The sequence below is a fragment of the Trematomus bernacchii genome, unplaced genomic scaffold (assembly GCF_902827165.1).
Source record: "Trematomus bernacchii unplaced genomic scaffold, fTreBer1.1, whole genome shotgun sequence".
Lineage (NCBI taxonomy): Eukaryota > Metazoa > Chordata > Actinopteri > Perciformes > Nototheniidae > Trematomus > Trematomus bernacchii.
Window position 1 is genome coordinate 13,946,076 of NW_022987727.1, and position 106,852 is coordinate 14,052,927.

General features: G+C 40.1%; 6 protein-coding genes across 11 annotated transcripts; 3 read left to right on the forward strand and 3 right to left on the reverse strand.

The window, feature by feature from the left end:
- The first annotated feature begins 4,330 nt into the window (after window positions 1-4,330).
- On the forward strand, window positions 4,331-14,879 carry mapk13 (mitogen-activated protein kinase 13). The gene is made up of 12 exons (XM_034145216.1): window positions 4,331-4,552; window positions 6,677-6,806; window positions 6,945-7,003; window positions 7,765-7,870; window positions 8,426-8,455; window positions 9,957-10,004; window positions 10,420-10,534; window positions 11,482-11,553; window positions 12,059-12,138; window positions 12,894-12,972; window positions 13,389-13,562; window positions 14,479-14,879. The coding sequence occupies exons 1-12, from the start codon at window positions 4,440-4,442 to the stop codon at window positions 14,562-14,564; spliced, it is 1,092 nt and encodes a 363-aa protein (XP_034001107.1). The 5' UTR covers window positions 4,331-4,439; the 3' UTR covers window positions 14,565-14,879.
- Window positions 14,880-15,977: 1,098 nt separating this feature from the next.
- brpf3b (bromodomain and PHD finger containing, 3b) lies at window positions 15,978-29,447 on the forward strand. Its single transcript, XM_034144966.1, has 13 exons — window positions 15,978-16,317; window positions 17,409-18,955; window positions 19,131-19,287; window positions 19,498-19,629; window positions 20,023-20,151; window positions 20,933-21,245; window positions 23,506-23,796; window positions 24,515-25,102; window positions 25,761-25,842; window positions 25,929-26,017; window positions 26,159-26,253; window positions 27,399-27,553; window positions 28,434-29,447. Exons 2-13 carry the CDS (start codon window positions 17,433-17,435, stop codon window positions 28,615-28,617), a joined length of 3,738 nt encoding a protein of 1,245 aa, XP_034000857.1. The 5' UTR covers window positions 15,978-16,317; window positions 17,409-17,432; the 3' UTR covers window positions 28,618-29,447.
- Window positions 29,166-45,787, reverse strand: nr1h5 (nuclear receptor subfamily 1, group H, member 5). 2 transcript variants are annotated; one of them, XM_034144967.1, is made up of 11 exons: window positions 45,734-45,787; window positions 40,984-41,119; window positions 35,748-36,146; window positions 35,519-35,659; window positions 35,258-35,382; window positions 34,158-34,256; window positions 33,971-34,064; window positions 33,625-33,741; window positions 32,246-32,338; window positions 32,034-32,147; window positions 29,166-30,966 (listed from the first exon to the last, which is right to left on the reverse strand). In XM_034144967.1, exons 2-11 carry the CDS (start codon window positions 41,078-41,080, stop codon window positions 30,764-30,766), a joined length of 1,482 nt encoding a protein of 493 aa, XP_034000858.1. In that variant the 5' UTR covers window positions 41,081-41,119; window positions 45,734-45,787; the 3' UTR covers window positions 29,166-30,763. The 2 variants fall into 2 exon arrangements, with proteins under 2 accessions (XP_034000858.1, XP_034000859.1); XM_034144968.1 differs by lacking the exon at window positions 45,734-45,787 and having other exon boundaries at window positions 40,984-41,128.
- Window positions 45,788-47,608: 1,821 nt separating this feature from the next.
- On the reverse strand, window positions 47,609-53,478 carry slc66a1 (solute carrier family 66 member 1). 2 transcript variants are annotated; one of them, XM_034145424.1, is made up of 8 exons: window positions 53,368-53,478; window positions 51,449-51,645; window positions 51,239-51,368; window positions 50,981-51,068; window positions 50,364-50,518; window positions 50,176-50,268; window positions 49,470-49,655; window positions 47,609-48,474 (listed from the first exon to the last, which is right to left on the reverse strand). In XM_034145424.1, the coding sequence occupies exons 2-8, from the start codon at window positions 51,637-51,639 to the stop codon at window positions 48,388-48,390; spliced, it is 930 nt and encodes a 309-aa protein (XP_034001315.1). In that variant the 5' UTR covers window positions 51,640-51,645; window positions 53,368-53,478; the 3' UTR covers window positions 47,609-48,387. The 2 variants fall into 2 exon arrangements, with proteins under 2 accessions (XP_034001315.1, XP_034001313.1); XM_034145422.1 differs by lacking the exon at window positions 53,368-53,478 and adding an exon at window positions 52,220-52,321.
- Window positions 53,479-55,069: 1,591 nt separating this feature from the next.
- Window positions 55,070-97,481, reverse strand: trim33 (tripartite motif containing 33). 4 transcript variants are annotated; one of them, XM_034145455.1, is made up of 21 exons: window positions 96,858-97,481; window positions 86,998-87,116; window positions 84,014-84,167; window positions 83,374-83,503; window positions 78,415-78,531; window positions 78,194-78,308; window positions 76,891-77,037; window positions 75,859-75,976; window positions 74,690-75,156; window positions 70,201-70,395; window positions 68,102-68,158; window positions 67,667-67,867; window positions 66,993-67,125; window positions 65,885-65,948; window positions 64,325-64,475; window positions 62,840-63,204; window positions 62,051-62,162; window positions 61,896-61,970; window positions 60,512-60,664; window positions 58,537-58,587; window positions 55,070-55,838 (listed from the first exon to the last, which is right to left on the reverse strand). In XM_034145455.1, exons 1-21 carry the CDS (start codon window positions 97,444-97,446, stop codon window positions 55,623-55,625), a joined length of 3,729 nt encoding a protein of 1,242 aa, XP_034001346.1. In that variant the 5' UTR covers window positions 97,447-97,481; the 3' UTR covers window positions 55,070-55,622. The 4 variants fall into 4 exon arrangements, with proteins under 4 accessions (XP_034001346.1, XP_034001347.1, XP_034001349.1 ...); XM_034145456.1 differs by lacking the exon at window positions 58,537-58,587; XM_034145457.1 differs by lacking the exon at window positions 68,102-68,158 and having other exon boundaries at window positions 55,623-55,838.
- Window positions 97,482-100,918: 3,437 nt separating this feature from the next.
- bcas2 (BCAS2 pre-mRNA processing factor) lies at window positions 100,919-104,651 on the forward strand. Its single transcript, XM_034145460.1, has 7 exons — window positions 100,919-101,118; window positions 102,440-102,532; window positions 102,618-102,688; window positions 103,406-103,567; window positions 103,656-103,706; window positions 103,790-103,870; window positions 103,952-104,651. The coding sequence occupies exons 1-7, from the start codon at window positions 101,026-101,028 to the stop codon at window positions 104,076-104,078; spliced, it is 678 nt and encodes a 225-aa protein (XP_034001351.1). The 5' UTR covers window positions 100,919-101,025; the 3' UTR covers window positions 104,079-104,651.
- Window positions 104,652-106,852: the final 2,201 nt, after the last annotated feature.

Here is a 106,852-nt window from a genome sequence, read left to right on the forward strand (position 1 = left end):
AACCTGTAGCTGTAGAAAGCTGCAACCTGTTTTTTACATTTCCTAATCCATAGCTTTTATTCACACAGCCAAATTGAGTTCGAGTTAGACTGAGAGATGTGTGGTTGGATCCTGGGCGGCTGATCCCGTCAAGCGTGTACATACTATAAAAACAGCATTTCAAAACTGGCTTATAGCTCAAAGCATATGTGGCAGGCTTAGTAGGCTTAAAGAATATGTGATGCTGTGTTTTTTGGAACTGGGATAATCATAACGTACTGTAAATCCACAAAGATTGAGATGACTGTTGTTGCTTCATTCCGCCTCTGTAATGTAATGTAGCCTACATTATGTGTGGGTGATATTACATTTTCACATCACTTTACTGAATCCAATTCGCTTTAATTGTCTCTCATACATGGCATGAATCGTTTTGAATTACAGTCAGAATTATTATGTTGCCATGAAAGGAAAATGTGTCCCTTTCAACAAATCTTGTATCACAAAATTCAGGCGAATGTCTTCTTCTTGTAACAGACACATCTGGCATAACTTTTCTGCCAGAAGCTGATGTAATTCACTCACTGGAAGTTAATCAAAATCCTTTCTGTTTGGTGTCTCAAAGACTCCATAAGTTGGCATTTCGCTGACATTTACACAGACAGAGTGATGGAGGCCCTCTTCAAGCTGTTGATGAAAATGTTTTTTCCGAAATGACCCAGGAATGCATATAGCAAAGAGCAAATTGATTTATGATCAATATTGGCAACAGCAGACAGGCAGCAGATGTCTGTCACATAGGATTTCTCAATTTTGGGATATATGATCCTGCAGGTATGTAAAGTAAATACGTAGAACAACGAAGTAAGCAGTCCTACCCGTAATGTGCATCAATGACAGAGTGGATTCAATAACTCAAATAGAAATATCATCCAGAGGAGCACAACGGGACAGTGTGGCTGCCAAAATATACTTTCTAGCCTTTGGTCAAGGTGAAAAACAAGGTGAGGCACACTTTAAGCTCATTTGATTCTTTTTATAGTCAGACTATTGAATAAAGACTGTGCCTGCCGCAAAATTGTCCTTCGGAGACCATTGGCCATTTGTGGATTATTAGGGTCTGAGAACCTTCGTCTGGAGGACCCTATCTGAAATTGTAGGAAATATTATAATTCTTGTGCCAAATGATCGCAATTTGAAGGCCTCAGGATGCAATCTTTTTTAAATAAACGTGGAACAACAAAACTGGTTATATATTTTTAAAATATGGGTATAACACACAGGCGTGGCACAATGGCTCAACAGCGTCACCTAGAACGCAGCCCTTGAGATACATTTGTAATACATGCATACATTTTAGTATTAGTTTGCCTTCAAATGAAAAAAATTGGGACGCCCATTACATGTGCTAAACGTAGTAATCTAATAAGTATATTGTGCTTTGTTGGCAAGGGGGCTCATCAGTGCTGTGGTGGCAACTTCTGAAGCAATGGAGACAAGACTCAGAGAGACACAGGGAGAGCAGGAACTTTGATGGCAAACACTGATGGTTTATTTGGAGCTTCAGCCAGAGAATTCACAAGACATGTGCTGTGCAACGAGGTGACTCAGCGGTGGCCAAACCAATTCTGAAGATCTCTACCCCAGACCCATGTATTTAGCTGGTTCTGAAAGAATCATCAACATTGTGCATAACAAGATAAAACAGGCAAAGCACAATAACACCTCAACACCAACAGGCAGTACAAACTGATAAACTGGGTCAAAGTTATGGGCCTAGGAAAATATTGCCCTCTTCATAACTTTTTCGAAGCAGATCTCAAACTATACCTAAGCAAAACCTTATGGCAACTACTTGTGTTGTGTTTGGCAGAAAACACTCTCATCTTAACTCATGTTGGCGTTGTGAAAAGATACAGGAGATCGCTGTTTCTACAGAGGTTAAAGAAACTGACACACCATGCATACAGTGCAGACCGAATATTTTTGGAATGAGGTCAGGGGAAAATGAGATGTCAAGGACGGATGTCGGTCGAGGACAGAGAAAGTGCTGAAAATGAAAGACACAGGGTGAGAAAAACAGGAGAAAGTCAGGAAGAAAAATAGAGAAAGGACGGGCTAAGTACTTTGATGTTATGCACCAAAGGCTTAGAACAAACTCCAATCCCAACAAAAGTTAAGGTTATTAGGCAAAGCAAAAAAAGATGTATCCAACATTATGTATTATTGTAATTTTACATTTACATTATACCTCATTCTTGTTTTAAGGTAACACATTTGTTTTGAATTCCTGTGTTATACAATAGTTATTATATCATGAGGTGATATGGACAAAGTTACTGCCATATTTAGAACATCCATCAATTATGTATATGATAACAATACTTTTATGTATATTTAAATATGGATTGCCAATGACAAAGTTGCACTTATTTTATGCCTTGCGCCAAAGAGTTAAATTGAGAAAAAATACATCAGAAGAATTAGAGTAATATCCCAATCCGTATTAAAAATATAATATTGTTTTGTATAAACAATTAATATTTAGAAAGCTATTTGTTTTAGGGAATATTTTCATAAAATGACCTGCTGAGTTTGAGGCTCCAAGGTTAGGTGAGGAAAGTCTTAATATTCTTAAGGCATTAAAACAATGTCAGCTTGTCCTGTGTGTGAGCTGCTTTCCCAATCAAACCACCACAGGAAGTAGAAGGTTGGTATGGTTATACGATTATATTACATATAATAAATAAGGCATTGGATGCCAACGCTAACTGAAGCATGGACCGCTCTGCAAAATGGAAAGGCCAATTCCAAGATTACAAAAGACGGGGATGTGAAAATTCTTCTTTGTCTCAAGGATGCTCCAGTTCAATCTCCTGTCTATTTTGCTAATCAATTGACTACACAGAGACCGGCTTAGGTTTGCAACTACAGTAGGCGGGATGTTTTTCTTTCAAACAGGATGGATGGTGGGTTTTGAAAGCCAGGAAGTGCAGCAGCTGTCCAAGTAATGGCTTAGTCACTGTTATTGATCCATAATCCTTTCAACTCCCACATAAATGTTTTAGTCATCCTGAGGAAAAAATCGTACGTATTAGACACTTAAAAACATCTACCTCATACCTTTTTTTTACCTTGATTGCAGCACCCAAAATATGAGAATGTGTATATTACATGAATACAACTAAATATTACACATTTTAATCAACAACAAAGTTGATTGTGTAATTATGTAATTTATAAATAAATATAAATTCAGCCTAAGATTTCACTTCTTAACTCACATTCTTAGTCCCCATCTGATCCAACAAATATTTCATAGACCAAATATGTGTATCCTGGAGAATCCTACTATATATTATACAGTATATACTGTAAGATTGAGACGCTTAAGACCACTCTTTGTACATGTTTAATTTGTTAATTGGATTAATGGAGAACTTTACAGATTTCTCAAACTGCTGAAACGTAGTTAACACATAGTCTATTATCACAGACAGTAATATCAGCAGCTCCTCTCTAATTCAGTTGAAATCTGTAATAATAACAGTTCTGATAACGAACATGTGAAAAATATGGATGAAAATAATAAACCAACATTACATTCACAAGGTCAGTTCTATATCTGCATATGGAGCAGATCCTGGTTTGATTACACTGCAGATTTCCTTGTTAATTTTCTAGCTTTTCAGGGAGAATTGCTCTTTTCAACAAATTACGCTACGGTTTTTTTCATTTGATCCATGTCTGTAAGTGTGAATGTCCATGATACATTCACACACTGCTGGCAATACAGTGATTATTCATCATGACAAGTAACACCTACTATGTGTGGGTGGTAGAACATCGAGTCATATTTACATGTTTCGGCAGGCAAGCTGTGTGATTTTACACAAATCATGTGGCTGTTTTCCACCAGGTGCATGAAAGTCTAAGTCTAAATGTTTTTTGCAAAAGGAAAAGTACATGAGGCTACATGTTAAGTAGTCCTCCAGGCTTTTTTGTCTGCCGTACTACAATGACGCTACTGACAGTATAATGCTGTGGTGCCGAGTCAAGCTAACTAGATGTAGGCAAGTTAAGACAGGAAGTGCAATGATACGGCCTTCACAATAAAGTTTAAAAGCACAAAAAAAGTAAACTTCAATTAAAATGTAATTAATTAATTAATTAAGACAAATCTAATGATAATGCTATAAAACAACAAAGCCTAACAATATCGCAAATAATTATAATAATTATATAATATATTAATTATTTATTGTCATTAATGGACATTTCGCGTATTATGTTGTCAAGCTGTTTGCTTCCTCCCACATTATTTTGAAAACCTCTGAGGGAAGTTGGTTGTAGGTAATGCTGTCTCGCACTACAGTAGTGTATTGCTTTACCTTTTGAATAAGTGAACGGCTTAGAAGAAGCATAACTTTTTTTCATAGCTTCGCCTTTTCCTCTACGTTATGGAGGCTCGGGCTCATTTCTACCGTGAGGAAATCAACAGTACGATGTGGGAAGTCCCGGAGAAATTCACACGGCTCAAACAGATAGGAACCGGGGCGTACGGCTCGGTGTGGTGAGTGTCGTTTACCTTAACGCTGTATCAAATGTGTGTCGTAGTTTGAACCTGACTGTGTGTAAACACTGCTTGGTCTGAGAGCCCAGCATTCATAAATGTGAGCTGTACACGCAGCCTGTGGTGGGCCTGGGTTATATCCATAGACTGTATCCTGTAATGTACTGTACACTAACACACGGCCAACACGGACACAGCTATACCTCACACTATCAAGTAATAACACCTGGTATGTTATACAGCGCATCCTGGCAGCATCATGTGTTAGCGTAAAAAAAAAACATTGCATTACCCGTACCTTTTTAATTTATATGCAATTTATGCTGCTAGATGTTGCTATTTTAGATTAAATATGGCCACTTTCCACTTTCCTTTCTTCATGCACTCTCTTAAAAGGTACAGAAATAGCAGAGAAGCCACATAAACAGATATGTGCCTATATAGATAACATGCTTTCTAATCACATGTATATGCATTGCACAGGTTTGAACTGATATACATTAGACACACCCATCACTTAACATGATTGATTTACAGGTACCCTGTTGTTTATCTAGCTGACTGGAAAAATAGAATCAGTGTAATGGTCAATTAACCTGCAATTTCATACATTTGGTATACTTATTATTTGTGGTATGAAGTATTTTTATTTATCAGTCATATTGCTTTAAGAGATCAAAAACAAAAAAGCCTTTCAAGCCATAATGTTAATGATGGACCATTTTAAATCCACGCTAATAAGGATATCTGTAACATGTCAGATGGGGCAAAGTATGTAAAAGTTGGTATAATTACAATTTAGATACATACAAGGCTGCTGTCAAGTTTCATATGGAAAATATCCACATTAAAAAAGTTGGAATAATAACCTACACTTTATCCAAGATGTTACAAATACTGATAATTAATGCGTCCAAGTTCCCCCAGCAAAACCCCACCAAAGACATTTTTGCACGGCCACCAATCGATCTTCTCCAGACTTCCATTAATGTTATTATAGTGAATATTTAATTCCTTTATCAATTACAGAGTACATTACCTTGTTGCTCTACCACCACTGTGCCCTTATCTTATTACTGTGGCAGACCACACCTACTTTAGTCATTCAGTCAAATATTATTTACATTATTTATTCTTTCCACTGCACCATCATTTGTTACATTTTACTATCCATATTACAACACATACATTTCTGTAAATCACAAAGAGGATAATTTGTTCATTTTATTACACAGATGCTTGAAAAGACAGATTGTACATTACAGTACTATTCAGAAAACACTGTGTTATGGCTAGTTTTGGTTTAACGCCACACTCAAATTCAGTTTGATGAAGATGGTAATAGATAATCTTTCTATCTACTGACCAATGACAAGGTGAACATGTTGAGAGCCAAAGTCACAAGGGTTTGAATCCGCTTTGGTGATTCTGTCAGGGTTGCAGTTATAGGCTTGTTAACTGTGGGTACCACTGATGTAAGCATTATAGTGTGGGAGTGATGGTCTGTCAAAGCAAACACATCTGACCTTTAAAGGAAGCTCCAGCTGATGAACTTGGATCAATGGTGGTGGTTTGATCCATAAGAGCTTATCTCTCATTATTCATCTAGTGTGAAATTAGAAACACAGCAAGACAAGAACATATATTAATGAAAGAAATAACAGTTTCATCACAAATATATGTGTTAGATGAACTGTATTCTTTGTGGATGTTTATCTGGCTTGCTGCGTGTAAAATTGATAATACAATATCCTACATTTGTGCATCCTCCACAGCACTATGCTGCACAAGAGATGTGTGTCATTTGTGTTGGTGGATGTGGCTCCAAATAGCCTAACAAGCTTGTCCGCCTACGATTTGTTGCCCTGCAGATCACAGCAGACATCACGAGTTGCCAAACATTTACATGTTCATACTCAATAAACCACAGATCCCCCTTCACTCTGTTAGAGATTGAGTCCCACGTACAGAGCCTCCATCTGAGAACCTGTTTGCATTCGAGAGTGAAACCTAAAAAATACACAGTCCTTTCATTTTTCTCACTGCTCTGACTTCAAAAGAGTGATACTAGAAGAGACACGCAGAGTGCAAGATAATGACTTGTTTTTCCATCTCCCCTCACAGCTCATCAATAAATGAGAAGAATAAAGAGAAAGTGGCCATCAAGAAGCTCCACAGGCCCTTCCAGTCCGAGATCTTTGCTAAGAGGGCATACCGAGAGCTCAGACTGCTCAAACACATGAAGCATGAAAACGTAAGAATAAATATCACTTCCTTAATAAATTGCATAACAATTTTGCATTTTAGATATGATTATATCCTGTTAATGCTTCAGCTTATTGCGTCTGCTCCCATGTGTGTAACAGTCACCTCGCTCTTTCATTCCAACCAGGTGATAGGACTCATCGATGTGTTTTCACCCGCCACAACCCTTGATGAAATGCAGGACTTGTGAGTATTATTCCTAATATTAGCAAAGCCCTCAGGCTGAGACAGGCAACATCTCTTTAGAGGAGAAGTATGTGCTTTGAATAGAAAGTGTGACGATGTATGAACAAAGGATCACTTTAATGTTATACACTATATGGCCCAAAGAATGTGGACGCCCCTTTTTACATGTTATTGTCAAACCATGTACTGCTATAACAACCTGGCCTGTAAAGTTCTTCCACACCAAAGTCTGATAACCAGCTCTCCATACATTCAACATGTTTTTGTACACTTCATGTTAAAAGGACCTTGCCTAAACACTAGGATCTTACTGTGTCAGAGAAATAGAGAAACAATAAGCCTACTTATTGGTTGAATTTTGACTTCAAAGCAAGGGAAACTTTAACCATTTCTTAATTACTAGTAGTTAAGCAAACCACATACATCTTTGAATTGATTAGTTTTAGTTAGCAAAGGTAGACTTTTGAATGGGCAAATTAGGAGGAAACGGCAAAGATGAAGAGTATAGTGAAGGTTGTATAAACGTTAGTGTTACATAAATATACACAAGCACCATAAGCTCCTTATTCAACGTATAAAAAGGAATAGATTACAGCATTAACAGGGTGTGGAAAATATCAGCGAACAGCAAAGGAATAATGTTGACTATTAGTTGTGATCTTTACTGAAAAAGGTTTACATAGACCCGTTATATAGAGGTGAACATACTGTACGTTTCTCTCCATCCACTCTCCTGCTCACCCTCCCCCACTTTTTCTCAGCTACCTGGTGATGCCTTACATGTTTACTGACCTGTCCAAGGTGCGGGGTCACCTCACAGAAGACAAAGTCCAGTTTCTTGTCTACCAGATGCTGTGTGGACTCAGGGTGAGCCGGGAAGCCTAACTAGACTTTGCACAGATTAAACACACAATATGTAATTGTTGTGCCACTCATTTCAATCAAAACGTAATCTTGAAAATAGTTGTTGGAAAGTCTTTAACAGAAGCCGAATTATACAAAGAGGTCTTCTCCTCCAACTGGACAAATCTGAGGGTTTCTCCGATTATTACAATCATTTGGTTAAAATACATAGCTAAAACATTTTAAGATCTAAAAAGTGCATCTCAAAAATGTTGCTTAGAACTGGAAGAAAATCTAATAAGATTTGTTGGCAGACAAATGTAAAAAGAAATGTGGGATAATGTTAGCACATGTAACATAGTTTAAGTTGTTTTCAGACATTTTGATGAGGATAAGTCACATGTTATAGCTTTAATGCACTCTAATTAAACTATAATAGACAATTGTCAGGTGAACTGGCACACTAATAAAACCACCATTTAAAAAAAGGCACTTTAAAGATAGAATTGCCATACACAATGCATATATGTTGTATGTGACTGCAATAATAATATATGCCCTATCTCTCCCTTTCTGCAGTACATTCACAAAGCTGGAATCATCCACAGGGTACGTACAAGTTAATGTCTGTGTCAACTTTGAAGCTTGGGTAAAAAAAAGAAAGCTTCATTATGATAAAAAATACTTTTACAGGCTGTTATTAAGGCTGTGCAATATGTGCAGTGTGCAATAATCTGTTTTAGATAGCACGCATGCTCATTTCCTGTACTGCAGAAATACATGGGAATTGTATTTGTCATTGTTATTGCACCGTTTAGAAACCGTGCCCCAACAGGTAAGATGAGTTAACTCTCTGATGTTTTACTGCATGTCTGGAGATGTTAGGCCACACCCGTCAGAACCACTGCCAAGTGGGTGTGTGAGGAGAAGAGAGTCAGGTTAGATAAATACACCACTTATCTATCAGAAAGACAATTCATTAAGATAATAAAAGAAAGATTAATGACGGCCTCTTATCTGTTCCGCATAAAATCTTGCCAAAAAAAACACAGAACATTATTTTAAATTATTGGTACTGTTCAAGGGCATAACGTTCTGATTTGTGTGGGATTTCAAAATGCAACATCTACTGTTAAAGGGCCCTGTTATGCTTTGGGGGATTTCCCTTTCCTGTAGTATGTTCTATAGGTTTTTGTGCATGTAAATGGTCTGCAATGGCCAAATTCCTAAAGTTCCCTCCAGAGGGAGTTTCTCTCCCACACACTCCTGAAGCGTCTCCATTGTAGACCTCTGTTTACTTCCGCAACGTTGTGACCTCACTGTGTAACACTCGCGCTCCAATTGGCTAGCGCTCCAGCACAATGTATGTGATAGGCTAAGGTTCAGTACATCTCTAAGTGGTTGACCAATCACAACAGAGCCGGCCAGCTAACCAATCAGAGCAGACTGGGCTCTGGTTTCAGACAGAGGGTGAAAAGAGGTGCAGCAGCACAGGCAGTATGAGAAAAATAAAGACCTTTTTGAACATTAAAGCATGGAGACATGTCACAGTAGAGACACAAAACAAATATGAACCTGGAAACGAGCATAATAGGGCTCCTTTAAATATATTTTTTAGTTTTCCTTGCAGGAAGGTAGTAATTATACAAACACCAAAAAGATGTGTCTTAAGGAATTCTTTATATGTGGTGGTTGATCTCTTGATCAGCTAACTGTGTTTTTGTGAATGTGTGTTTAATCTCCAGGAAATATGATCATGCACGCTCAGTGTTACCCTGCTATTACTCTTGTAACTCCTATCGCAGTAAAGGTGTTATCAACACTCACTAACAGCGCCGCCCTTATCACACCTTCTGTCCTAGTATTTTATGAGTGACTCTGCAGAAATGCTGCAGTGAGTTTCATGGTCAGTTTATAGTTGAGTCACAACAAAGAATCCCTGTTTTAAATCCCCGCAGTATACAGACATAAGGCTGAGCCACGGGAACTACAAGCACTAAGGCTCTTCTCAGCCCCTGCAGTGATACTACACAGTACAAGCAATATCATTTTCTGTTAATCTCTATGTGCAATACACAACCCTCACTCAGCAGCTCATTTTCTTTTACAGGATCTTAAGCCTGGAAACTTGGCTGTGAACCAAGACTGTGAACTGAAGGTTTGTACTTCTAAGGATTACATCAGAAAACATGACAAAGCTGAAATGATGCTGCTGCAGCAAGAAAATAATTGGATTCAGCAGGTTTCAAAGAAAGTAACAAAGTACAAGATAAACTTGAAAATCAGCAATACACGGGAAACAGGACATGGAATAAATAACAATTGTTGCCAAAATGTCTCTAGTGATGCAAAATGGTTAAATGTGTTAAATGAAAATGTTTATGTATGAAAATATCTTATGATGGGAAAAATGTGAACCATTATGATGGATTCTCTATGCATTTTAGGAAGTGTCCACTGATATGCATGCACAAATGAAACACCTTTTCAAACAATTCATTTGACAGACATATTTTGTGAATATACTGTGTTCATGTTCCAGAGTGTGATCTGTGTTTTTGCTCACCGTGCAGATCCTGGACTTCGGGCTGGCTCGCAGTACTGACGCTGAGATGACAGGCTACGTGGTGACCCGTTGGTACCGGGCGCCTGAGGTCATTCTGAACTGGATGCACTACACCCAGACTGGCAAGACAATCATAGCTGTTGCTCATTCTCACCTCCGTCCCTGCTGTCGGCTCAGTATGGAGTTGGCCTGTTCGGTGCCGTAACTGTTTTCTGTTTGTCGTGTGAAAACATGCCAACTCTAGTTACAGGGCTTTCTTTCTTTGAGGCTGGCTTGTATGGTACGCTGTGGGTCAGCAGCTTCTATAATCCTGTCGTTGAAGCTGCATCGGTATCATTTTGACTATCAATCTTTTTCGACCCTTAATCTGTTAGCAGTTGACAGAGATGGATCTGACAGCAGCCTGATAGTGCTGAGACTCCATGACAGAGCTGTCAGCTCAATGAAACTGACTTTCTCAGGATCTATGTGTCTTTATGAGATAGTGGGATTTCATTTTGTAAACAGCTCCCGCAGAATGGAAAGTAGCACAGAAAGCAACTCTGGCAAGTTGACACCCTTAGTAGGATTAGCACAATATATTCAGCACTATGGTGAATAGGAACTTGCTCTGATGTATAAATGCCATCTTCCTCATTTGTATTGCACTGAGCATAATTGAGCTATTTTTCTATATAGAATGCTAGGTGTGAGTTGCAGAGTAATGTATCTGCTGTCAAAGTATCTGCCTGGTCTTAAATGTAAAAGAACTATAATGCATTGGATTGAGATTTAAAAACTCAACAGCAGTGTTTCTTTTCAGAAATCCGGTCCCAGTTACTCAAAATAATCCAAAGGCCTTGTTGTGAGCAGTTTCATGTAGGAACTATTTACTTTCTACCACACTACAATCGTAGTACTGTCGTATCACCGCTCAGAAGGGAAGTGTGCATGGATATATTGGAGAAAAGGCAGCCATCTCTACGGCACATATCTCCAACACACTGCAACTCACACCTAAACAATTTACACTTGTGTTAATGAGTATTCTGCCCGGGTGTTTACTCACATTTTTCTTTTTTCATTCTAGTGGACATCTGGTCTGTGGGCTGCATCATGGCAGAAATGATCAATGGAAAAACCCTTTTCAAAGGGAGAGACTGTATCCTTTCATCAGCCCTGTCCATTTACTGGACTTAAAGCCTTTTAATAATGTAATGTAATGTGAATGTGCTGAATGATTCCCGAATGACAGGTCATCAAGTTTTAATTTCACTTCATTAAATCATTGTAATATTAAAGGTGATGAAGCCACTTTATTAAACATTGACAGTTTTATTTGATGATGGGAACTATAAATAAGGTGCAGAAGGGAACACAAATCACAGTATATTACATTCAGCAAAACCCCTTTCCTCAGGCAGCATCCAAGGCAGCTGCTACTGCACTGTATAACATACTTTTTCTGCATATTTTATATTATCTTCTGATGTTCTTTTTTGCACTTTACTGATGTATAGCGTCTTAAAGCTGTCACTTGTGGCTTTCAATTTATTTTATTATTCTGTTTTATAGACCTCCGTGAAAATCCTACTTTCTACTGCTACTGAATGGATGTTATTGATTACCTGGTTAAAAAATCCTTGATTGTAACCCTTTATTACCAGACATGGACCAGCTGACTCAGATCATGAAAGTAACTGGAGTTCCTGGATCAGAGTTCGTACAGAAACTGGAGAGTCCAGAGGTAGGTCAAACTACCTTATGTGTATGTCAACAAATGTATATTTACGTCTTGAATCTACAGTTAGCTGGTTGCGCAACAACTTACTGATATTTGGCCTTTTTTTTTGTTGCTTTACCTGTGGTGGGACTACAAGTATGATGTTTGTCCTGAGGGTTGCAGCAAGGGGTTATGGAACATAAAGTTATTTAAAGACATGGAATTGAATCATCAACATATTTATTTAATCCATGGGGCACCTCAAGTAACTGCTTAAACATATGTCTCAGTCAATCTGAAGCAATCTTCATCTATTCAGGAATTTGTAAAATAAAAATAAAATATATATAAAAACATGGAATCATTATGTAAATATGCATAATCATGCACTAATCTAAAAATGTGTGGCTTACCTAGACATAAGAAGACAGAACCATACTATACAATACAGTTCAACGTCACCAAAGTTAATTAAATTATGGAATGAGTCATTTAATTTTAAGTATCAACGATATCGCCTGCACACTGCAGCAGTAGATTACTCATAAGCTGATAGCTGTTTGGAAAATATAAAACAGTTTATTGATTCCCTCAGTCACAGTTCCTGATCAGTTGAAATGCTTGTAATTGGAATAATTCTAGTCCATAACCAAAATAAAATACGATGTCTGCAAAATGAAAACAATAAAGCCTGAAGCTGGTACTTTTATTTGCATTATAATGAGGTAAAAATTTGTTTTTGATGCTTAATTGTAACCATCTTTTATTTTTTTAAACAGGCCAAAACCTATATTAAGGCCCTTCCTCGCTATCCCAGAAAAGACTTCTCAACGTTGTTCCCCAGAGCCAGTGCAAAGGGTAAGTTCAGACACAGCCTTTGCTCCACAAACAGTATTTTCACCCTTTTAACACACTGCAATGTTGGCATGATCGATTACATAGTTGTTGAATATCATTTAAATGAATACCAACGTTTTTGCTAGGGTTATGTTTCTGTTTGCTTCTGTGGTAATCCACAGAGATCAAACATCTCAGGTTGGTCAAGAAAAGGACACATTCTCTTAGTTGATAATCTTGGCATTAGCAGAATCTCTTCTTTTTGGAAACAGCTTAAACTGTAACAATATGTAGACACTGAGCTAAAAGTACTTTGAACTTGTATGTATAATATAATATTCTCTGTAGTATTGTCAGTAAAAAACACTCAGTTACATTTTTCTGCATTTATGTTTGATGAAGTTGTGGCAATATGTTGTGCCCTTTACTGTGGGCAGGGATCGACCTGCTGGAGAAGATGCTGGTTCTGGACGGGGACGAGAGACCTACAGCAGAGCTAGCTCTGGAGCACCCATATTTCGACGGCCTAAGAGACCCAGACGACTTACCTTTACCCAAGCCATACGATGACAGCCATGACAATGCCACATTGACCCTGGATGAGTGGAAACGTAAGCAAAAAAGAATATTAAAAGATGCTATCATAATATAATCAATGTGCAGATTTGTTTAGTGTTAATGTACATTACTAATCAGTTATGGCCTCATTATAAAATATTAAAAGAAGTAACTAACTGTAAATGTTAGCCATATTAAATCATCTACTCCAACTATAACTACACCTACCTCCTGTTGCAGGGCTTCTGTTAATAGGATAGTTTGGATTGTTTGTTGGTTTGTATACTTATAATAAAACAGTAGATGGCGGTAGGCCCCTAGTTCGTAAAACAAGAGTATCAGTTTATGAACTCTAAATTTAGAATATTTTCACCGCTTTATTTTGCCATCAGACAGCCCTTTAAGACGGTAAACTGAATCCGTATGCTATTCTCTCTTCTAAGCCAACAGACTCCATGTACAAAAAAAGTCATTTTACCTTGCAGAACATAGGAGTTGCTGTTGTATTACTGGCTCGAATCATTTATTTTGTTGGTGTTATTGTGTGACAATATGAATAAGAATCAACACTTTAAAACATCACATTTGCACAGAAACAAACCAACCAGTAAGCAACGGACCAGCAACTTCTGATTAAAGCGGGGTACAATTACTGTCAACACGTAAAAATAAAGCCGTGAAAATATTCAACATTTTGATAGAATTATGGGAATAAAATATGTCTTGCTGCCGCCCAATTCACAGCAGTAAATAGTTTCCGCTTCTCCAAACTGGGGATGTGCCGACCGCCATTATTACAAACTATGGATAAATACCTTATACAACCATACTTCAAACTTAATCAAATCTTTCCCTGTATCACTTGCTATGTATAATTGTTGTTAAGAATGAATAGGCCTAATGGATTTCTGTTGAAATGGGGACATGCTGGACATAACAAAAATAAATGTTTTCCCTCTGCACCCACAGGGTTGTGCTTCAAAGAGGTGAGAAGCTTTGTGCCGTTCCCACGACGGGACTCCAAGAGGAAAAATACCCTGACTATGACTCCGTGACCCAATGAATGTCTTGTAACTACTGATGTCCCAACCTAGAACGCATACAGCCAATGGTGCCCTTGTATATTGCAACCATGAATTCACTTTTACCATGGATATGTTTAGATTTTGAATCAGTGTTCAGAGGAGGGATTTTGTTAAAACTCACAACTTTTTATTTTTGTGCAATTGTTTCCCAAGTGTGGATTTCCTTTCATGTTACACAATCCCTATCAGTGAGTTGCCTTGCAAATGTATTGTGACCAAATATCACAGGGTTTACTGTAAGATTTACTGTAATGTTGTTTTCCAATAAAACAAGATATGTTCACATTTTTGTTCTTGAGGTGAAAACAGCTTTGTTATACGTTCTATATTAAATTATCATCGAGGGACAAGTCTGGGTTTCGCCAATAAATGCCCTGAAAACTGAAACTCCTAACGAGCTAAGACCCCAAAATATTAGCAGTTAGCCTACTGTGTGAAATGTACTCAATGTTACCTGGAATTGGTAGCCAATAAGGTGCATGGTATTGAGAACAACAAGTAGTGTGTATTCATGTCTCTGCTAAATATGCTCTATTATAACTTCTTTAATTGTACACCAAACCATAAGCTTTTAAATATGTAATGACTTGGCTGGTACATTAACTTCATGATATATAATATTATTTAGGCTAAGGGTTACACATTTAGAATATTCTTCAGGGTAAGGGTTACACATTTAGAATACAGAAAGCTGTACTAACACCAATACCTGACTGATCTGTCATGGCACTGTGTTGAGTATCTTGCGCGCGAAAATCATGGCCTGGTCATGTCAAAGGGGCGGGCTAAACTTTTAGCAAACTGCTGTTATGAAGTTAGACCCAGCCCACACGCTAACATTAATGCGGAAGTAGGCTGTTTCGCCGTCACAATAAAATATATCATGAGAACTCATTTTGCGCATTTCTTTATTAAGACCATAAAGACCCTTTAAAGTTCTACTTTATTTGAAAGTTATTTACATTGGACATTTCAAAAGAAAAATTAATACAAGCAAAACGTAATATGAGTGCATTATACGAGTGATTTAAGTACATTACAACAACCACATGTATAATAAAAACAATGGGGGAAGTATCTCTGCATTACGCAGACCCGGAGTGCCCAGGTTGCCTACTACCATACTGCTCTTCCAACTTCTGCCACATTTCAATAAATGTTTTGACAACATTAATTTATTTTGACTCTATTCCAATGATATACTGGGGTAAGGATATGCTGGCAGGAGGGAAAAAATAAGTGTAATTAAATGTCGTCTTATTTTGAGTTGTTCTAATCGTGAAACATTCAAACACTTAATGTGCCAATAAGGACTTTATTTTGAAACATGTACCCGGAAGTCCTATGATTTTATTCTTGCTAATGTCGGTGTACATACTCAGGATCCCAAATAGCTAGCCAGCTAGCCGAAGGGGGCTACAATCTCTCCTTCTCACAAAATGAAGTCGACAAAACGCTGTTATTCATGTTATTAATGCAAATGTACCGCTCGTGTTCTCAGTAAGCGTTTGGGATTGACTCCCAAACGCCGTCTTGTGAAGAAACGGAGGCGGTATAAAATAGCTATATTCACCGGCGCTGCCAGTAAACTGTAGCTGGCTAACGGTAGCTAGTAGCTTCGAGAGTACAGCAAGTAAGGCGGCTGGCTGGTCAACCATTACTGTAGAAGCGGCTTCAGACCGCCGGCTGTCGAGCTACCTGTGTCAGTCAGTTGCCATAATAGGTAAGATGGTTTAAGTTTGCTACGCACTGTTTATTTATTAAAGAGTGGCTTAAAACGGTTAATCCCCTTTTAACCTAGCAACGGTTTAAGTTGTTCTGCGCCTTGACTGGCAAAATATAACGAGGCAGATAATGTTAGTTATGCCAATCTTTTAAAGTTAGCAGGTTAGCTAGCTGATATATTTGACTACTTCTCTCGGCACTTTTTCTTACCAGAGTAACGTACGGAAATACTGTCACAATGATGTTCATTTTTGATCCCGACTTGACAATACAAAGCACTGCATCGGCATTCCAAATATGTAGTTTAAATTAATCTAAAGAAGCGCTTTTTATAGTGTTTTTAAACTGTAAATATGGCTGACATTTTACGCTCGAAATAAGGACACTGATCTGTTGAGACCGCAGTATTCTTAAAAGCTGATTGGCTCAGACGAGGATCAGTCAATTCTTCCTCAAAGCTGATTGGATGCGCTTATTGCGTTGTGCCTAGCCCTGATAGTAGTTGCCAACAGTTTATGAGATAAAGTCAAGAATGATCTACACTTCATCTTTTTATTTGCCATGTGTTTAATGTCAGTGAAACGTTTGGCAATGTTCAGCAGTCAATGCATCGATCTATTCATGTAGCCACTTGGATTGAGTGAGTAAAGAGTTCTGCGAGTTGAGGTGTGTGAAGGAATGTTTACACCAGCCCTGCCTAATAACACTGTGCAGCAACATTCAAGCTATGACAGGGATGTTTTTGAATGACTTAATATGTCAAGAAGGCATGAAAGCTGTTAATATTTCAGTTTCATACCGTCGTTGTGGCAATGGCATTAGATATAGCTTATTTCTGTAAATATATTAGGATCACAAGGGGGATTAAAGCTGTTCAATAAGTGTAACTAGATAAGAATACAAGTTTGCTTCACAATTGTTATGACGTAATAATCTACAATTCATCATGAAATGCTTAATGTTGTTCAGAATATGTTATGTCTATTATTATTATTATTATTATTATTATTATTATTATTATTATTATTATTATTAACAGACTGACAATAATGTTTTCTCATATTATTATTTCTGCTTTTAAACCTACAGGAGGTAAATTGTGATTGGTGGCCTATGAGGAAGCCACGTCGTAAAGGCCAGGTGGCCGCAGGAAGTGGGGCTGCTGATGTCAGGAAGTCCAATGGGACGGTTGGCGGGCGTGGGGGTGCCCGCCAGCGATCTCCATCCCCTTACAGCCTCAAGGCATCTCCGAGCAGAGAAACCCTTTCTTACACCCAGGCCCAAAAGGTAGTAGAGGTGGAACTAGATGGTAGGCTTCACCGCATTTCTATTCTGGAGCCTCTCGAGGTCATTACCGATGATGAGATGATGGCTCAGGACATAAGTGAGTGTAACAGCAACAAGGAGAACAGTGAGCAGTCATCATCTCCCACCAGCAGTGTCCGCAAACCCCCCACACCCAGAGGACGCAGGAAAGACTCCAAATGTCCTGTCAAATCGCCTTCCAAAAACCACTGTACCAATTCTCATCCCCAAACACCGGAAAAGTTAAATGCATCACACCATCAGCACATGACTCTCCCTGAACCTAAGTTTCATGTGCTAGAAACCTTCAAACCGGTCGAGGCTCCTCCTCTACCTGCCGCATATTACCGCTACATTGAGCGCTCAGCTGAGGATCAGGAAGCTGAGGCACAATATGACATGGACGACGAGGACACCGCCTGGCTGGAGATGGTCAATGCCGGCCGGACGTCGGCGGGATACTCAGCTGTCAAACCGGACACTTTTGAGCTGCTTGTTGACCGACTAGAGGAGGAGGCGTACCGGGAAGCCCGCAGCCGGGCGCCCTCCCAGAGTGCTATTGACGACGATGCCTTCTGCTGCGTGTGCCTGGATGATGAGTGCCTCAACAGCAATGTTATCCTTTTCTGTGACTCCTGCAACCTGGCTGTGCACCAGGAGTGTTACGGTGTTCCCTACATCCCTGAGGGCCAGTGGCTCTGCCGCTGCTGCCTCCAGTCCCCTCAGAAACCTGTTGACTGTGTTCTATGTCCGAACCGTGGTGGTGCATTCAAGCAAACAAGTGACGGACGCTGGGCTCATGTGGTCTGTGCCATCTGGATCCCTGAAGTGTGCTTTGCCAACACAGTTTTTCTAGAACCAATAGAAGGGGTTAGTAACATCCCCCCGGCACGCTGGAAACTGACCTGCTACCTGTGCAAACAGAAGGGCCGCGGTGCATCAATTCAGTGCCACAAGGCTAACTGTTACACTGCGTTTCACGTCACATGTGCTCAGCGCGCTGGCCTGTTTATGAAGATCGATCCTGTGCGAGAGACAAACGTTCACGGGACAACGTTTTCTGTTAAGAAGACTGCGTTCTGTGTGGCCCATTCACCTCCTGGACAAGAGGCCGTCTCAGATGAGGAGAGTGAAGGAAGAGTGGTGGGCAGCAGGGGGAGGGCCAGTAGAGGACGGAGTGCCTACACAGATGGCCCTGTTACACCGAAAAAAGGCAGGAAGTCGGAAGATGGTGCCAAGAATGACAAAAAGAAAGGGAAGAAGGGCGCAGAGGCAATAGCGCAACAAAGTTCATCACCACAAGCCACAGTGCCTCAGATACCCACAAGCAGGTTGGATTTATTTTTTAATACAAAAACATGTTGTCTGTTGGTCAACTAAAATGAAATGTTTTTTTGTTCTGCTAGCTAATTTAAATACACAAATAAAAATGTTTCTTTGGAGATGCATAATCTGATGTCTGTCTTGTTGAAAGTAAGACCCCTTGCATCCATCTCTTTTGAACAGGCTGAATATCATCTGTAAAGGAATTCTCTTTCAGAGGAAAAACCAGTTCACCCATAGGCTGCATAACTACTGGCTGCTGAAACGTCAGTCCAGGAACGGTGTGCCGCTGATTCGGTGTATGCACTCTAATGTCCAATCCCAAAGGACTACTGAACAGGTCAGGGTCGCACACTGTTCTACGCTCTGTGACATTTTCTGTACTTTACTGATAACAACCATAATTGGTGATTTGTGTTGCTGCACATTTTTATAACCATTGTCCTTCCCAACTATTTCCAAAATGCATTGAATGCCCTTAGTTACATCTCTGATACAGTCACTATACAACAGAGCTGAAAATAATAAATGTTATTTGTGTACTTGGTAGCCCGAGGTGAATGAGAAGGTTTCTGCTGCCAGAGAAGCACTGAGGTACTGGCAGAAGCTGCGGCATGATCTTGAAAAAGCCAGGCTGTTGGTGGAGCTCATCCGAAAGAGGGAGAAACTCAAACGAGAACAGGTGACATATGAATATCAAACACTCGCAGGCAACTAACTGTATTTCATTGTTATGTTTGTGAATGTATCTGTTACCTATTTACAAGCATCAGGAAACAAATATATTTTTTATTTTATAAGCAGTCAATTATACAGATGATGTACTGGACCTCCAGTGGTCTTTGGATGTTGAAATGTGACCAGATGTAAACATAACTTGATATTCTGGTCTGCTTTGGACATCTTTGTAGAAATAGATAATGTACTGTCTCTTACAAAAAACAATTAGCTAGTTTCCTTCACAAGTATCACCCCACACTGCGTCCCTTCCCTTTAGCATTTAGGCAGTCTATATAAAACTTGTTTCAACTTTCACTTATGGTGACGTCGAATGCTTATCCCCTTACAACTGCAGGTCAAAGTTCACCAGGAAGCTCTTCAGATGCAGTTGACCCCAATGTTGATGCTGCTCCGCTCCACTCTGGACCAACTACAGGAGAAGGACACAGCCGAGATCTTTGCAGAGCCAGTGAACATCAAAGAGGTCAGACATTACACTGCTTCAACACCAATTGCCAAAGTACAGATGTATGCAAACAGGATGTATAGAGTTGTGACGTGGAATGACATTTTTTATTTAATTGACATGCTCAGTCTTACTTATCAGAGAAACTTTTCAATATCCTAGATAATGTTAAGACCCTATAGGTTTATGTTCTTTCCCCTCTGTAAATCTTACCTTCATTCAGGCAAATTAGAAAGAAACGCGTCATCATAGTTGCCGTATTCACCCAGATTCAACCCAGATATTTAAAGTGAACAGATTTAATAATAATAATGGGTTCCATTTATAAAGCACTTCATATTTGATTTCAAAGCCACACATTGTAAATCAGTTATCTCAACAGCATACTCTTTATTTCCATTCGAGGTGCACATGAATCATTTAATGCATGGTTATGAAATGATACCTTGTAGAAAGCTATCTACCTTTTTCCACTTTTAGGCAAAGTATCTTCAATCTTCTTAGCCAGAACCAGATATTTTATAATATAGTTCTTTATCTTTTATATTGACAATTTTACTGGGTGAGTTTCTTGCCCATCAAAGCTGCCAAAGCACTGCAACTGTAAGTTATGTGCCATTTTTAGGGGTGGGGGGTGAATGGGACTTTCACTTCCTGGATCAAGGATGCCCGATGTAGCACCTCATCCATCGATAGCCTTTTCCACCTGTCCTATTATTTACACTTTAACTCATTTGTATTTGTTCCTACCAATACGTGTCCATTCCTCTCAGTAACTGGAGTTATGTCTCCCCCTCAGGTCCCAGACTACCCAGAGTTCATCAGCCAGCCCATGGACTTTTCCACCATGCGCTCTAAGCTTGAGAGTCACGCCTACCGCTCAGTGTCTGACCTGGAGACCGACTTCAACTTGATGGTGTCCAACTGCCTCCTCTACAACGGGAAGGACACAGTTTTCCATCGGGTAGGGCTACGTCTCAGAGACTTAGGGGGAGCCGTACTGCGCCACGCCCAGCGCCAAGCCACCAACACCGGCCTGGACCTGAACACCGGCATGCACCTCCTAGAGTCGCCGCAGAAACGAGACTTTTACAGCTGCACCTGGGAGGATGGTGAGTCACAGTGCTGGAAATACACATGAGATGTTAACACGATTTGTTCTTTAGACAGGGGTCTGTATATACTGTATTCCTCTCATATGATATGATACATACATGGATGTAAGGTCTAGTCCAGTGCATTTAAGAAACATATTTATTTTCAACAATAATGCAACAAAACACAAAGTTGATTTAATGGGATCAGAATTCAATTCAGCTTGGATTCAGTTTCAGATATGGTATACAATTTAACTTTTTCTTTATTGTGAATATGAAGTAGTTGTGATTGGCAGTACCCTTTTCTTATTTACAGTGTTAGCTGAGAACCAAATGCCACTCTCGAAAAATGTCTACAGGCTATGGACGCATTTGTTTCTGAAATATTGCTGAGCTGTTTACCACTAAATGGGAAACTGTATACTAATACTAAATGTTGGTGCTTCAGTTTCAAAACAGAGGAGTTGGGGGTAGTTAGTGGCCTGTTCCTGCAGGTAACATGAATGTTGGCACCACTGCTTCCTTATTAAATGGTGATGATAGATGAAAGGTGAAGCCAAACGTATATGGCACTTTTGCATGATTTACTTTAAATGTGCCTTATTAAGTGAGATTTGAGGCTGTTAGGTAATGAATGAAGTATGGCATGTTTCTTCCTTGAAGTCATATGTTAGAATGAGGTACTAGATTTGACAAGATTGCAGGAGGTTGTATATTTAACTGGGTCTTCTTTTTCTAAAAACTGAATCTGTTTGGGATCTGTGGTCTTGTATCAATCTTCTTCAATTTACTGATGTGTAATTATTTAAACATGTATAATCATGATATACATGTTGTACTGGCAGGTTTAAATGTGCCAATCAAGAATTCACAATATACTGTGTCTTTAGACAGTTTACCTAGCTTTGGCAAACTGAAAAGTGATGTAGAAGTAGGGGTGTAACGGTTCTCAAACATTTCGGTTCGGTACGTACCTCGGTTTTTAGGTCACGGTTCGGTACGTTTTCGGTACAGCAGAAAAGATTATCACAAAACATAAAATATTTTTTGGGTTTTTTTTATTATTATTAAACTGTGAATAATGTATTCACTCAAATAAATACACAATATAATAAAATAAACATTAAGGTGCAGCATTTTGATGAACTGAAATAATCTGTATTTGAACTTTACTGTACTAGTACTCACAAAACATAAACTATTAGTTTTGGGTTTTTAATTATTATTAAACTGAATATTCACTCAAATAAATACAAAATATAATAAAATGAACATTAAGGTGCAGCATTTCGATGAACTGAAATAATCTGTATTTGAACTGTACTGTACTAGTACCTAAGCAGCCAGTTTGACATTAGGACTTGCTTGCTTGTCATTGTATTTTCATGTTTCTTTAAAGAAAAATTAACTTGTCCACATTGCTTGCCGAAAGGGCAGATCTGCTGGCACTAACAATGTCTCCTGCTGTGGAGAACACCCTCTCGCTAGGGACAGAGGTAGCAGATACAGCCAGGTAGCGCTTTGCTAACATGGCAACATAAGGATATTTGGCGTTTGTAATAGCTTTGGCTCGGTCTGAACTTTTTGCGAGTGGTGGAGGCTTAAATGCTAGTGGGAGTTGGGTTTGCACTTTAGTCATTTTTCTTTTGGTACCGGTGATATTCACGTTTGGGTGATGCCTTTTCAAATGGGTGTGCAAGTTTGATGTATTGCCAGCCGCGTAACCAATTTTAGTTGAACAATGCCGACAAACAGCTTTGGTTCGGTCCACCTGTCTTTGTCCGTGATCCTTGTACGTAACTGCGAAACCAAAATGTTCCCACACCGGAGACTTCAATGATGCTGGAGGATTTTCGAGCTCAACTTTATCTGCGTTCGCCATTTCGACAGTTCCTCAAATTACTGACTAAATTTGAACGCATCCCTGTGACCAGCTCTCATAGTATGCCTCTCGTCCAATGAAATGACTTGGTCGCTCTATGACGTGTTGAACCCAATGTGAGCAAATTACTCTGAATGCTGCGACGCAGCACCTGAGATTACTTCCAAAAAGTTGTTCACGTTCTCAATTTTTTACGTTTAACGTTATATTCGTTCGGTACACACATGTACCGAACCAAAGCGGTACGGGTACGTATACCGTGACACCCCTAAGAAGTACCTTTTATTGCAGTCTTGAGTAGTGAGTTGGTTCATCAGAGATAATAGATTTCTTGTTTTCAAATGCCTTTGCTCTTTAGCACACTACCAGTGTTAAACTCATGTTTGTGTGCAGTTGACAGTGTGTTGGACCCAGACAACCGGCTTCACATGACCGTGGAGGAGCAGCTGAAGGAGCTGCTAGAAAAGATGGACTTTGTCTCCTCCATGCGATGCAGCGGCGCCCGAACCCGACGCGTCCGCCTGCTCCGTCGGGAGATCAACAACATCCGCCACAGGCAGGGCCAACCCTCCCGCCACAGCCTCCACAACGGTCATCTGAAGGAAGAGGATGAGGACGAGGATGAGGAGGAAGATGACGACAAAGATGCCAAGGCAGACAACAGCCTTTCGTCTTCGGACAAAGGTGGGTGATGAAAAGCACATCAACAGTATGAAAATTGCCAATGCATGAACCTTTTTAAAGCCTCTTTTCTTTCTTTTTCTTTTCTTTTTTTTTTTTCTTTTTTTTTTTTTTTAATGAGACCAGTTGTAAACATAAGCTAACAGAACATTGTCCTCAGGTAATTGAGCCAGGGTCCCCCCCACGCACCAACCCCAACCACCCCACTGTCTCCAGTCTAGTAAGTAGGGGCCCACAGAGTCTCGTTAGCCATGGCTGCCTCACAACTCCTCTCTCCCAGTGCACTCTATGTCTGCACCTTCTATACTTCACTCTCATGGACTCACCACTCTCCATTGGCCACGTACAGTCATGCCATGTCATCCCACTTCTGACTCCAGACTGCTCCAGTCAAGCAGTCTCTTGCTGCCGTAGAGGAGGTGGGCAGAACACCTGTGATTTGTGTCAGTCATTAAATACTGCCATGTTACCATGTTGCTGGTGTACAGTTGTGAGAGCAAAGTTAATGTTCACTCGTCTTGATAAGCTCGTCCATATCTACACAACGCCCCGACTCCCTTTGGGCTCTGGTTAGACTGTTAGAATGGAAGTGTAACCCATTATGAAGTGACACCATGTGCAAACTACACCACCACATCACACTACATACTAAATGGACATTCATTTGAAATTGACGCTGAGTGAAATTTGAGTTGATTTTTTTGTCTTCCTTATCTTCCAGAAGACGTCAAATCCACTTCTCCCCCAAAACTGGAGCCAACAGGGCCGGCTCCGCCTCCACGCTGCGGGGACGCACATCTGGGGCCTCCCACCCTGCGGCCAATCACAGGGGAGCACCAGCCCTCCAACTGGGCCTGCAAACGCCTCAAGATGGAATGTGAGCCCTCAGACGGCACCACAGAGAACTTGAATTGCACTAAAGCACAGGAGCGGCCGGCGTCGCCCCCACCCATTTTGCACAGCGAAGGACAGGCGGTGGTCAATGGCCTGCCTGAGCTCAGCTCCCCCCCGCGGCCCACCACTGGGGGAGTCGGGCGACGAACCTCTGTATTGTTCAAGAAGGCAAAAAATGGAGCGAAGCTGTTCAGAGAGAGAGACAATCCTCTGCTGAACGGGAAGGGGCCGCAGGACGCCCCTACAGCCCCCAACTCCACAGCCAGTACCCCAGCCTCCACACCTTTGTCCACTCCATCCAAGACCCCACAGAAAAGCCCCGGACCCCCCACCCTCAATGAACAACGGACCCCCAGTCGAAACATGGGCTCAGATAGTGAGCTGGAGAAGACGCCAAACCATACACTGGAACGGGGTGAGAGGCTTTACATTGGTTTAACATCGCTGTGTTAGACAGTGAACATGTCCTATATAATATCTGACTGTAACCACAAGGCTGGATTATTGCAACGCTCTATACGCGCCAATTAGACGCCTGCAGCTAGTGCAGAACGCAGCTGCGCGTCTTCTCACTGGCCACAAAAAGCGTGACCACATCACCCCAATTCTGCCGTCAAATTGGTATTTGACGGCAAATCAAAGTGAAGTAATGAATGAAATGTACGTTGCAGATGCTACAGTTTCCCTTCTAAGTAAAGCTAAATGTAGCTACATTTTTGCTTTAAAAACAGGCTTGTCGTCCCTCGTTAAAAAGATAAAGAAGCAGTCTGTAACTTGTGTTTTAGCCATTTAAATGTTTTGTTCATCACATCAAGTTTGCATCCTCTTGTTACCTAATCACAGAACAGGAACTCGTTTTTTAAGTATTTACCAAATCATCAAAACAAAAGTTCCCTCTACCCTTACACAGATACTTATCTGTGTTTATACTGTGCTGTAATCTTTTTTTATATGACGGTAATGCTGTGTTGTTTTCCTTGCTACTGATATGAGATTCAAGATTCCTGCGCTTAGATGTGCCCTTAACTGTTTTTACCTCCTGGTTTTCTGAGATTTTTCTCCTTTGCTTTCAGGACTAACAAACGGCTTCAACAAGCACAAAGACGGCGGGTCCGACTCTGAGTACAGCCCTTGTCCAGTCCTGCTCAAAGAAATGTAAGACGTGACATATCTGCTGTCAGTGGCTGTGTGGTGATGGTAATGATTAAAATACAATAACAGTACGATGTGCCGTGTTACAGCTGCTCTCCACCCAAACGGAGCCTCGGGAAACCAGCTCTTTCCAAAGTTCCATTTCTGGATATAGTCAATGGAGACACAGACTACACTGGTATGTTTCCCCTGCTGTATAAGATTGTATGTCACCCTTTTGTCCCTCCAAAACATCAAAACCAAACACTTTGGCTTCAAAAGAAATGACATGTGTCCTGTAAATGTTCTTCTTTTTAATAAATATATTTTGCTGCTGCAGGGAACAGCAGCCAGGTGTCTGATGATGGGACGGAGCTGGAGCCTCTGGATCTGGTGTGGGCCAAGTGTCGGGGGTACCCCTCCTACCCTGCTCTGGTAAATCCTTATACTACTATGACTGTTTATGACATAAGACTATTACTTTTTAGATTTTAGACAGAATGGAAACAGGGTTATAGAGGGGGTGACAGGCAGGAAAAAAGGCCGCCAGCTCTACCAATACCAGGCGGCCTGCAACTATTACTTTTTTAATAACTTTTTTTTTATACATTACTATGACTTTTTAGGATATACTACGCATTTTTATTTACTATAGTCTGACTTTCTTGTCACAAATGTTTCCTTACGGATGTCCAGTGGTCTCCAGTCAGTGCACTAAGACTGAGCCAGTTCCTTTGCTTTCTTTGCCTTTTCACTTCCATGCAATTTATGGTCAAATCCACTCTGGAATTACAGGAGGAAGTTGGAAAAATTGGTATTGTGATTGATTGGCATTATTAAAAAAAAATACCGCGTTGAGATTCTGGATTTACTGCAAGCATTAACGTTGTTTTTTTCTATCACATATAATAATTTGACTTATTTTATGGCATGCTAAACTATAACTTTTTTGACATACTGCTCTCCTTAATATCACTATTAAGTCTAGCTCTTAAATGCTGTATGCACATTTTGCAACATTTACATAAGTGAGCTTGACTGTGACTTAAAGGTCCCATGTCATGGCCATTTCTACTGATCATAATTCCATTGTTGAGGTATACTAAAATAGATTTATACTGTGCAATTTTCCAAACTCACATTGGTTTCTCATACAGCATCTCTGTAAAGTACGTGTATTCACCGGTATTCACTCTCTGTCCTAAACGGCTTGTTCGAGCTCCTGCCCCCTCCTCCCTGTGAGCCCAGTGTGCTCTGATTGGTCGGGACGTTGAGAGGCTCGTTGCTGCGATCTGCTGCGAGGAGCGGAAGCCTGTCCGCTCCAACGAGGCGTTTTGGGGGGGTCTTTTCTGTGTTAGAGTTTTACTCCCTACAGGGTGTACTTTGAGGGTTTTTGACTCTGCAGACCGTTTACATGCATAAAAACCTTCATAACACACAAGGGGGCGGGTAATAACCGGAAAAGCACGACATGGGACCTTTAAACCGATGTAGAAACTGAAATAGGAAGAGAATGGCTGTGTGAGCGCAGTGCTAAAACAGACTTACATTTCTTGTGAGACTGACTGTGTCGGTTCCAGATCATCGACCCAGAGATGCCCGAGGAGGGCATGCTGCACAACGGGGTGCCCATCCCTGTCCCCCCCAAAGAAGTCCTCTGTCTGGGAGAGCAGAGGCAGGAGGAAGCCAACGAGAGGCTGTACCTGGTGCTGTTCTTCGACAACAAGCGAACATGGTGAGGGTCGAACGGACACGTTTACTGCAGAGCTCCTCCTGACACACTAACGGCTAGCCAGGCTGCTGCTGCTCTTAAAAAGAATACTAGATTTGTATTAATTGTATTTACATGTTGGGTTACATGTTTTATTGGATATTGGCCTGTCAATGTCATTAACCATCATGTGAAGTAATGAAAAAGGTGGTTCTAAACCTTGGGTGTTATGAAATTAGAATTCAAATTGTTACAGTTACTTAAATACCCAGCAAATGATCAAACCTCATAATGCCTAAGTTGCATCCTATACCCTACCTCTACATCAGAAAAAAAACTACACTGTGCTTTTCCATATCATTTCAACAATAATGTACACATTTAACTTGCATGGCACTTGTTTGGAAAACCCATAGCGTAACGATTAATAAAAGTAGGTCTTTAGAATCGAAACACGACCGAATCTTCTGAGTAAAACTAATAAAAATAGACTGAAGTTTCAACAGACCCAAACGTTATTTATAATATCTAATTGATATATATATATATATATATATATATATATATCCCTACATAATAACTAGTTTTTGTAGGGAAATCAAATCCTTGGTAAAGAAGTGTTACTTTGTTTTTTTAACAAAGACCAATCTGTTTCTTAGATCTAATTAAATTTGATATCACATTATAAGCCTATACAGTTTAATAAGAAAAATACATTAATTATTATTCAGTAATTGTTTCATCATTTTATTCCATTTGCTTTTTTGTGGCCTGAATTTTATCTTATTTAAAAAATAATGAATATCTGTATAGTTTTTCTGTACATCTTTACATTAAACACAAGGATCAGCATGCAATGGGTCCAAAGCAGTGACATCATCAACCTGTGTCTCTGGTCCTATAGGCAGTGGCTGCAACGTGACAAGGTTACACCCCTGGGTGTGGACGACACAGCGGACAAGCTGCGGATAATGGAGGGCCGCAAAACCAGCATCCGCAAGTCTGTCCAGGTGGCGTACGACCGCGCCATGATCCACCAGAGCCGGGTCAGCCACAGCCACGGCTTCGTGGCCTCCAACTACCTGTAGGGGGCGCGCTGAGCCCTTAAAGCCCAGTCAGACACTATGCATCTCCCCTTGGTCTTAAAGCAGCAGGTGGGCCTACTCAAGTGGAATCTGTATTCACACTGCGATCTGAAGAGGTCGCCACAGCACAGAGTCCTGGACTGTCGTACCAAACCACAAGTGTGTGTGACACACACACACAGCGGTGGTGTTTGCCTTCCTGTCGGGGGGGGTGAAGTTCCCTTTAGGTCCTGCGTTGCTGCGTCAGTAAGCGTTAAACCCTGTTCAGGGACGTATCGAGGTATCTGCTTACTCCACCTAGATGTGTGGTGGATCAAATGTAAAATAATTCCCCTCTATTTTGTATCATGCTACTGCCAAGGAATCAAATTGTCAGGAAAAGAGATTTGACATATTTATAGAAGACGTATGAATGGATCACTGCCATCTTTTATACAATAGCTTTTTACATTTGAATCTTTTACAAAGACACTTGTATATTATTAAGGCACACTTTGTGTACATATGTATGTGTTTTATCAGGCCCGATTTAATGTAATGTTGCTGTTTTTAAAATGCGTATTTCAATCAAGCCACAGGGGCAAAGCGAGGCTGCGTATATTTGCGGAGATGAAATAATTCCTGACGTGCTGCAGTGTGCTTCGCTCGTCTTTACGTCATGTCATTGTGCTGTGTTTGTGTGTACATTGAGAGCATACAACACAATGAGCCATTGTTCTTTAAATCTGAATTCTCTTTTTGATACAGAGAGAAATAATTTATTTATGGATGACAGAATTATAGAAATAAAGATATATTGATGAACTTTGAGAATTAAATCTTATTTAAAACAACAGAGTGAGTTTTTTAAAGAAATGCAGTCAACATTTTAACAGATTAGATCATGTTTGGTTTGTTGTTAACGATGATTTTACTCAAGACCCCCCGCCATCATTCACCACTGACCCCCAGAAGATTCTATTTATTGTCCAGAGCCCCATTTTATCAAATGGAAAGATACACCTTATAAGCTTGTAGTACTACCTGCATATTTTACCTGCTCACCAAATATGTTGTCTAAAACAGTATTTCCATATTTGGGAAATAAATGCTCTATTAAAACCTTTTGGGATACTTAACTGCAGTCTTTTTATTATTTAAAAAAAAAAGCAAACGTGGGATCAGTTCACACTCTTTCATTATTCAATTATAATCACTTGTTAGATATTTAAATACTGTAAATACTTTACAAACAATGATTCACACAGACATCTCAAACAGTACTGTAACTGCAAGTTAGCTCTGTACAACAGTTATAAAAATACCTATACATTTCATTGTTTTGAAAGAAAGACATGTCTAGACAAAAGCTATTATATAATTATTATACGTACTATCCCATTACTTATTTATTACATTTTTTTAAATGACTGATATTTTTGCCATTCTATACGTTTTTGTTTTTGAAATGTTTTCACAAACTACACTATCTTGTTTTTTTTAATATTTTCAACATACTATATGGTATTTTCTGATATTTAAGACATACTTTGTTATGTCGTCTTTTTACATTTTAATTTTCAACCTAACACACACTTAATTTCCTCTTTTTCTTCTGATGCACTATACTTTGACATGTTTTTTGAAAAACTATGCTATTACGTTTTTGCATATTTATTAACATAATACACAATGACTTCATTTATTTTTCCCGACAGCAATTCCATTTTCTGACATACTTCAGTATACATTTTGTCTTACCTTTTGATTATAATGTTTGAAAGAGCCAACAGGTCTGGAGAAAGTATTGTCCATTTAGTCCTGGGTTTCACTCAAACTTTTGGTTTTATTTTACAACAGCATAGTGAATAACAATTACATGTAAGCTGCATACACCAATTATAAAAGTACCTATAAAATATATTTGTCCAAACAAATTAGCAGTCCGCAAACATCTCAGTCCCATCAAAAGCTTTCTTCAATTCAATGAAAGCTGGACTATTGTCCGCTGAGCAAATGGTCAAAGATTTGTTGTTGAGGCCATATAATCCAATACAGACTTATCAATATCAGATAAAACCTTGGAATTTCCCAAATGTTTTTGTAAAATTGCCCAGCTCTTACAGCAATTGTGTTGCTGTTTTTCCCTTGTTCCACCATGTCCTCCCAGTTATTGTCTGAGCTGCTGTCTCGTCAGGAGGAGGTAGTTGTGACGGAGGGTCCGTAGCTCCGTCAGTCTGCCCAGCAGGCGGCCAAACCGCTGTGGTCCCCCTCGCGCAGCTCCAGCCTGGGCCCCACACACTCTGGACAGCAGGTCCAGGATCATTTCCTGCATTTTCTCAACACAGCTGGCAGCCTGCAGGGAAGCTCGGTCTGCAGGACAGAGAGGTGCCAGTTAATAAGACCTAAACATAAATCTGTCTGATTCATTAAAGATGCCAAACAGCTACTGAATGGGGAAAATACAAATGTGTACCACAGCTTAACTTAGCCTGTGGTACAAATTTGTATTTTTCCCAGTTGTGAGTTTTGAGGCTTTTAAAATAGCAGCAGAGCCATTTTAGGCCTTGATGAAGTCTACGGTCACCAGTTGTGGAAGAAGTACTTGGACCTTTTCAAATTGAATTTAAAGAATATAGTAAAAGTCCTGCATTCAAAAAGTATTTGGATCAAAATGTATATAAACAAACAGAAGTAAAAGTATTCAATTCTGAATTAAAAACCCTATGATTAATAAATAAATAAATATTGTATAATAGAAGTGATGCATTAAAGGTGGGATAGGTAAGTTTGAGAAACTGGCTCGAGATACACTTTTTGTTGTATTCCATGGAATGCTCTTAACATCCCGATAGCAATGAATATCTTAAGTGCTTTGACAAAAAATCCATAAAAAAATGTCATCTGTGGAAGCCGTAGTACTGTAAAAAGCACGACCAATCATTTTAGCCGGCTGTGCACAAACTTATCTCGTGCCCTTATTGGTCATGTGCGCGTTCGTGTGTGTTGGAGGAGGGGCTCTGTAAGGAAGTGGCAGATTTTTTCCGGTTGTGTATTTTCAAATTCTAGCGCACTCGAGCTGGTTTCTCCAAAATTACCTACCCCACCTTTAATGTAATCATTTTTAAAGTTGCAGCTGGTAAAGGAAGGTTTTATTTTCACTTCATTTTAATTATTATAATTTGTGTTAGCAATTAGAATGTCATCAAAATCGCAAAAATATTGACAGTGTGCAAATCATAGGAGGCGAAAAAAATTATGATCAAAATACTACTCTGAATTAAGTGTTGTGGAATGGCAGAGCTTACAAAATGTATCCTACAGACTTAAAGAGGCGCTTGTATGCTTTTGGGTTTTCCCTTCCTTATAGTGTGTGCATGTAAATGGTCTGCAAAGGCTAAAATCCCAGAGTTTCCTTCAGAGGGAGTTTCTGGTCTGACCTGAGCAGAGCAGAGCTGTCGCAGTGAGCAGGGAGTACTCAGCCTCCGTCACCCGCAGCGCTGCCATGCTGTGGAAGAAGTTGAGAACGGGCCCGAGGAGATCCTCACTGCATCCTGTTCACACCAGGAAATGGGATATTGTTTATTTTTTTAACTGTATTTAATTTCCAACCTTTAAGATGTTTTCTGAGTGAGTGTATGTCTGCATGTACCTGAGTTGACTGGCAGCATCCTACTGTGGAAGTTTTCCTTTGACTCTACATTTCTCAGCCAGTTGTGTGATGACATACTAAAAATCTGCAGGGCTGATGAAAGAGAAAAATAGTCAATATTTTTCAATGAAGTGTTTGGAAGCCACAAAGCTATGAACATTTATTTTTTCTATTTCTTTAGTCTGATTGTTGTCATTTCTGTTTTTATGGGGAAATAAAAGGGTTTTTCCAAGATCATCTTGGTGGTATGTTTTAGGGCTGAACGATATATCGTGTCATGGCGATAACCGCGATATGCGCATGCGCGATATTCATATCGCAGGGACGTGCGATTTTATTAATTTCTTTTATCAATATTTTTTTTGTGCGATATTAAGTAGGTAAATTAACTCAAACACGACATGTTACAATTATTTTGCTGCTTGCTACAAAAGTAAAACTTGCGCGGCTCTCATGTCAGGGGTACTTGAGTGAGTGACATGCAGGCTCTGCATGTACAGCAAACCACCAATCACAATCATTCTTGATCAGATCACAGCAGGCCCCGTCCTGCTAGTTTGCAGGCCATCAAAACACCGGTAAAAAATGAGCGAGGCACAGGAGGACAATACCGGCGAAAATGAAGATTTACTTCCAAAAAGAAAAGCAACATCTGCCATCTGGAACTATTTTGGATACAAAAAGGTTCTTCTCTTCTTCATTCACAGATGAACCCCCTTATTTGAGGGTAAGCAACATGCATTATCATGACATGTTAGATCATGACTTAAGGTATGATGAGTCAACCAGTTAAGATCCAGACGTCCGTGACTAAAATCCTTCATCCGGTTAAATATAGTTAAAAAAAACGCAATATATATCGCAGGGGAAAAAAATATCGCAATGTCAGTTTTTTTCAATATCGTGCAGCCCTAGTATGTTTATATATAAATGTTTTGCCAGGTTTATGTGTTGAAAGTAATGCTCCTTTCGCGCAGAGGCGGCTGAAGTACACCACCATAACCTTGGTAACACTAACGGCTAGTTTCATTGTCCATTTGTCTTTTGAGGTAATGCTTACGGCTAATTAATGCTTATTCAAATGCATTCCTTGCCAAAGAACAACTTAAAGTTAGTTAACATAACAAAATGAGTATTACAACGACAAACGCTTAATAAAAGAATCCTGACAATTAAAAAATGTCACCAGCCAATCTTTTATCCAATCTGTTTTCGCTCAAATCATATAAACAAGTCACTTTTTAACTAGATTCAAGTAAAATAACTTTATTTCCCCCGTTTCAATTTTAAAAAATCCTTGTTTTGTCCCTCGGGGCTTCCGTAGACTGAACTCTCAACAAGTGGGAATCATAGAGGTGTGTGTGTTGGTCTTTGTTCACCTGGACTGGGGCATGCTGGGTTGTGGGAGAACAGCTGAGCGGAGAGCAGGAACATGACCTCCAATGAAGAGACAGACAACAGAGATCTCTGGTCCGAAAAATCCAGGAGATCAAAACCTGTGAGGGGAACATCATGATTTGTTTTTAAATGTGGATTTTGTGTGTTTGATGGTTACAGGATTGTATCATTTTTTACAGAATGTGATAAATTCCTACTAAACTCTTTGATATTTCAGTGTCCTTTTCCTTTGAGAATATTTCCCATTAATAAGAGACTATATTAATATTATAAACATATGTATTTATAGTATTAAAATATACTTTATATAGATGTTCTCCACCTTACCTGGCACTGTTCTGGCAAACTGTAGCAGTCTTTGCATGTGGGGAGATATGAAATCAGACAAGCCCTCCATTTCTTCTGTACATGGCCATTCAAACTGAGTACAGAGCAAAAGATCAACCAACATGAAGAATGTATCTCTTTTAGCTTTCAGATGTACAAATGATTGTTCCACATATGTGTGACCCACCCTGCAGTCGCTGGTGTCCTGTGCTCTGTACAGTGGATGGGCCTCCGCCAACCGGTCCACAATGTACTTCTGTTCTCGGGTTAAACTGGCAGACAAAGCCTGGAGCAATAACAAAGTTAACAAATGACCATTAACGAAATAGCTAAATCTGACCACCTTAAGGGGAAGGGGAGTTTACCATTGTCTTATACAGGTGTGCTTGATCATCCAACCTGCTATACAACTGATATTTGATTAATCAAATTCATCAAATTACCTATCCAACAAACCACTTAGAGATGTAACAAAACAACATGTTGACCAAATATACTCAAACCTTAAAAAATATACTCAAACCTTAAAAAAAATCATATTTTGAACCATTTAAATAACCAATGATGTTTTCGACAGGCAACCAACCACTTAACAAACAACCAACCTGATCATTTGACAACTAAATAACATATGACAATCCGACTGTTTAACCAACAGGGGCTGGGCAATTTGAGGAAATACTCTGAAACAATATACATTTGCCAAGAGCCATAGCTTTTCTGCCTGTGGCTTCTATGCTTATGTATCAGGCCGTTGTAGGCACATTTTGTGAATCAATGAGCAAGACTGCTTATGGCCGTTTTCCATCAGATCAATTTCGACATGAAAAATAAAAAAATGAATCCGATGGAAAACAGTAACAACAACTATACAATTATGAAGCCAGGACTCAAGATCAAAGCACTATACAATATAATGCATGGATATTTGTTGCAATGGCCATGGGATCAAACCATTTAAAAAGTTTCCAATGGAATGGTTCTTAAGGATCGGAGCATTTTGGCTACAAAAATGATATAGACTTCTTTTAGGAGCTTTTAGGAGTTTGAATTCCAAAATGTAAAGAAAGAAAGTAAGAAAGGGGTTAACCAAAGTCAGTATTATATATTCTCTGGGGATTCTCTGTCTATACAAAGTGGCATAGCAGTCCCTCCAGGAACTGTTGCCCAATTTCAGTCTGGACCAGAATTCTCCAATTGACAGATCAACACTGTGATCCGTAGGGCTATGAAGCTGGCATGAAAAGAAATGGCAACCATCCAATCAGAGTGAGTCCTGCTCTCTACCTGTCCAGGTAGCCTGCTGGTGGAGCTGACCCTCCTGCTCTCTGGGCTCTCCTCTTCCTCCTGTCCTCTGCCCTTCCCTCCTTTCCTCAGCCGCTTGGACTGGCACTGCACCTCCGTCAGAAGGCCTGAGAAGAAAATGGGCATTTTGAGTTAAATAAAAACATATTGTTTAAGGATGATATATACATTATTTTCTTTCTTTTATAACATAAAGTTGAATATTTAATTTCACATATTAAAAGGGCAATGGTGCTTGCTTACACTCAGCCAGCATTCCCACAGCGCGGCACTTCCTGAGCCGACAGTCTTGGCACTTCCTCCTCATGTACATGTCCATCTCACAGCCACCGCCACTCTTACAGTGATACACCGCCTTTTTGGTTACACTACGCCTAAAGAAACCTGCAAGTCAAGACAAGGAAAGAGGGCGAGGTTAAAAAAAAAAACCTTTCAGAAAAATAAAAAAACAGCATAAAAAAGTGAGAACTACCTTTACACCCCTCGCAGGTCAGAGCGTTGTAGTGATACCCTGACGCTTTGTCTCCACACACCACACACAGCTCCTCCTGGCCTCTGCCCTTCCCTCCACACCCCACCCGCGTCCTCCGCCCCAGGGGCAGTCCCACCGCTCCGAGCCCCTGAGCGAGGCCCCTGCAGTGGGGCTCCGGGCTGGGGTCACAGGGGGCCTCCAGACAATGATGACTGTAGTGGTAGGGGAGGTGGCAGGGCTGTGAGGAGGAAGAGGAAGAGGAGGGAGAGGAGGTGGAGGAAGGTGGAGAGCCATAGAGGGAGAAAGGCAGGTTGGCAGGGCTGTACTGTTGTTGGCTGTAAGGGAGCAGCTGGAGGTCAGGGTCCTGCAGGGGGTAGCCCATAGGGTCCGCCAGCATGTCTGACATGGAAAAAGAAAGTTTTAGAAATGAATCAACTTCGTAAAGCTGCAAACTCAAATGAGGCTCTTGGTATTTTGTTTTTATCTTTGTGATCTGATTCAGTTTTTCCAGCAAGGACGCTAGCAACCATTTTTAGGCAGCCTGATCTGACATTTAAAGACCACATGTAAAGGAACTTTCAGTTATGGCCAAAACCAAAAAATAAAAGAATCCCTTGGAAAATATCAAATGAAACACACAGTGACCACTTTAAGACAAAAGACTAGTTACATTTAAATAAAGAACGAGAAGGTCTGAGGCCATTTCTAAAAGGACAAAAAGATTGTGTGCATCTGGCCCATGAGTTACATCTGTTCTAAAATGTAATGAGTTATTTCTAGGCTCCTTCCCACACCCTCACCTACTAGTGTTTCCTGTTTTCCTGCTGAAAGACAGACAAACCAACCTTACAAATATGACAAACAGAACCATGACCATTATAATAAAGGTGATAAGGCAGCACATACTGTAAACCCAAGGAATACGTATGTCTGTATTGACAGGGTTAAAACATTAGGCAGTGTATAGCCAGCCTTACACGCAGAGGTAACTCTCTTCAGAGTCTAGGGAGAGACCTCCCCTGCGCTTCAATCATGATCTTGCACAACCAGAAATAACTGGTCAGCAGACCTGAGTGACCTTGATGTGGTTGCAAAAGGTCAGAGAGAGGTCAGGTTGGAGCCAGCCAGCTATCGATTTGTCGGCAAACAATAAAGACTTAAAATCAATCCTTAAAATAAAGGAAGCCAGTGAAGGGACGACAGTAGGGTGTAAATGTGCTCTTGCTTGAGTTTTCTGTTCAAAGAGAAGCTACTACTTTCTAGTCAAACTGCAAGCATTCAGAGAGCTGGATAAAACAAACATAAGGAGCCTCACGATCCAACAGGTGTCCCTCTTAAATGTGGAATCTGGTCAACACCATAAACAGTTCAAACGGGTCACTCATACTGAAAACAACAAAGAAAAGGGCGAGAACGTGCAGGAACAGAGTCATGAATGAACATTTCAAGCGTCAACTAAACGCCTTTACAAAGTGCGTCATAGGAATGTATTCTTACGTGACTTGTGTGACTTCACTGCTTCTATGGCTCTTTGGGGAAATAATAAAAATCTTTCGAAATCTTTTGAACTTTCCGCAACAGGATGCAGCTGAGAGCTCCCAGTGCCATTTAGGATTTTTTGATCCCCTTTTTGGGAGGTTTCATCCAGCCCTGTCGTGGTTGTTCAGTGTTGTGACGGGCTGAAACGTCTTTGAGTGTGGATCAGCAGCTTGCTTTCTGCTCGTCCTGTCTCCTTTGAGAAAACATGTGTGACCACTGGCAGCCTCTGAAAGAGCAGCTGGACCAGGACGACTGTGGGATCTGTTAGGAGCCGATTCAACAGAGAGCCAGCTGACTGTCAGGAGTCTCAGGACTGCTGGAGATAGAGGTTCAAATGATTGAACATGTGGGAAGATGAGGGCTAATGTCAATCTGATAATGTGGGGTCAAATTAGGGTCAACGTGTGCCTTTAAACTTTGACAGGGAAACCATCCAACACTCCATTGAGCTTTTTTAAGCTAAGGTGATAAGTGATTGAATCACAGGAGCCAGATGTAAACGTAATAATGGTCAAAATCATGTCAAGTCTCTAGTATGGCTTGAGGGACAATAATAACATCTGCAGTAGCTTTCCTAAAAAACATTCCAATTATTGTATGCAACTTTTTTTTTTAAATGGTGGAAAAGTACTCTGAGTAAAAGTAGAAGTACCACAGTATACTCTGTAAAAGTAAGTAAAAGTCCGGCATTCAAAATGTTACTCAAGTAAAAGTACAAAAGTATTAGCATCAAATTATACTTAAAGTAGCAAAAGTAAAAGCACTCATTCTGCAGATTGGCCCATTTCAGAATAATATATATGATATGTTTTATATCTATTGATGCATTAAAGTGTTATCAAAGCTGGTACAGGTGCAGCTAGTTTTAATTACTTTGACTGATTTAAGGGTTGATTATATTTCACATCATTCATCCAAATCTGCAAATTAAATAAATGTATTAAATGAATGTAGTGGAGTAAAAGTACAAAGTAGCATAAAATAGAAATACTCAAGTAAAGTACCTCAAAATGTTACTTAAGTACAGTACTTGAGTAAATGTACCCACCTCTGTCAAATTCAAATACAAAACATGGTTTTATCCAACAAAATATTCAGCTTAAATTGCCATTTGTTAGGGTTTAGCCTTTTAAAAAAATATTTTCTGTTTAATCGAAACCTTTTGCTCTCCCGCCCCAATTATGGTTCCCAACTGTATTAACGAAGGGTTTAGCAGCAATATGGCAAAACTGACAAAGGTCGCGATGTCCGAATCAGGGTTATTTTCCTGACCCTCTAATATCGAGTCTCAGTTAGACTTCTGATATATCTCGCTCTCTTGTAGTTGCAGCGTTTTCAGAAAAAACACATCCCATGTTCCCGGCTTATCTCCTCATCACCCAAACACATGAAATATTGTCTCCCATATCCACAAGATGTTTGGTGAAACTTTCTCACAAAACACAGCCAGCATCACCCTTACGATCCATCCAGGTCCAAAAGAAATAGGGGCTGGTACTGTCTCAGCGACATCAGTATTCAACCTTGACTTTAAGAAGATTAATAACTGATACAGTCTTTAAAATGTTCAGATTTGAGACCCCAGTGTTTGTATAAAAAGACAGATGAGAGTAGAAGTAGAAACCAGTGTATTTAGTGATCAACACCCTTGTCCTGAGTAATTGTCACCACCCCCCCCTCACTCCTTCCTTTTGTCCTCTCTGTCGTTCTCTCTCCAGATGTTTCCTGTCTTCAGCAGACTGTGTGGACCACGGTTGGGGGGGTCCTTGGTTTCTCTGCATGTGACAGAGCTGTGCTCCACACTGTTTGTAAACCATTTGAACACTGTCTAAACACTCCTCAGCCTCCCTTCCATCCCACGCACACCAGGGAGCAAAACAACACCAGCAAGCGACCCCCCATAGCCCCCCGCCTCCCTCTGCTCCGAGGTCCGGGAGGGGAGACAACAGGGGGACTTGTTGATGATACATGTCAGTATAAATAGATCCTCTGATGCACACCGGCTGAACCTCCTCAAAAACTATTCTCCTCATGTCAGCAAGTTCTCAAAGGCGGTAAATAAATGCTTGGTGTTCATTCATCAACTGTGAGAGAGCAGTCACGTCCTCATTGTGCAACAAAATAATTAACCACTTATTTAAATCAACACTTTGTGACAATCACAGTATGATGTTAAATGAGCCAATGTGATGTTACAGTAGAAATACAAAAGTAGAAAAACATTCACAATGTCAGCAGACTGTTTTACAGCAATATCTACCCGTAGTTTGCAAATGTAAGCTAACATTAGCCACCATAAGCTCAAGTCACCGTGACGTCCCTCATTGGTTTGTGGTTAAAGCTTTCGAATTTGACACTTTTTTAGGAAATGATATACTGAAGTAAAAACATCAAGTGAGAAGTTGGTAGGGTGACCAGGTCCATTCAAACTGAATGTTTTTAAGCTCTTTACTTCATAGTTTGTGCAAACAATGTAATTAATATTTATAGGCTATAGTTTCAATAGACATTTTAATTTGTTAGGGTTAGATGGAGGTCATATTGTACTACTTAACGTTACCATCGCAGTAGCATGTCCCGCATTGTCCCACACAAACACACTCTTTGTCCCACATGTGATTTGTTGTCACCTGGTCACCCTACAACTTGGGTCATTTTCTCATAGACTTCTATTCAATTTGACTTTTTCTTCCAACCGGTTGACTTGCCCCTGTTGATAGAAGGCAGCTTTTATGCACCCCAAATGTTTCACTTCTCCCCTGGAGGTTGCCCCCTAGTCATACAAGAACAAGATGAAGCAGTAAAACCCTGAGTGTAATGATTTAATTAATGGATTTGCCTATGAGGTCAATCTTTCATTTCTGAGAAGAAGAATGGATATTTTCATCGTTCAAATTTTACATCGTGGGACTATAAGTCAAAATCAGCCAACACATGTTTAAAAAAAGTAAATTTTTCTGAGATGTAGAACAAATGACATCTCACCTCTGATACCATAAATTGTAAATGGCCATTAATGTTGTTCAGTAACATAATATTTTTATTTTCACAGTTTAGACTAGGGTCAATTCACTCACAGTTTGTTGTTTTATTTCATTTTAATGGGTACTACATTCCACTGAAGAAATAGTCCCTATACAAACTATGGTCTGTGGATTAACCAGGGGCAAAGGGGCATGGGCACATTACAGATGAGATGTGTTTTTTTTTTTATAAATGTGGTTATAGAACATTTATTTATTCACAGTAAATACCTAAAGAACAAAGAGCATTTCAACCAAAACTATCTGCAGTTAGAGAGCAAATGACAACAGTATAAAACAGAGGATGCATCTGTTGATAGTTCAGATAAGTCTATAACTACCAATGACACAACTTCATTTGAATTAATTGAACATGGACCGATAACACTGGAAGTATTTTGCATTAAAAATGTTACATTGATAGCACACAACACATTTAGAAGCATGACAGCATATCCAGTGTTTCCTGTTTCCAGTGTCAAAACGGCAACAGTCTAACTAAGAGATCCTAATTAGTCCATCTTCAGTGTCTTATCTATTATTGTAAGAGTTTCTATTTCACATACTTTGTTTTAAAAGAGCAGAAAAAAGCGGAAGTAGAGGGAGAAGAGAAAGTAAAAGGCAAAATAAAATAAAGTCAGGAGGGAGGGAGAGAAGTGTCACTGAGGACTCACCATAGTACTGGAGCGGCTCTGTGGAGCAGTAACCATCCGAGGCGGAGAGAAAGCCCCCTGCCGAAAAACTCATGTCCAACTCGGTCCACTCTCTCATCTGGACAGAAGAGCCTCTCTCCAGCTAGTAATACGGGACCTATCTCCACACACACACACACACACACACACACACACACACACACACACACACACACACACACACACACACACACACACACACACACACACACACATGCATGGACACAAACACACAGACAATTACTCGGAGGATTCACACAGATATGAAGGATCTGGGAGACATTCCTCAATCCCCAAGATGTGTCCAGGTCTCTAAGCTGTCCACACTGATATCCCAGCCTATTTTTAAAAAAAGCAGAGAGGACGAGTGCAGCTGAGGCTGAGGTCTGTGGTGGATGATGTGCTGGAGGAGGTCTTAACCACCCCCCAGGGGGGTAGACGAAAGGGACACCCAGGATGACAGGGATGGGACTTTGGTCCAAACAGCTAAACCTGGCAGAGACTTAAGAGGCTGCAGGGATGCATGGAGGGAGACATATCCCTCATGGGCAGAGTGTGTGAAGGTTTGGCCTAATTGGATGTATCCGAGTGCAACAGCTGGCCTAGGCGAACATTTTGTCAATTTAATCTGATGACACATACAATCATTTACGTCATTAAAACAATTGTTAAAAGTTACAAGTCTTAAAGGGATGGTTTGGATAATTTTATGTATTTTATGAGGTAGGATGAGAGTTGGCATGTCCCCAGTTTGGAAAAACAGACAGGAGCACCAGCGCTGAGCAAAGCAATGTAGCCTACTGCTGTAAAGAGGAGCAGAAGCAGAACATAGTCAGTCACCTGAAATATCAATATCAGTTTAAATGTGCTTTAAACTTTCAATATTTTCACCACTTTACTTTGCCTTAATTCTCTCTTGAAAGCCATCAGACTCCTTTGATAAAACCTGAAACTTCACCTCGCAGAACACGGATGTTGCTGCAATAATAAGGTCTGCTAAAATTACTGTTTTTTCAATGAATTCTGTTGGATTTTAAGGGACACACGTAAGGCTTAAGTTCCCTTGCGCCCAGTCAGCAAGGTAAAACATTGAAAATATTTGTAATAGTGTTAACTTGAATTATAATAGATTTGTATAGCTTTTTCAGGGTTTCCTAAAGAACAGTAAATTGCCTAATGTGCTGGTACTCCTGTTCTACTGTACTCAAAGGGGCCTTCATTTGCTCATTTTCAGCTTCATATTTGCATTTTGTGCTCTACTGTGACACGTTAACATCCTTTAATGTTCAAAAGGTCTTTATTTTTCTCATACTGCCTGTGCTGCAGCCACTTTTTTCACCCTCTGTCTGAAACCAGAGCCCAGTCTGCTCTGATTGGTTAATTGAGAGGTTTGGTTGTGATTGGTCAACCGCTTTGAGATGTGTTGGAGATGTCCCGCCACTTAGCCTATCACGTACGTACAGTGTTGAAGCACTAGCCAATAGCAGCACGAGTGGTACATAGTGATGTCAATAAATTATGGAAGTAAATCTGCATTTGCAGACAATTTACACGCAAAAAAACTATAAAAAACAGTACAGGAAAGTAAAACACAAAAAGTTGAATAGGACCCCTTTAATACCTTGGTTGGGATTCGTAGCTATCTAATACAACACCACTTTAAGATATTCTGAACTATCCCATTAATGCGCTTGTGTGTGTGTGTGTGTGTGTGTGTGTGTGTGTGTGTGTGTGTGTGTGTGTGTGTGTGTGTGTGTGTGTGTGTGTGTGTGTGTGTGTGCATGTGCGTGTGCGTGTGCGTGTGTGTGTGCGTGTGTGTGTGTGTGTGTGTCCTCTAAGCCTACGGGAGTGTGTTTACTCTGCTCTTTTGTTTACCGCTGTTCTGTTTGTGCTGCAGTTAATATTGGACAGCATTTAGATTTAAGGGGCTCGGGGACCTCCGCCTCCCCCTCAGACAGTTAACCAGGCTGGGGCAGAGCGAGAGGAGTCGAGGCCTGAACCACCAGAGGAGAGACAGGGGAGAGACCTCTACGCTGTCCTGTAAATCTGTGAGCAGGCCTGTTTGACATGCAGCATGCTTACTGAGGATTAACGGCGTACTCCCACCCTCATATCATGGCTTTCACTGACTCATTATGGGAGCCAGGAACTACCGGGGGAGAGCAGGGGGGGTGAGAAGGCCCACTGAAACTGCAGCCTTCAATGTAGTAATCACGATCGATCTCAGTGGAATTCGGTTGCTAACTGCACCGTGTCATTCCTCTAAAGATTGTGTCCAAAGGGTAAACTGGTACACATGTGACTACAGTGCTCGACGATCAATAAATTGTTCTGTCAGCGAAAAACACAAACTAAGAGAGGGAGAAAGAAGTAAACAAGCTTAAATGTGTCGAAAACAAACTGATTGGATGAATTTAACACACATGGTGACGAATCAAATGTCTAATAACTACATTGATATAATACTTTGGATTACATTAAGATAAAGGTAAACAGCAATACAGGAGCAATTCAATGCTTTATTGATGTAATGTTATTATTCTGTTTCTCAGTGTTGTAATTCTACTAGACTACTGATATTTCGGTCTATGTATAGGCCTATACTGAATACATCACAGCCTTGAGCTGAACATCAACATGATAGCCAAACTGTCCAACATTGACAAAGTTGACATAGTTTTGTTTCCACCATCTTAGTTAGCACATTAGCATGCTAACATTTTCTAATTAGCAGAGGTGGGGACTCGAGTCAGACTCGAGTCGCATATTTTTTTACTTGAGACTTGCTTGACTAACATTGATAAAAGACTTGACTTGACTTTTCTTGAAATTCGATTTCAAATGATTAACTGTGTATGTAATGAAGATCATAGTGTGGGTTGAATCCATTTTCATAACCACTGTCTTTTAACTGATTTAAATGCGGAAACCGGGCTTATTCATCAGAATTTCGTATGACTTGACTTGACTTGACTTGACCTGAGCAATGACTTGACTTGACTTGCTTGACTCTCACCACAGTGACTTGGGACTTGCTTGATACTTGTAGGTCAAGACTTGAGACTTGCTCATGACTTGCACATGTAGGACTTACTCCCACCTCTGCTAATTAGCACTCAACACTAAGTACAGCTTTAGATCATGGGAATGTAATCATTTCTGCAGGTATTACCATTCATAAATGTAAAAAGTATTGCGTAAATTAAAAATCAGTCCTTGTGATGGCACCAGAGGAAAAGTCAGTTGACCATCAAAGTTATCACAAAAAGGGGGGCATGCATTTGTGCGCCAGAAGAAAAGTCAGGGGGTCTGTAGGATTCATCCTCTGGGAACCTTGAACGTTATAATATGTTGACCAAATCTAATGCCAAGTCATCAAAAGGTTGTTGAGATATTTTTAGGAAACATCAGGGAATCACCAGCGTCGTTAGCAGTTTTAGCATGGCCTTAAAAATGTATAACTACCAATGACTTAACATCAACTCACTTTATTCTAGTTAGAACCAGGTTGTTTGATTTTATTTAAATTACCTGGCATGGAGGAGATTTCTCAATTTGGTTAGTTCTTTGATTTGGATAAAAGGAATGGTAATGGCATATATTTCCTCATACTTGTTTGAAGGGTGTAGCATGGACCAGGGAGTAACCCATTACAGTTTGGAGTGGTCAATTATGGACAGATACAATAACTTTACTAACATATTGTGAGATAGAGCACTTGGCCTTGGTGGAGGGCGGCCCCAGATCCATTCTAGGTTTCTTGATAATGCTAAAAAAATCTTGATGAATGCAAAAAATGAATTGCTAAAGTAGAGGCTCTTAATTCCCAGTTAATAGCGATGTTGTGTCCCAAAATGTGAGGAGGAGGCACAACAAGCTGACTCCGACCTCTGGGAGTAGAGTGCAGGCAGCAGAGCTGGGAGTGACACTAAACGATGGGGACAATATCTGAGAGTGTGCAAATGTCACCATGGATCTTATTGAGGTGTCACACTGTTGGACACAAGCCTGAAGATGACATGAGGAGTGTCATAAAAAAAAGAGCAGGAAGTGGAGGGAAATATTTTTAGGGCACGGTTAGTTCAATTAGACTCTGGCGCTTTAGTTGAATTAGTTTTGTTTCTGTGGAAAAATTCCTCAACACAAAGACACAATGATGAGGTGAACACCAGAGAAATACAGCAACGTTTAAAACTCTGGAACTCTGGAAACTTAAGTAACTTAAACTCATTACTCCTGAAACACTCTGAAGATAAATTCAACACATCATAAATCCTGTTTTTTTTTGTCATGAAACCAGCTCCTCTTTATCAGAGAGCTTCTGGCTGGCAGCTGCAGCTCGATAACGGCCCGGATTGTTTACTGATCCTCGCAGGAAACCAACGCTCACTTTACAAGTGGCCTCTGTGTTCATGAGTAAAGTCGATAGCTTATGTCTGAGCGTATGTTAGCGAGTGTGGTGGGGGGGGGGGGGGTTATTTGGCTATCATGAGTAGGAATGTAAATTGTTATATGGTAGTTGCAACAGACCTAAATGCAGCATGCTCAACTGGCCATCATGAGTACGTTCTGTAATGAAATGCATTGCAGATCTAGCCTGGCTGGAATTGCATTGAAATGGCAATTGAGCGTTGAAATCAGTACAGCAGAAAGAAATACAAATATAAAACTTCATTGTAATATTTTATGAACAATTCTGTTTATGTTGCAGTTATCTGGATTGTGGACTCACCGTTGATGATGGAAGCCTTCCTAATGCGCCCGAGCGTCCCGATGTCCTCTCCCTTTTGTCCAACTCTCTCACTTTTTTGTAGTCCAGCCCAGACTCAAACCTCATACACACACAAACACACACACAGAGTAAACAGACAGCTGCTCTTGATGTGTGTTTTAGTTGGACATGTGGGAACCCGACCAAAGATCCTCTTTTTTCTACTTTCAGAAAGAAAAAAAGTGTCATTGAGAAGGAGAATCATTAACAGACATTTTATGGGCAATAATTGGGAATACATGAAAAGGTAGGCCAGGGAACAATAGTGTTTTTAGGCTACATGTCCCGACGTACGTCAGAATTGAAAATATCAAAAAATTCCCCATGACATTTCCCAGGATGAGGCTTGTTGGTTGCACTAGGGATTTGAACTGCCAACCTCTGAGACCCCCTCTGCCCTGCTTTTAGGAACTGAAATCATCTCATTAAAAAATTCCCAGTATAGAGTGTTTATAAACAGCTTCTTGTTCATCCCTTGTGATGGATGGATGCTCCCTATCACTGGCTCTTCCTGCTAACTCCCCGACCCCCTTCACAATCTCTCTGCCACTGTTTCACAATCCTCCACCCCAAAATACACACACACACACACACACACACACACACACACACACACACACACACACACACACACACAGTGAACCCATTATGTTTTCTGTACTGACCTTGCTTCCTTGGTGGGTGGGCCCTTACTGTTCTGAGTGTGTGTGATTGCATTATGTTTAATAGTAAGGGGAAGGTTTGTGTGTGTGCGTGGGTGTTTTGGGGGAGGAGGGTGCATCTGAAAGGCCAGCGTGAATCTGCTAATGATGAAAAACAACACGGCTGTCAGGGCCTCCCAGGAGTCGCTCGAACTCGGTCACTGAGGGTGGAGGTCAGCAGAGGCAAAGGGTCAAAGGTCAACATCAAGGCCAAGGGCAGGCCTTGGCTTCTGCTGGGCTAAACAGAAAGTGGGAAGGGAAGAGAAAAAACTCTGAATAGTTATTCTCAAGAGAAGCAGTTAGAATAAAATCCATTAATAAAAAAGTAACACTTTTATGAAGACAATCAGGAGAATCTGACCAACAGTGGCAACAGCCCAAAACACTTCCTAAGGAGAACCACGCTGCAGGTTCACAAACGATGATATAACCCCAAATCTGCCAAAACACATGCAAACCAACTTCACCAACCTTACGAAACATGCACATGGTTAACTGAAAGCGATGCAAATACAAAGCACTGCAATCGCAAAACGCTGCAAATACAAAAAAACTGCAAGAAGCTCAAAACACAACGGAAAACGGGGACACTAAAAAGTGATGCACAGCGTGGGTCTACGTTCAGGGATTATAAAGTTGGCCAACCGTCACTGTTGCAGTGTTGGTCTGTTTCATAGTTGTAAGTATTTTGTCAGTAGGCTTTAATTAAAATGACCAGGTTAGCTACGTTAGCAAGCTAGCCTACAGCATATCTGCATTATTATCAGAAGTAATCACATTATTAAAATAAGCGTCCATTCCAGTGACAGTTCCCCAGTAACTTTATAATCCCCGCTCACCAAGCCCTCCGTTCCCAGTCCCAGATGTGTGCATCACTTTTTAGTGTCCCTGTTACTGTTGTGTTTTGAGCTTCTCTCAGTGTTTCACTTTTAGTAAACGCTGCCCATGTTTCATCAAGTTGGTGATTCTTTCTAAATGCTACACGTGTTCTCAAGTTGGTAGACATGTTTCTTCTTTTGCATGTGTTTTGGCACATTTTTGTTTTTATATTTGCATGTAAGTGTTTTTTGACCACCTTTCGGCCCGTACAAATGGCTCCCAATATTTATCCAGAATAAAAACACAGAGAAAATAATTCAATGTTATTATTTTTTTTTATTTTTACAGCACACTGAACATTTTATTAACATTTCTCAAAGTACAAAACCGACTTTTGTTGTGCAAAACTGTGAGAATGATAAAACGAAAATGTGTAAATTAAACATGGTGGTGAAAATCTGTGTTAAATGACTTATCACCAGTGCAAACTAATCTGGTCAAGTGTCTGTATTTATAAAAAGAAAGAGAAATGTATAACTAAAAGATATCTAAAATGAACAAAAAAAATACAACTTTTTTTTGCGATTACAACACTTGGTGTAAACATCAATTCAAAAATGGACAGAGTACAATTTACACTTGGTCATGCTTTACAAAACATTATTTTACGCTCTAACCCATCACTGCAATGGTGTAAGACTGGGCTTCATGCAGGGCTAGTGTCATAACTGTCAAAGTGTTATGCAGGTTAAAGAAACAAGATACATTTAGAGAAGAATCTGTGTGGTCCGGTCGCCCTGGCTAGGTTTCTACGTAATCTACGTAAATTAAAATTGAGGCTGTGACCGAAAAATTAAAGAGAAGAAGTTCAGGCTGACAGGAGGAGTTTCCATCCATGTCAAACAAGTGAAGAACTTCCTCTGTCACAGTACTTTGGCAGACAAAAACACATTGTAAACATAAAAAAAGAGCATAATAAATATAACTAGAAAATCAAGACTACAATGTTCTTTCATCCTGATTCTGTTGGCAATGTGATTTTGAGGGTTCACTGGAAGAGAGCGTCTGATCATGTCCCACTCTCGGTTTGTCGGTTTAGCTTCCGATCAGAGGCGCGGTCTCTCCGTGACTGCTGCCGACCTCCTCTTTGGCTTTGCGGTAAATCAGGAACTGGAAGGAGATCTGAGCCGCAGCGTTAAGGAAATTAAAAGAAATCCTGGAAGAGATTCTGTTTAATGACACGCACAATGATGAAAAATACAACATACTATTTGAAAAAGTGATTAAATACTTCCCAAACTGGTCAACTTTGTTAGCATTGTTAACATAATGGTAATCCTCTACATATGAATCCACCTGACCAGTGCCTAAAGAAGACATTTCATTACTGGCTGTGAAAATGTCGGACACCACTGTATGTGTCAGCTGCTAAATGGGAAACTCTGTTGGCCTGCACTTTCACAATGGTTGGCTTTTAGTTTTAAAGCTCTCTTTTCGGCTGGTTACAGACATACACATGTGTAAAAATACAAAATCAATATCGCCTTGGTCTCCAAGGTTAGGACAGAAATATGCAAAAAATATGCTGCCCCTACCTACCAAAGACATTGACATTTTTTTAGATTATTACTATGGGGTTCCATTTAAAAAAAATTGCAAATATAGCACTCTTGGACACTAGGACTCCTCCTACATTTGAAAGTTAATCATTTAAGAAAATTGGACCCATGTTAACCAATTGGGCTGTTTAAACAGGATATGTATATCCACATTCTTTAGCAATAGTTTCAGTGTCTGGTTTATTTCTCCACGTACGCAAGCAACTCTGGCGAAAAACCCCACTAATAATCCATTGACTGTATACATTAGATAAAAAAATATCTGATCCTGATTCATGCATATCATGCTTGCTAACGCTTTCGATTTTCATTCCCTCTCTTCCTGCAGTCTGGAGTTTCATTCCCCCAGGTAAGACCTTAGAGTCCACCACTTGTGGGGTGCAAAGAGGCAGATGGCCTCCAGAGGGCCCTAGTGCAGCTTTTTGCTTTTCTTATTTCTTTGCCTTGGCTAATTTCCCCCTGTGTGTTTGGACCTTTGAGACTACATTGTGTTTCCACAGACACAGTCATGTGACCTAACTCTTCTGATGAAGTGGCCCTTTTTTCTTGAAAGGATACGACGACGTCTAAGGAGAGGGTGCCGAGGCTGCCGATGAGCCAGGGCAGGTGATGGATGATGTAGCTTTTCTCTCCCTGGCCCTCATCGGGGTTCTTCAGCAGGACACTCAGGCCGTATGTGGTGTTTCCCAGGATGACCAGTGCAAACAGGAAGTAAGACACTCCCTCTGTCGATTTCCTCTTGTACTGTGAGAATAAATCAGAGGACGGGGGAGAAAGTGAGAAAAACATTTTGGGGGAAATGTAATGTTTTACAGCACAACCACAAATGTTCCCTTGGATGGGTTACATTCAATTTTGCTTCAATTTTTTTATCTTGTTCAGATTAAAACACATATTAATACACTTTTTGCAAGGCTTGGGAATGTAAATTATTATTACATTTCCCATTTGGCAAAATATCTCATTTAAATAATTTACTCAATGCCCATTTTGTTCCTGACTACAAAACTTTATTAAAAGTGTATTGTTCATAAAGTAATTTATTGTTTAGAACTTATTTTATTTGTTTTACCAATATCTGTGTAGATTAAAAAATAAATGCAGTTATAAAATTGAAAACTACTATTTGAATGTCTGCAATATACAGTGATGCTAAACAAATGATATAAGGATGCTCATCCTGTAAATATTTGTATTAGAATTAGTAGTCCCAGTTAATGTCTATGAGTAGTAGTACTCAGCCAGTAGTACTTGTCATACTCACATTAGTGTACATCTGGGGGAGTCTGGAGCAGAGGTAGAGCACGGAGGACACAGAGCCGATGGAGAATCCAATAATCTCTTTAGGGGTGAACGCCTGCAGCGACAGAGAGGCAGACACAACAACGTCACAACAGCTCATAACAGTTGACTTCCCTCAGGTCACTTGTTAAACAACTCATTATGACTCACCTTGATAGCACTGAGGTCAGAGGTTGAGAGCAGGGCACGACTTCTGAACTCTGAGGGAATAACTTCCTGTTGGGCTCCTGACCCGGGGAGGTGCACGAGGCTGGAGGTGAAGCCCAGGACGCAGGCTACCCCCGCCACATGCAGAACCATCCTGCCTGGGGAGAGACAACATGAGGGCTCAGCATCAATACTTGGAAAGCCTTCTTAGCACATTCCTCCAGACAGTGATGCCAAAGGTCGCCATGAGGGAACAAACGCCACAGAGGACATCATGAAGGGGTACAATCATTATCCTCTTCCTCTGTCTGGACTTGTGATGGATCGATGTTCATCAGAGCTGATAAGATAAGCTTTTTCACGAAAACACTAGATAGTACTAATCTTAGAAATAGACCTAGGAAGTAATTCAATCAATAAAGATTATGGCTACAGTTACACCTGGAGATAAAATGCATGTCTGGGGTTATTCATTCTATATGTTAACAAAGGCCTTGGTGTAGGATACCAAATGAGGCACTAGGATGCAAATAAGGCACTGACACTCAGATGGCACAAAGAAAAAAAAACATCTTATTTAGATATATATATAGAATATTTAGAACAAAAAGCACACTTACTTTGCCGCATTCTGTTCTTCGTCATGTAGTATAAGTACAATGCCAGCATCATCACGTCAGCTATAACGTAATAAACAGCTGTATATGTCTAGAAGATGGAGAGAAAGACCAATTGAACCATGAGCTCAACACAGAAGGCCTCAATAAAGAAAAGTGCAATATCGCAATTTTTAGTGATGCGTTTATCTAGGTAACATCAAAAAGGGCCTTGTCATGCAATACATTGCGAAAAATCATGTTTGCTTCACTACAAGTCACCTGAAGTGGAAGTTGGTCTGCCAAGAAGGAGCCCACCAGGTTACAGCTGTCCCCTCCCAACCACAGCAGCAGAAACCAAATGGAGAGGGCGCTGTCCATATTCCCCGTTTTACACGAACTGTAGTACTGCCTGCAATAAGAAACAACACAGAGAATTATACACGATGTTCAGATAAAAGAGAAGTTCCTCTTAGAGGCCCAGACACTTACGGAAGAGAAGAAACCATGAAGCAGAGGATGGACAGGAGGCCGAGGTAGATGCTTGCCATGTCCCTCCCGTCCTGGGCACATTCCCCGAGACCTTCCCAGACCCATTGTGAGCCATTGGGGCAGAGGGAAGAGAAGTTTCCTGAAGTGCTCACTCCAAAAAACCCCCTCGAAAGGACTCCATCTGTCATCATATTCACCTGAAGAGGAAAGGCTTTGTGAATAAACAGTTTAATTAAACTAAAGTCACATCCTGATTCTACATATGCAGCCTATATACAATGTTAACACACTGCTTCCAAGAAAGAATAAAAGGAAAGTGGCACAAAAAAACTCCAAGTAGCCAACCATATGGCACTGATGTGGAGTTTTTGCAGCTTTGTAACACACACTCTCAAATCAGACATATGCATTCCATGAAGAGCAACACGTATGTACCACAAACCTCGACATAAAAGAAGTAAATGTGTTCATTATGTGGTCAAAGGGTGATAAATAAGACATTTAAATAGGTTTAGGTCCACATTGTGCCGTTGCGTTGGTTACATTTGGTTTAAAACAGTAAAAAAAAGTGTGTTTTGGGTCACATTAATACAATGGGCAACACAAGAAAACAACAAAAGGCACAATAAATTAACCTTTTTTTGTTAGCCTCTTCGCTGGCTAACTTACTAGCAGAACACTGATTCTTGGCTGTAGCTTTTACGTTAAATAATATCAACAAAACACAACACTGGAAAGGAACAAAGCAAATAAAAAATATGTTTTTCTTGCCTGTGTGGCCGGTTGCATACCGATAAAGTCCTTAGAAGAACACAAACCTCTCCGAGACTGAACAAACAACACGGAAGCCAGAATAGGTAATAAACAACTCAGGGCTGAGGCCGCGAGCTGATTGGTCGTGAGGCTGATACGTCACTGCATTATCACGTGACGAGTGGCTTGTGAGCTCCAAAACAAACCAATGGGCCTTCAAAATAAAAGTTTTAAATTGGATCAGGCTTCCAGGAAATGCTCGGCCATTTAATAAGAATTGTATCCATGTGTTAAAAAAAAAAGTGCGGTAGACAGCCTTATAACTTATAATTGTTCAACACAATGTGCATTTAAGAAGCATAGAAGAAGATTTTAAGTGCAACACTGACAACTAAACTAATTCAGAATCAGAATCAGAATCAGAATAATTTGCCTCTGGTTATTCTGATAGTTAATCTGTTGCACACCTTGATCATCAATACATAAAATGGATAGAACAAAACGACTGCAATCAATAATTTATCTCTTGATTATTCATTTACTTATTTTGGGATTATTTTACAGTTTGATGAATAAATGTTGCCAAATTACATTCCTTGGTTGAGACTTATTATTATTCACAACTGTAAAACATTTGTGAAGACTGTGGAACACGCTAATGGCTTGCTCTCATGTTAATGTAACTTCATTTTTAAAGCTGGGACACCTTAAAGATGCCAAAGTAAGGTCACCACCGCTCTCATACATTTTTCACATACTCTCCTCACATATCAACAAGTCTTGTTAAATTGGATTATATGGCTGCACGTGGTAATTCAGTCATTAGTTCTCAGCCGACATTAGCTCAGAGGTCTCCTTACATTCTTTAACTACTTTTACATTTGAGTGTGCAGCCGTGAAAAGCAAATCACTTGTTTGACTCAGGTCAGTGATGGGTAATTCCTGCGTTAAATCAAACGGGATTGTATGCAAATGTTCCCACTCAGTGAATTAAAAAGATTATGAAGTGTTCTTTAAATGTAGGCTACTGTAACAGTGGCAGTTCTTCTCTTTTGTAATATGCAGATATGAGATGGCTAATTGTCGTTATCACAATACAACAGGGGTTGCCTTTTAATCATAATGACATGTCCTAGTTATCTCATTTCCAAGCGAAAACATCCTACCTGGAAGAGATGATTCAATCCAAAATCAGACTTTGAATGAAAAAGGAGAGGTGCTATTTCCGAAATGTCATAGTAGCAAAGTGTGTCAGCTGACAATCTGACTCCCAGAATACCGACTCAGCACCTCCCCACGCTGATGTCAGCGGGTGCAGTTTTATTTTCAGATTTGCTAAAAGTGAAGTTTCCACTGTCGTCACGTGCTTCTCGTAAAATGGGCCAAAGTGCTCGAAACCAGATGTGGGAGAAGTACTCAGATCTTGTACTTGAGTAAAAGTATACGTACCAGAGTGTAGGAATACTCTGTTACAAGTAAAAGTCCTGCATCAAATGTTACTCAAGTAAAAGTACACACATTAACATCAAAATATACTTAAAGTACCACAAGTGAAAGTAGGCCTATTATGTAGATTGGTCCATTTCAGAATAATATATGTTTTTTTTATATTACTATTGATGCATTTATGTGTTTATCAAAGCTGGTAAAGGTGCAGCTAGCTTTAATGACTTTGTATGCTGCAGGGTAGCTTGTGAATTTACTCCAGGTATAACTAAAGTCTTATTTAAGTGTTGATTATATTTTTACATTATTAATCCATATCTGTAAAGTAACTAAAGGTACAAAATAAATGTAGTGGAATAAAAGTACAAAGTAGCATACACTTGAAATACTCAAGTAAAAAAATGGCAATGCAGAAGCCGAGGCTGCGATATTTTTATGGCGTCACTGCAGAATTCTTATGGAGCCTTAAATCAAGGCAGCATTTAGTTTCTGTGCACCACAGACTTGAACAATCAACAGGATAGGGAGGGGGGGAGGCGGGAGGCTGTGGCTCAGTGGATAGTGTGTTGGACTTCGAATCAGGGGATAGCAAGTTCAAGTCCCACTGCAGTCAGCATGTCGTTGTGTCCCTGAGACACTTCACCCCAAATTGCTCCTGTGGGGATTGTCCACAGTATTGAATGTATGTAAGTCGCTTTGGATAAAAGCGTCTAACAAATGACATGTAATGTAATGGATATGAAACTGGAATCTACGTTCACCCGCTATTAATAATAATTCATGTGCACTACTTTGTCTATGCCCATTTCAGCCAGTAAGAAAAGATGAAAACATCGCTTTACGATTATTATAATGAAAAACAGGATTTCATTTTTTCACCACTGGCAAAAAATGGTTTTAGACATTTGAATTCCCTTTTTAATAGGTTTCTAGTCTTTAAATCAGCAGTTTAAATATGTTTTAGGTCATTTTAAATGTTAAAATGAATGTGCGAAATAGGATATTCAAATAAAGCAGCCTTTTCCACATATCGCTATTAAAATGTTCCTTAAAGATTTGGAGTGTGAATGTTATCCAACTACATTTGTGTTTCCATGGAGGCATACATTTTAAAATCATGAGAAAATTAAATCAAAATGACCTCCAGCGGTACTACTTTTCACCTTGCCTATAGAAGTATAATCAATAAGTGCTTTACACTAGACCACACCACACAGTGATACAGTCAGGTCAAACTACTCTTTCAACTTGAAGACTATTCAGCCTGGTGTTAGGCCGCTCTCTTACTGTATTGTGTTTCCATGGGGGCAGACATTTTAAAAGCTGGACAAATTAAATAAAAAATGGCTAGATAAAACCATGGAATGTATTTTGTCAATATTTTTCTTATTAGGATAGTAACCTCAAACCTACTCCACAACACACATTTTCTCTGATATATTTCAAGAACAGGTTTTATTGATGATGCACCCAAACATCTATACTGTAGGAATACCTTCAGCGGGCTCGATTCTCTTATTTACATTTCACTTCCACAAAGTTATACAAACACTTGGTAGGTTTCATGTCAAAGTATAGATATAATACATTAAGAACGGAGGACAGGGGATTCAAATGTTTTATAAAGCACTTTTCACAACAAATCTACACATGAGATGGGTGGTTAAAAAAAAGGAGCATTCATTTAATTGATCTACTGCAAAACAAGTCCTACGGTAAAGTCTGTACAAGCGAGTTCTTGAGTGTCCATGATGTAAGTAGGTAATGCAGCTCTTCTGTGATTCTGTCCTCCAGAGTTGTGATAAAGGCAGGTTTTTAATGACAGTTTATTCTTTCAAAGGCAAGGATGAGATAAACCAAGCAGTTTGTACAGCGGATCTCCTCCTTTATTGACGGCTGCCTCAAACAGACGAGGAGTCGGAGACGTGAAGAAGACAGTTTGTTTTACTTCTCTGGTGTATTTTGAGGTCGTTTCTCACTTGATGTGGAACACTTTCTCGTCTGTTTTTAACCGTTTGCGTCTGGGCTGTACGAAGTCCTCGTCAGAGTCCTCTGTGTCCTCCTTCTCCTCGGTTGCTGGACCCTCTGTTTGTGGTGTTTCAGGGAAGCTCTGCCCGGGGAACGACTCCTGCAACTTCTCCTCAAAGTACAGGCTCACTGCCTTGCCGGATATTGCCATCTCAGATCCGGCCTGTCGGAGGAAGAAGAAGAAGAGGAGGGAGAAGATGAGGGTGATAGAGGCAGAAGGGTAGTGACAGACAATAGAAAAGGAAAAATGGAGGGAAGAGGAAGAGCAGAATGAGGAGACAAATTAGATGTGGTTAAGACTTCTGATGGTTGGTTTGCCCCAGCTCAACGTTGCTGTACAGAGCAGAGATATCCTGCCGCCTCATCCCACTGTTGCTCCATGAAGCATTCCCAAAATGTGAAAAAAAGGGTGCCAATTTTCAGCAAGGCTGTTTTCAAATACTTGCATACAATTTTAGGGTAATTGAGGGAAGCAGAGGGGCAAAGAAAACTAGGTGATTAATACCCGTTAGAATATTGTGAACATTAACAAATGTGCAATACCATGAACACAAAAAGATATAATGAATAAATATATTTGCATGCACAGAGTTATATTTGATCTGTAGCCCAAGGGTAACTAGAACTCGAGAGCCCTGATTATGTATGTCTTGTCAGCTAAATTAACTGAAAATACCGAACTTCAAAGCCCAGTTCCTGAAAATAAAACTTGACTCAGCAACAGGAAGTGAGCAGTTCACACAAATGACCAGAAAGACCAGTCAGCTTATTCTTGATCTAAGAGAACCTCAAATGTAATTCTAGACTACCTTTATGTGCATATTCACATCAATTAATCAAATACCATGATGGGCCATGCAAGCCATAATTCATTTTGGGCTTCTCACATGCACTGGCTTTCACTCACACGTTCTTTATTAACATTTCACTTTTCACTTCTCTATATGCATTACATGTATGCTTTGCTTTCACATTTGAGAGTAATTTAACACCCAAGAAAAATCTTGCATTTGCTGACCTCCAGTGGTTTAAAAAGTCCCCTTGCAGCAGTGAAGTATAATCAAAAACCACGTCACACTATACCACAGCCATCAGTGATACAGTCAGGTCAAACTACTCTTTCAACTTAAAGAGAGCACAACACTGCTTTTCAGTCAGGCGTTAGGTCACTCTCTTAGTGTATTGTGTATATATTCAGGTTGTACATATACAATGCAATACATTCTTATTTAGCCATTCATTCTAATCTTACAACCATATTTTCAATCTAAAGATATATGTGAAATCTAAATGAAATAGAAAATACCAAAGGTTAAATAACTATTGTTCACCAAGCAAATAACATATTTTCCTTTCAATATGTGTTGCACAGGCCTGTCTCTCTCCTCCCGTTCCTGTATAAAACACTTGAATGCGCTGTCTTTAAACAACTCTCCTGTTATCTCCATCAGAACAACCTTCTGGATCCGCACCAGTCTGGTTTCAAGGCAGGTCACTCCACAGAAACTGCTCTCCTCGCTGTCTCTGAGGAACTGCACACTGCTAAAGCAGCCTCCCTCTCCTCTGTCATCATCCTTTTGGACCTGTCTGCTACATTCGACACGGTGAACCATCAGATCCTCCTTCGCACTCTCCAAGAATTTGGAGTTTCAGGCTCTGCACTTTCCCTCCTCACCTCATACCTCAAAGTCCGCACCTACAGGGTAACTTGGAGAGGGTCAGAGTCCGACCCTTGTCAATTAACTACAGGCACACTGCAAGGAATCTGGGTGTGACCCTAGATAACAACCTGTCCTTCACAGCAAACATCGCTGCCACAACCCGCTGCTGCAGATACACTCTTTACAACATCAGGAGGATACGTCCCCTCCTGACCCAGAAAGCGACGCAACTTCTGGTCCAGGCTCTCGTCATCTCACGCCTAGACTACTGCAACTCCCTCCTGGTCTACCTGCATGTGCCATCCGACCTCTGCAGCTCATCCAGAATGCAGCGGCTCGTCTGGTCTTCAACCTTCCTAAATTCTCCCACACCACGCTGCTCCTCCGCTCCCTTCACTGGCTTCCAGTAACAGCTAGAATCCACTTCAAGACACTGGTACTAGTGTACCATACTGCGAATGGATCTGGCCCTTCCTACATCCAGGACATGGTTAACGCATACACCCCAGCATGTGCACTCCGCTCTGCATCGGCCAAACGGCTCGCTGCACCCGCACTGCGAGGGGGACCCAAGTTCCCATCAGCAAAAACACGTCGGTTTGCTATCCTGGCTCCAAAATGGTGGAATGAGCTCCCCATTGACATCAGGACAGCAGAAAGCATATACATCTTCCGGCGCAGACTGAAAACACATCTCTTTCGACTCCACTTCGAGCTATAAAATTACTAACAAAGCACTTATATACTAATAAAGCACTGGCTTATCTAAAGCCAGTTGAGTAGCACTTGAAATGTTTTGGCTCTATGAAACCTGATGTACTTATATGATTCTGTTTTCTTCTAGTTTGTATCTTCTTGGTCGAATGCACTTATTGTAAGTCGCTTTGGATAAAAGCGTCAGCTAAATGCAATGTAATGTAATGTAATGCATAGCAGAATGAATTATATACACGATACACCTTAACACTGTGGGCCGTTAAAACTAGAAAATAAATGGTCGGACCAAACCCCATCAACCAAATAACATGGAGATATGTTTTTTTACTTTTTCAACTCCAGCAATGTCCTTACCACCTCTCACTATGATACATGAAAATAAATATAATGAAATTTCAGCCTTCAGATGAAGGGCTTAAAACATTTCTTGGAGCATCAGTGGGAGGAGACAGGACATCTGTTCTGTTTTGGAAACCTGCTTACCTGCGTATTAATCTGATTCTCCTCATCATAAACCTGGATTATTCGAGACATCTAAAAAGGGGCAATAACATTACAACACACACAGTGAAGCAGCAAGGGGGGGAAAAAGATTTCACAGCAAAGCAGGTTAGAAAAATATCAGATCAGAAATCTGTTCACGGCCTACTCGCGCCTATGCAACGTTCATCACCAAGTTATTACAGGAAGTAAACTCTGCACTGCTACGTTCATTTAGTCACATAGGCTACAGGAAACAGAGAACATGTTATCAGTTTTACTTAATCTCTAGTTATAAATACATCTACTGATCAGAATCAATATTTTTAGGAGACATATCCTGTTTTGCCAAATTCAGTTCTGTCTTTAAATGAATCAACCAGTCACATCAAAGTTCTATATGTTGGTGGCATGTGTGAAAAAATACTTTAATTCATTTCTGTGATTTATTAGTTGTTAATGTAGATTACGTACAACTAAAAAGGTTTTATACTTAAAGAATGTATTCTCTGGATTATCTTCACAAAAGGTGATGCTCTAAGTATTGCTGTTCTTCAAAGCTCTCCATTATGACCTCTGATTAGCTTCGAGTCATTGAGTTTTTCAGTCTCTAAATAGGTTTTCAGGAAAGTTGTTTTGACAGGGAAAGCTTCTTAGATGTATACTTTATTGGTACTTGTTCATCTCAACCTTTTTTAATGCTCCTCCCTAGAATTATTTCATTTTTCTTGTGTATATATTCTGTGAAAACAGATTTCCATTTTAAATGGCCAACCAACAGCGTCTAATTGCACCACATACTGACAAAAAAACAATAGTCGTTCCTTATGTCTTTAGAAAAATCTGAAGAATGGTTCTATTATTAAAGAGAAACTCATTATTCGCTTAAATAAATTCACTTTGTTGTAATAAGATTTTAAAAAAATGTTTTAAAGCCTCCAGCAAGACGTTTTTGTGGTGCTTTATGTGCCCCGAGTAGTGATATGACGTTCAAATGACTTACTTAATATTTACTTGATCCAAATTGATTACTTGAAACAAATCAAAACAACTAAATGTGTATTAAGCATTACCTTTTTTTTAATGTGAGAACCCTTCGTACTGTTCATTTTGGCTACATAATAGTAGTTATATTTTCACATTTTGTGAGGTTGTTCTGCAGTTAAGAGCATTCAGGATCAATATTATCCAAACATAGATATCCCTAAGGGCAGACTGTTTAGACGTTGTTGTTGTTGTTGTTGTCTTTATAAAATAGAAGCTCCCTCATGTGGTTGGAAGGTGTAATGCGTGGTAATACACATGTTTTATCGTCTATTCCTCTAGGAAGCACGACTGTGTTTCTATTACACACAGAGGGTACATCATCAGAACATAAGCAATGTGGCCAATACCCATCCTAAAGAATCAACCAAACAAATACATCCCACACCCATCATATCCCCAGAGAAGAATAAGAAACAAATCAAGTGATCACAGCTATCCATTAATGACCAACTTGTGATTTATCATTGGGATGCAGACGGTGTTAATGCGTTTCAGACAGGGTGACGACAGCACAGTGACCCCCCCCATCCTCCATCAGCCAGTGTTAGTACTACTTATACAAAACTGTACACACTATAGCACCCTTTCCCACTTCCTCCTCCAAGGTCAGCTTGTGTCTCCACATTAGGTTAGACTTATATATTGAGGTGGTATATGATTCATACTACTAACATTTGCTATTTTTCATCTATTAATTTCACTGCACTCTAACGTTTTTGCAATTTGAGGCCTAGTGTGATAGCCTAGTATCTAATGATTCAATCTAAGATACTCAATTAAACTTCAACTCATATCAGTCTAACCCTTGTCCGAATACACCAGACAAACACACACACACACACACACACGTGCGCACACACACACACACACCCACCCACACACACACGCAGATGCCATTCCCCAAAGCAGGCTCAGGACTCATGCTGCTCACCTCGTTGTAATTTGCGCAGTTTGTGAAGACCAGGCGCATGTCGGACACAAACTCCTGCACAGACTGGTAGTGCTGGGAGCTCCGCAGCTGCAGCCTCTTCTTCACCTTCTTCAGGTCCATGGGCTTCTTGATAATCTTGTAGTAGTTGGGCACCTGGTTGAACAACATCAGACAACATCTCTTACTATTTCAGAGGAGGGGGGGATGATGAAAATTGGACTTGAACATGGGAGGCGGAGGACAATGTGTCTTGCAGTTTGACAGAAACAACAGAAATCTGAATCAAAAAGGCAGTGGAATTGAAGTTTAGGTTTAAGGGAATAGTAAACATGTGCTTTTTCAGAACAGCTGTTGTTTTAAGATCAATGCATGTAATACTGTATAATAGTAATAATAATAATAATATCATCGTAATTCTGTACTAGGTTCAAAAGCAACTGGTCTCTTTTTTTGTAGTTTGCCCAGTCTGGTGGCTTTAGGACATTTTCTTGGAACCAGTTTTATGCCGCAGTTCCACTACACGGTCGGCCTCGGCCACGCTCGGTACGGCTCGGTACGGCTTGGCCGCGTTGGGCCGACTCACTTCATGCTGCGCTTCCATTACAGTTTAGGAACTGGGGTAGTTACTATAGTAACGCAGTGTAGGCGGAGCCGTGACGTCATCTTCAGAGACCTCCAGAAAACACAACACAGCCGTTAGCTGTTAGCACTCAGAGCTCACAGCTCCTTATATATGTTCAGAAACTCGACAAAAGTTAAACAAGTACACACCACAGACTGCCTGTGTCATGGTGAATACAGTCGCTGCTTTATTTATGTCTGTATAGGCCGTTGTTGTGAGTGTGGACGGTCGGAGCATATACTGCGTTAGCTTAGCCAATCTCCATCTAGAAAAACACGAATTTTAAAAGGTTTTTCGCCTGCCGTCTGTCTGCAGACTTGACAAAGCATTAATTCATGGTTTTTACTAACCGGTATCAGTATGTTGTTACTTCGGCATCATTTTGAAACGTGTATTACAATTAAATCACGGTCAAATATGTCCATCTTGTTGTAGTTCTAGCCCTCTTGCCAGCGCTCCTCTCTCTAGTTTAGCATACTCAGCCCGACTCAGCCCTGTTTGTTGGCCACGATAGAACCACAATTTTGTCGGGCCAGAAAAGAGGTGAAAAAGTGGCCCCGGGCCGGGCCGGGCCGTAACTAGGCCTAGTGGAAGCGCAACCAAAAACGGGTACGGCACGACACGGCACGCTTAAAGCGAGCTCCGCGCTGTAGTGGAACTGCGCCATTAGAGCAGAGAAAACAGGCTCTTAACACCTACACCACAAGGTGAACAATAATTAATTCCAAGATGATTAAAATATTAAATTGTGGAGCTACTTACCGAGCTGAGAACAGGTTCCCTGAAGCCCACGCTGAGCTCGTGGCAGTAGATGTGCAGCAGGAGGCGTTCACATTTCTGCAGACGGAGGAAGAGAGGGTTTTAGCTGCCAAGTGATAATCATGCAGAGCTCTTTGAAGTTGTGATGATGTACTGACCCTTTGGTCCTCAGGACTGAGCCCCTGTTCCTCTGGGTTCCTCGAGCTTTCGTCACAGTACTCAATCTCAGGGGTGGTTAGACTTCGGCAGAACGTGCAGAGAAAATCACCCCTAAAACATGGGAACAAAAGAGGACATATCAATTAACAGCTGCTAAAGAAAATGTTTTAAGAAGATCAACCAATACTTGGAAGAATATGGAGTGATGAACTGGGATGTTATGTTCAGACTGACTTTTCTGCCGGCTAGAACTCCTGTTAACACAAATCGGGTATCAATTTTGTCGATATCTGAAACATGTTCGGATTTTTAGGAGTGTACCAATACATCGATCTGGATTGATTCAATAATCCAATATCATCGATGCAAAGTGAAAACATCACTACATGTCATTGTATTTAAAATGTACGCCCTTATGCTGGAATTACAACAGCAAGTGCGTGTCCCCATTTCCATTAAAACGCAACCTAAAAACATGAGAAATGTGAAGGTCTTTTTTTTATCTTTTAAAGATAGAATGCATTTCTTTTAAATGACTGAAAGAGCCCAGAAATAAAATGTTCTAATTGTATTTTAGTTTTGTGAGTTGACCTCAATATAACCAATTGATAAATGGGCATATGATTTCATCTCATATCGATTGCAGACGTCTGAATTGAATCAAAATCGGAAACATGTCATTATCATATAATGTATCGTTATTGAGAAAAAATATGCATTCTAACCCATTCATGAACAACAAAATGTTACACCACCTAAAATAAAGATGACTTAAACTAATGACTTACGTTGGGAAGATTTTGATGGTGGGAACGTGGCACTTCATGTGGAACACTTTGGGGCAGCGGTCGCAGCACAGCAGGTCTCCTCCGTTGATGCAGACAGCACACCAGTCCTCATTGGGGTCGTCCCCCTTCTCCGAGTTGCCATTAGTGAGCGAAGCGCCGGCCGTTCTGCTGCCGTTCCCGGAGTGTAACGAGATAGCGGAGGTCGTTGTGGGAGTGGAAGAGGTGGCGGCCCCAGAGCCACTTCCAGAACAAGGCGTCTCAGATTGGGGTTCCGTTTTGATGCGCTCCCCTAAAACCCTGAGAGCATCTAGGCCGGAAGATACGACTCCCAATGTAGGATGGGTGCTGCTCTCCGGATTGCTCATCTGGGGGTAAAACACACAAAATGTTTTATTTAAAAAAGGCAGTATATTAATAAGTCTTATTTTCACAAACTCAAATATGGAGCCCCAAAAAAAAAAAATGTCAGAGCAAAGATTATTTCCTCACTTTTATCATTTCATCAGTGCTAGCATGTGTATACTTTTTTTTCTCTTCCATTTCCTCCATTCTGCATTCACACTTTACATCTTCCTCGATATCTTACCAATTCTCTTTTTTACATATTAAATAATAAGCAGATTTCTAAGTATGTCAAAAGGAAAAGATGAATGGTTCTGACAGAATTGATCCAGCCAAGTTGTGCATAGTAGCTTTGACGTAGCTGAAAAGGAAATCACGGCAAAAAGTTCCATACCATACAAAAGCAATATTTACTAGAATACATTTTGTTAGGAATCATTGGTTCTGGCCCATTTAATCAATATTACCAGTAACAAGGCATATGTTTTAGCATGTATTGAATTGGAAATACTTCCATTTTGTACGGTGGCTGAGAAGGGCAAACGAGAATTACAAAGCGTGAAACATGAACAAAGCTCGAAAGAAATGTACATTTTATCAAACAAAATTACATTAGCAAAACACTTTTACCAAGGAAAAAACTATTTAAAATTAACAATAAAAAATTAACAAGATGCGAAACACTTTTACGAGAACTGAGACAAATGTACAAGTCACAAAACACTTTAACATTTGCCGAAACACTTTTACTAACTAGAGATTCAAAGCGGAAAGGGAATGTCCATCATACCGGAAGTGACGTGCAAGTGATTGACTCAAACTTAAGTTTGTTTTGGCGGAAAGACCAACGGTCTGTCAGGTCCGTGCCCTTTACGCTCTCCAGAGATTGTCCACAAGATGAGCAAAACCGTGTCGCATCTTGTTAATTTGTTATTGTTAATGTTAAATAGTTTTTTCCTTGGTAAAAGTGTTTTGCTAATGTAAATTTGTTTTATAAAATGTAAATTTGTCTCAAGCTTTGTTAAAGTGTTTCACACTTTGTAATTCCGTTTGCCTTTCTCAGCACCGTAATTTTGGCTGTGATCATAAAATACCAGTAACAGTATTTCGTTTGAAGCTAAGGATGAAGAAGAGTGTTCATACCATGCAATCACTCCTCCCATCTTTCCCCCGCTCCGTCTTCATAGAAGAAGTTGGACAGCTGTTGCTTTCTTCTGTTCCAGGTTCCTGCTTCACCCTCACCTGCTCCACCGCAGCGCCACCTCCTGGCCCCGTCTTTCCAGCCGAACTACAGCTTAAACAGACAAAAACAAAGCGTGCAGAAAGAGTTAACGTAGGCTGTTCAATTCAATTCATACTCATTACAATGTTAAACCAACTAACTGTTTATTATGATCCTACTTGTTAATTCAAACTGCATACAGTGACATCAGTCCCTATGTGGAGCACAAACAAAACCTACAGAATACTTGTGTAAATGGGCCTGTTTGTGTTTAACAAAAGCATGTAAAGCAAGACCAAACTAAACTGACATTTATATTAAATAAGATGGTGATGAGGCAACTAAAACGTCTTTCTTAAGTTTAGGAAAAGATTGAAGTAGTGATTCAATAAAATGCAAAAAAATGTGTATGAGCCAAGAGGTGTCACACTTCAACATCCACCTTCTGTCATTGACCCGGACACTGGTTTTAGAGGTCTCCTATTATACTATTTTTAGGCATATATTATAGGTCCTAGATATATAAAAAACATGTCTATGAGGTGTTTTGCTCAAAATACCAAACAGATCACCCATTGTAGCCATGCCTCGTACCCCTCTATTTCAGCCCTGTTACAGAAGTGCTGATTCTGGGTCTGTAGCTTTAAATGTAACCCGAGCTGCTGTGGCCACGCCCCCTTTGGAGCTTGCATGAGCTCTCCTCTGGGAAGAAAGAGGTTTCTACCCAGATTCTCAGCTAAATGCTGCCGTGATTAAACGCCATATTAAGTTCCAAACCACATCAAGGATTATTCCTGAAACAGTATGGAGCTCAAATGCTTTTTCTCTCACGGGTTTACCACATGTAGAGTACCTTTTTATATCCTGCTTTTTTAAACATACTCTCTCCAGTACAGGTTAGCTCTGAGTGTTAATGTAAACACAGATCATATTACTTCCAAAACACGTCATGCATTGTTTCTGATATAAACATTTCTGATAGGGCCGTGGGCGTAAAGCCAGCCCACATTTTAGTAATGTCGTCGTGACCGCAGCAAATCTTGATCAGCTACAATGTACACCCGTTTTTAGAGATGTGGGTAAGGAGGAAAAGAGAGAGGGTTGTATTTTCTGACACTTTGTGAGTCTCCTTACACACTAGAGACACATATTTATGTATAAAAGACATATAAAAGTGAATTTTGCCAAATAGGAGACCTTTAAAGCTTGTGGTTTGAACTGCAACACAGATGTAGTCATGTGGCATGACTTTTTGTCCACCTGCTGTTAGAATTGTTGTTTGTATCAGTTGTTGCTAAATATTTGCTTACTGTGATCATGTCACCCTGACCAGATGTGTTCTTAGCAGTGTAGCTCAATTTAAAGTTAGGTTAAGTCTTTGGTTCATGTATAGAATCAATGAAACGTTATCGCTGGACATGTTCCAAAAAGCATGTTAAGGAGGGTGTTATGCTACTAAAATACGTCTTTGATCTGCTTACCTGCCTCTGCTGCCTGTGCTGGACGTGCTAGAAGGTCGTGCTGGTGTGTGTGCATTTGACAACCCTGAAGGCAGAAATGGGAAAAGAAACAGGTAAATCATTACTTGTAATAATGACAGGGTCCTTTTGTGGAAATAAAATTAAAGTGGCTTCTACATTTGTTGGGAAAATACTGAATGTACTCTTCCAATATCAGAGTAGCACATGATAACAAAGGCCCAACTGTAGCTGTGTACATGACAGGATGTATGATTACCTGGAAGAGCATCAGGACTGTTTTAGGCATATGATAGCTATGTGATTAACATGATGATTCAGCCTCTATGGAGATAGACATATGACAAGCATGATCATTTCTGACGTGGGCCTCAGCTAATCTGAAATAAACATAGAATACGGCTTTGAACCGGTATTCCTGCATCTTGTGACTGTGTAACTCCCTCTCTTGTATATAAGCATGTGAAGGACACTGTTCAGGAACTAGTTGTACCAAATGCTCTGTGTGTGATGACTACTACCCATTCTTGCAAGGATAATAAATACATGGATCCTGATATTAAAGCTCAAGCCGGTGACGAGTGATATTTTTCTAACAACATTCAATACTTTTTATAGGCTTTATTGGATACTTGTTTTTTCCTTTTCAATTATGGCATTGTACAGTTTTTGTTATAGCAGACAACTACCATGAATAACAGACCTGTGCCATCGACCCATTCCGACCTCAAAAACAGCATGAAGAGTATTTCTTTAAGATTAAATAATAAAATAATATTTTAATCAGTAGTTTGTGCCAAATTATTGATTTATTGAGTAAGTAGCCGTGAAATAATGTCATAGGATAATGTTCAGCAAGCAGTTTTTTTTAATTCAAATTTAAACTTTTGGGTAATAAAGACCAGCTCTCTGTACATTATCCATTACAAATCTTATATGCTTAAGAAGTCAGCTTTCAATATTTGGCAGTATATGACAAATCTTAGAAATGAATCCCTTAGGTCTGTTATCATGAATGTGAATCGAACAACTTTAGAAAGCCAGAAATAAAAATAAAAATAAATCTCTGTCAGATGTGAATGGGAGTCCATCTCCCTAAATGCGTGGCTACCTGAGGATCCAGGAGAGTGTGTGGACAGGCCAGGCGAGGGGTTCATGTCCAATGCGCAGAGGAGATGCTGCGTGCTGACTGAAATGCAGCGAGACAGGAGGTGTCCAAGGCTGCTCGACCCTGCATCCTCCAGCTGCAAAAGCACAATGGCAGGATAAATATAAACAGAGTAAAAAAGGTCAAGAGGTCAAGGGATTTTCATCAAAGAGGTATGTGTTTAACAGATACTTTGAATCAGGAAAATAACACCTGTTCATTTTGACCTGCACTTATCCTGTCTACACATCAGACTTAGAAGTTGTGCTTCTCGATTTTCACAGTGAACCACACATCTTATACTTTTCTATAAATTAACATTTGCTTATTTTGTTCTAGAGATTCTTTTTTTTCTATATTGCATATACTTTATTTTATAATTTCTTTAAAGAGGTCCTATTGTGCTTTTTTGTGTTTTCCCTTTCCTGCAGTGTGATATATAGGTTTGTGTGCATGTAAATATTCTGCAAAGGCTAAAATCCTAAAGTTCCCTCCAAAGGGAGTTGTTCTCCCACACAAGTTCTTCAATATTAAACTCTTATTTTAGTAAAAAATACATTTAGAAGTGGCAGATGAATAAAAAAGAAGATTTTACGGATTCTTCCTAAACAACAAATAGATGGTCTGAATGTTGGCACCTGTATGGGCGGGATCTCGGGTAGGCAGGGCAGGTTCTCAGGATTGGTAACGGAGGGGATGAGCTCGATGGGCCCTATGATGGGGCTGGCGGGGCCGTGGTGAGCATGGGCCCCCGCCATACTGGCACTGGTGGGACTCGTGGGGTTTGCGTTATGGAGGGATGCCACTGGGAAAGGGCCTACATGCCCTGGGTTGGAATGCTGCAGAGAAAAACAGAGAAAGAAGGATGGAGGACAATTAGAAGAAGATAGAACAAAGAAAGAGACAGAAATAGAAAAAAGATGGGACGACAAGAACAATGGCACATGTCATTCAATGCGTTTATTAAATAAAACATGTTGCTTTACAAACAACATGGTTGCATGATCATGCATTTGGGTGACACATGCTGCACAAGACACACAGACGACAAAGTAGAAAAAAAGATGCCAAACCCCTGATTGTAGTAAGAAACGAAACCTTTGGTGGCTCATCTCAGATTCTAAAGACATCTGGACACAAAGAAGAAGGGGCTGGATGTATCCTGGATATCTCACTTACCTAGTCTTACATGCAAGTAGTAAATATATATATATTTTCACACTGTACACATTCTCTGACTTCAATGTAATAATACAGATGAAGCTGGTTTTTCAGAGGAGGCAGTGCGAAGCAGGACTGGAGGAGAACACAGTACATTTGCAGCCTTCTATGAAAATGCTTGTTAAAAAACCTCAATTAAAAACCTTTGTTGGCTGGTGTGGAGTGATGTTCAATTTTTGCAAAGACAGCAGTTTGTTTTAATCAAAATAAACACAACATTCTCTCAGACTTGATTTGAGGAATCTGTGTTTTTGTGACCCATAAAAACAGTTGGTAGCAGATATAGCCATTTCCCACAGCAGGAACTAATCAACATTGACATGTTATGTGTTTCTATTTTTTGGGGTTAACAGTTTTTGTCTTTGTCTTTATTAAAATGCTATGGGGACGACGTCCTGGAGCTAAATTATATGTTGCAGGTTCTTTGAGGGATGGCCAGCAGTATATTGGTTTGACACAATGGAACCCATTGTCAGCCGCAAACTGGCTCCCCACTCCTGAGGGAAATATCTGGCTCTGCAGCTGCCTAATGCTCCACTATCTTTACCAGCTGATTGCTAACTGTGTCTGTCTGCTGTGGTGCTGAGCAGGTGGTGTACAGGAAGTTTCAAGACCTTTCTAGCTCTAAACAGGTGTCTCTTGCAGTCAATAATGATTTGCTGGTGGTGAACTAAAAGAGTTAGGCTGTAGCCTCATGGTAAACATTTGAAACTCACTTTAAAGCTGTGTAAAGCATAGAAGAGCTGCGGATTTTGGTGATAATTCTCTGCAGGTTTATAACCACAAGTGACCCCATTAACAGTCACACTGTCATTTGATATACTGGTATTATAATGTTAATTGTTATAGCCACTAATTTCCTGTAGGGGAAAATGACTTGCTGAAAAGGAGGACACCATCACCCGACATAGGTTTCTGGCCTAGGCTGAGATATCTGCTGAGGTGATGCATTGTGGCCCAAAAAGACATAAACAGTATGGTTAAGGCTTTTTTTGTTTTTTTCCCCCGTCAATGCACCAGTTCGTTTGTGTCTGGATACAAAAAATACTGCAAATGAAGCTGCAAGGCCGCGCTCCATATTTAATTTTATGGAGTCAATTTAGGTTTTTACTTGGTAGTAACCTGGCTTATGTCAATTGAGTTTTAATATCATATGGTCCTTTTCAAGTACAAGTAATCGTATTTGTATGAATGGCAGCTCTAAACCTTATTCCTGAGAAAGTTGAAAATAGTAGTGCTTTCTTCATTTTAAGTATATTCATTTAATAATTTCACAAATAGTCAGCTTTTGAATCTACTTCAAAAGTATCAGCTGACAGATACTGTACTTTTCAATATTTATAAAAATCTTACCAATAAAGATATTTAAGAATTGTTTAAATACCCACATAACAGGAACAAGATAAATTAATGTGCTTTTTACTTAAAACACAATATAAACAAACATCTGTGATAAGAGTCCCTGAAGTTAGTATTTATTTCTTAATTGTGACAATAAAATGATATGTGTAAATACAAGTAGGACATGTTTACAGTAAAATAAACCTGGTAGTTGCACAAACCATTTACTGGCTTCATGTTGACCTTTTTCTACACAAACTCAAATAGTAAAAAAACACAACCCCAGCCACAAAAAAAGAAAAGAAAGATGCTTGTTGTAGCTTTTCTAGCTGCCCTTAATTTCTACAGACTAAGCACATAAAAGCTAAATGAAACAACCTCTCAATGTCTGTTAGTATTCTCAGAAAAATGTGCACAAACTATACACCGCAAACACTGTGTATTTCCTTCTTACTGCTGTACACATTATCTATACATTTTGCTTTAAAAAAACAAAACAGACACACATTGAAATGCTAAATCCAAACAGTCAAAGTACGCTGTAAATTACCAAGAATTAGACCCGTTTTTCTATTTCCATACAAAGAACCCAGAGTGTGTGTGCACCGACCTGTCTCTGTAGCTGAGGCTGCATCATGGCGGGATACTGCTGTCCGTTGAGTCTGGGCTGAGCCGTAGGCATTCGGCCCTGTGGGGGACCCTGGAGACGCATGTGGTGAGCGGAAGGGTACATGGGGGAACCTGGCCCCCCGTTCATACCCCCAGGCCCTCTTGGTAGCTGCTGCATACTGATGAGCCTCGGAGGCTGTCGGAAAATCATAAATATACATGAACTGCGTGAAAATCTGATGATTTGATGAACAAAACTCGGCAATTTATCCAAACCGCAAACCATTATCAGGGTCATGCAATTATAGATACAAAACATAATGAATAATAAGCTGCATTCACGTGATACACAACAAAACGGCTCTGCACTGAGGTTGCCGTTGTGCCCTCGGTGAAGCACACCGCTGCGCTCAAAGTTAAAATAATTTCAAAATATGACCTTATTTACCGCTGAACTTTTGACGCGTAACCAATCAGATAGCAGCTGTTAGTTGAGCCGCAAGCTAGCAGGGAAGGTAACCATAGAAACACAACTTAGCTAGCTGTTTTCGCTGCAAGGCTCTGCACCTAACCAGCCTCAGTGAGCAAAGAGCAAATCATATATCATGTGAATGCAGCTTTATAGATTCCTCAATCCACAGAAAACATTCTGCATTTATGATTTAGAAATACCAAATACTCACTGGTCACAGCTCAAAGGATTAGATTAGACTGCTTTTTCTTAGATAAAATATATCTATTTTACAGTTGATTGGACAAATTAAGTGAGGATTAAGTCTAAGATTCCATAATTTGTTCCTTGTGAGGGCCATTGAGTCTTTTTTATTTTATTTTGTTTACTAAAATTATGAAATAAAGACTTAATAAAAAAAGAGTTAATAGATTCATTTGATATGTATCATTTCAGTGCAAAATTGAAGTCTTTACTTCCTGTTCCTTGCTTGAGATAATTTCTCGAACATAGGAGGTAATACAACATTTTGACCAAAAAAAGTAACTTTATTATTAAAATGATTGTCATAGTACAGCGGATAAGCACAACAATTGTGCATTTTATGAGAAAAGCATGACATTTCTAACATAGTTAGTGCATACCATAAGGTTTATTTTCAGATGTGGAGGGAAGTCAGATTTGACCTGTGAGGACCGTGAGAGGTCAAATCCAAGATGGCCGCCAGTCTCTCGGGTCAAATGTTCAAACACGCTCAATTTTGGAACCAAACATTGTAGAAAAACATTTAAGGTGTCATATCCAACTAAATTAGGGATGCCCAATCATTTGGTGATACTTTTGAGATCACCAGAATTCAAGAAAATGAATTTAGGTGAAGATAAAGGTAGAAATTGACCAAAAATAAGCTGTCAATCAGTTGAAATTTGCAAAGTGTGTGTGTGTGTCCGTGTCCGTGTGTGTGTGTGTGTGTGTGTGTGTGTGTGTGTGTGTGTGTGTGTGTGTGTGTGTGTGTGGTATAGTATATTCCAGTGGATTTATGGTCACCCAGCGCTAGCATTAATACAGAGACTGGAGGAATATGGCTTTACTTGGCACAGTCTGCATGCTGAAGAAAACATTTGTTTTTGTCTTCAAATACATACTTACATGATTGTGACGAGCATAATATTTGTTCCCCGCCCAACTCTCTAAGTCTAAGTGCTTGAACTCCGTGACAGGAGGATGAAGTATGTATAAATGGATGGAACTATCAACAAAACAGCGTTTTATTCCCCAATGTCATATTTAATAGAAAAATAATGATGCACCACTTATTGGAGAAAGAAGAATGGGGAACAGAAAGGTTTAGAGAGGGACAAAATGATGAAAGAATGTAAACCAAAGAGGGAGATGGAAAACAGTTCCATGTAGAGCACAAACAGCTCTCTTAACCCTCGCTGTTAACAAAGGGCTGCACTCAACTATAAGGTTCACCGCTGTCCCTTTCCACTTAGAGAGGGTTGGGGTTCGATTCCCTGCCTGTCCACCTATACAACGCCCAAGGTAGCGCAGCTTTTTTTCTGTTCTTTAGTGGCTCACATGGACACTTAGAGGTCATGCAAAGAAAGGGTTATGTATGTTGTGTGTGTGTGACAGAGAGTACAGAGAGAACATGGGCAAAGGGGATTTGTTAGTCCAAGCATGGCTGTACAATTACAAATACAAAGGTTTACCCATTTAGACTCCATGGTATGGAGAACAAAACTCATTTTAAATGACTCTAAGGATATAACAAGTTTTATCCGAGCAGGACATAATATTGGAATTATTACTTTTAAAATATATATTATGCACACCATTTCGTTGTCGTGGTGGCAATAAATGGTTATAAAGGGATGAACAGGGACTATACTATAAGGTGAACTAAATTCAAGCTCAAGCAAATGTGCAAGGAGCCTTCCTTTTATGTAGAAAATCAATTAACTTAAATATCTCTGACAATAAACTTAATATGGATCCCTTGTAGTCATCCTCTTAAGATCTACAACCCATACATAACAGCAGAGACATGATAAATGTCCACACTGATGCTACACTAATCCTGTACCGAAGCCCTTTTTAATTTGTGGTTGTACGGGATATTTTCAACCTGAAATAACTTAAAATCATGAGAGAGTAAACAACAAAAAAATGCAAAATATTCCAATATTTCGCATTAAAAAAAATACAGTAGCGACTTTGCAACATTAGCTAAATAAAACGTTTGAAAATAGATAGGTGCTTGACATAATTTCCTGTTTTGCTAAGGTTGACACACACACACACACACACACACACACACACACACACACACACACACACACACACACACACACACACACACACACACACACACACACACACACACACACACACACACACACACACACACACACACACACACACACACACACACACACACACACACACACACCCTTTATCTTCACCTAAATTCATTTTCTTGAATTCTGGTGATCTCAAAAGTATCACCAAATGATTGGGCATCCCTAATTTAGTTGGATATGACACCTTAAATGTTTTTCTACAATGTTTGGTTCCAAAATTAAGCGTGTTTGAACATTTGACCCGAGAGACTGGCGGCCATCTTGGATTTGACCTCTCACGGTCCTCACAGGTCAAATCTGACTTCCCTCCACATCTGAAAATAAACCTTATGGTATGCACTAACTATGTTAGAAATGTCATGCTTTTCTCATTAAATGCACAATTGTTATAATATGAGAGCTTATCCGCTGTACTATCATGTGATGATGCCATGTCATGTAGCGACTGTCTCCCCGTTGGTGGGTACAAGGCTTCCTCCAAACAGCAATAAGTTAAAGGAGAAGACTAAAGTTCCAATAATCATTTTCACAACAGCCACTTGATGCCTTGTGAGTTTAATTTAGTGACAACACAACCAATGCAAGTATGCAATGTGTTTTTGCAGCCGTCTCTTATATCTTGAAAAGCACTTTGGCTTTACCACACCACAGATAAGAATGTTAAGTTCCTGCTTACAAATGCATTACCACAAATCATCTGATAAAATAAAGGTTATGAACTCTTGACTTTCACTCTCCATGCAGATCAAATTCTCTGCATTATAATTTTTTATCTGAAACTGCATGCTTGCAAAAATAATTTAGAAATATGTTAGGCAGAAGTTAAATCATTTGTACTTAATGATCTAAACACTGTTATGGTGTTTTGCGTATCGTAAACGAAACAGAAAGCAGGGAAAAAAACACCAACATCATCTCCTATAGATGTTTCAGTAAAAAGAGGAGAACTTCAGAACAAAGGGGGGACCTTGATAAAAAGAGAACTTCATACAAAATAGGAAATCATGATATAGAAAAAGAGAACTTTAAAGATAAGGGGGAACTTTATAGAGAACACTTCAGACAAAAAGGGGGGACCTTATGGAAAACAGAACTTCAGATAAAAAGGGAGGGGCTTACAAAAATAACCTCCTAAAGGAAGGCCACTTACAAAAAAGAGAACTTCAGACAAAAGGAACCCTTAATAGAGAACTTCAAAACAAGGGGGACTCTTATGGAAAAATAACTTCAGACAAAAGGGAGGCCCCCATAAAACAGATAACTTCAGATAGAAGGGAGGCCCCCATAAAAAAGATAACTTCAGATAGAAGGGAGGCCCCCATAAAAAAGATAACTTCAGATAGAAGGGAGGCCCCTATAAAAACAGATAACTTCAGATAGAAGGGAGGCCCCTATAAAAACAGATAACTTCAGATAGACGGGAGGCCCCTATAAAAACAGATAACTTCAGATAGAAGGGAGGCCCCTATAAAAACAGATAACTTCTAACAAAAGGGAAGTCCCTATTAAAAAAGAGAATTCCAAACAAAGGGGGGGAACCTTACAGAATAGAGTACTTCAGGTACTTCAGACAAAAGGGCTACCCTCCTAGAAAAGAGAACCTTAGAGATAATTGGAGCCCAGCTTTTCATGGTTATACACAGTGGTACCCTGAATGGTGAATGCTTTTTTACCTGCTGCTGACCCATGGGGGACCCGACCGGTCTGACTTGCTGCTGGGACATTTGGGAGGCGAGGCGCATCTGTTGCTGGATCTGCTGCTGGTGCTGCTGCTGCTGCTGCTGTTGCTGCTGCTGCTGCTGCTGTTGCTGCTGCTGCTGCTGTTGTTGTTGTTGCTGCTGTTGTTGTTGTTGTTGCTGCTGTTGTTGTTGCTGTTGCTGTTGCTGCTGCTGCTGCTGCTGCTGTTGCTGCTGCTGCTGCTGTTGCTGCTGCTGCTGCTGTTGATGAAGTTGGTGCTGCTGCTGCTTCTGCTGCACGTAGGCCGCCTGCTGATGCAAGTGCTGCATCCGGAGCTGGGCCAGGTTGATCTGTGTTTGCGGGTGTTTGCCGTGGTGACCGTGGCCCGGGGAAATGGGCGGTCCCACTGCCAGCACACCGGGTGGCTGCACGGGTTGGGCTTGCTTCTCGATTACCAAATTACCTACAATAAGGAGAAGAGGGATAACAGTAAGCATTATTTTAAAAAGGTGCACATGCCCAAGACCGGTGTGAAATATTCCTTTACTTAATGACTTATACAGTAGTAGGGAGTATAAGGTAAAAAGAAGAAGGATGCAAGACCAGAAAATATTGTATGAGACACATTCCAATAGCCGCGTTCACACCGGAGTACTTTTCCCCGTACTTTTCGCGTTTAGTTCCGTTAGTACCCCTTATGTCGCGTTCACACCAAAAAGAGTACTCAGTGCCGGGAACTTTTACCCCCATTTTTAGTGCCTGCTGAGAGATGGTACTTTCCTGGGGGAAAAGAGTGCCCCAGTTCTGATTGGCTGGGCGAATTGCAAACCACGCCCCGTAAAACTGTTGAAATGTTTTGTATAGCAAAACTACTTCTACTGAAGCCAGTCCCCAACTCCGGGGACTTCCGGCCGGGGACTCCGGGTGGCAGTATACACCGTGAAGTGGTTTGCGGCCTGCCAGTAAACCCAAAGCAGAAGAAGACGAAGTGACGTCAGCGACTCATTTGCGTAATCTTCCCTCAGGGAACTTATTCCGGTGTGAACGCGATCTGTACTAAGTGCCCTGGGGTAATAAGTGCCGGGGCACTAAGTGCCGGCACTAACTACGGCAAAGTACTTGGTGTGATAAAAATGTGATAATGAAAATAATATGCATCACTCACCAAGATTCACCACATTTTTGGCCCAGAAGGTGGGGTCACAGAAGAAGCGCACAACTCCATTTGCCGGTGGCACTGGCTCCAGTCGAGCCTTGTATTGCTGGCGAAGCTGGTAGAGCATCTACATACACAAACACACACACAGAGAACACACAAAGAATAAGGGTTTGGGTTACTGAGCTTGGCAGTATTGTAGCAACAAGGAGCCAATTTGTCAAGATGCTCTCTGGAAGCAGTTCTCCACATTAAAGTTATCTCAACATTCAATTTGCTCACTGTCTTGTGGTAATGGGTCAAATCCATGTGGCAGTAGCCTCCATTGAATGGTATAGTATAGTATACTCCAGACAAAATTGCATGCTCTTAAGACTGCTTTTGAAAACAGATATCAAGTACATATACGACAACAGCAGTATACCAGCTACAACCGTGCCTAATATTTTATTGCTTTGAAAGTCTGAAATGATGAGGCTAGGCTACAAAGTACATCAGAAGCAGATACAACTCAAATGTCGAATTTAACTAGAATTCACCTCAACTAGTATAATTATTCTCATGTCGTCTTACGCTCATAAGAAACTGTCAGAAAAATATCACTCGTCACGGGCTTGAGCTTCAATATCAGGATACATGTATATTTTATCCTTGCAAGAATGGAAGTAGTCATCATATACAGAGCTGCGTGGGACAAATAGTTCCCAGAACAGTGTCCTTCACATGCCTTATATACAAGAGAGGGTGTATTCAGTCACAAGATGCATGAATACCGGTTCAAAGCAGTATTCTATGCTAAATTCAGAGTAGCTAAGGCCCACGTAAGCAATGAACATGAAAGTCATATGTCTATCTCCATGGAGGCTGAATCATCATGTTAATCGTTGTCACATAACTATCATATGCCTAAAACAGTGTGTCCTGACGCTCTTCTAGGTAATCATACATCCGGTTACGTACACAGCTACGTAGGGCCTTTGTTATCATGTGCTACTCTGATATTGGAAGATTACATTCAGTATTTTCCCAACAGAAACATACCAGCCTCTTGCTGTAGAGCAGCGCTGTGCTGCTGCCAGTGCTGATGGCCCATTGGCAGAAGCTGAGCACATGGTGGATCTGTTGGGCCAGCTGCGTGGTGTCCTTTTGCTGAGACACGAGCCTCACATTGCGCTCTTTGGTGACACTCTAGACAGAGGGACAGGAGAGGGAGATCATTTTGGTTAGGGATCTGCTACTGAAAGAGCCTGAACACCCAAGATAGATGAATGTTGGAAGTAGGGCTGTGCAATTAATCGTATTTTAATCGCAATTACGATTTTGGCCAGCCACAATTACGAAAACAACATAATCGAAAAAAAACGATTATTTTGCTTTGCTAGGTTGTGACAGTGCACTATTTATCATATTTATATATGTTTAGTAGCTTGTTGAAGTGCGCTCCAAAATATTTGTTGATCTTGTTTATTGGTATTTATTATTTTGATATTATTTATTTAAATGTAGATATAAATGTATAATTTAATTTATTTTTGTATTGGTTTTTCAGTTGAATTATACGCTCAGGGAAATCAACAGTTAAAAAGATACTGTTCAAATTATTATTTGTATTTAAAAGTTCAATAAATGAATGTTTTCAAAGTCAATGAATAATCGTATTTAATAATCGTGATATCAATTATTGACCAAAATAATCGTGATTATGATTTTTGCCATAATCGCACAGCCCTAGTTGGAAGCCATTAAAAAGAAGTTAGCATATGCATATAGAGGGATAAGATCATTCGATTTTATTAGACTAAAATGGAATGATCCCTGTGGGGATATTGGTTTATTACAGCAGTGGATAGTAGTATGCAGCAAATGGGGAAGTAGTCACGTACACAACATATAAGAAACCAGATTCAATGATCAAACCGAGTTAAGATCGTAGAGGGAAACAAGTCATATCAAATCTGTTAAAGAGAAGTAAGCCTGAGATAGAGGTCTCTATGTCTAATCTAAATAAATATCTGCCATATTTACTTAACAGAAGGCATATAAATATCAAGATATTTTCAACATATATAATAAATAAAAACTTGAGAGAACACAATGTGTAAAATGTTTTGTGGTATTTCATCATATGTCTGGGTAGATTCCTGTAAGCCAGATTCAAGACATAAAGAAGCTTTTTTAATACTTTTTTTTCCTTCTATATGGGGTGTAGTTTTATTAAGATTCTTATAGCTTACAAACACTACCGTTTAAATTACAAATCATTAGGTCTACTTTTCTTTCTAAAATGTTTCTAATATACCTTATGCAACTCTAAGCAAATATTACGTAATAAAAACCAGCTTACATCCAACTGTTGCAGCAAGGACTTTCCCTTCTTGTTGATCTCGTTTATAAGAGTAAATACTGCGATTTTGATCTCGTGCTCCACCTTCTTCTGCGTTTCACCCGCCTCCTTTAACCTTGAAAAAGAAATGCATGTGTTAGCCCATCGCAATGGATATTGACATGCAGTAATGATGTCAACGGGCAGCACTGGATAGGAAACTGGTGATGAAAAACACGCACCTGTTTTGCACCTGGCAGACCGAGTAATGCACGTAACTCTTCTTTTCCTGTAGTTTGGCCATGCTGGACTCGATCAAGCCTTTCTGGTTCTGAAAAGCCTCCTCGAGGAACTGGTACCTGAGGGTAGAAAGTATTAGTCGACTTCAAGTTGCCAACACCTTTCCATGAACTCAATAGCCGCTTTCACACCATGTACTTTGCAGTACTTAGTGCCCAGCACTTAGTACCCCCATGGAACTAAGTACAGATCTCGTTCACACCGGAGTAAGTTCCCTGAGGGAAGATTACGCAAATGAAGCCGCTGACGTCACTTCTTCTTATTCTTCTACTTTGGGTTTACTGGTAGGCCGCAAACCACTTCACGGCGTATACTGCCACCCGAAGTCCCCGGCCAGAAGTCCCCGGAGTTGGGGACTGGCTTCAGTAGAAGCTGCTGGGAGTCCCAGCAGCTTCTACTGAAGCCTTCAGAATAAATCGCCAGAACGCCGACACCTCCTCATCACTCCACCGCTCCCATGTTTTTTTTTGTGTTGCCATAAGTTAGTCTCTCTCCGTTGGTGCGCTGGGCTAATGCTAATGCTAATAATGCTAATGCCAGCAAATACAATGGCGGCTTCACAAAACTTTTCAGAGTTTTACGGGGCGTGGTTTGCAATTCGCCCAGCCAATCAGAAATTGGTACTTTTTTCTCCCCAGGCTAGTACCACCTCTCTAGCAGGCACTAAAAAGGGGGGTAAAAGTTCTCTGAACTAAGTTCTCTTTTTGGTGTGAACGCAAAATTCCAGGCACTAACGGAACTAAACGGGAAAAGTACGGGTAAAAGTACTCCGGTGTGAAAGCGCCTAAGGACCTGAATTACTAATAGATTTAAGATAATCTGAAAAGCTTATTATTTCCTTTGTGGTAAGTAAAGTACAATAGCCACTTTCACACCAAGTACTTTGACGTACTTAGTTCCCAGCACTTAGTTCCCCCATGGAACTAAAGAGCAGATCGCGTTCACACCGGAATAAATCCCTGAGGGAAGATTACGCAAATGAAGCCGCTGACGTCACTTCTTCTTCTTCTGCTTTGTGTTTACTGGCAGGCCGCAAACCACTTCACGGCGTATACTGCCACCCGAAGTCCCCGGCCGGAAGTCCCCGGAGTTGGGGGCTGGCTTCAGTAGAAGCTGCTGGGAGTCCCAGCAGCTTCTACTGAAGCCTTCCGAGTAAATCGCCAGAACGCCGACACCACCTCATCTCCCATGTTTTTTTTTGTGTTGCCATAAGTTAGTCTCTCTCCGTTGGTGCGCTGGGCTAATGCTAATAATGCTAATGCCAGCAAATACAATGGCGGCTCTGCTCTCTAGCAGGGACTGAAAAGGGGGGAAAAGTTCTCATGAACTAAGTTCTCTTTTTGGTGTGAACGCAAAATCCCAGGAACTATCGGAACTAAAAGGGAAAAGTACTCTGCTGTGAAACCGCCTAATTTCTGCACTACCAGGTGGGAGATTCCAATGACTTAGCAAGATATAAATCAGTGCCTGTTTAGATAACTAAAATGAAAAAAAGCAGCAGGGGCTTCAAACCACAACATTTTCAAACTACTGGTATTATTTGACAATAGTTTGTGGGAAACTAACCGTATGCAGAATATTCGACAATGTGGTCCAAATATAGTTTCCTACGGTGGCTGACAGGTGCCTTAAACGGTGCCTTAAACACTTCCATTAGGAGAAACCCACTACAGCTTCAGAAACCATTCAAATATAACACAAATGCTCAAACACATGGAGATGAAGAAAAATGTTCACCAACTTGGAGTAACCTGCACAGCGTTTACAAATATCACTGCATAAATGAAACTGCAAATTAAAAAAATAGATTTTGGGCCTTTATAGAGCGTTTGCACCTGTCAGCCACCGTAGTTTCAGTACAAAAAAGGGCAACACATTTGTCATTTATTTTAATATGAAGTTTTAGAATGAAGCTCTGACTGTCTGCTTTAGGATGTCATCGGTCTTAAAAAAAAAAGTTCTCTAAATGTTGTTCATTGAGCTGTTGGATTGCTCCTACACCACCTAATTGATAGAAATGACCACAGTGGAAATCATTTATTTAAGAGGCTTAAGGGGCAACAAATATTTATTCAAGCATAACACTTTGTTTGGAATAAAACAACACTGTGTATTTTGGATTAAAGCTATCTTTTTCCAAGAAATGTTTATGTATCAATGCTCTGGAGTTTTTGGAAATGTCTGCATCTCGTTAGTCTGAAACAATGCTACGCAGTCATTACTGGAATCGAACTCTGCAAATAGTATAATACTAATCCGATTAGTATTATACTATTAGTATTAAGTTGGCCTAATCTTTATCTGAAAATAAATGTGCAGAGATGCTTAAACAGAATAAATAGAAAAGAAAAGGTTGTACAAAATAAGAGAGTTGATTTAGAATTGCTTGGATTTGAATGAATTGAGCTTGGATCTTAAAACAGATAAGCTTCTTGTTCCTTTAATAGAAAATACCACTGAAAATAATGCACTAAATCAAGCCAACTAGTTCACAACCAATTCACAAATTTCATATGCACAAAATATTGTTTATTGCTGGCAGAATAGAGTGGTGCAGTGACGAGTCCTAAAACCCAGAAGTGAGTTAGCATTTTACCACTGACGGTTCCCTCGTCTCAGTCAATGGGATTTCTCCATAGGATTTTGGAAAATAGCTGGAAATAAGGTCTGTGGTTGACACACATTTAAGAGACGGATCACGTTTTGTTCTACGACATTAAAATACATCAGCAGTGACCCCACTGGTGATTTTTGAAGAGTTTACGTGTCTGAAAAACAATGGTTGTTAACAAGTGGCTGAATAGGACTACAGAAGTTGTCGAGGGCGTTGTACGTCATTACGCCGCACACGTAAACACTCAGGCTAAGTTTGTTTGCCCCTGTTCTGATTGCAAACTGTTAAAACAAACGCTTCAACTTGTACAATTTTGAATATGTATTTTTGAATATCGATCTTAAGTTGGCGTGACGTTGAAGTCGTGCGACCCTGCTGTACTCGGCTGTAGTTCGTTTATAGCATGGCTCTCCAACACGTCGATCGCGAGCTACCGGTAGCTCGCGGGCAGCTTTTCAGTAGCTCGCCGCTCGATTATCGATTATAGCGTAGTAAGGTTGCTTCTTGATTTTTCGGCCGCGGCTGGACAATAACGTTTTTTTATTTTAGAATTTTTTTCTGTCACACATATCAAATTGGTCGGTGACGCAGAGATCAAGGAACAGACGTGACAGCGGCACCACACACGGAGCAGTCTGCTTTCTCCACCAACACCAGTCCAGAACCAACAGCAGAATGACCCGCTCTGAATCAGGCCCTGTCGCTGCGGCTCAGAGACACACAGGGAGGGATTTGTGTTTTTTGAAAAACACTCGTTATCATGTCAGGATTTTGGTGGATTTAATTAAGTCTTGGATTGCCGAGTAAGAATGTCCTATACTTGTGTAAAGTTTGTGAAGGCAGGAGGAAAGCTTCCGCGATCACCGTCTCCTCTCCGTTCCTCCAAACCCCGCCCCCTCCCTGAAAATAATGAGTGACAGGCTGATAGTGACCCGATAGAAACTTTATTATTCACTGATTGAGATATGATGAAGCTAACTTAATCTCATACATTCATTGGATTTATGTAACAGTAAGACAGAGAATAAGTGTGCACCCACATGCACTATTTTTGTTTTTATAATGCTATTGTAAATACTCCTGTTGTCTGCTGTGTTCAGACTTAAGTCATGTGTGTGATGCCACATTCAGGACCTTGAGTGTCCTTTTTTTTTTTAACAGAAGACCGTTGCTAGAAGCTGCAGCTAGACTGCAGAAGTATTAGTTTTTTGTTTTTGAGGATGGAACAATTTCACACACAGATATAGGGAGGCTAGACCTATACAATTAATTTATTATGGTTTATCATTTAATGTCAAGACGAAGAAGAAGAAGAAAAAGATGGCTGAACTGTTCAGTGTCAATCCTGTGGAGATCTCCAAAATCATGTTCAGCTTAAGTCCCAGCAAAACTCACAACATTTCTGGAGCCTTGTAGACCCAATAAACTATAAGAACATTCACCAAGCAGCGCTGAAAATGTCTGCTTTATCTGGTTCTGTTTTTCATACCTTTGTGAAGCAGCTTTTTCTGACATGAATGTCATGAAATCTAAATACAGAACAATACTGACTGATGAAGATTTAAATGACTCTATTAGAGTGAACCTAAGTGGGTACACTCCAGCAGACCCCTCTATGGTGGACTCCATGCAGTGCCAATCATCTCACTAACTGTGAAAAAGAGTGAATGCTTGTAAGGTGGTGATTAAGGTCATTTATGTGAATGTTCAGTGATGTACTTATTATGTGGGCCATAATAATATGAGAGAAATTTTCATTTTGTTGGACCTTGATGTGAAGTTAAGATTTTTGATAAGCTTTAGGTATTGCAATTTCACACGTGTACAAAAGTATAACTTAATTCAACTGATGAGGGCTATGTGAATAAATGTAAGCGATGTGATGAAAGTAGCTCTTTGCCACTTTCATTTGTTCAAAGTAGCTCTCAGATGAAGAAAGGTTGGAGACCCCTGGTTTATAGCATAATGTTAGCATTTTGCTTCTGGCGATTAGATTTATGATTAGAAAATTATAAAAGTAGGGTAGACATGTTGATATTATCCGGCTGAACAAAAAGTGCATTTATCAAACAGGTTAGTTTTCCACAGACCTTATTTCGAGCTATTTTCCAAAATCCTATGGAGAAATCCCATTGCTTTTTTGTCGAGGGAACCCATGCGCAGCTTACTTCCGGGTAAATACGTCATCCCTGCACCACTCTATTAGCCCAAAAATACCATATCATACCAAAGCAGAGTGGCAGTCGCTCAGCAGTGCATTGTTTGGATGAATAAGATATTAGGTTACCTGTGCTCTTTGTGCTCCAGCAGCTGGCAGTCCCGACAGGTCAACGTGTCACAGGTCTCACAGAAAAGCTTCAGGGGCTCCTGCTTGTGGATGGGACAGAAAACAGGCCTCTGCCCTGCACCAACAGACTCTATAGAGACACAGAAGACACCATTGATGCTAACATACATAGACCAGAATGAGTGCTAAAAACCTGTAAAGGAGTTAGCATTTTACCACTTCTGGTTCCTTCTTTCTCAACTGTTATCCTGAACTTTTGTTTGCCCAAGATTTCATTATCCTGCAAAATTCCAAAATCCAATTGCCTTTTCTCAAATCAGTCAAAATATGTCAACACTGCAACACTCTATAAAGAGGATATTTAATGAAAAAACAAAAGACAGAAATAAATGATAGCTTAGGTTTTCAAACACAGAGAGAAAGCTTTAGAAGACTCTGGTCAGAGCTTCACGGAGTATAGCCCCCCCCCCCAGCTGAAGGTACCATCTAAGCAACCAGAGTCTGCAGCACTGTTACTATGGCAACAGCCTCTCTGCAGCACCATATTCACTGTGTTTCTACTAGGCAAAGTATTATTTGGGCTTTGGCAGTTTAAGCTCCATCGAACATACGTCGGCCCCTTCAGGTTCGGCCTTCTTACCGGAAGCAGCGTCAGCGTCCTCCTTGGTGTGGATTTTGTGGTCCTTGGTAATTTTAACCCTCTGGTGAGCTTCCACGCAGGTCTTACACAGCCATTCCCCGCACTCCACGCAAAAGCCTATGGTTCCTGCATTGTCCTCACAGCTTGTGCACACCTTGAGAAGATCACACCACAAAGCATATTTGAGAACCATTTCCAGAATCACTATAGTGCTAGATGATGTCGTTCATAAAAATGTGTAATAACTTCCCTGCCTGAAACATCTCCATCAGACGCCGTTATTTAGTCCCATAACATAATGAAATCATTATTTAACAATCACACTTCTATAGGCTAAGGTGGAGGGACATCTTTAAGTGGTTGATCAATCACAACAGAGCCAGCCAGCTAACCAATCAGAGCAGACTGGAGTCTCCTTTCAGAGAGAGAGAGAGTGAAAGAGATGCTGCAGCACATTTTTGACCATTAAAGCATGTTAACATGTCACAGAAGAAGCGAGAAATACAACTATGGATCGGAAAATGATAATACCATGTCCTCTTCAATAGTATTATAGCTGTGTCTTCACATTCCACATTGTACTGTGTGATTACGTCTTACTTGTTTGACAACTAAGGAGTCAGGAGTTGGTGTCATGGTGATTTAAATAAATGGTCCTAGGTGACTGTCGACCACTCTCGCGGGAATATGGAACGAGCTTAAGTTTCACTTTCGATTGCATGATATAGCCGAGCGCAACACCTTCGTCAAACATGTTGCCACTTGTTTGTACCATTTTCAGGCGATTTGTAATCTGTTCTAGAAAAACGATGTGTTTTTTAGGATTTCAAGAAGCATATAGAACAAACAATGGATGTATTTTATGAATATTTATCCATGCTGAAAGTAGATTTAGATGTGTTAGGAGTGAGATAGAGATTATTATCTAATATATGCATCCGATGAAGCATTGCATGAAGTCTGTTGATGATCAGAGGCTGTTGTTGGGGCTGCACAAACGTTTTTTTATTTTTGTTTTGTAGGCATACCATGCAGGCCTCAGAGAGTTAAACTTGGGCCTGCGACCATACTTTTACTGTATTTTGTTTTGAAAATCCACAGCGGAGGTTTGTGTTGTACTACATGCGGTGTATTTTGCATCTCTCTCAGTAGCCAACGATCTGTGAGTCTGTTGGCTCGGACATAAACTCCGTAAAAAATGTAGTATACATTTCATAAGAGGTGTAAAACCTGTGAGCATTTTAAAACGCATTTGAACTAAATGCTTATATAATCTGTAGTTGTATTTGTATTGTTGGTTTATTGTGTGAACGAGGCGATATAGAGAAGGTTAAGCTGTCATTATTAGGCTGTTATGTACTGTTGGAGTGGTAAGCAGGCCTATTGTTTCTGGATATTTGTGGAGTCAGGTGGTCCGTGAGTGTTTTTTTATTGGTTAAGTGTCCTTGGTATGAAAAAGTTTGAGAAACACTGCGCTAGTGGATTGTCAACGGGGGGAGCCTCGCTGCGGGCAAATTATACAGATGGCTAGTCCGCCCCTGATGCACACGTTATTATTAATAATAAAAAATAAATAAATAGATTAAAAAAAACATTATTTTTTTTTTATTCATGCATATTTTACTAATCACTACCCCCTCAAATGGAAATATGTGTTTACATAAATGGTGGTCCAAACTGTTTGAGACCCACTGAGAACTTAGACAAAGATAACTATCACCTGAGCTGAGGTTATCCCGAGCTTGAATGACACCAATCGAGGGCTTTGATTTATGATCTGTATGACAGTGGCCATGTCGGCAGGCCACATCATGTAGACCAGTGTTTCTCAAACCTTTTCATACCAAGGACCACTTAACCAATAAAAAAACACTTGCGGACCACCTAACTCCACAAATATCCAAAATCACATCGTTTTTCTAGAACAGATTACAAATCGCCTGAAAATGGTACAAACAAGTGGCAACATGTGTGATGAAGGTGTTGCGCTGGGCTATATCATGCAATCGAAAGTTAAACTTAAGCTCGTGAGAGTGCGAAAACTTTATTTTATTTATTTATTTCAAAAGTGAAATGTTACCAATATACTCACGGACCACTAGGGGCGCTCACGGACCACCAGTGGTCCGCGGAACACACTTTGAGAAGCACTGATGTAGACTGCCAGTCACCCTGTGTGAGGCAGACCCACATTTGCGCAGCATTGCGTTCACAATACATACAAAAAAAATTAAAAAATCCTCAGGCCAGCAGGCCACTTAACAGGCCTGGCCATCGGGAAACCCCCCGGTCCTCCTGATGGCCAGTCCGGGCCTGGGTACAGGAGGAGTAGAGCGAGGGATCATTGTCCACAAGTTAATCGATCGCAGATGGCGTCGTGGTCTCGGACGGATAAAAAAATTGAACGTTTAAAAAAAATTAATAAATGGGTCGCGAAATATACTTGGGCGGCCGTTAATATACCTGGGCGGCCCGCCCAAGTAAAGTCTATGTGTGGGAAACCCTGCATTTATTTATTTATTGCTGTATTTAATTTTCTTTCGTATTTGTTCATATATTCGTGTATTTATTCCTATATACATTTATTTATACTTGTGTCATTTTCTGTCCTCTATATTAAAACAAAGCAATGACATGATCACTGCAATATTGACATTACACAGAAACATTTGAAATTGATGATGATTCCTTAAATTAAATAGTCATTCCAAGTAGGTTAACTTGGTTTTGAACTCTACATGCACTAAAACCTATATAACACGCTACAGGAAATGGAAAACCCCAAAAAGGGCCCCTTCAATTATATTGGTGTTCACCTATTAACAACCGCCCTGAATTATGGACGAATAAGACTGGCTCTATCATAGTTTTATTAAAATATAATATATACGAATCTCAAAGTTATGCAGACATCCCTCCAAGTGCAGAGGAATGCCTACACTGCAGAGCATTGATTGCTGAAACACTGATGATGTTTGACATACCTGTGCAGCCTTTTCATCAGACGTGCTGGTGGTGTCTGAGGTATCTTTGACAAAGTAGTTGTCAATGATGTCACTCTGTTTGTAGTCCTGTTGGCACACTGTGCAGCGCATAACATTTACTGAGGACAGAAAAGGGGACACGAGTCAAAGGGGATGAAACGTTAAATGCACACATTCAATGCTTTGTGATGTTTTACATTGACTGACATTTGAAAAAATATAAAAAGTCAAACAGGCTGTGATCAAGACCATGTGAAAACGATTACCTGAATTTTTTAAGGGGGCCCCTAACCTTATGCTAAGAATAGTCGTGCCTCAAACCAAACAGAATTAAAAAGAAGTTTCTCAGCATACTTTCTGCTTACCGGTACTTCCATAATTTCCTTTAGGTAAAAATCCTGTTGTTATTAAAAAATCCTTGGCCCCATGGGAGACCCATTGCTCATTATTCGCAGGGGGTGGGGGTAGTTGATTTAGCACTTGTTTACTGAATATTTGTTCCCATCATCGTTGGCATTTTTATTAGAATATTAAATCACATGGTCTAACGAGGAAGACTGTATCACTTAAGTTTACTTCGTTAATGGATTTAGTTGAATTACTACTACAATAAAGCACTCTAACAAATAATTAGTTTGGGTCATTAACTTTTCCACTTATTTCCTGAGGTCTAAAAATGTGCATAATTTTTTTACCATAAATGTTATAAATTGAGTCTGCATAATATATGTCACCCCTCCCCTGCCTCATAAAACCATAAATTCCCCCCTCACGCGCTAGCTGAGGTGAAAACCGGTCTAGACCGGATTGAGCAGCACATAGCTGGTTTGTGTAAGCTCCAGCTGCCCCCACACACACACACACACACACACACACACACACACACACACACACACACACACACACACACACACACACACACACACACACACACACACACACACACACACACACACACACACACACACACACACACACACACACACACACACACACCACACACACACACACACACACACACACACCACACACACACACACACACACACACACACACACACACACACACACACACACACACACACACACACCACACACACACACACACACACACACACACACACACACACACACACACACACACACACACACACACACACACACACACACACACACACACACACACACACACACACACACACACACACACACTTATTTAAAAAAAAAAATCTAACTTAAAAAAAGGTTGATTATTTATACCTAAAATACAACATTGGTGTTGAAGTTGTTTTGTGTTTTACAAGCTATTTGCAAGTTGTAATTTTTCAGTGATGTATCTGAATGTGTGGCTCTGATATTTCAAAAACTACGGCTTTATGGCCACACAACAGTTTGTTGGATTGATTCTATAGATTATCGAAACAGTTAAAAACTGGACAGTTGTCCGCTGATCATAGTGATATTTTGAAAGGTTTGCATTGTTGTCAATAGGGTGGTTTGTGTGACTTTGCGGCACCGGTAATACCAAGAAGAGTTTTATTATGTGTTGTTATATCAGACATTATTCCCCTGTTTTCTTTTGGGGAAGTTAACCACGTTATTTAAAAGTGGGATATACTGCAAATCTTTTTCAGTTGTATTTCATTTGTCTGGAAACTTTTTCATTTTGAGATTGGTTTGAGTGAGAGTGAAAGAAAGTCTGGTAACTTGGTCCAGTTTTAGAAAAAATGTATAGTATTTCATACTCAATGATTTATTATTAGGGATATGCGATAAGATTTCAATTTTCCATTGCAGTACAATCGGCGATAATAGGAATTGGCAGTTCCACATTTTTCAAATAATAATTGGCCAAAATATTTAACACACAGCTGTCAAAATGAAATGGAGCCGCCCAGCTCCACCTCTGTATCCCCCAATTAACACAAATAATTAAAACCTTCTTTTCAAACAGGATTAGGCCAAAAGTACAGTCTTCTGCCAAATAACATAAGAGCAAGACTACAGCAACATATTTAACCCTAATAACATGTTGATTTGACCAAATTACCTAAATATTGTGCAAGTGCTGGATACTTCAGTACAAGAGCTGCCCCCAAAGCTTACACTGGAATCAAGATAACATCAAATCTCCCTGAAACCCAGGGAGGGTAAAACATCTGTGGGGACATCACTTACAGTGACCACAGAATTTGATTCCATTTGTGGGGGCACCGCACCCCCCGCGGCAAGAAAAGCCAAAGGCCCCTTAACCTATTCGGGTGGCCCACGCATCCCCCCCCTCAAATAAGAAAATACATGCGAGTTCATGGCTAGCGGACAATGTTTTTGTTACTCTGTGTTGCGTTGTTAATGAGTGAGACACACCGGAGTTGAGGATCTGTGGGGTTTATTCTCCCAAAAATATCATTTACAATTTAGGCATTTAGCAGACGCCTTATTCCAAAGCGACTTACAATGACCAATTACAGAGACATTCTCCCTGGAGTAACTGAGGGGTAAGTGCCTTACTCAAGGGCACACTAGTAGTGGTGTTCCATGCGGGATTTGAACTCGCAACCTTCCGATCATCAGCCCACCTCACTATCCATTAGACCACCAAAATAAAAATAAAAGAAATTAAAAAAAATATATATATATATTTTTTTTTTATGAGATCCATTTGTGGCGGACGATATTTAATTGTGGCGGCCCGCCACAAATAAATCAATGTATGGGAAACACTGACTTATCTTGTAGAAGTGACAGATGGCATCACATTTAAACATTACTTGGTGTCAAGTGTGCACTTTAACTTAACCACAACAAGATGGAAGCCACAAAATAGATTAGGAGATTTGGTTTTGAAGAATGCGGTCCAATTTAATTCGATTATAATATTAAATTCACATTATGAATAATGCAATGAGGGGATGGGAGCATCAGATAAAGCAGGGGTCTCCGACGTTTCTTCATCTGAGAGCTACTTTGAACAAATGAAAGTGGCAAAGAGCTACTTGCATCACATCGCTTACATTTATTCACATAGCCCTCATCAGTTGAATTAAGCTAGACTTTTGTACGTGTGAAATTGCAATACCTAAAGTTTATCAAAAATCTTAACTTCACATCAAGGTCCAAGAAAACGAAAATGTCTCATATTATTATGGCCCACATAGTAAGTACATCACTGAAAATTGACATAAATGTCCTTAATCACCACCTTACAAGCATTCACTCTTTTTCACAGTTAGTGAGATGATTGGCACTGCATGGAGTCCACCATAGAGGGGTCTGCTGGACCCACTTAGGTTCACTCTAATAGAGTCATTTAAATGACTCTATTAGTCATGACATTCATGTCAGAAAAAGCTGCTTCACAAAGGTCTGTAGAACAGAACCAAATAAAGCAGACATTTTCAGTGCTGCTTGGTGAATGTTCTATAGTTTTCTGGGTCTACAAGGCTCCAGAAATGTTGTGAGTTTTGCTGGGACTTAAGCTGAACATGATTTTGGAGATTTATAACCTCCATCTCCATCTCCACAGGATTGACACTGAACAGTTCAGCCATCTTTTTCTTCTTCTTCTTCATCTTGACATTAAATTATAAACCATAATAAATCTAGCAATGGTCTTCTGTTAAAAAAAAGGACACTGAAGGTCCTGAATGTGGCATCACAAACATGACTTGAGTCTGAACACAGCAGACAACAGGATCAATCAATCAATCAATCAATGTTTATTTATATAGCCCAATATCACAAATGTTACATTTGTCTCAGTGGACTTCACAGTTTGTACAGAATATCAGTATGACAATACGACACCCTCTGTCCTTAGACCCTCACATCGTACAAGGAAAAACCCCACAGTTTAAAGGGGAAACAGACAACAGGAGTATTTACAACAGCATTATAAAAACTAAAATAGTGCATGTGGGTGCACACTTATTCTCTGTCTTACTGTTACATTAATTCCATGAATGTATGAGATTAAGTTAGCTTCATCATATCTCAATCAGTGTTTAAGTGAATAATTAAGTTACTATCAGCCTGTCACTCATTATTTTCAGGGAGGGGGCCGGGTTTGGAGGAACGGAGAGGAGACGGTGATCGCGGAAGCTTTCCTCCTGCCTTCACAAACTTTACACAAGTATTTATCAACTGAAAATAGCAAGAGGACATTCTTACTCTGCAATCCAAGTCTTAATTAAATCCACCAAAAACCTGACATGATGATAACGAGTGTTTTTCAAAAAACACAAATCCCTCCCTGTGTGTCTCTGAGGCGCAGCGACAGGGCCTGATTCAGAGCGGGTCATTCTGCTGTTAGTTCTGGACTGGTGTTGATGGAGAAAGCAGACTGCTCCGTGTGTGGTGTCGCTGTGCCGCCGTCACGTCTGTTCCTTGATCTCTGCGTCACCAACCAATTTGATATTCGTGTGACAGAAAAAAAATTCTAAAATAAAAAAACCTTACTACGCTATAATCGATAATCGAGCGGCGAGCTACTGAAAAGCTGCCCGCGAGCTACCGGTAGCTCGCGATCGACGTGTTGGAGATTACCCGTCCCCTTGTGTGTTATGAAGGTTTTTATGCATGTAAACGGTCTGCAGAGTCAAAACCCCTCAAAGTACAGCCCCGCAACATCCCGACCAATCAGAGCACACTGGGCTCACAGGGAGGGGGGGGGCAGGAGCTCCAACAAGCCGTTTAGGACAGAGTGAATACACATACTTTACAGAGATGCTGTATGAGAAACCAATGAGAGTTTGGAAAATTGCACAGTATAAATCTATTTTAGTATACCTCAACAATGGAATTATGATCAGTAGAAATGGCCATGACATGGGTCCTTTAAACACATCTGACAGAAACTTCCTGATATTCCACCACCTACATTAAAAAGTACCATAGCATCATGCTATATTACATGCTGCTATCACCTATATATAGCAGACATTAGGAGACGTGAATTACAATGGATTAGTAAATAAAAATGTCGGTCCAAGTAAGAAACAATTAAGCCGTTTCTGAACCCAATGTTCTCACCTGGGATTTCCATTTCCTCATGTCATGTACACAACCCCAGAAATAAATAATAACTTTAAATGGTTAACATGTAAAATATTCTAAATCATTATCCCAGTTTAGCTCAGATTAGTTTAAACAAGGGGCGTAATACTATTAATCAGTAACCTGACTAAGCGTTGTGACTGGGGCAAGATGGCATAATGTGTGATCCTTGCTATGAATCCAGGTTAATCAGTGCTACCAATACAGTGACAATGTTTTTTGTCATATTACCCAATGATCCAATAAAGGCTAATGGCAAACCCAGTTTGAACCCAGAAGCAAGGCAGTTCTCTACTTATAATTCAGACCATGTCAAACTGAATATCTCCTGAAACCAATACTAACGTGATTCCGGAAAACAGCATTTAGACCACGTGATATCAAAACCCTGCACTGAGGCTAATACAGTTATGGTTACTGTGTTGAGGTAAAACCTTCTTCACAGAGCTAAAAGCTTGAGAATAGTTGAGAATAGTATGAGCTGCCTGTCACCGTAAAAAATATGGCACACTGTTTTACTTGATGTAGTAAATTTGTCAGTTTGGTTTGGCAGTGGAATAATTTCTTCTTGTAAAAGATTTGCATAAACACAAACACCTTCCATTAAAGGATCAGTTTAGTTGTTATACGAAATACTGAATGGCTGAGGTTTAATTGGCTGAAATCAAACTAGAATAGATCTTTACAACCTGGTTGCTTAGGGTGTACATGAAACTGTTGTTACATCAGATGAACTGTTGCTGACTGACTCTTGGGACTTCTGTCATTTACTGTACTGACAATCAGGCTGTCCAAAGTTAGATGTGTGATTTTTGCAATTATACAATATTATACATACGGTACTGACAAGACAAGTTTGTTCATCAACTTACATGGTATTGGGATACAATGCACTGCATTCACAATAGACAAATACATAGCAGAACTCGGAAGTTTTCACTTCATATTCCATAGCTATTACTTAAAACTAGGGATGCTCCGATCAGGGTTTTTGGGGCCGATCACCGGAATCAGAATCGGCCGATACCGATCGGATCATAGGGCGGGTGGGGGCTATGGGGATCTTCCATTTAAAGTGATGTTTAAAACTCAGTTAATGGGGCTCATTTTTATATTGCTTCAGTTTATAATCGTAACGGATCGAAAAGTTCAGATTAATTTTTCAATACATGATGCGCTTCCACAAACAACATAATTATTAGATTCAAATTAAGTACATTATTCAAGTTGAAATTAACTTTGGATAATAACACGGGAGAAATGAGTGGAAGCGCTCTCTTTTCCTCGCTCCCTCTCTCTCCTGACAGCCGGTCAGTATCCGTCTCATGCAGCTCACTGATCCAGTAATGAGTGACCCGACCGTGAAGAATAAACATATTTATAACTAGTTTAGCTAGTTCCAGGGGTAGATAAACTAGCTAAGTGTTAGGTCTAACTTGAAGTGTGTGTTTTGCTCCGCTCACCAGTCCGTCACAGCAGGCGGAGCTGCAGGATTTCGGCTTCACACACGTTGCATACCGCTATTTTATTGAAACCTTGAAAAACTGCCAGACCGGTGAAGCCATTTTGGCGAGCTTGTTTTGCCGCGCACAGTCTCATGTATTTTGCGTTATCTGATCGGCTCTCCTGATCGGCCTTTATAGAGAGCACCGATCGAACTATTAAGAGTGAATATCGGCCGATAACGATCGTAAAAAGGAAGTCCGGATATCATAAATATTAGAAAGATTCGGTTAGAATGTATTTATCCATAACATAAATGTTCTTTTATATACTGTATGACAGGGCTCTCCAACATGTCGATAATCGAGCGGCAAGCTACTGCAATAACGTTTTTTATTTTATAAATGTTTCTGTCACACGACTATCAAATTGGTTGGTGACGCAGAGATCAAGGAACAGACGGGACAGCGGCACCACACACGGAGCAGTCTGCTTTCTCCACCAACACGAGTCCAGAACCAACAGCAGAATGACCCGCTCTGAATCAGGCCCTGTCACTGCGGCTCAGAGACACACAGGGAGGGATTTGTGTTTTTTGAAAAACACTCGTTATCGTCAAGTCAGGTTTTTGGTGGATTTAATCAAGTCTTGGATTGCAGAGTAAGAATGTCCTCTTGCTATTTTCAGTTGATAAATACTTGTGTAAAGTTTGTGAAGGCAGGAGGAAAGCTTCCACGATCACCGTCTCCTCTCCTTTCCTCCAAACCCCGCCCCCTCCCTGAAAATAATGAGTGACAGGCTGATAGTGACCCGATCTGACTTTATTATTCACTTAATCACTGATTGAGATATGAAGCTAACTTAATCTCATACATTCATGGGATTTATGTAACAGTAAGACAGAGGATAAGTGTGCACCCACATGCACTATTTTTGTTTTTATAATGCTATTGTAAATACTCCTGTTGTCTGCTGTGTTCAGACTTAAGTCATGTGTGTGATGCCACATTCAGGACCTTCAGTGTCCTTTTTTTTTTAACAGAAGACCGTTGCTAGAAGCTGCAGCTAGACTGCAGAAGTATTAGTTTTTTGTTTTTGAGGATGGAACAATTTCACACACAGATAGAGGCTAGACCTATACAATTGATTTATTATGGTTTATCATTTAATGTCAAGACGAAGAAGAAGAAGAAAAAGATGGCTGAACAACTGTTCAGTGTCAATCCTGTGGAGATCTCCAAAATCATGTTCAGCTTAAGTCCCAGCAAAACTCACAACATTTCTGGAGCCTTGTAGACCCAGAAAACTATAAGAACATTCACCAAGCAGCGCTGAAAATGTCTGCTTTATTTGGTTCTGTTCTACAGACCTTTGTGAAGCAGCTTTTTCTGACATGAATGTCATGAAATCTAAATACAGAACAAGACTAATAGAGTCATTTAAATGACTCTATTAGAGTGAACCTAAGTGGGTCCAGCATACACCTCTGGCGGACTCCATGCAGCGCCAATCATCTCACTAACTGTGAAAAAGAGTGAATGCTTGTAAGGTGGTGATTAAGGTCATTTATGTGAATTCTCAGTGATGTGGGACTCCCAGCAGCTTCTACTGAAGCCTTCCGAGTAAATCGCCAGAACGCCGACACCTCCTCATCACTCCACCGCTCCCATGTTTTTTTTTGTGTTGCCATAAGTTAGTCTCTGTCCGTTGGTGCGCGGGGCTAATGCTAATAACGCTAATGCCACAAATACAATGGGGCGTGGTTTGCAATTCGCCCAGACAATCAGAACTGGGCCACTTTTTCCCCCAGGAAAGTACCACCTCTCAGCAGGCACTAAAAATGGGGGTAAAAGTTCCCGGCACTAAGTACTCTTTTTGGTGTGAACGCAACATAAGGGGTACTAACGGAACTAAAGGGGAAAAGTACAGGGAAAAGTACAGGGAAAAGTACTCCGGTGTGAACGCGGCTAAGAAGTGTTCTCCCTAAATGAATACCCTTTCCGTAATTTTTGAAACGCTGTAGTGTTTTGTGAAATGCTGTAGTGTTTTGTGAAATGCTGTAGTGTTTTGTGAAATGCTGTAGTGTTTTGTGAAATGTTGTTTTGACTTGCACTTCAGGGCCACCATAGGTATTGGTTGTTAATATTGATTAGTAGTCTGCAGGTTTTGATTATAGGATCCACTCAAGTTCATGATTATGTTTCTTAATCCTATGACAAGTGTGGCTGCACAATTTCTGGAAAAGAAATCACTAATTGTGATTATTTTGACAATATGGCTCACGACACTGGAAGGATAGATACTTTTTGCTGTAGGTCTGTAGAAGAATACAGATTGTGGGCCGGGACATGTATGTAGCACCACAATCCCTAATATGGAAAAATATTTAAACATATTTTGCCTCTAACAAATATTGTTGCTCCTGCATTTTCAATATTGAACTAGCCTATATTGCAATTACAATTAAATGTTAGTTAACTGCACAAACCTATTTCTTAAAAAAAACATATGAATTACAATTACAATATTTCTAGACAGGTGTGGGGAATATATTGCTCAACCTTGAGATTTATTGGCATTGCAGAAGCCATTGGAAATGTGTCAAATTGAAATATTGCCTTACTATTGACCAAGGCCATTATAATAGAACATCAACAAAGTTGTGTATCTTACCTAAGACAGGCCTGCCAATGCAATTTTTTGACATTCAACTATTTATCCTGAAAGTGTAATTAGGATACATCATAAAAAAGTGATGGTATGGTATGTCATAAGAAATGCCATTAAAAAGTCATGGCAAAATACACAATTAAAAAAGATCATAGTATGGCAAAAAGGGCTATAAAAAGTCACATATAATATGCCATAAAATGAAATACAAAAGCCAAAGTATATGTCGTCATAAAAAAGGCATGAAATATATGTAATTGAAGAAATGCACAGTGTATAAATGTCATACAAATGCATTATATCAATTTTTTATTTGAAAACGGCACAGAATAGAATGCCATAAAACGGCATTAATGTGTTATTTAGGAAAGTTATAGCATTATATATATCATTAAAAAAAAACAATAGTATGAGGCTCTGACACCGAGCTTTACCCCAGTGTCGGGTGACATTTCTACCTGCCCCTCAATTGCTGTCTGCCGGTAAGCATCTGTGAATTCCACACTAGGTGTACAGTCTCAGATCACCAATAGGTGTCAGTTATCTCCTATCTATTGCATCCGGAAATAAATTCACATATACGATTCCCTTTCAACTTTAAGCTAAAACAAACTTCTGAAAGGCAGCCATTGGTTTGAGAGCTGTGTACAGGTATACGTTCGTGGTTCTTAGCGTAAATGGTGAAAAACTCACCTATATGTGTGTCCGTCTGCCCGTGTGGTCCAGGCACCTGTACGCTTATCTGTCTGTCTGGTTGCGGAATGCATTTCAGGCAAAAGGAGTGCAGACAAGGCAGAAGTTTTGGATCACAATTTCGGCTCTGAAGACTTTGTTTACACACTGCGCACGTATCCAAAAAATTAAAGGGGGTCGATACCGGCGTGCCCGCTGGAGCAGTAGCAGGGGGGGACATTTCAGTGCTGGGTCCTCCAACAGGAGCATCCACGGCGGGCAGGGTTTCAGCTGCCGTCGGCTCCGCATTGGTGGTGCTGGTCTCCGCCGGGCTGTTACTAGTGCTACCGTTCGTTTCCCCTCCCTCTACAGCTTCCCCTCCCTCTACAGCAGCCCCGCCGTTGCTTACGTCCCCGCCGTCGCTGGTGGGTGTCGGTGCCTCGTTAGCGGTATCCTGGAACTCTGTTTCTTCGCCGCCTTTTGTGTTCGCTTCTAAGACTATTACTGCACTTTCCTCTTTCGTTTCTGGCTGCTCGTTATCTTGCGCTGAAGGCACGGCGTCCGAGTTTGCAGACGATTCCATATCATCCTCGCCTTTGTTATCCGCCATCTTCCTTCCTCTTTGAACCGCTGCAACCACGTACTGCGTAAATGTTCGGAGCAGGAATACGTACGATTACGTCATGACGTCAACCAAGATCCGACTTTTATTAAGTTGTTATCTTTCGGATCTGTTTGCAGTTTCCTCACAAAAAGTACAATAACGATTATATAAGTCCTATATTTTTAAATAATTACATTGTAGTGGAATTGCTTAACTATTGATTTTGTGATTGTATCCATTTGAGTGCAACAATGTTAACAAAAAGTAGTTCTGAACGTGCAATTACAATTGTAACAATTGCATAGCACATTCATTGTATCTTAAAACTAAAGCCCTACAAGACATTCTGTTCCATAGGTGTTGATCAAAGGTGTTGATCATATACAGTCTATGGCAGGGGTCGGCAACAGGCGGACCGCGGTCCGGATCCGGACCCAGACGCCGACCTATAATCAATACATAGGGGATTTCAATTTTGACGGGGCGATTCTATTTTAACCGCCGCCGACAGGGGGCGAAAGAGACGAATGAGCGATACAGGGAGAGAAACACAGAAGAAGAGATGAGAGCGCGGCAGAGAGAAGCGGAGAGGAAAGTGAGTGAAGAGAATAATTAGCGATACAGGGAGAGAAGACGGAGAGGAGAGTGAACAGGCGTGTTAGAGGCAGACAGGGAGAGACAAATAATTACACATGGCGCTCTCCAAGAAGAGGAAAGTGGACAGTGAGAACAGAGCTTGTAATCCTGAGTGGACGGACTCATTCATGTTCATCCTGCCCACTGGGAGCACAGAGCCAGTGTGTCTCATTTGTTCAGAGACCGTGTTTGACCAAACATTCCCTCTCAAGTCAGAACGGAGGTCACAAAAAATAAGCAGTCTCAGAGCCCAATATGATCAGGATCAAAATTAAAACTAAATATCGTTCCAGGGCAGGCTAACCAATGAGCACCTGCATGTGTGTATGAGAATGGCCCTGACACCATTTCAGCCCAGATTTACAAACTCCTGGCAGGACAAGCTCGAGCTCAATTCTCGCACTGAATAAAAAAAAAGTGAGTGAGGGACTGCAATATAAGAGGGAAAGAAAGAGAAACTTTAAAACTGTTCAATTGTTATGATGTGTAAAGACTGATATTGTTCTATAATCGTCTGAAACTGTTAAGTCATGATGTGAAACGGTTAACAAAGAAAAAGGGAAACTCAAGCTGCTGCTACACTTTATTTTATTTATCTAAAATTAAGCACTTTTAAGATGCACATATTTTCAAAAGCTATTTTATTTATTTTCTCTATTTTATTTTTAAAAGTTGTTACATGCAGACGTTGATAAAGCTACAGGCTACTTCAATATATATCACACTAATTCATAAAGCAAGTTAGACATTTTGATGTTCCGGACCTTTGCATGGGGAGATTTTCTCTAACTGGACCTCGTTGAATTTTAGTTGAATACCCCTGGTCTATGGTGTTGATACAGTAATCATTTTTATTTGTTTAGTACTTTTCAGAACACACAGTATTTAAAAGGCGTGCAATGTAATATAAAAGTGTTAGATAAAAAAAAAGACAAGGCCCAAAACTCTCATGAAACTGTTTTAGGGGACATATTATGCAAACGTTAAGTTTCAAACAAAACACAACATTAATCATACTGTCTTTCTGAATTGACCTGAATGCACTCTAAATACCCAAATGTGCTTGTGCACAAGCAGCACTGAAAACGTATGTTTATATATGGATTCATTCATTCTCTGGACATGGTTGTTGCATTGTTCATTTGCATGTTGTTTCATATTCCTATGGGAATATAATGTTTTTTGGGCGCGAATTAAAACATGGGTTGAGTTTTACCACGCTAAGTAGAGAGGCACAATAGGCTATCCACAAAGGTAATTATGTGGAATGTTTAAATAGGATCAGGATTTTTTAAAAACAAGTATGATCAAAACCTATATTTGTTATAAATAAAATTAATGAAAGTCTTGTGATATTTAGATGCAAGAAACCTAGTTAGTAGGTATGAGGATTACAGGAGCAAAGCACCACGAACTGGAAAACACAAAACTTGTTCTAATTATTCAGTTTTTTGTGATACTTGCACTGTTCAGCTGCAAAATTTGAATTGTGTTTGGATATCACAGCATATTGCTTTTTTATCTTTCCCTAACCCCACAGGAAGAGGAGAATGAGGGAGGGGTGGTGTGTGTAGTTGGCACAGCTGGCTTGCATCTGGCCCCCAGTTCTGTCAGCGATTACATCACCTGCTGTGAAATTACAATATGTATAATTTAAAATCAAAACTAATTTAGTTTAAATGAATCAGTAAACTGTGTACATGTTTATATCAGCTTTAGAGTTGGAGCAGACTTTTTCTGTTAATTGTGATTGCATTAGTAACAGAAAAAGAGTAAAAAGGTCAACCAAGTTCAAGAGAATTCTGGCAGTGGAAAACATGAACCAACATGGATTAGTTTAATGAATGCTAATTTGTAGAATATGGAGATTATTGCCCTTGCCCTTAATGTTAGGGCTGTGGTTCTTTGCTGAGTCTGTACCCACTTGTGAAAATGGTTGTTTCCCCATGTTCCTATGAGGTAATAGTAGGATATTTTGTAATGTTTCTTTGACAGTTATCTACTAAAAAGTGTCTGTGTGCAGTTTAGTATTAGCGCCGGTGGCGCTTCTGCAAGAATGCAGAGAGAAGAGGATGCTTAAAAGATAAGTAAATGGCACTGATGTAGCTCTTCCTTGAATAATTAACTACACTGAAAAAAACTGAAACGTTGACTTAAATTAAATGTATTATGTCAACCGATTTCACAAAACTGTATTATGTTAGTTGAAAGCAATACTATTAGATTTAAATTAAGAATATTAGGTTCATCTTTATTTCTTTCAACTAACCTAATACAGTTATGTGAGATTTGTTGACATATACATTTAATTAAAGTAAGCGTTTCCGTTTTTACAGTGTACTAACAGTTTTGACAAAACTTCTCAATGTGTCTTTTTGTTTTTGGTGGGCCTTTTTGATTAAGAGGGGGGGGGTGGGGGGGTGTACAGTGTAAATGTAAGATATAGGTTGTATTTCCTTTGGAACTGTTGCTTTTATATGAGCAGCCCAAAGACAAAAAGACAAAAACACAGTTGAGTGTAATGATAATACTGTCCATCCACCAATCAAACAAATTAGGACTGGTGAGTCTTGTGTTTGCTGGACAACAATGCCCATCTCTGTAGAGTTGGATCCAGCTCAAATAGAAAAGCACGTAGAAGGTGCTGATGATATGATATAATATGATATATATATAAAATATAGTTGATGGAAAATTAAATTAACTTTGAAATGCTTTGATTGTGTTTTAATTACTTCTACAGTAAAAAAGCAAAATAACAACATGGGTTCACATAGAGTTAGTTACATTCCAGTCCACTAGATGTCAGCAACAAAACAACCACTACCTGTCGGGATTTTATTTTGAAGGTCCAGACCGGAAGACGTTTATTTAAATTGGCCGGAGTGTTTTTTCTATAGCTAAAACAGGCAACAATTAAACAAACTTTACAATATAGACTGATTAAAAATGGCCGGGACGGCTTCAGTAGCTGGTGAAGTGTTTGTCGATGCCTTGCCATATTTTGACCAAGGCTACGATGCAGCAGGTGTGCGAGAAGCGGTGAGTAAACAGGAATAACAGCAGCGTGTTAGCTAACCATGCTAACCCAGGTGGACAAGGCACACTGTATGGCTCAATTCATGTTTCAATGGGACACTTTGCTGTTAGAATCTACAGCTCTAAGAGTGCCCACAGTAAGCTATAGGCCTACCTATGTTTAGCATGAATTAATTATTAAGCCAACGATAGGTAACGTTAGTGTTTTAATCTACAGTATAACTTCCGGTAGTAAGGAGCGTAGGCCTACTATTAGCATTGGTAAAGACTGTTGAAGACAATTCTCGCTCGCAAATAATTAAATGTTTATTTAAAAAAACCTTAGACCATAAGTTAAGATTGTCTTCGGTGGTCGCAAAGTGTATTAATTAACAGTTTATAAGTCACTATATGTAACATTTGGATATCCTACCACAATAAGTCAATGACTAAAATACAAATGTAGTGCAAAACCATACACGCACGTGCAGTAACACAATGTACTACAAATTATCAAATAATTCTGACAATATTTGTACACAGGACCCAAGGGACACACAGTGAACTTGGGGTCCTGGGATGCATTTTGCCAGTTGTTATTTGTATCAAGAATTACCCTGGCACAGGTGTTTTTACTCAAAATAAGACTAGCCCCTCTGAGGTGTAAGAATTAATAAACTGTCTGTGAAGCTCTTTTTATTTTGTTCCTCTAAAATCATTGAGTCTGATCAAACCCTTTCTGGTTTTGGTCAGATGTTGCTTGCATCACAGTCTGAAAAAACCCTGGTTGCTGGACAACAATGCCATTTATTTTACTTAAAAAAAAAAAAAAAACATTTATTTGAGTTGTATGACCCACTTAAATTGTCCCCCAACAGTTGCTCATATAGAGATGAATGATTTAGCTCACACCTGACTCCTTGAATAGACATGTTGGCAGCGTTAATGAAAGCAGCTTAAATTCGTCAAGAGCATTAAAAAAAGAAATGTAAATCCACTGTTCTTTGGATTTAGCTGAAAGGGCTATTACGACGGAATACTTCCACTTGGAAAAGGACTCTCATATTGTAATTTTTCCTGGCCCTTCCTCACATTATTGCCAATGTTGGCTCTGAATTGTTATTCCAATCTTCCCAAAATTATGGTTATTGGGAAATGGTTCAAAAGTGGTGGTATTTTCTAAAACTGAAAGAAAATGTAACTTGTACCTGCTTGCAACATCTAGTTAAAAAAAACATCACCTGTATTGGAGTATTTTTAAACGATAGTTAAAACTGAAGAAATGGGGTCGGTGTAGTGCTTTTCCTGTATAAACATACATTTCTCTATGTAATTTGTTCTCTAGGCTGGAGCGTTGGTGGAAGAGGAGACCAGGAGATACAGACCGACAAAGAACTACCTGAGCTACCTCACCATACCTGACTTTGCTACTTTTGAGGTGACAAACTCCTCCGAAATGTTCTTCAAAGCTTCGGCCAGTGTAACAGAAATAATAGTTCTTCTTTTCCCTTCTCACCCATTAGACAGAAATTATGAGGAATGAATTTGAGCGGCTTGCGGCTCGGCAGCCAATGGAACTCCTGAGCATGAAGAGGTAAAACCCTACACACCGCAGCAGAACACCTGCATGTCTCTATGGCCACCTAATAATAAAGTGTTAAGGCACTGCAATTATTTCAGTGATGGATATGTTATTTTGCACACGGTCAGTTTTTTAAATATGTTCAATATTAGCCGACTGGGCTCTGGCTTCAGACCGAGGGTGAAAAGAGGTGCTGCAGTATGAGGAAAAATAAAGACCCTTTTGAACATTGAAGCATGTAAACATGTGCCAGAGACACAAAATACAAATATGAACCTGAAAAAGAGCATAGAAGGGCCCCTTTTATTATGTTAATCTGCTCATTTTATTTGCCTTTTATTCGCATCCTGAAATTAAACTACTAGGTAAACTTATCTGTATCAAACCAATAAGTGAACTAATTTCATGGAACACAAATCAACACTTGAGTTTAAAAACAAAAGCAACCCTGTAACATCAGGCTTATTTACTAAATTCAGCTAATGTGACAATTTATTTTAGCAGAAATAGGGGATTTTCCTGTAATTTCTAATGCCAAAACTTAGATCAATTTGTGTATATCACATTGTATACACTAAAAAGGATAGAAATACCAACAATGTAGAGGTGCACTTGTAACTTAGACAAATGGTGGGTGTATTTTTTATTAAATTGACTTTTTCATCAATGTTTTTGCTCTGTGGCTTTAAATGGTGTAAATTATGGACAGTTCTTTCTTCTCTTGTGAAGATATGAGCTTCCAGCACCGTCAGCCGGACAGAAGAATGACATCACAGCCTGGCAGGAGTGCGTGAATAACTCAATGGCCCAGCTAGAGCACCAGGCGGTCCGAATTGATAACCTGGAGCTCATGTCGCAGTACGGAACCAACGCGTGGAAAGTCTACAACGAGTAAGAGACGGCAGTCGTTTCTCTGACATTAACTCTGTGTATAAACTCCCCTAAAGACTGCTAACGTGTTCTTATTTTCCTCCTTTAGTAACTTGGCCTTCATGATTGAGATTGCTCAAAAGGAAATGCAGAAATTCAGGTGACTAGAACAGTTGTGCTGGATGAAGGTGTCATTAAATACATTTTCACATGTTGACTAATTATTTTCTTTCTGCTACACAGGAAGCAAATTCAAGATCTAAATTGGCAGCGTAAGAACGACCAGTTAGCTGGAGGAGCCAAACTGCGAGAGCTGGAGTCAAAGTACGTTGTTTGAAGAATTATATATCACCATGGGGGGGGTAATATTTTCCTGTTGTAACATTTGTTTTTGTCCCTACACAGCTGGGTGTCTCTGGTCAGTAAGAACTTTGAGATTGAGCGCGCCATCATACAGCTGGAGAACGAAGTGACGCAGCTCCGGCAGCAGCAAGGGGACGAGAACAAGGAGAACATCCGACAGGACTTCTAGAGCAAGTTTAACCCTCGGAGAACTGATCTACAAACTGATCAGACCCTTAGTCAGAAAGATGTCATCATGTTTCATTAACTGCAACCTGAGGAGCAACCGTCACCTGTACAGTCTGGAAACCTCATAGTGTACCTTGAAAACACCGGGGGAATTTTGAATATTGCAGCTTTTGGATAACTTTTATTTTTCAAGGGTTAAACATTTTTAAAGTGGGGCTATGTATAATTGTCAACGAGAAAAAAATTAGTTATTTTTACAAATGGAAATGTGAAATTGTTAGCAATGAATCAAACTTTGCTAGGTAGCCAAAGGCGGCTAAAGCTAGCGAATGTTAGGTATATTTGCTGGCATGTCTTTCTGCTTGTGCCACTGTCATACAAACATTGTTCAGCAAAAGTTACATAATGTGTCTTTAAAGGGTGATTTATACCAGCGTGTAGGTTTCAGTGTTTCGAGGCCATCCACCAACAGGAGTGTTAAAGATTTAGTGTACATAGTTTTTCCATGACACTTTTCTATGCGAGCCCCACCGTGACTTCATTTATGCTGTTTTAATAAAATGAACATTTTCTACTTCCTGTGTGGATTGGACTTATTTATATCCCACTATCGTGTTGCTTAGTTAACTATATCTTTCTGCATCAAGACGGTTTCTTTATTGCGGGCAGGTTTAGGGCATTCAAATTGCGGTCCCTCCCACAATATAATAAAAAAAACTACTCGTTTCCACCTGCAGCGCAGGGAGGAGCCTACATCACTCAACCGGAGAAACCATGGATTTTTTGTTGTGTGGAATTTCTGTAAAGCTCAAATACAGTTATCAACATGCCAAGGCCCATTTAAAATGCTACTTTTAGGCATGGTATTTTGTGCTAAATCTTCAGCTGAAGGACATACAGTATTGCTAGCTCAGAAATGTCCATTGCTGAGGGTCTTTATCATTTATCTACCGTGGGTTAATAATTACACAACTACAATTAACCTCTTGACAACTGCATTCAAGATAGCTCTTATTTGAATAACAGCCAGTCAAATACTAAATAGTATATTTCCTGATAACATGGACAGACGGACAACTTCCCACTTCAACAAATCTAGACCGCAAAAGAATTAAACAAGCGAGTGCCTGTTTTTCCTGGCCAAGGACAGGTTCCTTGAACAAAACACGTGGTGTATTGCTGACGGAGAGCATCGGAACGCCGCTCCAGCACTTCAAATATTGCAGTACCCATAAGGAGCTGTACACACACAGCTGCAGTTTTTACGTGGCTGACTTTAGTTGTAAGCCCAGTGGCGATCTGTTGTTATTAGCATCTGGTTAGATAGCTATGCTAACGAATATAAAGAGCTTTTTCTACAACCAGGTGGAAGAGAGCTCTCTCCTGACAGACTGAGAGGCTCAAATAACCTCAGCTCAGTGAGGTTAAGGCACACCTTGATATGATCATTATAGTTATAAAAAATAAGAGAATAAATGAAAAACGGGTATAAAATACTATATAGTAACAAAAAGTTGTTATTAATAAACAAGAATACAGTTTGAAAGGGGAGTGATTTGTAAAATATCCATAAAGAAAATAAATCTGTTTACTGTTCTGTTTCATATGGGTGTTGGGAGATGTATCCATAGATCTCTTAATTTTGCTCTCATAGTGCACCAGATTGATGCTTTTAACTTCAACATTTAAAAAAATCGACTGGTCGATTTCCCTCCTAATTCTGCCCTACGCTCTTCTGTTCGTTGCGTGCATATGTAACAGAGTTAAACATGTGAATACATAATTATAAGTTTGTGAATGTTTGATTCATAATAAGTTGTGAATTTTAAGAGATGAGATTGTTTCATTTAATATTTTAAGTTTTGTTTCCTGTGGGAACACCTTCCCGTTGCACGTCTTTGTTTATTTCCGGTATGTATTTTCCACCCTCTGCGGACTGGCCATCTGGAGAATCTGGAGAATCACAGAACAGCCGGTGGTCAAGGGCCGGCTCGAGTAGCTGACGGCCGTTTATGTTTTTAAATGGCATCATTTTCGCTGGCACCCCCCCCCCCCCCCCCGTTGACAATTCGCTAGCCCCCCCCCCACACACACACTTAAATCATGTTCACATGGATAGGAAACTAAATACATTTGCACACATCTTGTGTCCATATCTTTCTGTTTTGGTGCGCGAGTCATGTTAAGATATCTGGATTAAGAGGTTGCTTTTTCTTTGCACAGAATGAAAGAAAGGCGAAATGAATGGGCTGTGATTTTAGTTTTTTTTAGTAGAGGTTGAGTTCAATCATTTGTACGGGCCCTCGGAGGATGTTGTAAAAATTGAAATGGCCCTTGAGATGAAAAAGGTTCTCCACCCCTGCTGTAAATAATAATAAAAACCCTTAATTTATAACTTAACATCTGTCTCCTATTGATCTGAGTATATTATACTCTTCTCTGCAGAGAAGGTGATCGGCTGCAATCCAATCTGCCATCCCTCCACGACCTGCATACCTCCAGGACCTGGCGGGCAGGGAAGATAGTGGCCGACCCCTCCCACCCTGGACACAAACTGTTCGCCCCCCTCCCCTCTGGCAGGAGGCTGCGCTCTCCCGCTGACACTTTACCTCTGCCACATCATAGACTATATGCATTACATTAATGCACACAATGTCATACTCCTTTCTGCACATATTCTGATTTCACATTTCATAGTTTATATGCAAAAATGCATTCATAGCATTCTATTTCCATGTAAATTACTGCTTTATTTTATTTTTAATTGTATTGCTA

What these genes read in the sequence shown, in the direction of transcription:
- slc66a1 (XM_034145422.1), bottom strand. An exon ending in TCCCCCAGATGTACACTAAT is followed by an intron (nt 49,656 to 50,175) that starts GTGAGTATGACA and finishes TTATTCTCACAG; the next exon opens with TACAAGAGGAAATCGACAGA. An exon ending in CCCTCTCCTTAGACGTCGTC is followed by an intron (nt 48,475 to 49,469) that starts GTATCCTTTCAA and finishes GCTGCGGCTCAG; the next exon opens with ATCTCCTTCCAGTTCCTGAT.
- bcas2 (XM_034145460.1), top strand. Translation starts at nt 101,026, where the DNA reads ATGGCCGGGACGGCTTCAGTAGCTGGTGAAGTGTTTGTCGATGCCTTG. An exon ending in GAACTCCTGAGCATGAAGAG is followed by an intron (nt 102,689 to 103,405) that starts GTAAAACCCTAC and finishes TCTCTTGTGAAG; the next exon opens with ATATGAGCTTCCAGCACCGT. An exon ending in CTGCGAGAGCTGGAGTCAAA is followed by an intron (nt 103,871 to 103,951) that starts GTACGTTGTTTG and finishes GTCCCTACACAG; the next exon opens with CTGGGTGTCTCTGGTCAGTA.
- trim33 (XM_034145455.1), bottom strand. Translation starts at nt 97,446, where the DNA reads ATGGCGGATAACAAAGGCGAGGATGATATGGAATCGTCTGCAAACTCG. An exon ending in AGCCTCAGCTACAGAGACAG is followed by an intron (nt 68,159 to 70,200) that starts GTCGGTGCACAC and finishes CTTTGTGTCCAG; the next exon opens with ATGTCTTTAGAATCTGAGAT. An exon ending in AGAATCAGATTAATACGCAG is followed by an intron (nt 55,839 to 58,536) that starts GTAAGCAGGTTT and finishes TTCCTCCGACAG; the next exon opens with GCCGGATCTGAGATGGCAAT.
- mapk13 (XM_034145216.1), top strand. Translation starts at nt 4,440, where the DNA reads ATGGAGGCTCGGGCTCATTTCTACCGTGAGGAAATCAACAGTACGATG. An exon ending in AACACATGAAGCATGAAAAC is followed by an intron (nt 6,807 to 6,944) that starts GTAAGAATAAAT and finishes CATTCCAACCAG; the next exon opens with GTGATAGGACTCATCGATGT. An exon ending in GATGCACTACACCCAGACTG is followed by an intron (nt 10,535 to 11,481) that starts GCAAGACAATCA and finishes TTTTCATTCTAG; the next exon opens with TGGACATCTGGTCTGTGGGC.
- brpf3b (XM_034144966.1), top strand. Translation starts at nt 17,433, where the DNA reads ATGAGGAAGCCACGTCGTAAAGGCCAGGTGGCCGCAGGAAGTGGGGCT. An exon ending in CCCAAAGGACTACTGAACAG is followed by an intron (nt 19,288 to 19,497) that starts GTCAGGGTCGCA and finishes TGTACTTGGTAG; the next exon opens with CCCGAGGTGAATGAGAAGGT. An exon ending in CAGCTGCACCTGGGAGGATG is followed by an intron (nt 21,246 to 23,505) that starts GTGAGTCACAGT and finishes GTTTGTGTGCAG; the next exon opens with TTGACAGTGTGTTGGACCCA.
- nr1h5 (XM_034144967.1), bottom strand. Translation starts at nt 41,080, where the DNA reads ATGAGAGAGTGGACCGAGTTGGACATGAGTTTTTCGGCAGGGGGCTTT. An exon ending in AGGACACCAGCGACTGCAGG is followed by an intron (nt 34,065 to 34,157) that starts GTGGGTCACACA and finishes CTCTGTACTCAG; the next exon opens with TTTGAATGGCCATGTACAGA. An exon ending in CCCAGCATGCCCCAGTCCAG is followed by an intron (nt 32,339 to 33,624) that starts GTGAACAAAGAC and finishes CTCTTTCATCAG; the next exon opens with CCCTGCAGATTTTTAGTATG.